The sequence below is a fragment of the Glycine soja genome, chromosome 3 (assembly GCF_004193775.1).
Source record: "Glycine soja cultivar W05 chromosome 3, ASM419377v2, whole genome shotgun sequence".
In the NCBI taxonomy this organism is placed as follows: domain Eukaryota; kingdom Viridiplantae; phylum Streptophyta; class Magnoliopsida; order Fabales; family Fabaceae; genus Glycine; species Glycine soja.
In genome coordinates, this window is record NC_041004.1 from 4837339 (window position 1) to 4964652 (window position 127314).

The 127314-nt window shown below is 36.3% G+C and overlaps 9 protein-coding genes, 2 long non-coding RNA genes and 2 pseudogenes across 12 annotated transcripts; 4 read left to right on the forward strand and 9 right to left on the reverse strand.

Moving 5' to 3' along the window:
- Positions 1-7186: 7186 nt before the first annotated feature.
- Positions 7187-8198, forward strand: LOC114405986. Its single transcript, XM_028368520.1, has one exon. It carries the CDS (start codon positions 7361-7363, stop codon positions 7895-7897), a length of 537 nt encoding a protein of 178 aa, XP_028224321.1. The 5' UTR covers positions 7187-7360; the 3' UTR covers positions 7898-8198.
- A 1888-nt stretch (positions 8199-10086) lies between these two features.
- LOC114405987 lies at positions 10087-20015 on the reverse strand (annotated as a pseudogene).
- A 2662-nt stretch (positions 20016-22677) lies between these two features.
- LOC114405990 (cationic peroxidase 1-like) lies at positions 22678-24616 on the reverse strand. The gene is made up of 3 exons (XM_028368522.1): positions 24339-24616; positions 23813-24007; positions 22678-23330 (listed from the first exon to the last, which is right to left on the reverse strand). Exons 1-3 carry the CDS (start codon positions 24552-24554, stop codon positions 22776-22778), a joined length of 966 nt encoding a protein of 321 aa, XP_028224323.1. The 5' UTR covers positions 24555-24616; the 3' UTR covers positions 22678-22775.
- A 2749-nt stretch (positions 24617-27365) lies between these two features.
- Positions 27366-29557, reverse strand: LOC114405988 (peroxidase P7-like). The gene is made up of 3 exons (XM_028368521.1): positions 29244-29557; positions 28748-28942; positions 27366-28076 (listed from the first exon to the last, which is right to left on the reverse strand). Exons 1-3 carry the CDS (start codon positions 29469-29471, stop codon positions 27522-27524), a joined length of 978 nt encoding a protein of 325 aa, XP_028224322.1. The 5' UTR covers positions 29472-29557; the 3' UTR covers positions 27366-27521.
- A 15121-nt stretch (positions 29558-44678) lies between these two features.
- LOC114405993 lies at positions 44679-45286 on the reverse strand. The gene is made up of 3 exons (XR_003665317.1): positions 45239-45286; positions 45025-45120; positions 44679-44942 (listed from the first exon to the last, which is right to left on the reverse strand). It is a non-coding gene; the product is annotated as an uncharacterized LOC114405993 (long non-coding RNA).
- Positions 45287-45686: 400 nt separating this feature from the next.
- LOC114404840 (mitochondrial arginine transporter BAC1-like) lies at positions 45687-56697 on the reverse strand. The gene is made up of 10 exons (XM_028367593.1): positions 56617-56697; positions 52911-53057; positions 52696-52794; positions 52473-52608; positions 52353-52388; positions 47526-47820; positions 47223-47441; positions 46442-47127; positions 45799-46037; positions 45687-45717 (listed from the first exon to the last, which is right to left on the reverse strand). The coding sequence occupies exons 1-4, from the start codon at positions 56695-56697 to the stop codon at positions 52474-52476; spliced, it is 462 nt and encodes a 153-aa protein (XP_028223394.1). The 3' UTR covers positions 45687-45717; positions 45799-46037; positions 46442-47127; positions 47223-47441; positions 47526-47820; positions 52353-52388; position 52473.
- Positions 56698-63133: 6436 nt separating this feature from the next.
- On the reverse strand, positions 63134-84475 carry LOC114405991 (peroxidase P7-like). Of its 2 annotated transcripts, XM_028368524.1 has the most exons (4): positions 84150-84475; positions 83545-83739; positions 82324-82768; positions 63134-63240 (listed from the first exon to the last, which is right to left on the reverse strand). In XM_028368524.1, the coding sequence occupies exons 1-4, from the start codon at positions 84363-84365 to the stop codon at positions 63137-63139; spliced, it is 960 nt and encodes a 319-aa protein (XP_028224325.1). In that variant the 5' UTR covers positions 84366-84475; the 3' UTR covers positions 63134-63136. The 2 variants fall into 2 exon arrangements, with proteins under 2 accessions (XP_028224325.1, XP_028224324.1); XM_028368523.1 differs by lacking the exon at positions 63134-63240 and having other exon boundaries at positions 82007-82768.
- Positions 64717-71023, forward strand: LOC114405994. Its single transcript, XR_003665318.1, has 3 exons — positions 64717-65200; positions 65323-65401; positions 70263-71023. It is a non-coding gene; the product is annotated as an uncharacterized LOC114405994 (long non-coding RNA).
- On the reverse strand, positions 71029-73438 carry LOC114405992 (cationic peroxidase 1-like). Its single transcript, XM_028368525.1, has 3 exons — positions 73120-73438; positions 72501-72695; positions 71029-71796 (listed from the first exon to the last, which is right to left on the reverse strand). The coding sequence occupies exons 1-3, from the start codon at positions 73333-73335 to the stop codon at positions 71248-71250; spliced, it is 960 nt and encodes a 319-aa protein (XP_028224326.1). The 5' UTR covers positions 73336-73438; the 3' UTR covers positions 71029-71247.
- Positions 84476-93199: 8724 nt separating the features above from the next.
- On the reverse strand, positions 93200-100442 carry LOC114405999 (peroxidase P7-like). The gene is made up of 3 exons (XM_028368530.1): positions 100131-100442; positions 99525-99719; positions 93200-93864 (listed from the first exon to the last, which is right to left on the reverse strand). Exons 1-3 carry the CDS (start codon positions 100344-100346, stop codon positions 93316-93318), a joined length of 960 nt encoding a protein of 319 aa, XP_028224331.1. The 5' UTR covers positions 100347-100442; the 3' UTR covers positions 93200-93315.
- Positions 94964-95715, forward strand: LOC114406001. The gene has a single exon (XM_028368531.1). The coding sequence runs from the start codon at positions 95051-95053 to the stop codon at positions 95387-95389; it is 339 nt and encodes a 112-aa protein (XP_028224332.1). The 5' UTR covers positions 94964-95050; the 3' UTR covers positions 95390-95715.
- A 6220-nt stretch (positions 100443-106662) lies between the features above and the next one.
- LOC114404841 lies at positions 106663-111132 on the forward strand (annotated as a pseudogene).
- Positions 111133-117793: 6661 nt separating this feature from the next.
- On the reverse strand, positions 117794-120186 carry LOC114405996 (peroxidase P7-like). Its single transcript, XM_028368527.1, has 3 exons — positions 119872-120186; positions 119268-119462; positions 117794-118517 (listed from the first exon to the last, which is right to left on the reverse strand). The coding sequence occupies exons 1-3, from the start codon at positions 120100-120102 to the stop codon at positions 117969-117971; spliced, it is 975 nt and encodes a 324-aa protein (XP_028224328.1). The 5' UTR covers positions 120103-120186; the 3' UTR covers positions 117794-117968.
- Positions 120187-127314: the final 7128 nt, after the last annotated feature.

A 127314-nucleotide genomic window follows, 5' to 3' on the forward strand; every position in this document is an offset into this window, starting at 1 on the left:
TAGTAAAAATAACAAATTTTTCCATTTAGTAAAAATAAGTAGAAATTAACTTAAATGTCTTATCGAACATAATCATACATAAATATAAAATTTTAAGGAAAATTATTTTTGACTTGAAATAAATCATAAAAGTAAAATTAGTATATGTGAAGTGCACCAGGATATAAGCATGAGAAGAGTTAATTTTTAATTATATATACCATAAAAATAAATAATAAAAATTAGATTTAAATAATCTACTACTTCTTTTATATATATATATATATATATATATATATATATATATATATATATCAGAATTAAAAGTCATTTTTATATAAATGAGAAAAGTAAATTAGAATCATATAACTATAATAAATGGTCAAGAGATTAAAATTTTCAAATCACATCACTTAAAAAAAGTTATGCAACATTTTGAAAAATGCACATAATTAATGTGCTTTTAATTTTGATAATTCATAATAAGATTTAATAATCAGTATTTACTATTCTCGCTCTTGTATAAAATAGTTGTTGTATGTTGGTTTATTAACAATCATTAGTTAGTTCTCTTAGACTTTACCAACTTAGTATTTTTTTGTTTTCTGTTATAGCATGTAACAATTAGGTAGTTTTAAGTTGATTAGGTTAGTTAGGTTTGATATAGTGCTTCTATTTCTTTTCTTGCATAGCCTAAATATGTAGAGAGTTTTGTACCTAAAATTTTTTTGAAGAGATTGAATAAAGTGGCTCCTGAGAGTCTTTTTTACTCTAAGAAAAAAAAAACACATTTTTGTGCAGTTTTTTGTTCATCCCTTGATTCTGTATTTTGCTTATTCTTGTTTATACAAGAAACTCATTCTTTTGTGGAGTAAAATTTGATCTTGGCATTACAAATTGGTGTGGTGAACGTGAAGCGATTTTGAGTTCGATTCAAGAAATGGGCTCGGCCAAGTATGAGGTTGAAAAATTCACAGGGCAAAATGATTTTGGGTTATGACGATTGAAGATGAGAGCCATTCTTGTTCAGCAGGGCCTGATGGAAGCACTTGATGGAGAAGCCAAACTCGAAAAGATGATGGCTGATAGGGATAAGAAAGCACTACTACAGAAGGCACACAGTGCAATTATCCTCAGTCTCGGAGATAAGGTGCTGAGACAAGTCTCTAAGGAAACAACTGCTGCTAGGGTTTGGTCAAAGCTTGAAGGTTTGTACATGACCAAATCTTTAGTTAATCGTCTTTACCTAAAGCAGTCTTTGTATTCGTTTAAAATGCATGAAGATAGATCAGTAGAAGAACAATTGGATTTGTTTAATAAACTGATTCTAGATCTTGAAAATATCGATGCCACTATTGATGATGAGGATCAAGCTTTGTTATTGTTGTGGTCTTTGCCTAAGAGTTACTCTCATTTCAAAGAGACTTTATCGTTTGTAAGAGACTCTGTTTCTCTTGATGAAGTGCAGGCTGCTCTGAATTCAAAGGAATTGAATGAAAGAAAGGAAAAGAAGTCCTTTACAAGTGGTGAAGGGCTGAAAGCAAGAGGCAAGACCTTCAAGAAAGATAATAAATTTGATAAGAAGAAGCAAAAGCCAGAAAATTAGAAGAATGGTGAAGGAAACATCTTCAAAATCAGATGTTATCACTGTAAAAGGGAGGGCCATACAAGGAAAGTTTCTCTTGAAAGGTAGAAAAATGGTGGCAGTAACAATAGGAACAAGGACTCAGAAATGCTGCAATTGTTCAAGATGATGGCTATGAATTTGCAGAGGCACTGATGGTGTCTGAAAAGAATCTAGAAACTAAATGGATATTGGATTCAGGATGTTCATGGCATATGACACCAAACAGATCATGGTTTGAACAATTTTCTGATCAAGCAGATGAGTTAGTACTCCTTGGAGATAACAAGCCTTGCAAAATTGAAGGAATTGGATCTATAAGGTTCAAGTTTCATGATGGGGCTGAAAGAATTCTCACAGAGGTCAGATATGTACCTGAATTGAAGAGAAATTTAATCTCTTTTGGTGAATTTGATAAAAGAGGGTATGTGTTCAAGGGTGAAAAAGGAATACTGAATGTAGTTAAAGACTCCATGGTTGTCATGAGGGGAATTATGAAGAATGACCTCTATTCTGTAGATGGTGAAGTTGTAATTGGCTCTGTGCCACTGCAACCGGAAGAGTTTTATCAAAAACTGAGTTATGGCACATGAGGTTGGGCCATGTAAGTGAGAAGGGGTTGATTGAATTGACAAAACAGGAGCTGCTATGTGGGGACAAGATGAAAAGATTAAAGTTCTATGAACATTGTGTCTATGGCAAAGCCTGCAGAGCCAAATTCAATGCTGGACAGTAGAGAACAAAATGTACCCTTGATTATGTTCATGCTGATCTTTGGGGTCCAACCAAGACTCCCTCTCATTTTGGAGCAAGGTATTTCTTGAGCATTGTGGATGACTACTCAAGGAAGTTGTGGATCTACATTCATAAAAGAAAAGATGAGGTTTTTTTATAACTTCATTGCAAGGCACAGGACAGTTGCGGGCACCCCTCAACAAAATGATTTAGTTGAAAGATTCAATAGGACCATTTTGGAGAGAGTGAGATGTATGTTGCTGAGTGCCGGATTACCCAAGATTTTTTGGGCTGAAGCAGCAATGACTGTTGTATATCTCATCAACAAGTGTCCTTCAACAACTCTGAATTTTAAAACCCCTGAGGAGATTTGGTCTGGCCATCCACCGAGTCTAAAACAGCTAAAGGTATTTGGTTGTGTTTCCTATGCTCACATCAAGCAAGATAAATTGGAACCTAGAGTTGTCAAGTGCATTTTTATAGGATATCTTGAGGGAGTGAAAGGATATAAGCTGTGGTGTTTGGAGGCTGGTTTTAAGAGGTGTTTAGTGAGTCGTGATGTTGTCTTCAATGAAGCTGAGATGGCCTACAAGACCAAGCCCAACATGGTTCAGTCTAGCACTGATCAGAGTAAGGAAACTGATTCTAAAAAATTAAATTTTGAGGTGGAGACTGAAGATAAACATGCTGAAACACAACCTGTTAATTGGCCTCTTGATGAAGAAAAATCTGAAGAAGAGGAACAAGAAGCTGGCTATGTGTTGGCTCGAGATAGAATCAGAAGGGAAATCAAACCACCTGAGAGGTATGGATATGTTGATCTAATAGCATTTGCTCTGGTAGCTGCCAGTGAAGTTTTGGAAGAAGATCCAAAAACTATTAAAGTTGTCTTAGCTAGTAAGGAGAAAGAAAAATGGCTAAGTGCCATGAATGAAGAGATTAAATCTCTCCATGACAACCATACATGGGAATTGATTAAAAAAACCCCCTGGTTCTAAAGTGGTCAGCTGCAAATGGATCTTCAAGAAAGAAGGCATCCAAGGAGTTGAACTAGACAGATTTAAAGCTAGACTGTTGCTCGAGGATTCACTCAAAAGGAGGGAATTGACTTCAATGAAGTTTTCTTTCCTGTAGTGAAACACAGGTCAATCAGAATTCTTATGGCTATGGTGGCAGAATTTGATCTTGTGTTAGAACAAATGGATGTGAAGACAACATTTTTGTATGGAAAGCTTGATGAGGTGATATTGATGAAACAACCCGAGGGGTTTGAAGTCAAAGGTAAAGAGGATTATGTTTACAAATTAAACAAATCCCTGTATGGTCTAAAGCAATCCCACAGGCAGTGGAATAGGAGATTTGATGAATTTATGACTCACATACAATTTCATAGAAGTCACTATGATAACTGTGTTTACTTCAAATTCCATTCTAAAGCTGAGTTTGTGATATTGCTATTATATGTTGATGATATTTTGATAGCAAGTAACAACAAGAGTGAGGTTGAAAAATTGAAATCTAAGCTGAGCAGGGAATTTGAAATGAAGGATTTGGGAGCAGCCAAGAGAATATTGGGAATAGAAATCAAACGGGACAAAAAAAGGAAATTGTTGTATCTGTCCCAGGAGTTATATCTCAGAAAAGTTCTTGAAAGGTTTGGAATGTCAAATTCCAAACTTGTAACTACTCCTATGTCACAACAGTTTAAGCTCAATACAAGTCAAGCACCTAAGACACATGATGATATAATTTACATGGAAGATATTCCATATGTTAATGCTGTAGGGTCACTGATGTATGTTATGATATGTACTCGCCCTGACATAGCTCATGCAGTGAGCCTAGTAAGTAGGTTCATGGCAAATCCAAGCAAAAGCACATTGGCAAGCCTTGAAATAGATACTCAGATATGTTAGAAGATCACTTGGAAGAGTTCTGGTTTATGGTGGAGCTAGGAATAGCAGAAGAACAACTACTATTGAAGGTTTTGTAGATTTTGATTATGCTGGCTGTTTAGATTCAAGGAAATCCTTCACAGGATTTGTGTTCACTGCTTTTGGCACTGCAATTAGTTGGAAAGCTAGCCTTCAAAAGGTAGTGGCTTTATCAACCACTGAAGTTGAGTATATTACTCTTACAGAAGCTGTGAAAGAATCTCTGTGGCTTGAAGGCATTGCAAATGAGCTGAAGATACAAAATGAAGTGATCACAGTACACTGTGACAACCAAAGTATCATTGATTTATCCAGAAATTTTGTGCATCACGAGAGGACAAAGCACATTGATATTAAGCTACATTTTGTCAGAGAAGTTATTGGTTAAGGATCAGTTATAGTCAAGAAGATTTCAACTGATCACAATCCTTCTGATATGATCACAAAGACTCTTCCAAGCAGCAAATTTTTTCATTGTTTGGACTTAATTCTGCTGAAGGGTGATTGAATCCTGTTTCTGCAGCCACTGTTTTTTGTTAATGTTTTGTTATTGAACCAAGATGGAGAATTGTTGTATGTTGGTTCATTAACAACCATTAGTTAGTTCTATTAGACTTTACTAACTTAGTATTTTTCTGTTTTCTGTTATTCTATTATAACATGTAATAGTTAGGTAGTTTTAAGTTGGTTAGGTTAGTTAGGCTTGATATAGTGCTTCTATTTCTTTTCTTGCATAGCCTAAATCTATAGAGAGTTTTGTACCTAAAAAAAAGTCTGAAGAGATTGAATAAAGTGGTTGTTGAGAGTTTTTTTTACTCTAAGAAAAAAAAATACATTTATGTGTAATTTTTTGTTTATCTCTTGATTCTGCATTTTGCTTATTCTTGTTCATACAAAAAACTCATTTTTTTTGGAGTAAAATCTGATTTTGAACAACAATAGTCCATGGATGAATTTAATTATTAAATAATAAATACCGTACATTGTCGTTTGAACAAGTTTATATTTAAGAAATATATTTTCCACTATTGTTACTTTTCAATGAGTTCATTAAATAATACTCATGGTAAACTCAAAGGAAGGAAAATACTTATTGGTGGTGATAGATTTTAACGGATGACATATCTCAGTTCAAGTATATAATATAATTAGTTAGTGTAGTACTTTAGTTAAATATTGTCATTAATCCCGATTATGTAAACTAATATCCAATCAATTTAACATAATTTATTTTTACCTATTTCCTTTCTAAACCCATAACCTTCACCTCTCAAATCTCTACCTCCATCCATTGCAAAGACGTTTTACCTGTTGCACCAACTAAATTCCACAATTTCCAGTCCATAGACACGTAATTCGATGATAGCTTTACACAACCATCAGATAGTTCTAGTGATCGGTACAAATCATTATATATAAAAATTTGCTGTGACGATTTCATAAATGCTTTAGCCATTGCATAAATTAATTTAGCTACCTTATTGATATCATATATATCCACTCACATCTACATCTATATATGAAACGTACATACACAAAATTGTCTTGTATCCAAACTAGTCCAGGTGCCACATTCTCGTAACACTGATCACAGCCCACAAAAATCTGTCATGCATGTATGTAAGTGATGGCTAGAAGCCTAGGACCGCAGGGTAGGTCATCTTCCCACTAACTCATTTAGTTAAGTCTCATTCATTATCATAGCACCATGCTCCATATCTAAAGTCTTTTTTGATATAATAGAAACCCATGTGGCCATATCAAATTCTTCAATTCAGTCACCATAAATGGAAGCTGCATGTGAGGGTAGCACTTATTACAAGAGATAATTACAATGCAAGAGGAAAATGTCCCTTAATGTGGCACGTGCGTCCCATGTTAGTTCTCTTTAAAAGTGACCATTTTCAGGTGCTGCTGCTTCCTCTTGAAAAATAGTCTAGAGGAGGACCTGCAGTCATAAAATTTGCACCTCCTTTAGGTATACGTACGTACCATGGAATGGATCAAGCAAATCATGTATTAAGAGATTTATTCAAATTAATTAACGTCCTATGGAATATATACGGTATATATCAATTTCTCGAAATCAAGTGGTGCATGAGAATGGGTACATATTATTGCATTACATGTGTATGTAGGGTCCAAACCTTATACTAGAAATCAAAGGTACCGCAAGTGGATAATCATAATGTTTTACTAATCATGTCTCGCTTGAAAATTACGATGGTTTACTTATCATTTTATCAATTTTTGAAAATTACAACTAACTAACTATCAAAAAACTTAAGCTGACAGGTGAAGATTACATTATATCTTAATTAAAAAGCCCCTCGTGTAATTTTTTTTTGGGTTTGAAGTGTGAAAAATATATAGACCTACCAAACTTTTGTACTGAGGTTTGATTGTTTATTAATTTTTTTTTTATATATTTAACAATATTACTCCGTAGATAATTCCTTTGAAATGCTGATAGAAGTAAGCATTGATTCTCCTTTTATATATATGGTGAGAAATCCAACTCTTATTAACACATTATAAATTAAATACAATATTGTTTGAGTTTTTGATTGGATCACAATAAATAATAAATTTTTTTCTTAAATATTTAACGCACTTGTATGATATTAGGATTTGAACTCGAAGTTTGTAGTTAAATTGAAATAATTCTGTGCCGTTAATCAATGTGTTTAGTTTGAATGTTTTTTTTTAATATTACATTACATTTTTGGAAAAAATAACGCATGCCTTATTGAACTACACAAGCATGTAGTCTGATTGATATTTTGCTTAAAGACAATATATATAATAAGGTGAGAGAAATGGTCAAAGCAGTTAGGTACAGAAAATTGGAACCTTTGTCCTTAAAAAGTGTGAAGTTTAATACCGATTATTGTCAATAACCAAGTTGCATAGTCTAGGCACACTGTTGCATATAAAAAAGATATTCAAGCTATTATGATTTCATAGTTTGTAATTGCCACTCATACTTGAACCAGAAAACCAAGCTTAAACCTTCTCCTCCTATCTTCTTCTCTGCAAATTCAATCAGTCAGTGACAACAACCTAGTACGGTTCCAATCAACCAAAGATGGTTAATACAAAAACCGAGGTACCCCAGAAGAGTGTCCTTAGTATCAAGCAAGATGACAAGTTCTTCTGCAGGCTTCTTTCAAAGGAAAGTTCAATGTCCAACCCTTCTTTCAGAATAGCCCTTGCTGTGCCATTTGTGTGGGAATCTGAGCCTGGCACCCCAAAACACAGGTTCTCAGAGGACACACTCCCTCCTCTAACTCCTCCACCTTCTTACCATTTTAGCACTATCAATAGCTACAAAAAGAAAGAGAAGAAGCACTCATCAAAGTCTAGTCTCTTGCTCACAATGCTACCAAAGCTGAACCTCATCAAGAAAATGATTCTCTCGTCCTCATCATCATACCCTTCTTCATGGCCCTCATCATCTTCAAGCTCCTCCAAAGTTGTCCCTATGGCTAAGTTTGGCAAGAAGAAGCTCTTAAGCTATGGATCATCATGTAATGATTTCAAGGGAGATTGTGAAGGAGTTGGTGGTGCTAGTTCACCCTCTTCCAAATTGTGCTTTAGCATTCCTCGTGCCACCTGCAGTTAAGACAGTGAGTTCTAAGGTTTTCTTAAGCTAATTCAATTAAGACTTGTCATTATAGTTTGGATCTGGAGTGGACAATGTGATTCTTATATAGTATTTCTTTGTAAATTTTCTAGCTAATATTCTTCTTCATGTTTAGAGGACAATCTATTTTCTATGCTAGAATTTGTCTTGGGAGTTTTGTCCTCTCAAATAATTAACAAGCTTGCTTCCAAAGCGTGTGAGTGTATCTTAAAAACATTTTGTGTAGTTTGAAACGATCATTGTTTTTCCTTATTTTTTCTGTGCTTAGAATGTGCCAAAAGAGAATGGTGTACATTACTTTTGTGGAACTTCATGTTAAGCAAGAAATGTGGTATTGTAGTGGTGGTGATGAACTTATTATAAACACATAATAAACGAGATTAATTAAGAGCTAAACATTTAGTGGTAGAAAGTTTATTAGTTCTCTTGCAGCTTGATGCGCTTTAAGAATTTGATTAACATGTACACAATTACGTACACTACCCTTTTACTTGGGGGAAGGGGAAGAAGAAACACCTTAATCAGCATCTTTGACTAATGCTTTATCTTTTCACCAATAATGTTACTATAGAGAGTTTGCTTTGTCTGTCTTAATGATTTTATTTATTGCAAAGAGCAAGAACTGGTGGAAATTACTTAATTAACTTGGTGAACCAAAGTTTAAAGATAGAAAATATGTTGCATAATTCCAAATTCAAGATATATGCTACACGTTTCAGTAAGGGGAGTTACAAAATGGCACTTATAAATAACCTATTAATTGCAGAAGTTACAATCATGCTATCAATTTGGCTTGAATTTGCTGTGTCGTGTTGGTAAAGGAAGATTACATATACTATAGGTTTTCTTTTGGTTCAGCATTTCTCTTGTGTCACGGTCACGGATTCTTATACAAACCATCAACTCATGAACGGACATATCTTCATGCTAATGCAATAATTAAATGAATAAAATGCTATTTGCACAACACTTAATACCAATCAAATACACATTTAACATTACATCAGATAGGTAAACAGTAACTACTTTTGTCTTTTGTCTATTTACTTTAATCAATAATACCTAAAAGAATTGGTCATCACGAATTTTACAATGTATTATAATATGGTTCAAAAAAATACAAAATTAGTTAGTTAAAAATAACATCTATGTACCGACATTTTAATATATATGATGCATTATCACATTGCCAGAACGAGAGATTGGAACATACCAAACAAATTGAAACTTGTTCGAACTTGCTTAAGCTAATTTGTCGGCAGAGAAGCTGCTAGTGACTTTATCTTGTCCCTGGTTCCATGTGCATATGGGCCATATATTGTATAGTATATTAGTAACATAATTAACTATTACTAATAACCGTGACACTTTCATAATAATTCTAGAAAAAGGAACGGAATAATATATAATTAAATGGTCCCTTGAGATTTTCCAGAGATCGAAGAAGATTGCTAAGAAGTCATCAACCTTAATTTCAGATTTTTCTTTTCCCTGTTCACCCGGCAAAAAAAGAATATTCTCTTCCCTTTGTTTGTTTCGACCAGTTAAAATGCTACACACAAGGCTCCCCTGACTTTCAGCTCCATTATATGTGATTGTAATTCATATTAAAATATATATATATATATATATATTTAATTTCTTAATTGTACTTTTGGTTGGTCTTCCTGGTTGCAATTGTATACTTTTGGTCCTCGGATTCCAATTGCATAAACTAGGTACTCTAATATCATAATTATCTGATTTTGGTTTCTTATTGATCTTTTGTTAACTGACATGATACTAGATGATGATGTTACAACTGATTACGTGATGCTTGACACGTATGCCAATAAAAAACCAAAATCACACCAATGTGATACTTAAAAACCTACTTCCTATAGTTGAAACTTAAGAGTAAAATCTCACAATTATAGTACCTAAAAGATTAAAAGTGTAATCAAGTCTTTATTTATTCACTTACAACTCAAGTTTTATATATTATCTTGGCCCCACCAACTGAAGAAATATTTTATTGGAGACAAAGGAAGAAAACTAGACCAATTTGGACAAGAAGAAAAGCATAGTCATAAGCTTCTGCAAGTTAGGACTTAGGATGCATAACTACTTTTTTCAAGGCATATCTAAATCTGCTATTTCATTCATCACTTAATCTGTGGCTGTGTTTGCAAATCAAAATTTTACAATAATATCCATGATGGTCCAAAAATATTGACTTGAATATTTTCACTAAATTGGTATGATGTATATCAGGTACATAGATAATTACAAAAGGGGAAAAATGGCTATGTATCCTATGATCAGAATAAGGTAGAAAAGGATTATTAATGCTAAACTTAACATGATCTTAGGGCTTCTTCATCGATTCTGGTCACCTGATGTATTGCATTTGCCAAGTAATCCACATTGCTAGAGGTCACACCGGACATGCTGCAAGTATCACCAAGGAGTTATATAGGAAGAATTAGAATATTCTCTAGAGCAGTTATAACTATCATACTAACAAAGGAAGATAAAACAAATTGAGAATTTAATTATAGTAACCATGGTTGAATTGTTAGTATTTCCTTTGAAGAATACCTCATTCTTCCATCAGGGGTCATGTATATATGGAACAGCTTCTCCAGCTGTTTAACCTAATCAGGGGTTAGTCCAGAAAAACAGAACATGCCAACCTGCATTTGAATATGCATCAAAGTGTAAAACTGTGTGCTCATGATATAATATGATTCTTCAAGCATATGGTAACTGCATATACAAATTACAGAATCAAACATCCAAAACCTGATCAATTATATGCTCCCAATTGAAAGATTAATGCAAGTTCTCAAGACAATACCGCAAGGAAGTTGGCATAGTTTGAATCCGTTTAGCCATGACCTTCAAACACAGCATTGCCATCAAATGTGATTAGATCCTCAATCAATTTACAAAGGGAAAGGTAAAAAAAAAGTGTTGAAAAACTGAATATTACCTTTATATCTTTCCTCCAAAGCGTTTCTGTATTTGGGTATCGCTTAATATCATAGTAACTAGTGAAATACCCTGAAAAGGAATGCTGCTATACATTGCATGGGACATCAATTGTAGTTGGCTTTTTAGTGCTGCTACTCGCTTTATACTTTGGCACAAAACACTGTTGTAGATTTTAATGTAGATCAGTAAAGCTGAAAAGAACATAAGAAGCGAAATAGTAAAACACAATGGCGACATTATGACAAAATTGAGCTTCATGTCATACTCATATCATAATATCATGTACTTGATCCTTGCCTAAAAAATGCATCATGTAACATATTTTACATCTAACTTTTATTTTACATATAATAGAATATGCTCTGCCTCTAACTTCTCTTACCTAAGACAACCAGCTTTATGTTCAGATAATCCCATGTTCTTAGCGAATGATTGAGCACAACCTATCAAATGTCCATCTTCAAGGAAAATTCGAAGTGCTATGGCATCCTTGTCAAGATCCCCACTTGAAAATCCTTGATAAGCCATGTCAAAGAAGGGAAAATGATTTTTTGCCTGAAAAATAATTAGTAAAAATATTATAATTGATTTAGGCTTATGGTACAAATCAATAATAAATCATCTCATTTGTCATTATCACCTTGAACTGGAGTGATATTTCTCTCCATTGTTCCTCAGAAGGATCAACACCAGTTGGATTGTGTGCACAAGGATGAAGCAAGAAGAAAGAACAATCTGGTGCATTCTGAAATTACCAACACAGAAAAAACACAGAAAATTAGAGGCTTCTTTATACCAATGTTGCATTAGGAAATATAACATTGTCAAGTTAAGCTGATTTTCAAGTTAAACCCAATCTGTGTTGCAACAAAAATCATATTTCCAAGGTCAACATTAAATGTATTTCTTTTACCATGATAATATAGCGTATTAGATTTGTCTGAGAGACAAGACAAGAAGCATCCAATGAAAGACAAAGCATATTGTCTATTCTAAATACCAAAGTTAGTATTATTTCATCTCAACATCATGAGTAACTTTGATAAATACTATTCTAATACCTTGACATCATTTAGGAGTGCAGCAAAATCTAAACCCTTTGTATCTGGATGATAGTAGTGGAAGGTTTTGACTGGAATTTCAGCTTGTCTCCATATATTGTGGTGACTACAGCATACAAAATTTGTGCTTTAGATATTAAAAAAATGTGTATATCTGTTAGCTCTTTGGCAAGTGTACCAAATTGCTCGTAGTAATAATCTCTCGGTAAGCCGAGTGTCGTACCACAGGATTTTATTGCACTTAGGTGATGTATTTTTCAGTTTGTAAATTGTAAAATTCGTGTATAAAATTAAAGACAATCTAAATCTAAGAAATTTAAAATTTAAAATAAAAGATAAAGATAATAGATAAGATAAGATAAAAGATTTAAAGATAAGATTAAAAGATAAAATATTTAAATTGCGATAAAGGTAACTACTTCTACGAAATTCAAATAAATAAAATCTAAATCTACTAAATCTAAATGCTTACTCCTAAAATCCAACAGTAAAATAAGGAATAACTACTTCTAAGAAAAACCAACAATAAAAATAGGGAATAAAATCTATATATTAAAATCGCTAAAACCTGACAAGTCTAATTAGCCTAGATATATGGGTTCTGGATTTATCTATTATCAATACCAGTGAACTAATTCTGCCCCACATCTATCCATCTACTTGCCCCTGATGCCTCATGATGGCGGCATGGTCAGTGAAAATGATGACCCTTGATCCTATCAAGTAAGACCGAAACTTTTCTAAGGCAAAAACAATGGCCAGTATCTCCTTCTCTGTAGTGGCGTAATTTAATTGCGCCTCGTTTAGGACCTTACTGGCATAATATATGGCGTGAAAAACCTTGTCATGCCTTTGTCCCAGAACTGCACCTACTGCATAGTCACTAGCATTACACATCAATTCAAAATCCTTGCTCCAATCTAGGGCAATCATTACTGGTGTCGTGGTGAGCCTATGCTTCAGTGTCTGGAACGCTGCTGAACAATCTTTATCAAACTTAAAGGCTACATCTTTGTTTAGCAGATTACTTAGGGGCTTGGCGATTTTTGAGAAGTCCTTAATGAACCTCCTATAAAAGCCAGCATGCCCCAGGAAACTTCTGACGCCTTTGACATTCAGTGGTGGTGGCAACCTCTCGATGACGTCTATCTTTGCTGGGTCAACTTCTATGTCTTTACATGAGATCTTGTGACCCAAAACAATACCCTCTCGAACCATAAATTGGCATTTTTCCCAGTTCAATACCAAGTTGGTTTCGACACACCTTTGTAATACCTTTTCTAAATTATCCAAACAAGTTTCGAATGAGGGCCCAAAAACCGAGAAGTCGTCCATGAAAACTTCAACACTCTTCTCCACCATATCTGAGAATATGGCCAGCATGCACCTTTGAAATGTAGCTGGTGCATTACACAATCCGAATGGCATTCGCCTATAAGCAAAAACACCATAAGGGCATGTAAAGGCCGTCTTTTCCTGATCCTTGGGATCCACCGCGATTTGATTATAACCTGAGTATCCGTCCAAGAAACAGTAGTATGCTTGCCCTGCAAGTCTTTCCAACATCTGATCCATGAAGGGCAATGGAAAATGGTCCTTCCGGGTGGCTTCGTTTAACTTGCGGTAGTCAATGCACATCCGCCAGCTTGTGACAGTTCGTGTGAGTCCAGCCTCTAACAACTTAAGCACTTCCTTCCTTACTTCTTCTTTCATAATCGGATTCAGACGTCTCTGAGGTTGTCGAATAGGCTTGTAATCGTCCTCCATCATTATTTTATGCATGCAGTACGAAGGACTGATTCCCTTCAAGTCAGATATATGCCATCCGATTGCTTCCTTATGCTTCCTCAGGATGTCCACCAACCTGTTCTCTTCTGCCTGTGTCAGTGCATTACTAATTACTACAGGTTTGGTGTCACCCTCCAAGAAAACATACTTTAAATGCTTAGGCAATACCTTTAATTCAACCTTCTTTTTCTCGGGCAGAGCCTCTTTCTCTAATGTCTCAAAATAGGCTTCTTTCTCAGGAATGACTTCTTGTCGATCCAAGTCTTCCAAGCAAGCCTTGAGATCCTCTTCTTCTTCACTGGTGAGACAGTCCATCTTATTGACTATTGCTTTCTCTAGTGAAGTGTGTGGTGTATCCAGAATATTGACGTTATCTTCCTTGTCAATCTCTTCTATCTTGAAGCACTTCCAACCTTCCCGTGGATACTTCATTGCTTTAAAAAGGTCGAAAGTGATCTTCTGATTGTCAATACTCAGTTCCAAGCTTCTGTTCCCCATATCTACCACGCAGTTGGCAGTCAACATAAAGGGTCTGCCTAAGATAAGGGGAATTTTTGTGTCCTCATCGATGTCCATGATGACAAAGTCCACTGGAAAAGTGAAGTGGCGAACCTTGACTAGGACATCTTCTACCACCCCGTATGGTCTCGTAATTGAGCGGTCTGCCAATTGAAGTGTCATTCTAGTGGGATCAATTTTCAGATTCCCAATTCGTCGACACATTGATAAGGGCATCAAATTGATGCTTGCCCCTAGATCAATGAGGGCTTTATCTACCGCTTCTTTTCCTATAGTGCATGGGATGGTAACGCTTCCGAGGTCCTTGAACTTTTTAGATAGCTTCCTTTGAATGATTGCGCTACAGTTGCCTCCTACTACAATGTTCTCGTTGTCTATATATTTCCCTTTCTTAGTGATGATGTCTTTCATGAACTTAGAGTAGAGGGGCATCTGTTGTAAGGCTTCCCCGAATGGGATGGTGATCTCCAGTCCTTTAAATATTTCTAAGAAACACTTGAAGTAGAGCTCTTTATTCTTCTTGGTTGGCACCTTAGGATACGGAAGATCCTGCGGCAAGACTGGCGATTCTTCTTTCTTAGCTTCTCTTGCCTTTTGACTCTTGGTTTTAGGTGATGAGATCACCTTCTCTTCTTCCTCTAGCTTCCCTTCCTCTTGAATTTCTTCTTTCTTATCCTCAGTTTCCTCGTCTTTTGTCATCGTTCTTGCTTTTTGAGCGTTCTTTTGTGCTTGAGTCATTACCGCTTTACACTCTTCTCTTGGTTTCTTCTCAGTATTAGCCCCAAAAGTTCTTGTGGGCTTTTCAGCCCTTTCCTGGGCTAGCTGGCCCAATTGTGCCTCCAGGTTTCTGATAGCTGCATCTGTGCTCTTTTGATGTGATCTCGTCTCCTGGATGAATGCCTTTGTCTCCTGAGTGAAACTTTAGAGTATTTCCTCTATACTGAGAGACAACTTTTCTTGCTGACTCGGACCGTGACTAGGGTGTTGGTATGGTGGTTGAGGCCTAGGCTCCTTGTACCGATTTCGTTGATTTCTCCAGCCGGAGCCTTGGTTAAAGTTTCTTCCCTTGTTAAATCCTGGTGGTCCGTTATTGTATCCAGACGAGTTTCCTTGGTAGTAGCCTTGGAAACCTTGGCGATTAGGATTGCCCATGTAATTTATTTCTTGAGAGGGCTTATGTTGGATTGCGCATTGTCCAGGCTCATGTGTCCCTCCACATGTGGGACATCCCTCTACTTGCAAAATAGGGGAATGAGAAATATTCACTGCTTGCAGTTGTTGGGGCAATTTGTTAAGCGTCTCTGTAATAGCTTCTAGTTGTCTGGATATCAACTTATGTTATGCCAGAGTTGCGTCTTGTGTATTAAGCTCTAGGAGGCTTTTCTTTGTTGGGACATGAGAACGGTCACGAAGGATAGCCTGATCGCTAGCTGCCATGTTCTCAATGAGTTCCATCGCTTCCTCGGGTGTCTTTAACTTAATTTTTCCTCCCGCGGATGCGTCCAGTAATTGCTTCAATTGAGGTCGTAATCCGTCAATGAAGATGTTTAACTGTACTGGCTCGCTATATCCATGAGTGGGCGTTTTCCTTAACAATCCGTGGAAGCGTTCTAAGGCCTTGCTAAGGGATTCATCTGGGAATTGATGGAAAGATGAGATTTCTAGTTTCCCTTCAACTGTCTTGGATTCAGGGAAGTACTTTTTCAGAAATTTGTCTACAACTTCTTCCCAAGTCCTAAAGGTGTTGCCCTTAAAAGAATGCAACCATCTTTTTGCCTCTCCCGCTAACGAGAAAGAAAAGAGGCTGAGGCGTAGCGCTTGTGGTGGAACTCCCGCTATCTTAAACGTGTTGCATATTTTTATAAATGAGGCTAGATGCGTATAAGGATCCTCACTTGGGAGACCATGGAAGAGGTTCCCCTGAATCAGCTGAATGAGAGAATGAGGGTACGAAATATTAGGGGCTTGAACCTCTGGCGGTGTGATACTTGTGAAGAATTCAGGAGTAGTAGTCTGACAGAAATCTTCTAAGGTAACCCTACGTACTGGTTCTCTGTCCATTTGAACGTGATTTGGAGAGAGAGGAGGTGAAGTATCTATGTCTTGCTCCCTTTGTCTTCTCGCGGCGTTGTTACGTCCATAGGTAGCTTCGATTTCTAAGTCTATGGGAACGATAGTAGACTTACCTCGCATAAAAACATAAGGTTATACCCGTGTAATTTATGGAGAAGGAAAGAATGGGGAAAGAGGAGTGGTGAAAGAAAGATTGGCCAAAAGAATGGCCAAGAGATAGAGGAGGGGTGAAAGAAAGAATGGCCAAGAGGGAAACAAATTACAAACTGATAGTATGACACTTAAATGCGAAAACAAAATCCACGACAACGGCGCCAAAAACTTGTTAGCTCTTTGGCAAGTGTATCAAATCGCTCGTAGTAATAATCTCTCGGTAAGCCGAGTGTCGTACCACAGGATTTTGTTGCACTTAGGTGAAGTACTTTTCAGTTTGTAAATTGTAAAATTCGTGTATAAAATTAAAGGCAATCTAAATCTAAGAAATTTAAAATTTAAAATAAAAGATAAAGATAATAGATAAGATAAGATAAAAGATTTAAAGATAAGATTAAAAGATAAAATTAGAAGATAAAATATTTAAATTGCGATAAAAATAACTACTTCTACGAAATTCAAATAAATAAAATCTAAATCTACTAAATCTAAATGCTTACTCCTAAAACCCAACAGTAAAATAAGGAATAACTACTTCTAAGAAAAACCAACAATAAAAATAGGGAATAAAATCTATATATTAAAATCGCTAAAACCTGACAAGTCTAATTAGCCTAGATATATGGATTCTGGATTTGTCTGTTATCAATACCAGTGAACTAATTCTGCCCCACATCTATCCATCTACTTGCCCCTGATGCCTCATGATGACAAGCCTACCTTAATTACCTATCTTCCAAATGCCCTTTGCGAAGACTCAATAACTAACATGCATTAAGTTTACATTCTAGATGTTTGCTAAAGCATGGGCATTGAGGCATTAAGTCATGCTAACCCAATGATTTCTTTCTTTTATTGTTCTATTAAGCGTTACCCTCTCCTGAGCGGCCTAACCCTTAAAACCGATTCACGCATTCATTCCTTATCCCTAATTAGGTTTTATCCTCTCCCGAGTGGCCTAAAGACTAACAGAAAGCAAAGTCCGAGATGCAGAATATGCAAGAAAGAAAAGCAGATAAAAGAAACTGGAAGGAAAAACCCTCTAAAAGATAACCCGATAATTTCCTCCTTTTAGTGTTCTCTTAAGCGTTACCCTCTCCCGAGTGGCTTAACCCTTAAAACAGATTCAAGTATTCATTCCTTACCCCTAATTAGGCTTTACCCTCTCCCGAGTGGACTAAAACCTAACAGAAAGAAAGTTCAGAGATACAAGATGTAAAAAGAAAGAACAGTAAATAAATAAAGAACCTGGAGGGAATTCCTCTTTTTATTGATAACTCTTGAAATGCTCCATACATCATTGGCTTTTTAGGCCTGCCAGACCCTAGCTAGGGGGTTTAGCCACTCATAGTCACGAGAGCTTTACAATGAGAAGGGGGTGAAAGAAAGATAATAAGAATATAAGAAAAGGGAAGGAAAAGGAGAAAACTGAGTGTCAGAGGTCTGAAAACTGAACTCTCAGGAAGTGTCCTCGTTTTCCTATGCTGACTCTCTTATTTATAAGTGTAAACTTGGGCTTGGGCCTTCGTAGTCTCGCTGAGCGTGAAGCCTCGCGCTCAGCGCCACGTCGCGCTCAGCGCCACTTGCGCTTAGCGCGTGTCGTGCGCTTAGCGTCTTGCCTTCTTGCGCGCTGGGCGCGTCCTGCGCTTAGCACCTTGCCGGACTTGGACTTCTTTTGATTTTCTTCTTTTTTTCTTTATTTTTGTTCCTTTTTACTTGTTGTACCTCCCTTTTTCACATCTGCTATCAAAATTCGAATTTAATTAAATCTTTCCAAATTAAAGCATAAATAACTGCTAAATAATTAATTCTAAGTTAATTTTAGACTGATTTTTCACTATTAATTCACTATTATTTAGCAGTTATTAATATCTCCAAAAGAAAAATCCAATGGGAAAAGTACCTACTTGGACCAGGTTGGATCTGGTAGATACATTTGAGAATCAGGATAGAAATGCCTTTGAAATTTGGCAAAAAGCCGACATGCACCAGATCCAGACAGAGATGGAACTCCTGCAAACAATCCTTCCCTTACAACATTTGAATCATTCCCGTATGCTAATCTAAATCTCACACTCCTGAACAAATTTTGATCTGACTGCAGAAGCGTTTAACTCCCTGTCAATGAATAACGTTAAACTCGTTTTTGAGAAGTAAAAAATATTCATAGAAGCACTAATGTTACTAGAGTATGATACAAAAATTCAGTAGTTATATTATAACGAAACAATAACATGATATATGGAAGAGAGGACTTTAGTATTGCAAGAAATATGCAATTAGCATAAAAAATTGATTTGACATAGTTGTTGTCAGAATTAAATTAGAAGGAAATTGAACTCCACCCACCATTAATTTATCCTTGAAGGGGCTTTCTCTACCCTAATTTTGATTGGATGAACCAAGAGATGACACAGATTATGTAAACTAAATGTCTGAATGAAATCAATATGCTGCAAATTGTAGTACTGTTTTCTAGTACCAAATCCAAATGGTATCTACGAGCTATCAGTACAGAAAAGCACCAAAAATAAATTGCACTAATATATATATATATATATTGTTTCTATTTAAAGAAAAACTGCAGGAAAATTATAACAAATTAGCTATGACGACCATCACAGTGCTTAAGATAGTAAACCAGCTTGTTTTGTATCTAGTGTTGCTATAGGAAAATAATAAATAAATACAGTCCAAGCTAGTTGATCTTATAATAATATTCTTGAGTTGTTGAGAACGTGTAGTCCATCATATTTCAACCCACAGAAATGAGGTTCTCTATATATATAAACCCAACTTTCTTGGCAACAAAATGCACTTTTATTTATCATGATTTGTCATCAACTAGATAAAGCAAGACATAGCATGATAGAATCAATTTCTGGAAAATCCAAGAGTACTCACTCCAATTTACATCTCTGAATCTTCGTCTCTGCATCACGTACGCTTTGAGGAACGAAAGGTTTGCCATCATCACCCCTGTAACTTCCCTTACAAAGTAAAGAAAAACGACATGAAAAAAGAAAAATCAAAATTGATTGCAAAATATGGAAGATGAATTAATATATGATGATTAGATATAGCTATAAGTACTTACTATTCCTAGATTGATCTTGTGGGGAAAAGGGTCAGCTAGAAATGCCTCGTTCACGCTAACAATTGGGTCCTTCGGTGCTGGTCTCACATGGTCCCACCAATCACGAGCAATAGCACACAAGAAGTTGATAAAATCTTCTGGCAATTCTTCCATTGATGCACCTCAACATAATGTTATTAGTTATTACAATTCCCTATTATATGCTGTGAGCACAGTGAAATGTTGTTTCGTTTTATTGGAACAAGAAAAATGCTTTTGAATGGTTATATATGAAGAAGAAGATGGTGATATCGGTGAGTGAGGAAACTTTCCCTTGCCCTGGTTTTGCCATTGGTATTTTCAAGGAAGCAACAAGGAAGTTCGGAACAAGATTGAATCGAAGTCATAAAGAGAGTGAAAAAGTGGAATGATTTTAATGAAAGAGAGGGTGAGTATTTTGTTGGCTTCAAAGGAGTGTATTGTAGGAAGAAAGGGAGTGTGGACAGTTTAAGAAAAAAAATAATGTTCGAAAAAAAATCATTTAAGTCATAATCAAAATTAAAATAGGGAAGGGGATTATAATCAGAAAGAAATGGGAGCGGATATATGTTAGAAACATAACCACAATATGCTATGTTAACTACACTAAATAGGTATTTCATAATTCTTCTCTACTGATAGCATATTTATAGTTGAACATATTGCATGATTATGGCCCAACATTGGCCACCTACCACTACACGACTAACAATACTGCATTGAAATAGTTACAAAGGAAATGGATGATGGATAAAAGGCAATAACAGAATGATACATGATGGGATATTCTCCAGCTGTTATATGGGACACGTAATCACGTAAATGGATGGACTTCTCAATTGTCTTCTTGGTCTGTTATGGGACATGTTACAACTGGTGTTGCTATCATTATTCACCGCTGGAAAAGTCAATCTTGTCCTCAAGGTTGGGTAATAAAAATAAGCTGAAACAGGGGTGATTTTAGAAAACAAAAGGTATGTTAGTGATGTTACTTTGTTTGCGGGCTGGTTTGGGCCTAACAATGATAATGTCTGAATAAGCAGGTGGTGTGTGTGACCCATGGCACGAAACTGCCAAGGAGAGGATTGTGTTTGTGACCCGCGCTGTGGAGCAACCAAGGAAAGCGTTAAAAATAGGTGGCGGAGATGATGGTGGAGGCGGTGACTTCGGTGGTGGTGCATGGTGGCGGATGTGGCGACGAACGTCAACGTTGATGACGGACAGAGCAGGAGGTTGAGGGACGACGACGAGAACGACAGGTCCAAGAAGGAGCTCGACAGAGACAAAGAGGGAGACCGTGACTGCGAACGATCCTTTGGCCATCACAGGAACGAGAGGGAGAGAAACTGAGAGAGGAGAGACAGGGTTGTCGGCTATGGAAGGAGGTTGAAGCGGCATGCTCGAGCATGCGTAACTTCATTGTGTGGCTGAGACTGATGCGCTTCTTGGTGTCCATGATAGTGATGAAAGCGGAGCGAAGACTCGAGAGGTCAATTTCTGTATTCAGTAGCTCTATTGTTAAGGTCTCCATAGGTGGTGGTGCGTCTGTTGGGAATGAGTTGGGAGAAAAGGAAGTGGGTATGAGAGCGAATAGCCGGTCAAGGATGACGTCAAGCTTGACGGTCATTTCTAGAGTCTTGGTGGTCATCTCCAAAGTTTGGGTGGTCATGGTGGATAGGTGGTATACAACCTCTTCAAGGCGGTCTAGGGTGGCCTGGTGACTGTAGTGAGTGGATATGATTGAAGGTAGGGGTTTCGGCATATAGAGACAGCCATGGGAGACAATCATGGAGGGCAGGTCACTAATTTGTTAGAAACATAACTACACTATGCTAAGCTAACTTTACTAAACAACTATTTCATAATTCTTCTATGTTTATTGATATTGCTGATAGCATATTTATAGCTGAACATATTCCACAATTATGGTCCAACATTGGCCAGCTACCACTACACGACTAACAACCCTGCATTGAAACGGTTACAATGAAAATGGATGATGGATAAAAGGCAATAACAGAATGATATGTAGTAATAACAGAATGATACGTGATGGGATATTCTCCAGCTGTTATGGGACACATAATCACGTAAATGGATGAACTTCTCAGTTGTCTTCTTGGGTCTGTTATGGGACATGGTACGCTGGTGTTGCTATCAATATAGCTTTTTTCTTTTGTTTTGGGTCATAAAATATGAGATGACAAATTGGAGAGGACTATTGTACTCCCACTATTAATCCTGCACCTCCCATTTCAGAATGCAATGGGAGATGCTTGATGAAACAGAGAAAATGCAGCAAATAAATGCCATTGGAGAGCCCTGAGACGATCTCAGGTTGTCTTTTGTTATATCTTATCTTTTTTCTAAGTATGTCCCTTTTTCATTTTTTTAAAAGTTAAACCTTTTCCTTTCAAATCTTCTCTCCCCCTCATACTTTCCTTTTTAGGGTAACAAGACACTTCCTCTTTCATAGAAACAACACATTCCCCCTCTCTTTCATCACACCTCTCCATCCCCCAATTTGATTTCTTGCTCTGGTCTCCCATTAGTCCTCTCTTGCTCTAATTATATGTCAATGTTATAGATATAAAGGATATTTATGATAATAGGAAAAAAAACAAATGGAAGCATTAGCAAAAAAGGGAGGTGTATATATAACAAAAGCCTCTCGTGTTTCATGATTCGTGTTGGCCCCCAACGCAAGTTAATGTCCAAATCCAAATTGTTCTCGCACTTTATCAATTAAAGTAGTTTTCTTTTGGTAACTTATACTGATCTTTGTACAATTTTTTTTATGCAAATTATATCACCGATTCACCGATGCAAAAGACTATTTTTTTTTATTAAAGAATAACACAAAAAATGCATAAAGAACTACATTTAACTCTTTTTTTTTTTATATTTTATTAATATTTTTACATTGGAATTAGATTCTTTTTATATATACACTGTTTTGATGTTTTTCTCCGTATGCATTTCTGAGTTAATCAATATAATCATATATCTATATCTGCCGAAAGGTTTCTATATTCAAAAGGACAATGAAAACACACAATTTATCATAAAGGATATCAATCAAACACATATATAAATTCATATTTGTGCACCATGATCTTAGCCTCAAGAAATTATTCTATATGTATATATATCACATAATTTTTGTAATGAACTAGTTCACTTTCCTGCAGTTAACACGGATTTCACCTTGATTCCCAGTAAGGGGCCGAGTATTTCCCATCTTAATCATCGAATTCGCGAAATCCTCGAAGAAAGCTACGTGACCGTAGCTGTACTGTCTAACCAGTGCATCAGTATAGCCACCATTGAAAAGTTCTTGATCAGAATGAAGAAGCCCTTTCTTTTGAACCAAATTAGAGTAATAGCCAATTTCAAAGTGATTCGGTCCGGTTTTGTCCAAAGGAGCAAGGTTGGAGTCACCACCTTTTTTAGGGCAAATGTGTTTGAGACGTTTTGCAAATTTGGGATCGATGTTGTTGGAGTCATTGTAGATATGGTTCCTGAAAAAAACACAACGTGCAAATCCAATGGAGTGGCCTCCAGAAAGAACAACAAGGTCCTTTTCATCAAGACCATGGTTCTTGAAGTTGGTGATTAGTTGAGATAGGTTAAAAGTTGGTGCTGGAATGTTTGCATTTGCTGCTTTACGGCTTGCTGTAGTGGAATCTCTTCTTCCTAGTTCAACTTTCCATGTTGGTCCACCTAACTGCATGAAAATGTATAATTTATATTCACAACTAATTAAGAAATCAATATATAAAAAATTGAATTAAAAATCACTCTGATGGTTAAACATTGTGATAGAAGTACATTAATTAAAATTAAGCATGTTTGAATTAAATCTTTTGTGACCATTTTTGCAGGTGGGTTGAGACTTGAGAATTATAGTCCTGCTCTAAATATCCAAATTGAGTCGCTGAGTCCCTAGATAATAAATCTATACTGTACTATTACGTTATTTGACTTTTGACTTTTGACTGGTCATAGTTTTTGGAAAACAATTAATGCATTTCTTCCTCCTCGTATACTTGTATACCACCGACTGATTGAAGTCAAAACGTTAATCGCAGAAAAACATTATATTACATACTGTACTATATACTATATAGATAAACCTATTTAAAGAATAGATTGTATTTGGGAATATAATTAGTAATAATGTTGTAGAGTAGTAGTAATATTACTCACCGCAACCACGGAGTCACGAGCGGCAACAGCCACTATGTCAGCACAAGAAACAACTGGTTTTCCACATGCTTCGTCCACAGCCTTCTTGATATCATCAATCACTTCAAATCCTCTTGCAGATTTGAAATTAGGAGTTGCTTTCTTTTCGCTGTCAATGGAGGATGTGGAGTCTAGAAGAACTGAACCATCACAACCCTAAATCACCCTCACAAAACCAAGTAATAGTTGTTAGACACTTAATCTCAAATATTTAAATAATCTAATTATGAATTACTCCTCACATTTCTTAAATGATATAAATGGTGTTTAAGGTAATATAAACACGCATCTTATGATTAAAAAAATAATTACATATACGTGTCATATTGTTAACATATACTAGTATATACTTATTTTGTGTAAGAATATTTTAACAAATTATAACTTAAATTTTCTCAAAGTACACGAAAAATATAACTTGTTAATTTTTTTTTTCTTTCAAAACAATTTTTTTATGGGATTTGTATACAAGAATAGAATGTCTTACGTTAACAAAACAATCATGGAAGTGCAAGCGTAGCAAGGATGCACCCATACGACGCTCTTTCTTCACCGTGGCCTCAACGACACTTTTGATGGTGCTCAAAGCTTTAGGGCACGAGAAATCATAGTAATTAGGTGACAATTTTGAGAAAGCTGAGGTTGCAAGAGTCGCAAACACAAAAGCATGGAGAAGAACAAAGAAATACCCACGCGATGCCATTCTATTAATAAATATGCGACGACCGATCAATATATAGTATATATCACTAGGCAATGGTAAAACCTATATTATGTATTGGAGTTTATTTGGATTGCTATTGATACATTGTTGAATTTATAGGGGAACTTAGACGCGTGCGGAAAAAGTTAGTATCAATTTTTTATTGTTGGTCTAAATAGAAAAAAAGAATGAAATACCGATATATAATTAATATTAACATGCACCAAATCACTTGCTTTTGTAGTACTCTCCATAGTGCAGACAAAAAAGTGTTCAAAATCCCAAAGTTGCCTTCCCAACTCCATACATAATGCGCACCACCATGGAAACTCCTTACTGACACCGCGTACAAAGTATGCATTTCAAGGCTCACTGGCAAGACTTGTCAATTGTATCGCTTTGAATTCGAATTTTACAATAAGAGAGTACAAACCAAATCTGCCTCTGTTTTACCCAACCATTCCCCACCAATAACAATGCCCGGAACCCCGGACCTCTATACTTGCTTGTAGGTAGGGGTGTGAAAAAAAAAACACAAAAACTGATGCTGATTAAAGGTAACCAAATCGGTTTTCACTCGTGGTTTGAAAAAATGAGCTGTATTGTTGTAAAATAGTGTTTCGATTAATCAAATTGTTTCCATTAAATTGATTTCATTTTCAGTTGAATTAGTTTTTTTATTTATTGAAGAAGTAGTTTGAAAACCAAATTGAAATGAGTTTGATTCTTAGAATCTATTTAAAATTAGCAAGTCAAAAACTAGTTTAGTTTAAAATTAATTTTTTATAATCAATTCGATTCTTAACTGATTTTTTTATGTTGTTCGATTATTTGGATTTAAAATTGAATCGGATAGAACAGTTTGAAATTGATTTTTTATTTATTTTTACTGAACTAATTTTTGCACCCCATGCTTGCTTGATACACAATGTCAGGTTTTGTATACCATTCAATGAAGGAACAATTAAACCTTTCCAGCTTAGTAGAAAGCCACGCCCAAGATTTGAATATGATGATCTCATAAACAACATCAAAGTCCCTGCCACACAATTGCATATCAAACAACTTAATTGCCCATCATATTATAAAGGTTTTCTGGTTCACTGCGACCACAATTTAAAATCATGTTTCTAATACATCCTCAAAAGCCAGACAGCAACCCAAATTAGCTCCACGCAACACTGAGAACCTCTTTCCATATGCAAAGAAAGAATGTTGGTGCAAGTGTTGGGTGGGATCATTTGGAAGCACACTCTGAACCACAATCCATGAATAGCAGAATTTCCAAATTAATCGTTTCTGCAAAATGTAAGAAAACAGCAGATGCGAGAGAAGAAAAGAGAAAAAAATCACGGTGGGTTTGAAAGCACACACTCTGAACCCCAAGCCATTCCTAGCTCCCAACTCCCTAAAAAACTATTCATCATATCAATCTCCCACACAAAACACTCTCTCCTCCAAGTAAGGTCCCAATCCCACCTCCCATTTTGCCCACTTTCCCCACAATTGAAATTTTTTGCTCTAATTTTTTTTTTCTTCGCGATGTTAGAAAATCGTTAATTTTAGTCCAATCTTTAATTATATATATGCTTACTGTTTAAATGAACGATTGATTAATGCTTTGTCAGTATTATGATGAAGTAAAAGTAAATTTTTAATAATTAAAAAATAATTTAGTTAATTAAAATATAAAAAATAAGTAAATAAACTTAAACGTAACAATTTTACTATGATTATTTGCTCAATAAGGCAATTCTCACACGATCTCACTTAAAAACGTTACACTGGGCAATGACGAAATAGTCCATAGAATTTGACGTATTCTTTTTCTAAGCTTTATCATCTATTCGTATATTGAATATATCATCAAAATTTACTCTTTGGGTATTCGTAGATATTCCATGCATTCAAGTATTCTGTTTAAGGACTGTACTAGAAAAAAATCCAGCTAAATTAATTGTTTCTTGCAAAATAGATGGATTTTTAGTAGGGAGAAGTGCACCGAAGGGGTGTTGAAGCAATTAATAGATAGTATTTTGGGAAGCCAGAGCCAAAAATGAGTTTTCTTTTGTGTATTTTTTTTCTTTGTTCAGTAAAAATTTATTATTGAAATTGCAGAGGAACATATTTACAACAAGACTATTTTTTTTACAGATTTTTTGTGAATGCATAAGACATATTAATGATTTGTACATATGTAGACCCAAAAAATAATAATTTGTACATATATTACGGGATTCTATCACTTCAACTTATAACGCGTAATCTATTTTTCAAGGTTTGAATACATGTAAGTGACTTATGTAATTTTATTCTCACTGTTAATTTGTTGCTTTATTTAAGATAGAACTTTAATTTATTAAATATTTTCATATTGTTCTTCAACTAATTAAAACAAAGCTTTTTATTTTCGTAACTTATACTGATATTTGATACAACTCTTACGTAATTTGCTAATGTAAAACTCCATTTTGATTCGACAATAACTCAAAAAACATGTACATAAAATTTTACAGTTAAGTTTGGTCCATTTTTTTTATTGTTTTACATTGGAATTGTCTTATATATATATATATATATATATATATATATATATATATATATATATATATATATATATATATACACACGTATATATCCACTGTTTTGATGTTCTTCTCCGCATGTTCTACATTTCCGAGTTAATTAAATATATCATTCCTATATTTGATATAAGAGTTGTGATTTTTCTTGCTACAAAAAGAATCATGAAAAGAACTGAGGATTAAAAAAGAAATTGTACGTACCTCTTTAGAATCAATACAAAAGGAATTTTCAAACCAACAATTTATCGTAAATGAAGGATACATACCATCCATTACATATTGTAAATTAATAAATTCATAATTGTGAACCACTATCATAGCCTCAATAATTATTCAATATGTATAATATATAATACTTGCTACTTAATTTTTTGTAATGGAACTAGTTCACTACCCTGCAGTTAACACGAATTTCTCCTTGAGTCCCAGTGAGGGGCTGAATATTTCCCATCTTAATCATCGAATTGGCAAAGTCCTGGAAGAAAGCTATGTAATCATAGCTGTAACGTTCAACCATTGCATCAGTACAACCCCCGTTGAAGAGTTCTTGATCAGAGTGAAGAAGTCCTTTGTATTGGAACAAATCAGAGAAATATTGTAGGTTAAATAAAAGTGGTGAGGTTTGGTCCAAAGGACCAAGGTTGAAGTCACCACTACCATCTATAGGGCAAATGTTTCTAAGTTGTTGTGCATAGATGGGGTTAATGTTGGTGTCATTGTAGACACGGTCCTTAAAAAATTTACAAAATGAAAATCCAATGGTGTGGGCCCCTGAAAGAACAACTAGGTCCTTCACATCAAGACTATGGTTGTTGAAGTTGTTGATGAGTTCAGAGAGGTCGAAACTTGGTGCTGGAAGGTTTGCATTTGCTGCTTCTTTGCTTGCTGTGGTGGAATCTCTTCTCCCCAATTGAACTTCCCATGTTGGCCCACCTAACTGCATAATGCAGAATGAACATGTAAATTCATATTCACAATTAATAAATAAAAAGATCAATTAAAACAATATATATACTAATAATTAATGATTCATTAAGGCATTAAGCATTGAGACGAAGCACGTTAATGATAAATATTGCATGGTTGTAATAGGAAAAAAAGTAATTTTTAATTTCTTAATTAACCCCAAATAGCACTCATAATAACCCCACCAGCTTTTCTGACCTAAATGTAGTTCACGAATAAAACTTTTGTGACCATATATATTTATAGGTGGTTGAGATTACTCCTGTTGTAAATATATATCATCTAAATAATATTCCAACTTGAGTCGCTGAGTCACTAGATAATAACATTATAGTATTACGTTTCGTAGCACTACTATACTACATTTATTTGACTTTTGTCTAGTCATAGTTTTACGAAGACAAATGCATTTCATCTTCCCCGTATAGTAATATTTGATATCGTAATAATTAATACTACTCGATTCCGATTATAAAATAAAATTCACCACCGACTGATTCAAATCATAACGTTAACCATAGAAAAAAAATATTGGAGTATATATATTGATAAACATTAAAAATTAAACTCATAAAACATTTGGGGTTATAAATTAAGTACTTAGTACCTAGTAATGTTATAGTGTTATTAATTATTACTCACTGTAACCACGGAGTCACGAGCTGCAACCGCCAATATGTCAGCGCAAGAAACAATTGGTTGTCCACATGCTTCGTCCACAGCCTTCTTTATATCATCCACCACTTCAAATCCTCTAACAGAATTAATATTAGGAAGTGCATCTTTTTCGCTGTCAATGGTGGGTGAAGAGTCTAGTAGAATTGAACCATCACAACCCTGATGAGACACCAATTACAAAACCAATTAGTAATTGTTAGTTAGACTCACATATTTACATCATCTAAGAATTACTCCCATATGGTGTTTAAGGTAATATGCATATCTTAGAAAAAAAATATTATATGTCTACGTGTGTTTGTTAACATATACTAGTGTACACCCATATTTTTTTAAAGAATGTTTTAACAAATCATAACTTAAATTTTCTTAAAGTACACAAAAATGTAACTTGTTATTTCTTTTTCTTTCTAAAAAAACAAGTGATTGTATATTAACAAATAAATAGAATGTGTCTTACGTTAACAAAGCAATCATGGAAGTGCAAGCGTAGTAAAGAAGCCCCCATACGAGGCTCTTTCTGCACCGCAGCTTCTACTATAATTTGGATGGCAGTCAAAGCATTAGGGCACGAAAATTCATAGTAATTAGGTGACAGTGGTGAGAAAATTGTGGCATGAATAAACGTTGCAAGAGCTGCAGACACAAAGGCATGGAGAAGAACAGACAAATACACACGCGATGCCATTTTTCTAAATATGCAAAGACTGATCAAGGGAGTAATATTAGGCTTAGAGAACAAGATCGCTAGTGGGAAATGGTTAAACCTGTATTATGAATTGGATTTTATGTGGATTACTACAGCTACATATTGCTGAATTTATAGAGGCACTAAGACGTGTGCTGCGGAAAAAAATTAAGACCAATTTTATTTTACGTTGGTCGACCATAGAAGAAAATGCCAATAGAAGAAAAAAATACCTAGTGATTTTTTAGACTGGTCCCATGAAAAAGAGAATTTCATCTCCAAGAAATATTTATTGTGCGTACCAATAAGGAATCAAGAAATCCTTAAAAAAGCATACTTCAGCGAGTCCAGTGCGGGATTGTTAAATGATACACCTACCACAGCGAGAAATGACAAAATGGTGTAAATGGGGATTATACATGGATTAGGAAAATGTTAGTAATAGGCAAACTTTTCTAACTCACTTTTGGCACTTATAATTTTTTATTTTTAATATCTTTTAACTAATAAAAATTATGTATTAATGACTGTGCATGGCAGCACTCCTTCACATGACATATTTTAACTTAAGTGTTGTTGTAAGTTATTTTACATAGATAAAGAGAAATTAATAATAATAAATAAATAAAAAAGTAATAATCTTATAAAATTAACCTTACTATTAATATTATATTAAAAAATTAAAGCGACACGTTAAAAAGTTAAAGCACACATATTATGAGTATCACTGAAAGAAAAATTAATATTATATAAAAATTAAACATTACACTTATTTTAGAACGGAGTATTTTTTATGATAACGAAAGGAGTAATTGTTTTGTTTAAAATTAAATAAAATGAAAGCTGAGACACTTCACAATAGATTCTAATAAAAAAAAAGTAAAGAAAGAAGTATTTTCATTAAAAAAACAAACTTTTGTTTTTTTTATTATCAAATCATTAGTTCCCACCACACAGGATTTTAAAATAATTTCGTTTGTGATGTGTAATTATTGTTAATCCATGAAAATGTTATACATGATATAAATCAAGCAAGTACTTTTCCATTAAATAAATTATTGTCCTCACATGTGAATGCATCAAAATCTTAAATTAAAAAAAATAAAATACTTTAGTTCTTTTTTTTATTATTATTAAAAAGAGCGCCCGGAGCTAGCAGAACATTTCAGTTCAATGAACAACCAAACAAATTCATTATTCCATGAAGATAAGATCGGTGTTTTCCTTTACTAAATGTTTTCTAATGAGTTATTTACATTTGTACTACATAGAGGCTAGCTAAAGAACACACAATTTGATTGTGAAAGATTTATTATAAATAATTAGTATTATATTTTTTATGTTTATTTGATAAATATAATGTATTTAAATATTAAACATATACAAATTGCAATTTTTTATTGGTTCTTCATTAATAATATTCTGATATATATTTTCAAATATTTTTGGAAGAAATTCAAACGTTTATTTAGATTATATATTTCCTATAAATATGTCACGTTCTGACTCCCTGAGATGTCAGAGATTTCTATTCCAAACTATTAGCATTAAAATTAAAGCTACAGCAGAAACTTTCTCGTCAGCGAATCTGTTCGGGAATGGAAAAATGGGAAAGATATAGGTGATAACAAATGAAGATAGGTTTCTGTTCACCGTGGAAATTGGTTTTGAATTTTACGATATTATGATTTGAAATTGAATTCGAAATCTTTGAAATATATATTATGTTTTGATTCTAAGTGATAATGCACGTGGGCGATTGTAGAATTAAAATATCAGTAGTGAGTTGAATTTAGCTATAAATTGAAAGATAGTATATAGGATTCAAATGTTGGACAAAAATATTAATTTTAATAATTTGATTAAAATTCTAATGTGAAAACAAGTGAAATTGAATTTAATTATGAGTTTAACTTTTGTGTCTTTTTGTGGATCCTCAATCCTAGGGGGTAGATACTTTCATGTCACATGGTTGGTTTTTGCAGCTTATCACTCCTTATAACATGATTTTGGGTTGTGATGCTTTTAGAATGGTGCGTTGTTAAACATGTGTGTGCAACAGATGTTTCGTGGGATGATAATTCCCGAGCTCCAATGTTATATCTATGAGTATTAATGGGTTACAGTTCGGTCACAGAGATGGCTGGCTATTGTTTTCCGCACCTTTGAGTTGGCTCGTGCATTTTATATTATGGAATGATTATAGATTTTGACTTCCAAAATGGATAAATCTGAAAGGTAAAAAAAATTTCAAAAAGGACGCATAAAACAATTTGGAGGTACAAGAAACTCGAAGCAACACCTTAAGAAATGTATTCTAAATTTTTAGTTTGGCCAGTTGTTTCCTGTACTTCCAATGTTTGCTTCCTATACCTCCTTCAACCTTTCAGAACATCTAATTTGAAATGTAAAATTACATTTTGAAAAGATCTCCTTAGAATATAAAAATTTACATTTTGAAATAGGTGCAGGTTGACATATGGAGGTGATGAGAGGAAAATGGTAGACAAAATTAATAAAATGGAGCATAGAGACACCGTTGAGATAAAGGAGATTCAGGAGAGGTTTTTCTGGAGGGGATGCAGAAGTTGGGTTATGAAGATTCTCTCATATAAACGTGAAAGGATTGGGGGGAGGAGTAAAAGGAAAATTTGTTAGACAGGTTATACAACAACAGGAGGTGCTGCTTCTTTGCATTCAAAAAACAAAGAAAGAGAGCATTGATAAGTCATTGTGTTTTGCGATGTGGGGGAATTCAAACATGGATTGGGTGGTAGCTATTGTAACAATAGTTTATGGCAAATCGAAAAAATTACTGATTGAGTCACGGACAATGTCGCTTTCTTTAAGACATTTCATGACACTGCCAAAAATTGTGCAAGCAGACTATCAACCACGAAGTCCCTAAGATAAAACAGTTCAGATCACTGTATAAGATTCCCATTGCACTGAGGGAACCTTTTCTAGAATTACACCCTCTTGTATGACTTGAAAAGTCATTCTAAAGCCACCCGAAAATATGACTTGAAAAGTCACTCTAACAGCCAACCGAAAATATGACTTGAAAAGTCACTCTAATAGCCAACCGAAAAATATGACTTGAAAATTCACTATTATAGTCAACCGAAAATATGACTTAAAAAGTCACTCTTATAGCCAACCGAAAATAAGACTTAAAAAGTCACTATTATAGCCAACCAAAATTTTAGAGCGACAGAAAGAAAGACGGAGAAGTTTGCCGGAAATGCATCGGCTGAAATATGAGAGGGAGAAAGAAAAGTTGAGAAAATGCTTCTCAACTGGGACAAGGAAAAATGAAGAAAGGAGCTCTCTATATATAGGGAGTGAAACACTATTCTAGTGTTTATCCTGAGCGATGTGGGACTTGAAGCCTTTTTTTTTCTTTCTCTTTTTTTTTCAAACTTTCATCCACATTCTCCTTTGTTCTAACAATCCCCCACTTGAAATTTGAAATGAAGATTTTCGAGGATTTCATAAAATTTTGCATAAACAAAGGTGTCATACAACTTGAACCTTTGCATAGTGAGTAAGATTCAGATTTTACTAAAGTGATTTGAAGTCTTGAACTCTATCTCCGACATCAAACCACACACAACCTTTTCATAGGTGTATTCTATAAAGCCCGTGCGTTAAAGGCCATGCACGTCTATCCCGGTATTGTGAACGCTCTAGAAATTCTTGCCCAAAATTTCATATGAAGCGGCCACCACTTCAACATTCACATAGGTGAGTCTATCAAGAGTACTCCTGTAGCCTAGGTACTCCACTCAACATAGAGTATAGATCTCATTAAGAATTACGAATTTTTTTTTCATAACTCATCCTCTTGTTACTTCAGGAATCATGCTGCTTTCACTTATAACAGCATGTTCATCTCATATCACTTCATAACTTGTTATTACCAATTGAACCTAGTTCTTGGGATCTCCAGTCATATAGGTCGGGTTACCATCATGAATGATCATCACAATAAGGGCAATAGTCTCATTCTTTTAGAAGTGTTATGGACTTTCTCTCTAGCTAATCCTTTCGTCAAAGGATCTGCTAAATTATCATCAGTGCGTACGTGATCCACTATAACAACTCCTGTTGAGAGTAATTCTCTAACAGTGTTGTGCTTATGACGTATCTGTCATTTCTTATCATTGTAATAACGATTCTCAATTTTTGCAATAGCCGCGGTACTATCACAATGGATCAACACAGCTGGTATCGGTCTTTCCCATAACAGAATCTTTGCAAGTAAGCTTCTCAACCAACTTGCTTCCTCACTAGCAGTTGCTAGTGCTATCATCTCAGATTCCATAGTGGACTGAGCTAAGATAGTCTGTTTCTTTGACTTCCAAGAAACAGCCCCACCAGCTATGCTAAATATATAGCCGTTGGTTGCTTTGGAATCATCTGAAAGAGTGTTTCAATCTGCATCGTTGTATCCTTCAAGTACAGCGAGAAACCTTTTATAATGTAATCCAAGGTTTATGGTTTTTTTTAAGGTGCCTCATTACCCTTTCAATGGCGTGCCAGTGCTCCATACTAGGTCTACTGGTAAACCTGCATAATAATCCCACAACATAGGCTATGTCGGGTCTAGTACAATCAGTGGCATACCTAAGGCTGCCAATGATACTTGCGTACTCAGTTTGTCGTATACCTTCTCCAGTGTTCTTAAATAGTTTTACACTAGGATCATATGGTGTACTAGCAGGTTTACAGTCAAAGTAATCATATTTCTTTAAGATCTTCTCAATGTACTGAGATTGATCTAGAGAAATTCCCTCTTTTGACCTAATAATCTTAATACCAAGGATTACACTTGCTTCTCTGAGGTCTTTCATATCAAATTTATTACACAACAATGATTTCACATCGTTCACTACATGAATATGTGAACCAAATATGAGAAGGTCATCGACATATACATATATTATAGTGCAAATATTATTTACAGATTTGTAGTAAATGCATTTGTCACTTTCATTCACCTTAAACCCATTCGAGACTATTAAGCTATCAAACTTTTCATGCCACTGCTTAGGTGTTTGTTTTAGACCATACAAAGATTTATCTAACTTGCAGACTTTATCTTCTTGTCCATGAATCACAAACCCTTCAGGTTGCTCCATATAGATTTCCTCTTCCAATTCACCATTTAAAAAAGCAGTTTTAACATCCATTTGGTGTACCACTAGACTGTGAATAGCAGCAAGAGATATTAGCACCCGAATAGATGTTATTCTAGTAACTAGTGAAAAGGTGTCGAAGAAATCCACATTCTCTTTGCCTAAAACCCTTGGCTACAAGGCGAGCCTTGTATTTATCCACAGTACCATCAGATTTTAGTTTCTTTTTCAAGATCCATTTACAACCAATTGGTTTGCAACCAGGAGGCAAGTCTACTAAATGCCAGGTCTTGTTAGATTCTAAAGAATTCATCTCATCATTAATGGCTTCTTGCCACAAGTCAGCATCCAAAGAAGACAAAGCTTCTTGGAGGTTTGACGGATCCTCCTCTAATGTATAGGCCATATAATTAGGCCCATAATCTTTAGCAATTCTTGCTCTCTTACCTCTTCGAGGCTCTATATCTGGTTCTGGTCGTGCAAGATTTTCACTACTAATAACAGGAAGATAACTGGATGAAGTACCCCCACTATTCCTTAATTTAAAAGGAAATTTATTTTCATAAAAATCAGCATCATTTGACTCTATGATCACTTTTGCGTTTAGGTCATAAAACCTATACGCTTTGTTATTAATAGCATAACCAATGAACACACATTCATAGGCTCTACTTGCAAGTTTAACCCTCTTGGGGTCTGGGATCCTTACATAGGCTAGACATCTCCAAGTTCTCAAATAAGACAAATTTGGTTGTCTTTTCTTTAATATCTCATAGGGAGATGTCTTTCTTTTTGATTTGGGGATTCTATTTAGCACATAACAAACAGTTAATAAAATTTCGCCCCACCAAAAAGATGTTGCACTAGAACTCAACATAGTAGCTACAACTAATTCTGTAAAAGTTCTGTTCTTTCTTTCAGCTTTACCATTCATTTCAGGTGAATATGGAGCAGTCGTCTCATGTATGATTCCATGCAAATTATAAAACTCATTAAACAAACTTAAATCATACTCTGTGCCTCTATCACTTCGAAGTTTCTTAATTTTCTTATTGAATTGATTTTCAATTTCTGTTACATATAACTTAAACATGTCAAGCGCTTCACTTTTATTTTTCATAAGATATACATATGTATAATCAGAGCAGTCATAAATAAAAGTGATAAAATATCGTTTTCCATTTCTGGTCAACGTTCCATCAAATTCACATATATAAGAATGTATTAAATCCAATGGCTCAGCTTCCTCAGTATCATACTTCTCTTCCAGAGCCAGCCAAACTAATTTGGCAGACTTATATAGGTTATAATAATCATAGAGATCATCAGCTAACCCATTCAGAATGAAATTCTTGCATAAGTAATCATTTTCATCCCAAAGAGCTAATTCCATAGTATTTTATCCTTCACTTCCTTCTCAGCATCTTTAGGCATCACTGGAATATCAGTGTTCAAAACATAGGCAACTTTTCTCATAGTTAAAGAAAACATAATCTTTTGTTGTCAACGTTTGAAATGATACCCTTCAAACCTAAAAGGTTTGTTGAGGTCATTGCTGTTCGAGCCAGTAATATCTACGGTAGCCATAGTAGAGCCGAAAACGCCTTAAAGTTGTTGTAACAATAGTTTATGGCAAACCGAAAAAATTACTGGCTGAGTCGCGGACAATGTCGCTTTCTTTAAGACGTTTCGTGGCACTGCCAAAAATTGTGCAAGCAGACTATCAATCACGAAGTCTCCAAGATAAAACAGCCCAGATCACTGTATAAGATTTCCACTGCACTGAGGGAACCTTTTATAGAATTACACCCTCTTGTATGACTTGAAAAGTCACTCTAAAGCCACCCGAAAATATGACTTGAGAAGTCACTTTAATAGCCAACCGAAAAATATGACTTGAAAAGTCACTATTGTAACCAATCGAAAATATGACTTAAAAAGTCACTCTTATAGCCAACCGAAAAGTATGACTTAAAAAGTCACTCTTATAGCCAACCGAAAATATGACTTAAAAAGTCACTATTATAGCCAACCAAAATTTTAGAGTGACAGAAAGAAAGAGGGAGAAGTTTGCCAGAAATGCATCAGTTGAAATATGGGAGGGAGAAAGAAAATTTAAGGAAATGTTTCTCAACTGGGACAAGGAAAAATGAAGAAATGAGCTCTCTATATATAGGAAGTGAAACACTATTCAAGTGTTTATCCTGAGCGATGTGGGACTTGAAGCCTTTTTTTTCTCTCTTTTTTTTTCAAACTTTCATCCACATTCTCCTTTGTTCTAACAGTAGCTCCTTCAAGGGGTGCTTGCGCAGGGTTACTATGTATTTGGGATACCTTAAAGTTCCAAGTACATAGGCACTTTGTAGGAGATAGATTCATTTTGTTGGAAGGAACTTGGCTAGAGAATGGTGTAATAGTTGCTAATGCTTATTTACTGTGCAAATTGCGGAACAAAAAGAAACTATGGGATGAACTTAGAGGTAGAAGAGCCTTGTTGGGAGTTGGTGTTTGGTTGGAGACTTTAATTGCGTTAGAAGGGTGGAGGAAAGTGTTGGAAATGATGATGGCGTTAACGTTGGTGGCTTGGGGGAAAAGTTTAACAATTTCATTGAGCATATGAAGGCTAAAGATCTACCTTTGGTAGGAAGAAAATTCATATACTATATATAGTCCAAACAAGAAGTAGAATTGATACGATCTTGGTGTCCAATGAGTGGTTAAATCTTTTTGCCTAAGAGTGCACAATATGTTTTGCAAAGGAATATTTTCGATCATTGTCCTATTGTGTTGAAAAGTTTCATTGTCAATTGGGGGCCTAAACCCTTTAGAACTTAATTTGGATTGTTGGTTTTTGGATAAGAAGTTTGTAGAGTTTGTCAAGAAGGAATGAGAGGGGTTCAAATTTGAAGGGTGGGGTGCTTTTGTGCTAAAAGAAAAATTAAACATAGCTTGCCGAAATGGAATGAGGAGTACTTTGAAATTGTGGAAGTCAACCAAAAGAAAATTTTCCAAGAGATGAATGAACAAGAAGTGAAAGAAGCTCTTGCTATTTTGAGTGATGAAGATGTTGTGAGAAAAAAAGGAGCTACAGGAGGAATTTTGGAGGACTACAAAATGTAAAGAGCCTTGCTAAGAGAAAAATCAAGATTCAAGTGGTTAAGTGAGGGGGATAAAAATTCAAGGTTTTTTCTGTATTCGATGAATTGGAGGAGACAAAAAAAAATGATAAGGGATATCATTCTAAACCACTTCGGGTCAAAGATGAAGTGAAAAAGTTCTTTAATGTGAGATTTAAGGAGGTGGAAGAGGACCAACCTTATCTAGATGGGGTGAAGTTCAACCGAATTTCGCCTAATGATAACATGCTCCTCTTGGCTATGTTTGAAGAGGAAAAGGTTAAAGAGGTCGTTTGGAGTTGTGAAAGCTCAAAGTGTCTAGGCTTGGATGACTTTAATGTCAAATTTATTAAAGCCTTTTGGGATATCATGAAAATGGACGTGATGAGATTTTTGGGTGAGTTTCATAGAAATGGTGTTTTTCCAAAAGGATCCCAAAGTGGAGGGGGCAAACAAGTTGGGAGACTTTAGGCCAATTTCCTTTGTGGGATGCTTATATAAAATTGTGGCAAAACTTCTCTCAAATAGGTTGAAGAAAGTTTTATGTAGAGTGGTAGATAGAAGTCAAAGCGCTTTCTTGAGCGGAAAATCCATACCGCAAAGTGTGCTTGTGACAAATGAGGTGGTGGAGGAAGCTAAAAGGGTGCGGAAGAAATGTGCGCTTTGCAAGGTTGATTTTGAAAAGGTATATGACTCGGTGAGTTGAAGCTTCCTATTTTATATGCTAAAGAGGGTGGGTTTTGATGATAAATAGGTATCTTGGATTGAAGCTTTTTTGAAAAGTAGTTATTTGTTCTTTTTTGGTAAATGGGAGTCCAACTAAGGTATCTAAAGGTTTGAGGCAAGGAGATCCATTGACATCGTATATGTTTATGGTGGTTGCCGAAGGATTAATAAGAGAAGCTATTGAGTTGAATATGTTTTCGAGCTTCAAGGTGGGAAATGAAGGTGTTCAAGTGAATTTATTGCAATATACGGATGATACAATATTTGTTGGGAAGACTTCTTTGAAGAATGTCATGACTATCTAAACAATATTAGTTAGATGCTTTGAGTTAGCTTCTGGCCTAAAGGTAAATTTTTCAAAGAGTCAGTTTGGAGGATTGGAGTGGAATTGGTTATTATTGAGTGGTTTGTGGATGTTTTAAATAATAAGTTACTTATCTTCCCCTTTGTGTACCTAAGTTTTCCTATTGCGGAAAATCCTAAGAGAGTATGTGGGAGGATATTGATAAAATAAAAAAAGTTGTCAAGTTGGTAATTTGGTTGCTTTACTTTGTGGGTTGAGTGTGTTTAGTAAATTCGATTGTGTCTTCTTTTTCTTTGTTTTTTCTTTCCTTTTTTAAAATGCCTAGTAGTGTGGTGAGGAGGGTTGTGTCCATGCAAAGGAACTTTTTGTTGGGTGGTGAAGAGGGAAAAAAGAAAGTGGCTTGGCTATCATGGGAAAATGGGTGTAAACCAAAGAGTTTGGGTGGGTTGGACATTAAAAATATTGGTTTGTTTAACTTTGCTCTTCTAGCAAAGTGGAGGTGGGAGTTTTGTAGGGAAGGAGATGGATTATGGAAGAGGGTTTTAATATCAAATATGATGGTCGGAGGGGGCTTGGGGGCATTGGAGGGGATAAGAAGTCTTCGATCCATTTGGTGGAGGGATTTAGTTAAGGTGTGTGGAGGCAGCAAAATGATACCAAGTGGTTTGACAAATTGTAGAATGGAAGGTGGGAGGTGGGGGTAAGGTGAGTTTTTGGCATGATCATTGGGGTGATCATAAGCCATTAGCTTATTTGTTCCCTAGGGTGTGTTTGAATAGTAATCAAAAGGAGGTGAGAATTTGCCATATGGAGTTGTGGAAAAGTGAGATTGGGAACTGAAATTTTTCTTGGAGGCAAGACTGGTTCGTTTGGGAATTGGATATGGTTGAAAATTTCCTTAATGTTGTGTTGTGTCTTAGGTTCCATAAGGAGGAGGTGGATGTGTGGCTTTGGAAGAGTGGTACGTGTTGGGACTATATAACGAAAGGGCGGGATACACATGTCTACTTGGATCCATGTTGGTGATGAGCACGAGGATATTTTTCATATGGTCTTGAGGTTAAAATTTTCACCTAAAGTTGCCACTTTTATGTGGAAAATCATGCACAACATACCACCAACAAGGGATAACTTCCACAAAAGGGGTATTATATCATTACAAGAAAAATAACCTGTCTATAGACTCTTTTTGCCTACAGTCATGAACTAGTGTAGGTAAAATTAAAAAATACTTCAACCTACAACTAATTAATGTAGGTAAAACTCAGCAACTTGTACCTATCATTATTTGATGTAAGTAAATTCATTAAAACTAAAAATGACTTCTACCTACAACTACTTTATGTAGGTATATAAAACTCCCAAAAATTTGTGCCTATGGTCGATTAGTGTAGGTAAAACTCATATTACAAGAAATTTGACATATACCTATGGACACTTTTAGTGACAATCATTAAAAATGTGGGTATAAGCTTCATATACATACAAACATATGATAAATTATTAGTATATGGTTATAAATGTTTGATTTTAGACAATATTTGTTTCAGTGATAGATTTGAAATTATAGGTATAGCTAAGTAATTTATACCTACAAACATATGATAAATCATATGTATAAGTATCATCTAACTAACTAACTAACTAACTAACTATATATATATATATATATATATATATATATATATATATATATATATATATATATATATATATATATATATATAGTATATATTTGTATTTCTATCACTATTTATTTTAGTGATGAATTTAGAACCATGAGTATAGGTAGTATATGCCCACAAATATATAGTTTTGTAACTATTTGTTTTTAGAATGGATTTGAAACTATAGCTATAAATAATATAAACCTATAAAAATTTTATTTTTTAATAAAAAAATTAAAACAACACTTATTTGATGCAGACTAAACTTGTTAGTTTTTTTTTTTTTTTTTTTTTACAAAACTAACTTGTTAGTTTGTCACCATAGTTTAGATTTGATTGATTTTTGTTAACTAAAAATATCCAACATTCAACTATAGTAGAATAATAAAAAAAAATAACTTTTTAATGATTAAAATGAAAAAATCTTTACTAAAATAAAAATAATAATAATTCAATTTTATTTTGAAAAGGATGAGTATCTTCACTCCTCCTCCCATTTTCCCTCCTTCCTAGCTCAATGTCTCCACTCTTTAACTCTTCTCATTACATACACTAAATCTTTGATTCAACAACTTCTTTCCAAAACTCATTTAAACACTCAAACTGATTGAAAACTCAAATGCTTCAAACGCTCCTTTTGCTCCCAAATTTGTAGATCTTGTACATGGCTGATTTTCTTATCTAATTCTAGCAAACCCATGCCATCACTACCATCCTCACTGTCGATTGCCACTTCCCCTTCCCCACACTAACTTTGCGGCCGAGTTCTTCATCATGCAAATTCTCAAGTGCAAGGTCCTCTCTTTCTCCCCCCTCTTCAATGCTTTTGGTTATTCTGTAATCCTTTGTCATTGTGATTTTGCCTTTGATTTGATCTTATGTTTTTTTGTTCACGATTTATTTTTCAATTTACCATTCTCTAGCTGTAACGCATTTGCAATTACATATTTGATTTTGTTTCTTGATTCATGCACTCATTTATTTGCTCAAACAGATCCTGTCTTGTTTTTAGATTCAAAATCAATTGTGGCAACTATTTCTGTTAAATCAAAGTTGGCTCATGCATGAAGCCACTTAGAAAAAAGAAAATATCATTCAGTATAGTTGACTTTAATATCTGTGATCAATCTTCTCCAATTTATAGCCTTATGATTCATTTGAACTTCTCTTTTTAGTGATTTTAAATAGTGTGATGAAATAAATAGCATGATGTAGCAGTCATAAAAGGTGTTGGATGGCTTAGATTTTAGAAAATGAAACAATAGGACAAACTGTTTGTTAGGATCCCAATTAATAGACCAAAAGAGTGAAAGATACATGTGAGAAAGAAACTATGTAGGACCTAAGGCAGTTAGAAGTTAGAACTTATAAGAGGGACAATTAGTTTTGGGTAGGCAGCAATAGTGTGTATAGATTTTACAAGGAAAGAGTGAGGTGTGATGAAGAACCTGATTGGTATAATCGAGGATTATATCTCAGGCTTGGGACTAAAAAATAGTTTTTCTCTCAACCAGGTTTTGTTGCATTGAGGAGGCACCTTCCATCTTTGTCTTGATATAAATTATAATCACCTAATTTCAACAATAATAGTCCTTGACTTTGTAAATTTGTCTTGTTGCAATTAAAACATTTGATGCATCTAAAAAAGAGTCATTCCAAAGGCGTGCTGCAATTATGTGGACTATTAATGATTTTCTTGCTTATGCAAATTTGTCTGGTTGGAGCACTAGAGCTTAATATGTTTGTCCATGTTGTGGTTTTGAGATTGGTTCAAAGTGGTTGCGTTAGGGTAGAAAGTTTTGCTATATGTGTCATCATTGTTGGTTAGAGGTTGATCATAAGTGAAGATACAATAAAAGAGATTTTGATGGAACCCAGGAGTTTAGAGCTCTACCTGAGAAGTATTTTGGGGATTGGTCAACATTGAAAAAGAGAAGCATTTTGTTTACATTGCCTTATTGGAAACATAGTGTGCTCTGTCATAATCTTGATGTTATGCACATAGAAAATAACGTGTGTGATAACATTATTGGGACATTGTTACAATTAGAAGGTAAGTGAAAGGACAATGATAAGGCACATTATGATATTGTTGATATGAATATTAGAAGCCAGTTACATCCAAAGATGCATCCAAGTAAAGGCAAACAATATTTTCCCAGAGCTTGTTATCAAATTACTTCAAAGGAGAAAGAATCATTTTTGGAAGTTCTCAAATCAATAAAAACTCCAGATGAATATTTGTCTAATATTTCAAGATGTGTGCAAGTGAAGGAACACAATATTTGGTCTCAAAAGTTATGATTGTCACCTTTTAATGCAAGAGTTTCTTCCTATACCTATTAAAGGTTGTTTGCCAAACAAAGTGAGTTTAGCTATATTCAATCTTTGATTTTTTTTTTCAAGAAGTTGTGTGGCAAGATGCTTAATGAGTGTAATTTAGAGCACTTAGACCATTAAGTAGCTCAAACATTATGCCAAGTAGAACAAATTTTTCCTTCATCTTTTTCCACTGTAATGGTACATTTGGTAATCCATTTGGCACATGAAGCAAGAGTTGGAGGTCCTGTACATTACTGATGGATGTATCCTATTGAAAGGTATGAATACTTTTTAATCATTTTAAAACATTCTAGAGTTATAAAGTAAAACGATATTGTCTTAATTTGTAACCAAATGTTTTCTTTTTAGGTTCCTTTTGACTTTAAAGTCATACGCTTGTAATCAAGCACATCCAGAAGGATCTATTGCAAAAGGATGTTTAGCTCCTGAATACTTGATATTTTGTTCAATATATCTATCTAGGATGGAGACTCTTTTTAATCGATCTGCTCAAAATATGTTTTGTGGAAAATGCAAGTGTTTTAAATCCTAGAGGTAGATCATTGGGGGAGAAAGAAGGAAGTTGGATTCAATGTGAAGAAGAGAAAAAAAAGCTTATTGAATTTCTCTTGATAAGAAAGCATTGGTTCAAGCACATAGATATGTGCTTTTCATTAGCAACAATGTTGACCCCTTTCAAAAGTAATACAATTTCTTTCATGCTTATATTTAATTATCGAAATTTTTTATAATATCTTTCTACTAATTCTAATACTTACTTTTTCTAACACTTTTTACATTAAGTCCATACTAATATTATCAAGAGAAAAAATTGTCAACTATCCCCGTATGAAGTTGACAAAATTCATAGTAAAGAATTTCTATGTAAAATTTTACATTAAGTCCATACTTACTTTCATGCTTACATTAAGTCCATACTAATATTAAATTTTGCATTAATTTAAAATTTTAACCATTTGAAATAAAATTGTGGTAGGTTGCTCGATTCAAAGAGCAAGGCAACATTCTAGTGACAAATGATATCAAGTGATTAGCACATGATCCACTAGAAACACTATTAGAAAATATGCTTTCTACATCGGTTATTTATGACTTTCAACATCGATTTTTGAACCGATGTTGAAAGTACTGACGTTGATAGTATTATCGTTAACATCGATTTTTTAAAAACTGATGTTAACGTAAAATTACCAACATCGGTTATATAAATAACCGATGTTGCAAATATGAATTACACCCAAAAAATGTATATTAATGTTGAAAGTTAACATCGGTTTTTCAAAAAATCGATGTTAACGAATGTGTTAATGTTGACAGTTAACATCAGTTTTCTGTAAAAAAAAAAACCGATGTTAACGAATGTATTACTATTGACAGTTAACATCGATTTTTTTACAGAAAACCGATGTTAAATAACGTTAACATCGGTTTTCTGCAAAAAACCGATGTTAACGAATTTGTTAATGTTGACAGTTAACATCGGTTTTCTGTAAAAAAACCAATGTTAACGAATGTTCTACTATTGATAGTTAACATCGGTTTTTTCAAACAACCGATATTAACTAACGTTAACATCGGTTTTCTGTAAAAAAAAACCGATGTTAATAAATGTGCTACTATTGACAGTTAACATCGGTTTTTTCAAAAAACCGATGCTAACTAACATTAACATCGATTTTCTGTAAAAAAAACCGATGTTAACGAATGTGTTATTATTGACAGTTAACATCGGTTTTCTGTAAAAAACCGATGTTAACGAATGTGTTACTGTTGACAGTCAACATCGGTTTTTTTATATTTACTATTGACAGTCAACACCGATGTTGTTTTCAGGAATTTTTTTTAAAATAATGTCTCTGTTTTTACAAAAAAAACCAAAATTTAACCTGTAAATTTAAAATTAGACCACACAGCACACAACATATATCATTTGCATTCTGCTTTCAAATAGGTTTTAGCAAAAAACTAGCTATCAACGAAGGTTATTCAATGTTAAGATGAAACAACAATTGTAAAAAATGTAATGCAAAGAATGTAAACTAATTAAGTAACCTAAAGTTACATAGTTGCCTAACATCCTATGTTTGATTTCTAACTTTTAGATAATACTGTGCCCACTAGATGCGAAGCGCCTTGAATCTCTCAGCTTCCAATGGTCTAACTTCATTAAAATACTGCATGATCAAATAAAAAAAATAAATTAATAATGTAATAACAATTATAAGAAAACCAACTTTGTTTGAAATAAACAATTACCGTCTCCCAATTATTCCTGAAAGATCCTAAGATTATCATGGACATTCAGTGCATCACGTAGTAGCCACATTCAGTGATTCCTTTTTGTCTATTACACTAAAAACATAATAAAATTTGGATATTAATTAAACCTTAACTACAATTAGTGTACACACACATAAAATATATATAAGTAGAACTTTTATTTAAATCACGTATCTTAACAACAATTCACCTAGCAGCAGCCTTGGATTTAGGTTGTGGAGTATCATCAAATCCTTTCAAAGCACTAGTGTTGAATATGAGGAACATTAAAATATTGATGTTGTTGAGTTATGTCAATGAAAATGTATTGAAAACAATACTGACCTGTTAATTATTCCCTTAAGGTAGTTGTCTGGCCTGTTATGTAAAGAACAAAACCAGACAACTAGGTTTTCCTTATGCAGAATGACGACCATTTGCCAGTGTCTGCTGCAATAGAGATGAATATGGGTTATTGTAGTAGTATAGATTATTTAAATTCAATTGTTGTGTTTGACTTACCCATTCAGGTAGGCTCCAAGGTAAACATCTCGTTTTGAACTCTGTATCCAACTCTTGATGTAACTTTCAGATTCAAATTGTGATTGCCCAGATCTCTGAATGGACTGTGGCTCGAGGAATCCATACACATCATAATTCCCCGCTCACACACTTGTCTCAGTCAGATGGCTGTGTTGTTAAGCCAAAGTTAATTATGTATGAATTTAAAACAATTACTTTGGTAATTAACAGTAATCTAAAATGACTTACAGAATCCACAACTGTATAACAGATATGCTGAGACATTGACCACCGTGTGCAATTTCAGAGAAATCTTTGTGCTTTATATACAACGGGAAGTTTTGATTAAACACCCTGAATATGGTAGCATCCCACATAACCTGGAGAGGCTTCAAAAACAGTTGTGGGATGGTCAATGTCATCAGGTACAGGGGATCATCGACCTCTTCATCCGGGCTTTCTGGAGGTTTTGCTGGAGACACAGCTGCCTGTTGATCAAACATAGTTAATTAGGAAGTTTTGATTACAGTGAACAAATTAATTGAAAAAAATAAACATATAATACTTGTTCTGATAAACACTTCACAAGATGTGTTGGCCAAGCAAGGAAGGTGTTAAGTGTCTGCCCCACTAAGGTAACCTCGTCAGTGGGTACAGGAACGAGAGCCTCTGCATCTTTAACCTCCTCAACACCAACCTTGACTTGGCCATGCAACAAAGGGATGTTGTGAACTGTTGTGGATCCCTCATAAAGTCTTCCTAGGGCAACTAGGCGAGAAGTATTTTCTTCAATGTATAGCCTGCATTTGTCTGAGTCACCCGTCCCTGGATCGTTCCCTGAGGGAGCAACACAACTCTCCTTTGTGCTAACACGAGGACTTAAGGGACCAACCTCTGGCTCTGCAGGTAGTGCAAGTCCTTGTGATTGCATCTGAGACTGAAACTGGGACTGCATCTGGCTGAAGGATGTATCATCTTTCGAGTCACTTTTTCTGTGATTGACTCCTCCAGTTGGTCTCTGATTTGTTGGGTCAACTGTTCTAGGTCTTCAGGAGGCATGGAGGAAGAACTGCGGGATGTTCGTGAAGTCGATCCAAAGTATTGCTTTATGGTGACACTGGCTCCAACAGCATGAACACGACCAGGGTGCTCTGGTCGCCCAATGGCAGCAGTCAAGATATCCTGACGTCCATGGGGGACGAACGATCCCTGTGACGCTTGCTCGTCCAAAGAATCCTGTACCGAACACATATTTGTCCAGGGAATTCACAAAATACACAAAGATAATTACAATTATTAATTAAAAATGACTTATAATCCTGTTAGCTATTTCCTTTGCTGCCTCAGACGTCATTTGCCCAGTTTTCTTCGTGCGGGCCATCTTCCACTTCACGTGGCGTCTGATGGGAGATGGAGGGTCAATGATGCTTTCAGTGCTTCCAGACTGGGCAGCTTCTTCCAGTCTTTTCTTTGTCTTCTCAGCCATGAGCTTTTCTTCTAAATATTCATAACCCCCACGAGACAATACGTGGGGGGCAGTGTTTTGCTTCTGGGAGGCCTGTGCCTTTTTCCGCACATCTTGCAAAAGTTTAACATTAATGAAAATGATTATTACAATAAATTATAAGAAGTAATTTTGCTGTGGAAAACAAATAAAATGACAAAGTACATACCTCCCATGAGGGGTCTCTGGGCGTCTGACAAAACTGAGCCCATTTCTCCCTGCTAATGCCATATTTTTCACAGACAATGTCGTTCGCACCGTCCTTGTCGGCTGCAAGTGCCCATTTCCTAGTCAAGTCAGATTTAAACTGCCTCTAGAGCTCGCCGACAATCTGAAGAATTTTCTTCTTTGTCCTACTATCAGAAGTTTCAGGGATTTCAAATTCCGTCTGACAAATAATAAATTAGGTTTTATTGTATGAAAATAACAAATTTAGACTATTAAAGAAAATCAACAAAGAAAACTCAAATACCTGAATATCCTTCCATATCAAATCCTTCTGAGCAGTATGCACTTCCTTCCAGGTGTCATATGTTATGTCGACCTTATCACAAGCAACAATCTCCAAATATGTTCTTAATTTCTTCTTGTGGAGACCTTCGGCCTTGCCGGTAGCAGGATCGACGTTGACCACAGGTCTTTTTGCCCCAGGTGGTCTAGTGGCCAATGTTCGTAGCCGTGTCGCCTTGCGTGTCCGCTTCAACGTAGATGGAGACGCTGATGCGTCTGCAGGAGGAGGAGGCGAGGCAGGTGGAGTAGTCATAGTCCTTTAAAGAGAAAAAGTTGAGTTAGTTAATATTATCAAAAAACACTGTATAAGTTATGTAAATGAATGTACCGAAATGAAATACTATATTAGAAAATTACGTTAGACGATGTTAATTAATTCTCCTTCATCATGATCATTACGATTAGCATGAACGTCGTCAGCTTCTTCTTCTCCAGTGTTGTTAGAAGTCATTTGTGTAGACAAAGGACTAACATAAGTGTCCATGTATGAATCATCATCTTCTACATTAACACCAATTGTTTTCCCGTGTAGAACCACAGACCACCTTTCATCACAAGGGTCTTGCACATAAAATACTTGCTTAGCTTGTTCTGCCATGATGAAAGGGTCATTCTGGTAAGCTAGTTTCTTTAGGTCTACCAACGTAAATCTTACATCATCAGTCCGCACACCGGTGTTGTTGTCAACCCATTTACATTTGAAAACACAAACAGTAAATTTGACATAGTTAAGCTCCCATATTTCATCAATGAAGCCAAAGTAAGGGATTGAAGCTACACAGGGATTGTCATCATGTATAGTTGCAAAGTGTTGAGATTCAGCTCTTAGGGTGACCCCGCTGTTTTACATTGTACTTTTGTCGTCTTGTGCTTTTGTATAAAAGAAATACTTGTTTATGTTGTATCCTTGCCAAGTTATAACATTTCTTTTAGGCCCATGAGCTAGCTTTCTTAATGTTTCAGAAACATTTTCGTCAGCAAAGATTGTATCTTTAAACCAATCAGAGAAAGTCTTGTTATGATTTTTCAAGACCCAGTTCTTTGACATTTTTGGATTACTTTGTTTAACTAAACGTTCATGCTGAACTATGTATGGCAAAACTTCATTACTGTTGTTCAACACATACAAGTGAGCTTGTAACAAATCTTCTACACTTGGAGTGATAACATGCAGTCCTCTTGAACCCTTACCGCCCACTCTGTCGTCATGGCGAGACTCAGGAAGGCCAACAGGTTTAGCCTTTTCAATGTACTCTGAACAAAATTCAACAGCTTTTTCTGTGATGTACCTTTCAACAATAGATGCTTCTGGACGATGTAGATTCTTGGTATACCCTTTTAAGATCTTCATGTAGCGCTCAACCGGGTACATCCAGCGCAGATAAACAGGACCACAACATTTGATTTCTCTGACCAGGTGAACAATTAAGTGGACCATGATGTCAAAATAAGCAGGAGGAAAATACATCTCCAACTGGCACAGTATAATTGCAACCTCGTTTTCCAGGTCATCAAACTTGACTGGATCAAGGACTTTGCTACATATGGCATTGAAGAAAAAGAACATGCGAGTTATGGCTAACCTAACTTTGTTAGGCAAAATGTCTCGTATGGCCACGGCTAACAATTGTTGCATCAACACGTGATAATCATGAGACTTTAACCCCACCAGCTTAAGCTCCTTGAACTGCATAAGGCTCTTAATATTTGAAGAGTATCCTTGTGGGACTTTAACCCGGCGCAGACACTAGCACAAACTGATCCTCTCCTTTCTGGATAAAGTATGACAAGTTGGAGGCAAGTATATTTTTTTACCATCAGACCTTGGATGCAACTGCAATCATATGCCCATGTCAGCTAGATCTTGACAGGTATTTAGACCATCTTTCGTCTTGCCCTGAATGTTAAGGAGTGTCCCAATGACACTGTCACATACATTTTTCTCTACATGCATAACATCAATACAATGTCTAACATCTAGATCAGACCAATACGAAAGATCAAAGAAAATGGACCTCTTCTTCTATATGCAACTCTTACTTTTATCCTTCTTTTGGGTCTTTCCAAATTCAGTATTAAGGTGTTCAACCTGCTGGAAGACCTACTCACCGGCTAACGGTATCCGCGCAGTTTCATGCTCTTGACTTCCATTAAAAGCTTTTTTCAATCTTCTGTAAGGGTGATGAGCTTTTAGAAAACGGCGATGTCTAGTGTACACTGTTTTTCTACCATGTTTCAGTTGTATGTAGCTTGTGTCTTCTTCACAGATGGGGCATGCATGATGACCCTTAACACTGTAACTGCTGAGATTCCTATATGCTGGAAAGTCATTAATGGTACAAAAAAACATTGCACGCATTTGAAAAGTCTCCTTGCGAAACCCATCAAACACTAAAACCCCCTCATCCCAGAACTTTCTTAGGTCTTCAATCAACGGACTTATATAAACATCAATGTCATTTCCTGGTTGTCTTGGGCCCGATATCATCATAGACAACATCATGTATTTTCGCTTCATGCACAACCAAGGCGGAAAATTGTAAATTACAAGTAGAACTGGCCATGAACTGTGTTGAGTGCTTAAATTGCTATATGGATTCATTCCATCACTGGCTAGTCCAAGTCTAAGATTTCTTGCCTCTTTGCCGAAATCCGGATACAAACTATCAATCTTCTTTCACTGGGAGCAATCAGCTGGATGACGGACCATTCCATCATATTTTCTCCCATTTGCATGCCAGGTAAGATCTTTTGCATCATCCTCATTAGCAAATAAACGCTTAAACCTTGGAATGATGGGAAGATACCACAACACCTTCGCTGGAGGGCCCTTCTTTGAGTTTTCATCAGAACTGCAGTCCTCATCATCCTTCACCTTGTACCGTGACGCCCCACACCTAGGGCATTTCGACATTTCTTCAAATTCATGTCTGTACAGTATGCAATCATTAGGGCAAGCATGAATCTTCTGATACTCCATACCCATCAGACACAATATCTTCTTGGCCTGATAGTAGCTTTTAGGCAATGTGTTATCCTGTGGAAGCAGATCGTGCACTATTTGAAACAATGAAGTAAAGCTTTTGTCACTCCATCCATATTTGGCCTTGACATTAACCAGACTTAACACCGCCGACAATAGCGTCAAGGAATTGTTGCACCCTGGATACAAAGGCTTCTTTGAGTCACTCTGCAATCTTTCATACACAGGGGCATGTGTTTGCTGGAAAGACTCTTGTCCAAGGTCATGAATCATATCCTCCAAGCGATCTCCCATTTCTACATCAAACGGTTCAGATTGCTGCCCACTCTGCATGTCTGTCATTTCACCATGCCATATCCACGTCGTATAATTTCTCTTAATTCCATCACACAACAGATGCTCTCGTATGTCATCCAGTATTTGTCGTCTTCCGTTCAAACAATTGATGCAAGGACAATAATATTTTCCATCTTCATCCGGTTGACCTCTTTCCGAAGCAAATTGTAAGAATTGCTCGACGCCTTCCTCATATTCTGGACTGATGCGACTTTCATTCATCCAACTTCGATCCATCTAAGTAATAACTCGGTCATACTCTCAAAGTTATTTGATACATGAAAATCTCACTTTTTTATTATAGGTGTGGCCCTATCCCATTCGGGAAGACCGTCTTTTATGGTAGCTTCATACATCAAGGTTAATTTTATTTGTTAAATTTGACAAAATTTTGGCAGCATTTCGCATTGGTCTCCAAGTACACGACATGAAATCGGTGAAATTAATTTCCCGATAATCAAGTATGCACTTAGAGAACAGCTAGAAATGCATTACCAAAATTTCATCAAATTAAACAAAATAATTTTAACCTTAACACATGAATCTACCATAAAAATATCAGTCTCCCCAAACTCTCCAAACGGACAGTTCAAGATTGAATACAATTATTAATGCAAACTGTCTGCAAGAATCATTGCATCCAGTCTCAAATGGCAATCTAAGGTTCACTCATCATGAACACAATTTGTATAACATATATCAATTGTCATTAATGGCAGTGAACACGCAATAAAAATATTCATTGGTAACAAACATTTGTATCTGTGATGATGAGTAGCACGATCCAAAATGAAAGCAAGAATGAAAGAAATAACTGAATGAACACCTACATCAATCATCATTCCGAAAAACATATATCAATATGAATGCTACACTCAGAATGTAGATAGTGACACGAGAAATGAAGAAGAACTCCTATTTTTTATTTAAGTTAAAATATACAAGAGCAGTGGGCATGTAGTTAAAATCTAACTCTGTTCATTAAATTATATGAAATTTTTTGATATCCGAGTTTGATTTTGACTAATAAAAAAATTAATAGTTACCAAAATTATCAAGGAGAGGTGATTCAATTCAAGATTGAATCGACAATCGGCAAAAAAAAGTGGGCTTGTCTGTCTTGGCCATATCATACACTTCCAAAAATGTTAACTTCAATGGCCATTAACAATATACTTTCATGCCAGTGATAGAAATGTTCTATACTTCTTTCCAAAAAATAGGAGAAAAAAAAGCATGTAGAGGCCTAGAGGGCAGCTAAAATAAAGGCCCCTGATTCCAAGTTCTTTAACCAAGCTCTCTAATAAAAAAAGAATTAATTAACCAGCTTAAAATGCAATGCTGAATGCTGTCCTAGTAAAAGACAAAAAATTGAAAATTAGAATTCCAAGGCAAAACACATTCTATTAAAAGCATTATTATCTTCTCCAAATCTTAGCTTGGGTGAACAGTGGCTTTATGAAAGCTTACCTGAACTTTGTAGTATTATCCGCAATTAGGTAGACTCTGCAAAAATAACACAATAGCAATCACCACTTGATGCGAGCCAGATAATAAAAAGTCATCATATTGCAAATGAAAGGAACCAACCTCAGTCATGCTTAATGCCTAGCATTTTCAATGCTAGCTCCCATGCGACTATTGTTGCAGCATTAGCAGGAAATGCTCGACTTACAGTAGGACCCAAACCTGTATAGCATCCGTTGAATCCAGCCCTTTGATAGATCTACAAATAAAACAACTTTTGGTACATATTTTTCTTATAAATGATTGGCAGTTAAAGAAATAATTTAGAAAGATTTACAGAGCTTACTGAACTCAAGACCCGAAAAGGATTTCTTGGACAATTTTTATCAGGGTTTGTCTGAATTAAAGTCTTTGCCACATCAAGAGGCAAAACTGTCAACCAAAACTGGTAGAACAATCAAGAAAAATCACAAAAAAAAAAGGTTCAATAGGTTAATATTCAATAACATGTTTAGTTGTCAACCATAACAGAAAAAAACCGGTAGTTATCAACATGCTTACAGCCACACCACCAAGGCCACCACTAACGATCCAAATTCCAATATCAACTAGGTTGGTGTAATTGGATGAAGCAGCTTTGATATTTGAATGCATGTAATAACACACATATTTGTATACACTGAAAAAGACAACATTCCCTATAGATTCCTAATATGGACAAGTGCACTCTATCAAACTGACACTTTTTGGTCCTATAGATTCCTAATACGCACATAATCACTCTGTTCATTGAAGTTAACATTTTTTGGTCTATCAAACTGACACTTATCACTATGTCTATGACCTTTTTCATTTAATAATGTAGTGATTTCCTAGCCATATTTTAAATTCCTAATATGGACAAGTGCACAATTGTTGATTCGTTGGAAAACCCAACATACGTTATTAGCAGAACGATTATTAATTACAAAGGGCAAACATATAAAAATCATGGCTATTAATTAATCTCATGTGGTAGTAATAAAAATACTACTAAAATTATCAATTCTCCTTTATTACCAGTGGGAATAAAAAAAAAAAATCTAACATATGAAGGGCTTTAATTACATGCACCTCATAATTTCAATCTCAATACATCATCATAACAAATAAAGGATTTTACACACACTTCAATTATACACGTATAAAGCTTATATAAAAATCATAAAATTAATTTCATGACTCACACCATACAAGGTTTATAATTGTAATGATATGCTCTAAATTTCCTCAATAATGTTGACGAAACATTTGGATGAAGACCAGAGATATTACATTGAGTTGGAAGTACACGTTGTTCTCCTTTGTTAAAGGAGAAGAAGTTTCACCTTTCTTATCCTTGAATTGATCTTCACAGGTATGGTCTAGGCAGTTCCAAAGTAGGCACAATTTTAATCCATATATATGCTCTTTCTACTTTGCAATTAATTGAATAAAGCCCAAGATTTTAAACTACAAAAAATGAGGCTGACTGAGGAAATTACCAATTAAGCCAAGTGTTGTCACAGTCACCAATCTGAAATTTCCTTAGTTTTGCCCCCCTTCTATAAAAGATGATACCTCCCCTTGGACTTCAGAGACTACGATTGGTTTTGCCCCCTTTCACAGTAATCAAATGGACAATGCCACCGTTAATATAGTTAAAAGCATATTTATACAGTCAAAGGAAAATTGAAACCTTTTTGCAAAGGGCACATCCAATCGAACACAGAACATGGAAAGAAAGAATAAGGTGTGTGTGCAGCAAAATCGGTAACGGAGAAAAAAAAACTGACCTAGCGAAGCTATGAGTGCTACTGCGATGGCGGAGAAACTGGCCAAAAGCGAACCTCTGTATGCTGTGAGGTTTAGGGTTTGGGAGTGAATTTTAGAGAATGTAATTGCTGCTACTGCTGAAAAAAGAATATAAAACTTTATTTTCCCTCTTCGACATTTAGTTAATTGCTGCTGCTGTTTTGTTTTTTTAATACCCTTTTCCTTTATGTTGCCATTCACTCAAAAATGGAATATACATTTAATATATGTTTGACAAGTATTTTTAGCTAACATATTAACTAAAAGTACAATAAAAATAATTTAATTAATTAAATATAAAAATAAAAGAAATAAACATATGCAAATTGAGTATTAGTCTATTAGGTTAAAATTGTAAATTTTTTAAGAAAAAAATACTAAAGTCACAAAAAAAAAAAAAACAAAATTATGAATCAATTATTAAAGAAAAAATAAAATAAAAATTTAGCCTAATCATTTTAAACTTCATTCTTTTTGTATGTTTATGAGTATAGTGTTGAATTTTCTTTTCCGATAATTAATAATGTGAGTTAATTTTCTATTCCGATAATTGAATTTGTTTCAACTTTCAATATTTTTTTGTTGTTTTTTTTTCTTGAATTAAAGATTAGCTTCTTTTTTTTTTCAAATGACTTATAGTATAATTATAATTATCTTAAAAATCATGTTTTTCATGATTTATTTTTTTATGAAACAGTAGATAGAAATAGAATTCAAGGTTTTTGGATGTATAAAACTAGTGCCCATACCCCGTGTTGCTCGGATACTTTTTTTCAGTTTATATATATATATATATATATATATATATATATATATATATATATATATATATATATTGTTTTTTAATGACAACTTTTTATTCAAGCTACATGATTACATATATTAAATTAAATATATTATATTTTTTCAAATACTTTTTTATATATAATATTTTTAGTATTAAATAATCTTTGATTATCTTCATCACCACATGTTAATATCCAGGTATATTTTTTACTTTTAATACGATAACATATAATTGTTCATGAAAAACACATTTAGGGATGTCACCATACCATTATCAATTAACAAGTTCATTATGTTTTCCACTTTTGACATAACCCATTAAATTTTCCTACATGAAAGAAAATTGATATTTCATGAAAATAATTTAATAATTTGTTAATAAATTAATTGATATTTCATTATGTTTTATTTTGTTGGCATGTTTTGTTCCTCTTGATTGTGTCGTGGTTACTAGATCTAATATGCTCTTCCTCTTCTCAAACTTAGTTCGTGAATTAAAATTTAAAGTTTTATTAAGTAAATCTAAAAAAATTTATTTAATTGAGTATTAAAATGAATTTTGACAAAAAAAATTCATCACTATTTAAATATAATTCTTTTTCTTTGTTTCTTCTTTCCTAAATAATTTTTTTATTAAATTTATTAACAAAAAATTCACATAATTAACAAATGAGGTTAAAAATAATAAAAAAAATGACAAATATAATAAAAATAAATTACATGTGAATTATAATTAACTCTAAATTTAAAGACTTAAAACATAATTTTCGTGTCTCATGAAAATATTTTTATTTTTGTTTTGAAAAATTTGTTTAAAAATAATGAAAATATCATTTTTTTAAATCCTACAAATATATGACATAACTATAATTATTTAAATTAAACCACTGTAACATATACTTTCAATAAATCAAATTAATATATACAAATATTTTAATTTACTTTAAATTTAAAGATAATACGATAATATAAATATAGTAGGATTTCATAGAATTTTTAAACAATATTCTCCATTTACCTATTTAAGAAGAAAAAAACTAATTTTTTATTTTTATAACAATTAAATAAAAATATATTAATAAAAGATTTTAATTTTTTTATGATATAATTGTTTTTTCCAACATTCTATAAAAGTTAAACTCTATTATTAAAAACAGTTTTTTTTTTATATTTTCAAATTAACTAATATCAAATAATTTATATAAATGTGTGTTATATTTAATTGATAATCAATAAATAATAAAACTAAAATTTAAAAATTCATTTTAAAAATTTATTTTAATTTTTAAATGCTTACCTTTTGATTTTATTATTGTTTATTAATTATTTTATTTTTTAATTAAAATATAATTAATAACGCAATATATGATTTTTTTAAAAATATATAAATAATTAAAAAAATTTTATATTAACATCGGTTATTTGATAACCGATGTTAATAAAATATTTGAATGAATAAAATTAAAAACAATTTTCTGTCTATGTAACGTTCCACGGGTTAAGTGGCATTAATTATCCACTTTCAACAAACTTGGCTAGTTAATTTTTTATGTTTTCTTGAGAGAAAAAAACAATAATTTTTCTTCCCTATTTATGTAAGTGCCAACACAATTAATTTGTGTAAGAAAAAGAAGAATAGAAATATGACCCGTATCTCGGGGAGCAAGCCACTGGTGTTGCAAACAATGATGACGGAAATTGCACCAAAAGCATTGAACACCTTGCTCATGACTTCACTTCTGCTAATATCGTAATTCCTATTCAAATTTGATCTCCCTTCCAACCACAATATATAATTTAACGCTAGTTATTATTATGGTTTGAGGACAAGTTTGGTGAGAACAATTAATTAATGTAGTAGTATTTTGAAAGCGAATGCTTAATTACCATCTTTGATTAAAAAAATCAGAAGAAATATAATATATGTAAAAAAATCAGAAGAAATATAATTTTTTATTTTTATAATAATTAAATAAAAATATATTAATAATAAAAATATAGAGGGATTTCATAAAATTTTTAAACAATATTCTCCATTTACCTTTTTAAAAAGAAAAAAACTAATTTTTTATTTTTATAATAGTTAAATAAAAATATATTAATAAAAGATTTTAATTTTTTTATGATATAATTGTTTTTACCAACATTCTATAAAAATTCTATAAAAGTTAAACTCTATTATTAAAAACAGTTTTTTTATATTTTCAAATTAACTAATATCAAATAATTTATATAAATGTGTGTTATATTTAATTGATAATCATGAAATAATAAAATTAAAATTAAAAAATTCATTTTAAAAAATTAGTTTAATTTTTAAATGCTTACCTTTTGAATTTATTATTGTTTATTAATTATTTCATTTTTTAAATAAAATATAATTAATAACGCAATATATGATTTTTTTTTAAAATATATAAATAATTAAAAAAAAGTGTATATTAACATCGGTTTTTTAGAAAACCGATGTTAACATATCATACGTTAACATCGGTTTTTCAAAAATCGATGTTAACATCATTAGTTAACATCGGTTTTTGAAAAACCGATGTTAACATGTATGCATTACCATCAGTTTTTTGAAAAACCGATGTTAACATATCATACATGTTAACATCGGTTTTTGAAAAACCGATGTTAACATCATTAGTTAACGTCGGTTTTTAAAAAACCGACATTAATGTGTATGCATTAACATCGGTTTTTTGAAAAACCGATGTTAACATATCATACGTTAACATCAATTTTTGAAAAACCGATGTTAACATCATTAGTTAACATCGGTTTTTAAAAAACCGATGTTAACGTGTATGCATTAACATCGGTTTTTTGGAAAATCGATGTTAAGAATGATACTTTATTTACAAATATGTCACCGTGTTTAACTTAATATCGGTTTTGTCCAAAATCGATGTTAATAAGCCGATGTTAAAATTGCTTTTTGTAGTAGTGAAATAGTGAGAAGATATAGTGGGTACATTGTTAATGGAGTTAGATTTCATACAAAGACACGGAAAGGTGCTTGAAGACTCAAAATAGTGGCATTGTTATAATTGTTAAGACATTAAGTTATATCAGTTCAAGAGATAAATACCCAAAGGAAGGAGAAAACCATATTACTATGGTGTACTAATAGATATAATTCAATTGGAATATTCAGGAAGATATAAGGTTGTACTTTTCAAGTGTGATTGAGTTGATATAAATAGGGATTGCAAAATTGATAATTTCGATATGACATTAGTGAATTTCAATTATTGACAACATACATGGAATGATGTGATGATGCATTTGTTTTTGCATCTCAAGCTAAAAAAGTATTCTATATGGAGAATAAAACACAAAATGATTGGCTTGCTATTGTACATGCTAAAATCAGATATGTATAATGATTTGATCATACTAGAAGCCGATGATAGTGATGATATCATTGAAGTTATAATACCTAAGGAGAATATTTTACCATATGACAAGGATGATAATTATATAGATGATGAAGATTTCTTCTGATTTGTTTTTATTTGTTCTATTTGAACATTTAGTTATATTTTTAGTATACATATGTATAGAACATTTTGTCACATTTATATACTCTTATTCCTTTCTTTAGTTTTTTGTTCTTATTGTTCATTATTCTTGTGTTTATTTTTTTGTATGTATAAAAATCGCTCAAAATATAATGATATTGTTAGTTTTCTATCAAAACTTGTTTGGTTTTTTCCTCAGCAATTCGATTCTTTGTGATTGGAGATTGGTGAGAAAAAGGATCTCAAAAGCAATGTAAATTTGCATTTCAGGTAATTACATTCACACTACTTGTTACTACTTTATTCTTTTAATTTTGACATGGTGTTTAAAAAATTAATAGTCAACAATGTAGCTATATCTAATTTTATTTTATTTTATTTTATTTTTTGGATTGGTTTATTCAGCGTATTATGGGAAAGCATAGAAAGTTGAATACCATTGTAAATAATGTTCAATCACAAGCAAAATAGAAATCAATTGAAAGCTCCACCGAAGCCAACCAAAATATCAACTCTATAATTGAAGAAAATGCACAATTTAAGGGAGGTATAAAGATTTTATTAACTTAATTTCTCTATTATATTGAGTTGTTTTATTAACTAAATCAACAATCACAAACAAAACAACATATACAAGAATAAAGTTATGTTGAGTCTCATACTTCTCTTGGAAGTGCAAGTGAAAGTTCAACTAAAGGTAAGTAACAATGCAAGTTTACACTTATATATATATATATATATATATATATATATATATATATATATATATATATATATATATATATATATATATATATATATAATAAATGTCATATCCATGAATGATTTAGGTGAAAAGAAGACTAGAGGTTATACACATATGCTAGATGTGTGGGACATGATAGATGGAAAATTCATACTTGTTGAAGTAGATCATTGGGGAAAACTCTTCTAAATGCAATTGGGAGCTTGGTAAGGTGACACCAATGTGCTGCTATCAATTTTCTTAGCTCGGAAGACATGCCTGAGGACTATATTACAGACATGGTTGAATTGATTCAGGTCTAGTATAATACTTTACGAGCATTTTTTCATTTTACTTCTCATAAAATTTTGTTTTTTAATTTCTTACAAAATGATTATTTTTTGTTTGTTAATGATACTTATGATAGAGTAAGTTTTGATTTATTCCTGAATTAACTGAACAAACAAAGGAAATACTGTTTGATGGCATGAGTTTGAAATGGAGACAATTTAGATATGAATTGAAATCAAAAGGATATGATGAGAGAAAAACTAAGGAGGAAATGGTTGTTCACATCATACATTTAAGGGCCAATCCTTCTCAATATCGTGATTTAGTACATTATTGGTGTTCTGAAAAAGGATAGGTATATATGTACAATGTCACCAACCTTTGGTTAATATAACAATTATATATTATATGCTTATTTTTATTATTGACTTTTTATATTTGTTGGCCATAGAAAATAAACAACATTAACAAAAAGAATCACTCAAAATATGAGGACTTTCATTGCATGGGAATCAAAAATATTCTAAGACAGATTCATGAGATGATTTTTCTTTTTTAATATATAGTTTTTTTAATATTTAATTGTTTAGTACAAATAGGATGATTGATTTTTTTAACTAATGTTAGACAATAAAGACTACAGGAGTGCAACCTTCTTAGGTAGAAATTTATATTGACACTTAAACTTGAAAAGATGGAAGCATTGTTACTGAAAAGACTGCTACTATAATTCTAAGAATTTTAATTTTAATTTCAATATGTTCTCTTTGTTTTATGTTTTGCTCAATTTTCTAATAGAGGGTTATGGTGTAAGGGGAAGTAGCTAGTGAGGAGATGAGTTTTGTTTGGTGACATTGAAGTATTGAGGATATTGATGCATGATAATAATTTATAAGGTGTATTTTTGTATAGGATGAACTTAAAAGGAAAATGATTGAATCAAAGAGTTCACAAAATTTACAAAGCACCCAAGATTCTACTGATTGAACAAATGATATATATTCAAAAGTCAAAGGATCTGAAAAAAGAGGACATGTGCATTGTCTTGGCATGCTTCCACATCAAGCAAGTTCATCTCAAAGCTCTTATGCAGATAATAGGATTCAAAAATTGGAGAATTTGCTTGGAAATCTTGTTGCTATCCTTGAAGTGTGATATGCAGAAGACGTACAAATTAATAAAGTCTTAGAAGCTCTAGATCAAGAGGTATGGATTTATAATTTAACTTATTCAAAGATTTAACTATGATATGATATTTTACAAAGAAAAAACATTCATTTAGGTACCTACAAATGGTTCTACTAGTAAAAATCATCAAACTACAAGCGATCCCAACTAGAGGTGGGTTGAAATTTAATAAGTAATATTTTAACAATATCATTTTTGTTAGCATATGGTATAACTTGTAGTGTATCCACACTATCTATGTATGTAGTAAGTTGTAGCTTCCTTTTACTTGGTTCTCTCCTCCTTTCCTTAAGTCATGTATGTACCTAAACTTGTTGACTAAGAAAGAGTAGTTTGAATTTTATTGTTTTCAGAATTGACTCAAACTAATAAATCTTTATTATATTTTTTGCATATATGCTTGATCATTTTAAAAATTTGTTGTTGATTTAGTTCATGAATATGCATATCGTTGATTACTTCAATGTGACTATTTTGTTGGTTATTGTGAATGTTGGATATCATCTCAGCATAGTTAGGTGTTTTGGGACATAAATACTTTTGTGCTTATGTGATTTTACTTGGATGTGACTATTCTATTGGTTATTTTGGATGTCATATATCATCTCATCTTTGTTAGGTGTTTTGGGATACATAAATGCACTTGTTTGCACTTGTTTGTATTCGTGATTATGTGACTTCCTTGGGAAATGAACCTTTGTCTCTTTCGTCCTTCAAGTGAGAGGAGTATAATTAGTCTATGCTTGTCAATTTTCAATGTTTATTCCAATGTTTCAAAATTACTAGAACTTTGTTATTTTTTTAAGTATGACAATTACTTTATTGCATATATTAGTTCCATGAACTTGTAAAAAACTTAGACAATTAACTTAAATACAATTAATAATAATAATTAATAAAACATTTCAATAGATAACGAGCAGCATCATTTTTTTATCAAGTGACTTTTACCTACAGTTCTATAAGTACAAATTAATGGTTTGTATCTACAGTCTTTCAATGGTAGACAACATAAGTTAATGACTTTTATCTACTGCTGGATGTTATAGGTATAAGTTAATGTTTTTACCTATAATTAGAGATTGTGGATATAAGTTAATAATTTTTACGTATGCACATTGTGAATGGTAAGAATCTTGTATAGTGATAATCACATGTAATTATAGGTGAAAATAAATTCGTAGATAAAACCTCTATTGATAGATTATAATCATCACTTACACTTCCTTAAAGTTGTTGATCAAAATGTTCGTACGATACAATCTTTAATATATTCATTTACATATTTTTAACATGTAGGGATGATTTTTACCGTAAACATAGGTCACTTTTTTTGTAGTGGTAGTGCCAAACTGGGATTATAACTGCCCCTTCTATATATGGATTGATTGAGCAGTCAACCATACGTGTCTTATTCTCCTGTGATGTGGTTCGAGGCATTTGGGAGCAATGTTATTTGTGGATTAATATTTCCACAGCCCTACCTGTGATACCTGAACAACACTTTTGGCAACATTTTCTGTTTAAGGTACCACAGTCTGCGAATACAAAGTGGAGAACCATATGAGCTGCTGTTACTTGTATTATATGGAACTGGAGGAGCAATATTGTCTTTAGGAATTTGTCATTTCAGTTTGACAAGGTGATTAATGATATTCTATTCCATAGCTGGTCCTGGATTAGAACTAGTGAGGAATATTTTGATTACTCCTTTGTGCAGTGCCAAATTGTCCCTGGGATGATTTATATCTTGTTGATATATATGTTTATAGTGGATCATTTGTCCATGATAAAAGAAGGGTATCATTTGCTAGACAGGAGGAGGTGGTTCGGTGGTGTCTTTCGAAGACTGGTGACTGATCTTTAGAGATGGCCCCAACTTTCAGGATTGTTCATGAATTTAGAAATAGAATGTGGAATGAGAGGGTTGGACAGCAAAGCCTGAAGCTTAGTATATGCAAAATTGTTTTTGGATATAATAAGCTTCAGGAGTTTGACTATGTATTTTAATGCTGGGATCATGTGTTAGGATTATTATTGTGCAGTGCAGAGCATGTATAAGTGTATACTTTGTTTCTACTCCTTGGCACTTCTGGTGCTGCTGTATTAATATATAAGTTTTGTTTATCTATTAAAAAAAAAACTTATAAAATGAGAATTGTTCTCTCTTATGGACATTTCATTTAGTCAAATGATTAGTCGGTGATAGATTTCTAATACAGAGTGTTTATTTTTCCTATAAAAAATCATAAAACAACTCATGGTCCAAGTAAATTATACCTCTTTAGAATCAACACAAAAGGAATTTGACAGCACACATTTATCGTAAAGAATACATACCATTACATATATAAATAATAAATTCTAAACTGTACTGCACCACTCATCTTATTCTGTATGTATAATACATACTTATTGCATAACTTCTTCGCAATGAATTAGTTCATATTCCTGCAGTTAACCCGAATTTCACCTTGATTCCCAGTGAGGGGCTGAATATTTCCCATCTTAATCATCGAGTTCGCAAAGTCCTCGTAGAAATCTTCGGTATCGTCGCTGTACTCTTTTTTGCCTGTTTTGAGATGGAATTGGATTTTTCCTTCGATGATGCATGGCAGATGATTTATAATTACTCTTCTCGTATAACATGTTTTTTGACCTTTCAAAATATACTAACATGTTTTTTTTATATATATATATATAAAAAGGTACTATGCCACATTTAACTCATATTGCCAAATAATCTAAGTTAACAATTATTATTGTTGACTTAATCTTAGTTTCTCAAATTAGAGGTCCTGTTTTTATTTAGTCCTCCAAAATTTTTTAGTCTATCAAATTAGAAAAAAATTGTTTATTTAGTCCCTTCTCTCACATAAAAATTTATATTTTTTAACTCCTTAAAATTTGACCAAGGAATTAAAAGAAGCTTTTTTTTAAGTTAAGATGTTAAAAAACTATAAATTTTTATTTGAAGGGCTAGAAAAACAGACTCTGTAATTTGAGGACCTAAAATATAATCAAACATATTTTATCATTACTTGATTAGAAGCTATTGTTTATTTTTTAAAAATTCAATGAAATAGTGTTATTAAAATTGAACCAGATCATACGTCTCAATCGATTCAACCAGAAATTGGATACATGATTGATCCAATCAAGGTTGGATTGGATGTGTCTTCATTAAACCTGCGGTGATATCATTGAAGGTACTTATTAAAAGTACCTGAGAAACTGCACCAATAGAAATTTAATTAGAAAATCAAGAAAAGGTATTTTCATGTTACTAGTAGTACATATCATTATTGTGATGTTTATTTTTATTGTTGTTATTATTCTTGTTATCATTATATTTATCATTGTTATTATTATTATCGTTACATAATTTCTTGACACTAGGCTTTCTATAAAATTTAAATGATTTTATAAAATAAAACAAAAACATGACATTAAGGTAATCATATTTTCAAACATTAATTGGTTCTCTTTGTTTTCATATAGGTGACTTTAATATGATAAATTTTCATCTTGAATAAATAAAAAAAAAGTTTCAAAAAGTGTCCCGACATTAAAAATGACAATTATTTTGAAAGAACAAATGTGCATGTGAGTAGTTAAACAAGATAAATGACCATTTAAGGAGTTTTATAAATTAGCAGAATAATTTAGATAAAAATTAAGTTAAGGGACGATTCTTATATTTTAGGCTTCAATTAATTATGATATAGTTTTATGGTAATTTATACTGATATTTAATACGTTTTTTTTTTTACATAAATCATAAATGTAAAATTAATTTTGATTAGAGAATAACTCTATATATGTTATTTTTATTGTTTTACATTCGAATTGGATTATTATTTTTTATATTTATTGTTTTAATATTATTCACAACATGCGCTAGCTCTGGATATCTGAGTTAAATAGTATAATAAAAAATTGAGTTTTAACCTAAATCAACTTGTTTTTGAATCCAAGAAGGTGTTAAATGTATCAACAAGGATACAACGGAGGTTTTTATGGAGTGATTTGGGGGAGTCAAATAAAATTTGTTGGGTCAATTGGGAATCTGGATACCTCCCAAAGTCAGAAGGAGACTTGGGAGCAAAGAACCTGTAGGCATTCAATATAAGCTTGCTTGCAAAGTGGTGGTGGCGGTTTCTGACATATTCAAATGCAACTTGCTGGTACCCTCTTCTCAGTTTCAGATATGGTCGCATTAATTCTGAAATGTGTAGCCCCTCTTCTATTAGACAAACGTCGAATTGGTGGAAGGATATTATGGCTATTGACTTGAATGGTAGCTGGTTCTCTGATGCTGCAATCTGAAAAATTGGAGATTGGAGCAGTTTTGGAAGGTTAGACGGGTGAGGGATTTCAATCTAAAAACAATTTTGTAAGATTATATCAAATTGCAAATAATACAGACTGTTTGATGGCTGATATGGTTGCAATGGGTTTGGTATTGGAGGTGACGTGTTTGGAGTCTAGTCGATCCAAAGGTAAAGTAATTCAATCTTACGTCTATTCAACCAAAAAAAAGTTATAATTGATTTTTACAAAGTAAAAAAAGCAACATATAATTCTTTCTTTTAAAGTATTTTTTTCTTTAAATTTATCTTAGGTCCTCTGATAGGAGCAGAGGGGAAATTAGCAAGAAAATACCTAGAATTTGAGGACAAGGAGCCTCTCCTACTGTAAAGGTAAAGACTGAAATTCATGTTTTGTGTTTATTTCATCACCAAAATGCTGCTTATATAAGCATGGGTAGTGATCAGTCTTACTACAGAAATCCAATACTAACTGAATTTCCGCTACTAACAGAATTCACCACTACTAACAATATTCCTTTTAACAGATTTTGGCATTTAGCTAAACAGAACAACTATATTCTTGATAATTATCACCCCTGAGTGTTATTCGTAGTCTGTAAGATATGCAGGTCGATTTGTGCTTCTTTTAGGCCTTCCTTCTTGGGCCTTTGTTGCAGCAGAGTCATCTTGGTTGGGTTCATGTATGCTAGTTTGTTGATTGCTATTAATACCACCCCCTGAAAAATTCACCTTGTCCTCAAGGTGAAACTTGTCGCATACCTTCTGCCATGTTTCCTATGAAGCATCCTCTGGTGGTAGGCCCTGCCACTAGATTATAACCATTTTTGTTGGAGGAGAGGTTGAGGTATCCATCTTTTGAGAGAGGATGGCGAGGGGTTCTAGGATTGGATTGTTGTTGATAGCATGTGGAGGGAGCGCATTGGAATTCGTAAGCAAAGGACCATAGTGTGGTCAAAGCAAGGAAGAGTGTAAAACAAGATGTATTTTGGAGTTTTCCGGTAAGCAAAGACGATATGCCACTTTACCAATAGGCTCTGTGATTTCAAACGGCCCAAAAAAATTGGTTTGACAATTTATGATGCAAGGTCGAAGTTTCACATGTACCCATTGACCCACTTCGAAGTTATTAGAGCGTCGTTTTGCATCAGCAAAATGCTTCATTTCTTTCTGTGCTCGCAGAAGTCGTCGTTTCAGTTTCTCATGAATCACTGTTCTGGTGGTGAGCTTGGAGTCAACAACTTCGTTGGTGGAAGTGCCAAGAACATACTCCAGTATGGACGATGGCGGTTTGCCGTAGACTATCTCGTATGGGGTCATTCCGGTGCTGGAGTGGATTGATGTGTTGTATGACCATTCGACAAGATGATGAAACTTGTGTCATTCAGTAGGGCAATTGTGAACAATGGCTATTAAATACTGTTCGAGTATGTGATTCATCACTTTGGTCTATCCATTGAACTGTGGATGATATGTGGTGCTCATTCTAAGAGTCATGCCACTGAGTTTAAATAATTCTTTCCAGAAATGGCTCACGATTATAGGGTCACGGTCGGAGACTATACTGTAAGGGAATCCATGGTGCTTATAGACCATTTTTAGAAATAGAGAGGCTGCTCTGAAGGCTGTAAAGTGCAAGTGAAAAGTGCCAATATATACGGCTTTAGAGAAACGGTTCACAACCATCATGACCACTGTGTAACCTTGAGAGCAGGAAAGGTGGGTGATCAAATCCATTGAGAGGTCCTCCCAGATGCTCGAAGGTAGTGGTAGGGGCTGCAATAATCTAGTAGCTTTGCGAGTCACGTATGAAGCTAGCTTTAATGTGATGTATCGTCTTGGCTATGCCTAAATGACCTCCCAACGATGTAGCATGGAACTCAGTCAACAAAACAGGGATGAGCAAATTGTCATGATTCAACCAAATACTACCTTGGTATAGAATTAGACCATCAGACAACTGGTATCCAGGGTGGGTGTCTGGATTGGCCAATAATTGTGCCAACTTTTCATGGAAAATGGGACTGTCCTGCAATGATTGTCGGAGTTCACTCTGTGGGCCTCTGTGGGTTTGTCCACTCGAGATAGAGAGTCATCGACGATATTCGAGGAGCTACTCTTGTATTGAATCTCGTAGTCATAGCCCAACAACTTGGCCAGATAATATTGTTGCTCTGGTGTTTGGATGACCTGAGTCATATGGTCCTTTAGACTTCCGTGATCAGTTCGTATGACGAATTTGTGGCCCAATAGTTATTGACGCCATTTGCAGATGGTTGTCATCATGGTGTGTAACCCGCAAACATATGTGGAGGATCTCTACAATTTCGTTGTGAATTGCTTGCTAAAGAAGGCAATGGGCCTCCCCTATTGCATAAGAATTGCTCCCATTGTGGTGCCGGAAGCATCTGTCTCCAGAATGAAAGGGACCAAGAAGTCAGGAGCAGTTAAGACCAATGCTTGGGTCATGACAATTTTCAACTGAATGAAAGCAGCTCGTGCTTCCGACGACTAATGAAATTTGTCGCGACAGAGAAGGGTAGTGAGAGGTGTTGTGATACCAGCATATCCTCAAATAAAGCGTCGATAAAAGCCAGTAAGGCCTAGGAAAGCTTTGAGGTCCTTTTGTGATTCAGGTGATGACCACTATATCATGGCAACAATCTTTGATGGATTAGGTTCGATGCCTTTGTCGGAAATGATATGACCCAAATATTCCAATTTGTGTTGGGCGAAAAGACACTTAGAGCACTTAAGAAAGAATTTACCCTGCAACAATATATTGAGCTCCAGTTCCGATGGTTGAGGTGTGTTTGTAATGACTCGCTGTAGACGAGTATGTCGTTAAAGAAGACTACTGCGAACTGGCATAAAAATGGTTGAAGGACTGCGTTCATGGTGGTCTGAAAGGTTGAAGGAGTGTTGCTCAAACCAAAAGGCATGATGTGATACTCATAATGCCCATGGTGTGTTCGAAACACAGTTTTGGCAATATCCTCTTTCACCATGAGGATTTCATGGAAGCCCTGACAGAAGTCTAATTTTGTAAACCAGGAGGCTTTGCCAAGATCGTCCAATAATTCATCAATTGTCAGCATTGGAAAATGGTCTAGGATGGTAGCAACATTGAGAGTACATTAGTCAATGAACATGCGCTAACATCCATCTTTCTTCTTCACCAGAAGCACTGGTGAGGAGAATGGGCTATGACTGACGTGTATCATACCAGATTGAAGAAGCTCTAAAACCTGCTTTTCTATTTCTAATTTTTGGAAATATGGGTACCTATATGGGCGAACATTGATGGGGCAATTGATGGTTGAAGGTTTATGTGGTGGACTATTTGTCGGGGTGGGGAAAGGTTTGTGGGTGTGAGGAAGATGAGCGTAAATCTAGAAATCAAAGCTTGGATTTCAAGTATAAGGCAGAGTGGGTAGGAAGACTAGTTTGGGTTGGGTGAGGGTAGGAGGGTCTAGTGAAAGAATGATGTGGTGGCTTTGGTGTGGAGCAGTCTGCGAATTTGTTTTGGTGATAAGTGCACAGGTCCAAAATCAACATCAACACTAAGTTTCACAAAATGGCCCAGGTGGTGAAACTTCATGGAAAGAGTGGTGTAGTCAGTAACTACGGAGCCCAATTGCTTCAGCCAATCAACGCCCAACATGACGTCAACCCAATAGGTAAAACATGGAGTGTCACTATGAAAGAGTGATTTTGCAGGAGTAATTCAATCGCAGCGCATTGGTGACGGGATTCCAAAATGGACTCGTTACCTACCATGACACGTAAGGATGCAATTTCCCTTGTGGGTAAGGCCAAGAACTTCACCACGCGAGGCTGTATGAAGTTGTAGGTATTACCACTGTCAATGAGTATCGTGAGGCGAGTTTGTTGGAGGAAATCGTAGAGACAAAAGGTGTTAGAGGTGGATAACCCAGAAATGGCATTGAGGATGATATGTGGAAGGGGTTGAAACAAGGAGGTTGGTAAGTTAGGGTCTGGTGGTTGTGGCCCAGGGTGTCGGGTGGGTCAACGGGTTCGTTGGAATCCGCGATTAGAAGAAATATGCGACCTTGGCATTTATGGGTGGAACTCCATTTTTCGTCCCAATTATAGTAGAATCCTTTCTCATGTTGTAGGGCCATTTCCTCTGGTGTGGCAAACGAAGGTGTGGGAAGGATTGGGGTTGGTGACTGGGGAAAATGATGGGTTAGTGTGGTGGCTGGGTGGTGGTTTATACGTCCTACGGCGGTCCAATATTTTGCCTTCTTGCAATTTCACTAAGGCTGTAGTTTGGGGAAGCAAAATGGGCTGCAGGGCTTGGACCTCGCAGTGGATCTCTGGAGAGAGGCTGAAGATGAAGCAACTAAGGGGGAATGAGGGAGGAAGCCCGATTATGTGGTTGGCTAGGCGCTCAAATTCAGTCAAATAATCATTGACTGAGCCACATTGAGAGAGCTTGAATAAAGCTCCCTTTGGATCATCGTAGTATGTCGGGGCGAACCGTGTCTCCAGAGCCTAAAGGAATGCCGGCCAGGAGGTGATAAAACCGTTCCGGTAGGACCATTGGAACCAGTTTAGGGTCGGACCATCCATATAGAATGATGTGACGGTGATACGCTCCTCTTCCGGGGTACCGTAAAACTCAAAAAACTGAGAGATCTTAAAGATCCATCCCAGTGGGTCGTGGTCGTCGAATCACAGGACATCGAGTTTGATGGGACGGCGAAGGAGGAATGGGGTGATGGGTTGGTGTTGGGGGCACTGCAGGGGGTTGTTAAGGTGGTCTAAGAGAATTTCGACCTTAGAGGCAAGGTCTGAGTGTCTGGAGGGTAGTGATTCATGGTGAAGTGTTAGGCGGGATAGCGCGTCCTCGAGTCTATCGGTGGTGGTTTTACACGTGCCATGGTCGGCCATGGCAGGTCGGACCAAGATGATAGGAGCAGAGGGGAAATTAGCAGGAAAAGGCCTTGAATTCGAGGATTAGGAGCCTCCTACTGCAAAGGTAAGGACTGAAATTCATGTTCTGTGTTTATTTCATCACCAAAATGCTGCTTATATAAGCCTGGGTAGTGATCATTCTTACTACAAAAATCCAATACTAACCGAATTTCTGCTACTAACAATATTCCTTTTAACAGATTTTGACATTTAGCTAAACAGAACAACTATATTCCTATATTCTTGATAATTGTCACCCCTGAGTGCTATTCACAGTCTGTAAGATATGCAGGTCGATTTGCACTTCTCTTGGGCCTTTCTTCTTGGGCCTTTGTTGCAGCAAAGTCATCTTGGTTGGTTTCGTGTATGCTGGCTTGTTGATTGCTATCATCCTCTCACGATTTCATGGAGGATATTGTTGTTCAACTGAGACTACTTCTATTTTCAGTCACGTTGAGTGGGATAGGCTAGACTCTTGATCATGGGAACAGAATAAAAATAGTTCTTTAACGGTGTTATCTGCTTATTCATTCATTCGTGCTGGGGTGAATGCTTCATAATCAGATACATCCAACACAGTTATATTCTCAGAAGGAAGCAGATGAAAAAAATTCAGAAGTATTAATTATTTGGCATGCGACATGCTGTGGGTTCACAGAAACAATGTTATTTTCAAAAATGGTATTCCAAATGTTCCTATAGTGTCGTTTTTCACGCTAAGAGTTTGTAATGGTCTTGGTTCAGGTATAAGGGAGGGACCTTGCTCAAGTGGGATTTTGTTTGCAAACTGGTGTTCCAATCTGTTGGAGTGCACATTACAATCTGGATAATTCTGGTTTTGATTGTATTTTTGCTCCTATACAAAGAGCTTTAATTTGCATTTTTTTGCGTGCTTTAATTGTAATTTTCGTTCTGGTGTGGTCACACTTCATGGCCAATAACCTTTAATAAAATTCTTTTTGCTGTTAAAAAAAATTAAATTTTACAAAAACAGCTTGTAAGAAGATGAGAGTTGTTCCTCCTCTTATAAACTTTCATTTGATTGTAAGTTGATGTGATATCTCTAACAAAATGAGTGTTTTATATATCATAAAAAAACTCATGGTCCAAATAAATTGTACCTTTTTAGAATCAATACAAAAGGAATTTGAAAACAAACAATTTATGGCAAAGAATTCATAACATTACATGTATAAATAATAAATTCTTAATTATGCACCACTCAAGAATTATTCTGTATGTATAATGCATACTTATTGCAGAACCTTTGCATTGAATTAGTTCACATTCCTGCAGTTAACCCGAATTTCACCTTGATTCCCAGTGAGGGGCTGAATATTTCCCATCTTAATCATCGAGTTCGCAAAGTCCTCATAGAAATCTTCGGTATCGTCGCTGTACTCTTTGACCAGTTCATCAGTAGAACCACCATTGAAGAGTTCTTGATCAGAGTGAAGAAGCCCTTTCTTTTGAACCAAATTAGAGTAATAGTTTATGTCAAATTTAGCTGCTGTTGAGTCCAAAGGAGAAAGGTTGGAGTCACCACCGTTTGTAGGGCAAATGTATTTAAGTTGTTGTGCAAAGTTGGGATCGATGTTGGAGTCATTGTAGATATGATCCTTAAATGTAACACAACGTGCAAACCCAATGCTGTGGCCTCCAGAAAGAACAACAAGGTCCTTCTCATCAAGACCATGGTTCTTGAAGTTGGTGATGAGTTCAGATAGGCTGAAAAATGGTGCTGGAATGCTTGCATCTGCTGCTTCACGACTTGCTGTAGTAGAGTCTCTTCTACCAAGTCTCACCTTCCATGATGGCCCACCTAACTGCGTAGAGCATGCAAATAATTAATTCTTGTTCACAACTAAGTTCATTAATTTTTTATATAAAGACAACAGTATAGTGTTGTTCAGCTAGAATATTTAGTATTAATTTATACGAATTTTGAGGAAGTGAAATTGTATTTAAACAATTTTTTACATAAAGGATTTTGAATAATAAAGAGAAAGAAAATAAGAAATAAGGGACATATAATAAAATAATTTATGTAATAGAAAACACAGATTATATGGTCTAAAGTGTTGTAAAAATTCGTTATACAGATAAATATAACTCTTTGAAAATTAACTAATCAACATAATTTTGTATGTTCTCAAATTTCGTTGTAATATGGCCATCACACTTGCTCTGAACGTTACATATTTATGGGTGGGTTCAGAATCCTCCGGTTTATTTTTATACTATTCGAACAGAGTCAGTGACTCCCTAGACAATTAATAAAGTTTATACTACTTTTTAGTAATATACATTTATTTGACTTTTATATAGTCAAAGTTCTACAAAAATTGCATTGTATAATCTTATGATCTCTGGTAAATTTGACATCGTGATTAATAAAAAATTCGTTATGGACTAATACAATTCATAACATTAAGCATAATTTCTCATATACGATAAACATTTAACGCATATCATTTAGGGTTATTCTAGTATTACAATTTTGAAGCTATATTATAGTATTATTACTCACCGCAACAACTGAATCACGAGCTGCAACAGCCAATATGTCTGCGCAAGAAACAACTGGTTTTCCACATGCTTCGTCCACAGCTTTCTTTATGTCATCCACCACTTCAAATCCTCTAGCAGATTGCGAATTAGCAGCTGCATTCTTTTCGCTGTCAATGGAGGATGTGGAGTCTAGAAGAATTGAACCATCACAGCCCTGAATCATTGTCACAAAACCAAGTCTTTATTCACATCATCTAAAAATTAATCCTCGCATTTCAAATGATAGGGTGTTTATGAGAGAAAAAAATGATAGGGTGTTTATGGTACACGTAATTTTTTTTTTATATATAGCAAAGGGTTTTATGTGTCATTTACTGAGACTAATTTTCTTCGAAAAGGCATTCAAAGAAGTTATTCCGTTCCAAAACTCGATTTTTTCTCGTATGATATGAAAGTCAGGATTTGAATTCCATGACCACATTTGTAAGGAATCAGCTTATCATCACTCAAAATAACTACTTATGATCATATTAACATGTGTGTATACGTGTGCACCTGCATATATATATATATATATGTGTGTACGTGTGCCGTGCATGTATATATATGTGTATGCCCACAAGCGTAGAATGTCTTACATTAACAAAGCAATCATGGAAGTGCAAGCGTAGCAATGAAGCACCCATACGACGCTCTTTCAGTACTGAAGCCTCCACAACACTTTTGATGGTGCTCAAAGCTTTGGGGCACGAATAATCATAGTAATTAGGTGACAATTGTGAGAAAGCTGAGGTTGCAATAGATGCAAACACTAAGGCATGGAGAACAACAAAGAAATACCCACGTGATGCCATTCTATTACTATGCAATCAATAACTGATCAATATGCAATATAGTATATAGTACTATAGTTAGATGACAATATCGCCTACAGGGAAATGATAAAGCTATATTATGTATTTCTATTATTTGGATTGCTATTGCCACATTGCTGTATTTATAGAGACTCTGAGACGCGTGCTGTGGAAAAAAATACCATTTTTTATTGTTGGTCCATAGAAAAATATACCAATTAACTGCACCGTATCATAGCAAGTGATGTGTGGACTGAGCCCATGAAAAAGACCATTTCACCTCCGAAAGGTTCTATATCAGGTATCATTAAAGGAATCAAGAAATCCTAAAAAAAGAATTATTCAGTGATTGATTTAGTCCACTGAGGTTGTTAATTAATTGATATATGTACGCCAACCACAGCGAATAATGATAAATTAATGATGTAAATGGACAATATACATGCATGGGATACATATCCTTTTCGACTAAATCAATTCCGAGTATTATATGTTGTATATTCACAGCGTAAGCAATTACGAATCCTAGTTATCAATCAGGTTAACCTTTTTTCTTCTTCTTCTTCTGAATTATTAATCAAGTCAACTAGTTGTAGTCATTTTTATTGTAAGCAGATAAAAGTTTCAAAATGATACACATGGACAATGAAGGTAAATTAAATTCTACAAGTTTCTGTCAATATAATTTAATCTTCAAATTAGTCAACCTCAAGAAAAATTAATATAAATTTAATCTAGCAATAAATTACACCGCCTTAATTTTTGAGTTTTTATTTTAATAATTAATTATCTTCGTAATTAATTTATTAACTTTGATCATGACAAATTTAGTTTCTAAATCTAATCATTCTCATAACAAAAGGACTATTTTGTCTTATTCATACAAAATTTAAGAGATCAATAACATATGTTGCCTGTTTTGAGATGGAATTGGATTTTTCCTTCAATGATGCATGGCTGATGATTTATAATTACTCTTCTTGCGTGACATGCTTTTTGAACTTTCAAAAAGAAACTAACATGTTTTTTTTTTTTTAAAAGGTAATATGCCACATTTAATTCATATTGTTAAATAATCCAATTTAACAATTATTATTGTTGACTTAGTTATGTTCTTAGTTTCTCAAATTAGAGGGTCAGTTTTTATTTAGTCCTCTAAATAAAGTTTTGCATTTTTTACTCCATCAAATTAAAAAAGATGTTTATTTAGTTCCTTCTCTCACATAAAAATTTATATTTTTTAGTTCCTCAAAATTTGACAAAGTAATTAAAAGAAGATTTTTTTTATAAAAAAAAAAAGTTAAGAGGCTAAAAAAATATAAATTTTTATTTAGAAAAATAGGCTCCCTAATTTCAGGGCCTAAAAATAAAATCAAACGTATTTTATCATTACTAGATCAGAAGCTATTGTTTATTTTTTATTTTTAAATTCAATGAAATAATTTATTAAAATCAAAACAGATCGTACGTCCGAACCGGTTCAACCAAAAATTGGATACATGGTTGATCCTGTCAAGGTTGGACTGGATATGTCTTCGTCAAACCCTGGTGATATCATTGGAGGTACCTTATTAAAAGTACCTGAGAAACTGTACCTATAGAATTTAATTAGAAAATGAAGAAAAAGTATTTTCATATTACTAGCAATATATATTATTATTGCCATTTTGATTGTCATTGTTCTTATTGTCATTATTGTCATGGTTACGTAGTTATCCAAGACTAGACTTTCTACAAAACCCAAATGACTTTATAAAATAAAACAATAACATGACATATCATCATGCTTATGATAATTTTTTCAATCATTAGTTACTTTTCTTAATTTTCATATAGGTAAATCTAATAGGATAAATTTTGTCTTGAATAAATAAAAAAGTTTCAAAAAGTGTCCGGAAATTAAAAATGATAATTAATTTGAAAGGACAAATGTGTATCTATCAGTTAAACAAGGATGATGACCATTTTGGGAGTTTTAAAAATTAGCAGAATAATTTAGATAAAAAATTAAGTTAAGAAACCGTTCTTACATTTTAAGCTTCAATTAATTATGATAGAGTTTTGTAGTAATTTATAGTGATATTTAATGTTTTTTTTTTACAAAAATCACGGATGTAAAATTAATTTTTATTAGAGATAACTCTAAACTTATGTTATTTTTGTTGTTTCACATTGGACTTGGATTATTATTTATTTATATTTATTGTTTTGATATTATTCACCACACGCGCTAGCTCTAGATATCTGAGTTAAATAACACTAAAAAATTGAGTTTGAGTCTAAATCAAATTGTTTTTGAATCCAAGGTGTTAAATGCATCAACAAGTATACAACAAAGGTTTTTATGAAGTGATTTTTTTAGGGTCCTGTACTACGGAAAATAAAATTGCAAAGATAAATGGGATAAAATTCTGTTCTGCCTCCATTATTTATACAAAGATTTCTGCACCAAAAATTATAACAAACTTTGGCTCGTAGTGCTAACAGCATGTATTTTCCTTTTATTATAATAACTAACTAAAGGGGAGGGATAGTGAAAATAGGCAGTGGGCATAACTGAATAGATTTTACTGCTTGCTTAACAACCTCAAACACAGTCATTGAAGCGTGTGGGTTTTCTGGTATTCCTTTTGGACTTGCTATTGTCCAATTCCTTGTTGCTCTTGTAGTCTTCCTGTTCTTGGATATCTGAATTGCTATCATCACCCCCCTCAACCAAACCAACCTTGTCCCCAAGGTTGTAAGACTGGCGTAGTGTATCCAATGGTTCCTGTATAGTGTCCTCTTGTGCCAGGCCATCCCATTGGACTAGAACAAGCTTAGTTGGTGGACAAGATGAGGAATCCCATTTCCAATCCAAAATATGAAGAGGCTCAATGACTGGATGGTTCTCAGTGCTAGTCGGAGGAAGAACGACAGGATAAGTGGGTGGCGGTCCGTGATGGAGTTTTAATAGTGAGATATGAATCGTGGGGGTGAATCTTAGAAGAAGATGGTAACTGGAGTTTGTACGCGACATGGCCCACGCGTTCCAGGAAAGGACCGTAAAATCTTTTGTTCAACTTTGTGTAAGCTGGCGCTATTGATGTTTGGCGATACGGTCTTAAGCACACATACACCCAGTCGCCTACGGCGAATTGGCGATGAGCATCCGCCATAGTTTTCATGGTAGTTTGGGCTTTGAGCAGGTGACGGTGGTGAACAACGAGGATCGCGGTGCGTGTTGCTAGCAAAGAATCTACAACTTCGATTGTATCACCCAAGATGTAATGTGGGATTGACGGCGGTGGTTTGCCGTATATTTCCTCGTAAGGAGAGATGCCTGTTCCAGAATGGGTGGACGTATTATATGACCATTCTGCCAGTGATAAGAAGCGATACCATTGGGATGGCCTGTCATGAATAAAGACACAAAGATATTGGTCCAAGATGAGATTCATGACCTTTGTTTGACTGTCCGTTTGTGGGTGATAGGCAGTGCTCATCCGAAGCTTGGTTCCATTGAGGCGAAAAAGCTCCTCCAAAATTTGTTGATAAACAATGAATCTCGGTCTGAACCTAGGCTTCGTGGGAAGCAATGGTGCTTACAAACTATGTCAAGAAATAAGAGAACAGTCTTGTAAGCGGTATTGTGTGGCGGCAGTGAGAGGGCGGTAGCCCGGTGATGAAGTCCAAAGAAACATCTTCCCAGATGACTAAAGGAATAGGCAAGAGCTGGAGGAGACCTGTCGGCTTCTTAGTGTTATATTTTGCTTGTTGACAAACAAGACACTAGGAGACAAAGCAACAAAAATCTTCAAGGAGGCGTGGCCAATCAAAGTTCTGCTGCAGGTGGCGGAAAGTCTTAGCGACACCCATATGTCCTCTAATTGGGGAAGAGTGAAACTCCTGCAATAGTAAGCTAGCAAAATGTGTTGCGAACGACAACCATATCCTTCCATTTCGAAAGAGAAGCTCGTGATAAACCTTGAGTTCAGGATGTTTGGCGGGATTTTGACGAACCTCATCCAATAGTGTTGTGTATTGGGTGTCTTTTAAAAGAGTATCCCGGAATTGATCCAAGAAGACAAACATAGGCACTGATAGGGAGTAAAATTGTGCTTCATCTGGTGCCGCAATTCGGGATAATGCATCAGCCACGATATTCTGAGATCTTGACTTGTACTGTATAACATAATCATATCCCAATAATTTAGACAAATAAATTTGCTAGTCAAGACTTTGAATAGCTTGGGACATAAGCTTTTTAAGGCTTCGATGTTCCGTCAAAATGGTAAATGAATGGCCTAGTAGGTAGTGCCGCCATTTTCAAATCGTGGTGGTAATGGCGTGATGTTGTCAAACATAAGCTGAGGCAACATGCAAATGCGGGCAAAGCATTTTGCTACAATAAGCAATTGGGTGAGAATTCTGTTGAAGGACTGTGCTTATAGCTCGTGATGAGCCGTCTGTCTTTATAGTAAAAGGGGCAGAAAAGTCTGGTGAAACCAGAACAGGGGCCTCCTTCATCTTCCGTTTCAACTTTTCGAAGGTTGTTTGGGCTTTGTCAAACCATTGGAACTTGTCCTTACGAAGCAATGAAGTAAGTGGAGCAACGAGCACGGCATAAGCCTTAATAAAACGCTAGTAGAAGCCAGTTAATCCCAAGAATCCACGCAGGGCAGAAGGAGTAGACAGGGCTGGCTAGGTAAGCCTAGCCTGGATTTTGTTGGGATCCGGAGCCACCCAGTGAATGGAGACTATGTGGCCAAGATAATGTAACCTCTATTGAGCAAAGAGGAATTTGGATTGGCGCAAGAGAAATTATGCCTGTGATAGTGTCGTTAGAACTTGCTTCAAGTGTTGGGCATGCGACTACAAACAGGGGTTGTATATAAGGATATCATCGAAAAAAATGGCGACAAACATCTGAAGAAAAGGATGAAGGGTGTCGTTCATAGTGGCCTAGAATGTTGATGGTGCATTGCAGAGACCAAATGGCATGACCTTGAATTCATAGTGGCCATGGTGAGTTTTGAAGCCTGTCTTATGGATATCGGAATCCACCATTTGTATCTAGTGAAAGCCCCGTCTGAGGTCTAACTTGGAAAATTAAGATGTGTGGCTCAATTCATCCAATAATTCCTCAATTATGGGCATGGGAAAATGATCTTTGATCGTTATGGCTTTCAAGGCCCTGTAATCGACACAGCAGCGCCAACTGCCGTCTTTCTGCTTGACAAGTAGTATCGGAGAAGAAAAAGGGCTATGACTGGGTAATATCAGTCCAGCATTGAGCATCGAGGCAACTTGTGTTTCGATTTCAATTTTTTGGAAATATGGGTAACGGTAGGGTTTGACGTTGACTGGGTTGGTGTTAGGGGTGAGGTGGATATGGTGTTAGATTGTGCAAGAGGGTGGTAGGTGGGTTGGTTCATGGAAGATTTCTGGAAATTGGGTGATGATGGAGGTTATCTGGGGAGGTGTTGGTGTCTGGTGGGGGTGTGATGGGGAAGAGGAGATATTGGGCTGGGATAGTGATGTGGTGAGGGCAAAAGAGTAGAAATGCTTTGTGTTTGAGTACATCGATTTAATTGTTGGGCTGAAATGGAAGTTGTGTCCAAAAAGCATTCGCGATAAGTGTTATTGGTTGACCTGAAAGGAAAAATGACATCGTTAGCGCCTTATAGTTTGTGGTGGCGGGCCCTAATTATTTAACCATTGAACGCCCAAGACAATGTCTGCACCACTAATGGGCAATTGGAAGAGGTCAGTGACAAGGGCAATTGCTGGGAACTAGTGGTGCAGTCCAACATGTAGTCGTCATCGACCATAACACGCAGGGTGTCTGAAGGAGACGCAAGAAAGTAAAGAAAGTGAGTAACGCGAGACTGGATAAAATTATGAGTACTACCCTCGTCCACCAGAATAACGAGGTGATGCTGGTGAGGGAGATCATATTGGCGAAAGGTGTCAGGCGTTACAGTGCCATCTATAGCATGCAAGCTAATTTGTGGAATTGGGTAACGGTCGAGGTCTAGATCTAGAGGGTCGAAGTTGTCCGAGGGTAAGGAAGGGGCGTCAAGATGTGATGCGAAGGGTTCGATATCCTCATCGGCAATTAGAAGGTGCAATCGAGGTTTACAATGATGGCCAGGTATCCATTTGTCATCACAATGATAAAAGCGGCCATGGTCACGCCGAAGAGCCATTTCTCCGGAGGTGAGACGTTCGAAGGGGATTTTTGGGGCTAGGGTTGTGTTTGGTTTGAGAAAAGGAGAGTTGGGGTTTAGGGGTGCTTGGTAACGAGGTGATGGTGGGGAGTAATAGTTTTGATGGTGGCCAAGGAGTTTGGTTTCCTGGAGCTTGGCCAGGGCTGCGGCTTGTGTCAACGAAGAGGGTTGAAGGGCTAGCTTGCACTATGTGACACAAGTCTAGGGTTAAACCGGAGACGAAACAACTTAAAAGAAAAGATGGGGCAAGGCCTACAATTCTATAGGCAAGGCGTTCGAACTCCGTAAGGTAATCATTGACGAAGCCTTGCTGTTGTAGTTTGAACAAGGTGCTGGAAGGATCATCGTAATATGCAGGGGCAAAGCGCGACTCAAGAGCTTTGAGCATGCCTGTCCAAGATGTGAGAAAACCATTCCTTGACATCCATTGGTACTAGCACAATGTCGGACCCTCCATGTAAAAAGAGGCGTCCGTAAGGAGTTCGTGGTCTGGGATCCCTTGGTAGTTGAAGAACTGCGAAGCTTTGAAGATCAAACCGATGGGATCGCATCCATCAAAACAAGGGACGTTCAGTTTCATATAGGGCCACGAAGAGGATGGTGAAGCTGCTATTGGAGAGGAAGGAGGAGAAAAAGGAACGATGGTTGTAGCAGCTAAACGTTCGAGAATAGAATCAAACTTAGCGTTCGTGGTGTCTTGGATTTGTGCAAGGTTTTATGTGAGAGTAAACTGGCCCTAGGTCAGGCAAGTGACCGCCTTTTCCAATCGGTCAATGACGGCCTGCTTGGTATTATGTTCTGAGGGTGACATAGGGGCAAGTCAGACCAGTTGTTAGGGTCCTGTACTACAGGGAATAAAACTGCAAAGATAGATGGGGTAAAATTCTGTTCTGCCTTCATTATCATTCATACTCCCTTATTTATATAAAGATTGTTGCACCAAAAGTTATAACAAACTTTGGCTCTTAGTGCTAATAGATTCATAACAACATGTATTTTCTTTTATTATAATAACTAACTAAATGGGAGGGATAGTGGAAATAGGTAGTTGGCATAGCAGAATAGATTTTAGTGCTTGCTTAATAGCCTCAAACAATGTCATTGAAGCGTGTGAGTTTTCTCGTATTCCTTCTGGGCTTGCTATGCTCCAAATCCATGATGCTCTTGTGCTCTTCTTGTTCCTGAATATCTGAATTGCTATCAGATTTGGGGGAGTCAAATAAAATTTGTTGGGTCAATTGGGAATCTGGATGCCTCCCAAATTCAGAAGGGGACCTTGGGAGCAAAGAACGTGTAGTGATTCAATATAAGTTTGCTTGCAAAGTGGTGGTGGCGGTTTCTGACATACTCAAATGCAACTTGCTGGTACCCTCTTCTCAGTTTCAGATATGGTCGCATTAATTCTGAAATGTGTAGCCCCTCTTCTATTTGACAAACGTCAAATTGGTGGAAGGATATTATGGCTATTGACTTGAATAGTAGCTAGTTCTCTCAAGGTGTAATCCGGAAAATTAGAGATTGGGGCAGTTTTTGGAAGGATAGATGGGTGGGGGGATTTCAATCTAAAAACAATTTTTGTAACATTATATCAAATTGCAAATAATACAGACTGTTTGGGGGCTGATATGGTTGGCAATGGGTTTGGGATTAGAGGTGACGCCAAGGATAAAAAGAGCTAAATCTTATATTTTAGGTTCATCAACAAAAAAACATTATTATTTTTATAAAGGAAAAAAGTAACATATAATTCTTTCTTTTAAAGTATTTTTTTTCTTTTAAATTTACTTTAGACTCCTCTCTTGTTGGGTCATGGGAGGAGGATATTGTTGTTCAACTGAGACAACTTCTATCTTCAGTCAAGTTGAGTGGGATAGGCTAGACTCTTGATCATCGGAACGGAATAATACTAGTTCTTTCATGGTGTTATCTGCTTATTCATTGATTCGCGCTGGGGTGAATGCTTTATAATCAGATACATCCAACAGAGTTATATTCTCATGAGGGAAGCAGATGAAAAAATTCAAAAGTATTAATTATTTGGCATGCGACGTGCTGTGGGTTCAGAGAAACAATGTTATTTTCAAAAATGGTGTTCCAGATGTTCCTACAGTGTCCTTTTTCACGCTCAGAGTTTGTTATGGTCTTGGTTCAGGTATAAGGGAGGGACCTTGCTCGAGTGGGATTTTGTTGGCAAACTGGTCTTCCAATCCGTTGGAGTGCCTATAACAATCTGGATAATTCTGGTTTTGATTGTATTTGCTCCTATACAGAGAGCTTTTGCGTTTCTTTTGCGTGCTTAGTTTGTAATTTTCGTTCTGGTGTGGTCACACTTCATGGCCAATAACCTTTAATAAAAAAAAATTGCTGTTAAAAAAAACAGCTTGTAAGAAGATGAGAGTTGTTCCTCCTCTTATAAACTTTCAATTCATGTGGTTATTCATTACTTGATGTGATATCTCTAACAAAATGAGTGTTTTATACATTATAAAAAAACTCATGGTCCAATAAATTGTACCTTTTTAGAATCAATACAAAAGGAATTTGAAAACAAAAAAATTTATGGCAAAGAATTCATACCATTACATGTATAAATAATAAATTCTTAATTGTGCACCACTCAAGAATTATTCTGTATGTATAATGCATACTTGTTGCATAATTTATGCAATGAATTAGTTCACATTCCTGCAGTTAACCCGAATTTCACCTTGATTCCCAGTGAGGGACTGAATATTTCCCATCTTAATCATCGAGTTCGCAAAGTCCTCGTAGAAATCTTCGGTATCATCGCTGTACTCTTTGACCAGTTCATCAGTAGAACCACCATTGAAGAGTTCTTGATCAGAGTGAAGAAGCCCTTTCTTTTGAACCAAATTAGAGTAATAATTTATGTCAAATTTTGCCGCTGTTGAGTCCAAAGGAGAAAGGTTGGAGTCACCACCGTTTGTAGGGCAAATGTATTTAAGTTGTTGTGCAAAGTGGGGATCGATGTTGGAGTCATTGTAGATATGGTCCTTAAATGTAACACAACGTGCAAATCCAATGCTGTGGCCTCCAGAAAGAACAACAAGGTCCTTCTCATCAAGACCATGATTCTTGAAGTTGGTGATGAGTTCAGATAGGCTGAAAAATGGTGCTGGAATGCTTGCATCTGCTGCTTCACGACTTGCTGTAGTAGAGTCTCTTCTGCCAAGTCTCACCTTCCATGATGGTCCCCCTAACTGCATGGAGCATATGCACATAATTAATTCTTGTTCACAACTAGGTTCATTCATTTTTTATATAGAGATGACAGTATAGTGTTGTTCAGCTAGAATATTTAGTAATTATTTATACGAATTTTGAGGAAGAGAAATTGTATTTAAACAATTTTTTATATAAAGGATTTTGAATAATAAAGAGAAATAAAATAAGAAATAAGGGATATATAATAAAATAATTTATGTAATAAAAAACACAGATTATATGGTCTAAAGTGTTGTAAAAATTCGTTATACAGATAAATATAAGTCTTTGAAAGTTAACTAATAAAAATCATTTTGTATTTTCTCAAATTTCGTAGTAATATGGCCATCACAATTACCCTACCCTACACTTGCTCTGAACGTTACATATTTATGTGGGTCGGTTAAAAATCCTCCGGTTTACTTTTATACTATTCGAACTGAGTCCTTGACTCCCTGGATAATTAATAAAGTTTATATTACTTTTTAGTAACATACATTTATTTGACTTTTATGCAGTCAAAGTTCTATAAAAATTGCATTGCATCATCTTATGATCTCTGGTATATTTGACATCGTGATTAATAAAAAATTCGCTATGGACTAATACAATTCATAACATTAAGCATACTTTCTCATATTTATATATATATATATATATATATATATATATATATATACACGATAAACATTTAACGCATATCATTTTGGGTTATAATTAGCTATATTCTAGTATTACAATTTTGAAGCTACATTACAGTATTATTACTCACAGCAACAACTGAATCACGAGCTGCAACAGCCAATATGTCTGCGCAAGAAACAACTGGTTTTCCACATGCTTCGTCCACAGCTTTCTTTATGTCATCCACCACTTCAAATCCTCTAGCAGATTGCAAATTAGCAGCTGCATTCTTTTCGCTGTCAATGGAGGATGTGGAGTCTAGAAGAATTGAACCATCACAACCCTGAATCATCGTCACAAAACCAAGTCATTAATTAGCCTCAGATTTTCACATCATCTAAAAATTAATCCCCACATTTTAAATAATGGGGTCTTTAAGGTAATATATACATTCATTAATCCGTATGAATTTATTTTTTTAGACTAAAGAGTATTTTGTGTCACATACTGAGACTACTTGTTTTCGAAAAATCTAAAGGCATTAAAAATGAGTAATTCCTTGCTAACTTGATTTTTTTTCTCATATATAAAAGTCAGGATTTGAATTCCATGACCACATTTAATTTGTAAGGAATCAGCTTATCATCATCACTCAAAATAACTACTTGTTATCATATTAACATGTGTGTATACATGTACACGTGCATGTGTATATATGTGTATGCATATGCCCACAAGCGTAGAATGTCTTACATTAACAAAACAATCATGGAAGTGCAAGCGTAGCAATGAAGCACCCATACGACGCTCTTTCTGCACAGAAGCCTCCACAACACTTTTGATGGTGCTCAAAGCTTTAGGGCACGAATAATCATAGTAATTAGGTGACAATTGTGAGAAAGCTGAGGTTGCAATAGATGCAAACACTAAGGCATGGAGAACAACAAAGAAATACCCACGTGATGCCATTCTATTACTATGCAATCAATAACTGATCAATATGCAATATAGTATATAGTACTGTAGTAGATGACAATATCGTCTACTGGGAAATGATAAAGCTATATTATGTATTTCAATTATTTGGATTGCTATTGCCACATTGCTGTATTTATAGAGACGCTGAGACGCGTGCTGGGGAAAAAATACCATTTTTTATTGTTTGTCCATAGAAAAATATACCAATTAACTGCACGGTATCATACCTAGTGATGTGTGGAATGAGCCCACGAAAAAGACCATTTCACCTCAGAAACGTTCTATGTTAGGTATCATTAAAGGTATCAAGAAATCCTAAAAAAGAATTATTCAGTGATTGATTTAGTCCACGGAGGGTTTTAATTAATTGATATATGTACGCCAACCACAGCGAATAATGATAAATTTATGATGTAAATGGACAATATACATGCATGGGATACATATCCTTTTCGACTAAATCAATTCCGAGTATTATATGTTGTATATTCACAGCGTAAGCAATTACGAATCCTAGTTATCAATCAGGTTAACCTTTTTTCTTCTTCTTCTTCTGAATTATTAATCAAGTCAACTAGTTGTAGTCATTTTATTGTAAGCAGGTAAAAGTTTCAAAATGATACACATGGACAATGAAGGTAACTTAAATTCTACAAGTTTCTGTCAATATAATTTAATGGTTTAATTACTCATTTAGTCTCTATAGTTTTCAAACTTATCCAATTTAGTCCATGTAATTAATAAGTGATTCTTTTAGTTACTGTAGTTTATTTTTTAATTCCCAATAGGTTCCTCCCGTTTAAATTTTTTAACACGTTAACGGACCTTGGCAAAACTCCCTCTGCACCGCTTTGCACCGCAAAATTCTCTCTGCATTTTGAATTCATCTCCCTCTCGGCCACCATTATCGTCCATTGTTGGGAATTAAAATTAATTGTGATTTGCTGTAAGCAAGCGTTGACACATGTCGTCCATTGTTGCAACTAACTGAGTTTTAATAATTAATTATCTTTGTAATTAATTTATTAACTTTGATCATGACAAATTTAGTTTCTAAATCTAATCATTCTCATAACAAAAGGACTATTATTCTGAAAAAAAATAACAAAAGCACTATTTTGTCTTATTCATAAAAATTTAAAAGATCAATAACATATGTTGCCTGTTTTAAGACGGAATTGGATTTTTCCTTCGATGATGCATGGCTGATGATTTATAATTACTCTTCTTGCGTGACATGCTTTTTAAACTTTCAAAAAGAAACTAACATGTGTTTTTTTTTTTTTTTTGAAAAGGTAATATGCCACATTTAATTCATATTGTTAAATAATCCAATTTAACAATCATTATTGCTGACTTAGCTATGTTCTTAGTTTCTCAGATTAGAGGGTCTGTTTTTATTTAGTCCTTTAAATAAAGTTTTGTATTTTTTACTCCATCAAATTAAAAAAGACGTTTATTTAGTCCCTTCTCTAACATAAAAATTTATATTTTTTATTTCCTCTAAATTTGACAAAGGAATTAAAAGAAGCTTTTTTTTTTTTTAAGTTAAGATGCTAAAAAAATATAAATTTTTATTTAGAAAAATAGGCTCCCTAATTTCAGGGCCTAAAAATAAAATCAAACGTATTTTATCATTACTAGATCAGAAGCTATTGTTTATTTTTTATTTTTAAATTCAATGAAATAATATTATTAAAATCGAAACAGATCGTACGTCCGAACCGGTTCAACCAGAAATTAGATACATGGTTGATCCGGTCAAGGTTGGATTGGATATGTCTTCATCAAACCCCCGGTGATATCATTGGAGATACCTTATTAAAAGTACCTGAGAAACTGTACCTATAGAATTTAATTAGAAAATGAAGAAAAAGTATTTTCATATTACTAGCTAGTAGTATATGTTATTATCGTCATTTTCATGGTCATTGTTCTTGTTATTGCTGCTATTATTATTATCATTATTGTCATGGTTATGTAGTTGTCTAAAACTAGACTTTCTATAAAATCAAAATGACTTTATAAAATAAAATAAAAACATGACATTGTGCTCATCATACTTATGATAATTTTTTCAAACATTAGTTAGTTTTCTTAGTTTTCATATAGGTAAATCTAATAGGATAAATTTTTTCTTGAATAAATAAAAAAAGATTCAAAAAGTGTCCAGAAATTAAAAATGATAATTAATTTGAAAGGAAAAATGCATATGTATGGGTGCTTCATTGCATAAGAAAAAATTGAGTTTGAGTTTAAACCAACTTGTTTTTGAATCCAAGGGGTTAAATGTATCAACAAGTATACAACAAAGGTTTTTATGAAGTGATTTTGTTAGGTCCTGTACTACGGGAAATATAACTGCAAAGATAAATGGGATAAAATTATGTTCTGCCTTTATTATCATTCATACTCCTTTATTTATACAAAGATTTTTGCACCAAAACTTATAACAAACTTATGGCTCGCAGTGCCAACACATTCATAACAGCATGTATTTTCTTTTATTATAGTAACTAACTAAATGGGAGGGATAGTGGAAATAGGCATAACAAAGTAGATTTTAGTGCTTGCTTAACAACCTCAAAGAGAGTCATTGAAGCGTGTGGGTTTTCTAGTATTCATTCTAGGCCTGATATGGTCCAATTCCTTGCTGCTCTTGTGCTCTTCCCGTTCCAAGATATCTGAATTGCTATCATCACCCCCCCTCAACCAAACCAACCTTGTCCCCAAGGTTGTAAGACGGGGCGTAGTGTATCCAACGACTCCCATGTACTGTCCTCTTGTGCCAAGCCATCCCATTGGACTAGAACAAGCTTAGTTGGTGGACAAGATGAGGAATCCCATTTCCAATCCAAAATATGAAGAGGCTCAATGACTGGATGGTTCTTAATGATAGTCGGAGGAAGAACGGTAGGATATGTGGGTGACGGTCTGTGATGGAGTTTCGATAGTGAGATATGAAACTTGGGGTCAATCTTAGAAGTGATACCATTGGGATGGCCTATCATGAACAAAGCCGCAAAGATATTGCTCCAAGATGCGATTCATGACCTCTGTTTGATTGTCCATCTGTGAGTGATAGGCAGTGCTCATCCGAAGCTTGGTTCCACTGAGGCGAAAAAGCTCCTCCAAAATTTTCTAATAAACAATGGATCCCGATCTGAAACCAGGGTCTGTGGGAAGCCATGATGCTTACAAACTATGTCAAGAAATAAGAAGGCAGTCTTATAAGCGGTATTGTGTGGCGATAGTGCCCCAAAATGGGCTTCTTTTGAAAATTGGTCCATGACAACCAGAATAATGGTAAAGTCGTGAGACGGTGGTAGCCCGGTGATGAAGTCCAAAGAAACATCTTCCCAAATGGCTGAAGGAATAGGCAGGGGCGGGAGGAGACCTGCCAGCTTCTTGGTGTCATATTTTTTTTGTTGACAAACAAGACACTAGGAGACAAAGCTACGAACATCTTCAAGGATGCGGGGCCAATCAAAGTTTTGCTGCAGGCGGCGGAAATTCTTAGTGACACCTATGTGTCCTCTAATTGGGGAAGAGTGAAACTCCTGCAATAGTAAGCTGGTGAAATGTATTGCGAACGACAATCATATCCTTCCATTTTGAAAGAGAAGCTCGCGATAGACCTTGAGGTCAGGATGTTTGGTAGGATTTTGATGGACCTTGTCCAACAGTGTTGTGTATTGGGTGTCTTTTAGAAGAGTATCCCAGAGTTGATCCAAGAAGACAAACATAGGCACTGATACGGAGTAAAACTATGCTTCGTCCAGTGCCGTAATTCGGGATAATGCATCGTCCACAATGTTCTAAGATCCTAACTTGTACTAGATAACATAATCATACCCCAGTAATTTGGACAAATAGATTTCCTGCTCAGGACTTTGAATAGCTTGGGACATAAGCTCTTTGAGGCTTTAGTGTTCCGTCAAAATGGTAAATGAATGGCCTAGTAGGTAGTGCCGCCATTTTCGAACTGCAGCGGTAATGATGTGATATTCTTGGACATAAGCCGATGTAAGATGCAAAAATGGGCAAAACATTTTTCTATAATAAGCAATTAGGTGAGAGTTATGTTGAAGGACCGTGTCTATAGCTCGTGATGAGGCGTCTATCTTTATAGTAAAAGAGGCAGAAAAGTCTGGTGAAACCAGAACAGGGGCCTTCGTGATCTTCTGTTTCAACTGTTCGAAGGTTGTTTAGGCTTTTTCAGACCATTGGAACTTGTCCTTACAAAGAAACGAAGTAAGTGGAGCAACGAGCGCGGCATAACCCTTAATAAAACGCTGGTAGAAGCCGGTTAATCCCAAGAATCCACGCAGGGTAGAAGGAGTGGACGGGGCTGGCTAGGTGAGCATAGCCTGGATTTTGTCGGGATCCGGAGCCACCCCGTGAATGTAGACTATGTGGCCAAGAGAATGTAACCTCTACTGAGCAAAGAGGAATTTGGATTGGCGCAAGAGAAATTGTGCCTGTGATAGTGTCTATAGAACTTGCTTCAAGTGTTGGGCATGCAACTATGAACAGGGGCTGTATATAAGGATATCATTGGAAAAAATGGCGACAAACATTCAAAGAAAAGGACGAAGGGTGTCGTTCATAGTGGCCGGGAATGTTGATGGTGCGTTGCAGAGACCAAATGGCATGACCTTGAATTCATAGTGGCCATGGTGAATTCTGAAGCCTGTCTTCTAGATATCGGAATCCGCCATTCGTATCTGGTGAAAGCCCCGTTTGAGGTCTAACTTGGAAAATCAAGATGTGTGGCTGAATTCATCCAATAATTAGTCAATTATGGGCATGGGAAAATGATCTTTGATCGTTACGGCTTTGAAGGGTCTGTAATCGACACAGTAGTGTCAGTTGTCGTCTTTCTGTTTGACAAGCAATATCGGAGAAGAAAAATGACTATGACTGGGTTGTATCAGTCCAGCATTGAGCATCGAGGCAACTTGTTTTTTGATTTTGGTTTTTTGGAAATGTGGGTATCGGTAGGGCTTGATGTTGACTAGGTTGGTGTTAGGGGTGAGGTGGATATGGTGTTAGATTGTGCAAGAGGGTGGTAGGTGGGTTGGTTCATAGAAGATTTCTGGACATTGGATGATGATGGAGGTTATCTGGGGAGGTGTTGGTGTCTGGTGGGGGTGTGACGGGGAAGAGGACGTATTGTACCGGGATAGTGATGCGGTGAGGGCAAAAAGGGCAGAAAGGCTTTGTGTTTGAGTGCATCGATTTAATTGTTGGGCTGAAATGAATGTTGTGTCCAAAGAACATTCACGATAAGTGTTGTTGGCTGACACGAAAGGAAATGACATCGCCAACGCCTTATAGTTTTTGGTGGTGGGCCCTAATTGTTTTAACCATTGAAAGCCCAAGACAATGTCTGCATCGCTAATGGGTAAATGGAAGAGGTCAGGGACAAATGTGTGACCTTGGATGTACGAGGTCACTTGCCAGGAAGTAGTGGTGCAATCCAACATGTAGTCATCACTGACCATAACGCGTAGGGTGTCTGAAAGAGACGCAGGAAAGTGAAGAAAGTGAGCAACGCGGGACTAGATAAAATTATGAGTACTACCCCCATCCATAGCATGCAGGCTGATTTGAGGAACTGGGTCAGGGTCGGGGTCTGGATCTGGAGGGTCGAAGTTGTCTGAGGGTAAGGAAGGGGCATCGGGACTTGATGCGAAGGGATCAATATCCTCGTCGGCAATTACAAGGTGCAATCGAGGTTTACAACGATGGCCAGGTATTTATTTGTCATCATAGTGATAACAAAGGTCATGGTCACGCCGAAGAGCCATTTCCTCAAAGGTGATACATTTGAAGAGGATTTTTGGGGCTAAAGTTGTGTTTGGTTTAAGAAAAGGAGAGTTGGGGTTTGCGGGTGCTTTGTAACGAGGCGATGGTGGAGAGTAATAGTTTCGATGCTGGCCAAGGAGTTTGGTTTCCTGGAGCTTGGCCAGGGTCGCGGCTTGTGTCAACGAAGAGGGTTGAAGGGCTTACACCTCGCGACGTAAGCCCAGGGTCAAACCGGAGATGAAACAACTTAAAAGAAAGGATGGGGCAAGGCCAAAAATTCTATTGGCAAGGTGTTTGAACTTTGTAAGGTAATCATTGACGGAGCCTTGCTGTTGTAGTTTGAACAAGGTGCTTGAAGGATCATCGTAATATGCCGGGGCAAAGCGTGACTCAAGAGCTTCGAGCATGCCTGTCCAAGATGTGAGGAAACCATTCCTCGACATCCATTGGTACCAGCACAACGTCGGGCCCTCCATGTAAAAAGAGGGGACTGTAAGGCGTTCATGGTCTAGGATCCCTTGGTAGTCAAAGAACTGCGAAGCTTTGAAGATCCAACCAATGGGATCATGTCCATCAAAACGTGGCACGTCCAGTTTCATATGGGGCCGCGGAGAGGATGGTGAAGCTAGTATTGAAGAGGAAGGAGGAGAAAGAGGAATGGTGGTCATAGCATATAAATGGAATTGAACTTAGCGTTCGTGGTGTCTTGGATTTGTGCAAGGTTTTGTGTAAGAGTAGACTAGCCCTAGGTCAGGCAAGTGACCGCCTCTTCCAATCGGTCAATGACGGCCTGCTTGGTATTATGTTCTGAGGGCGACATAGGGGTAGGTCGGACCAATTGTTAGGGTCCTATACTACGGGAAAGAAAACTACAAAGATAGATGGGGTAAAATTCTGTTTTGCCTTCATTATCATTCATACTCCCTTATTTATACAAAGATTGCTGCACCAAAAGTTATAACAAACTTTGGCTCGTAGTGCTAACAGATTCATAACAACATGTATTTTCTTTTATTATAATAACTAACTAAATGGGAGGGATAGTGGAAATAGGTAGTAGACATAACAGAATAGATTTTACTGCTTGCGTAATAGCCTCAAACAATGTCATTGAAGCGTGTGGGTTTTCTTGTATTCCTTCTGGGCTTGCTATGGTCCAAATCCTTGCTCCTCTTTTGCTCTTCTTGTTCCTGGATTTCTGAATTGCTATCAGATTTGGGGGAGTCAAATAAAATTTGTTGGGTCAATTGGGAATTTGGATGCCTCCCAAATTCAGAAGGGGACCTGGGAGCAAAGAACTTGTAGTGATTCAATATAAGTTTGCTTGCAAAGTGGCAGTGGCGGTTTTTGACATACTCAAATGCAATTTGCTGGTACCCTCTTCTCAGTTTCAGATATGATCGCATTAATTAATTCTGAAATGTGTAGCCCTTCTTCTATTTGACAAACGTCGAATTAATGGAAGGATATTATTGCTATTGACTTGAATAGTAGCTAGTTCTCTGATGGTGTAATCCGGGAAATTGGAGATTGGGGCAGTTTTTGGAAGAATAGATGGGTGGGGAATTTCAATCTAAAAACATTTTTTGCAACATTATATCAAATTGCAAATAATACAGACTGTTTGGTGGCTGATATGGTTGGCAATGGGTTTGGGATTAGAGGTGACGCCTTTGGAGCCTAGTCGATCCAAGGATAAAAAGAGCTAAATCTTATATTTTAGGTTTATCAACAAAAAAATATTATTAATTTTTATAAAGGAAAAAAAAGTAACATATAATTCTTTCTTTTAAAGTAATTTTTTTCCCTTTAAATTTACTTTAGACTCCTCTCTTGTTGGGTCATGGGAGGAGGATATTGTTGTTCAACTGAGACAACTTCTATCTTCAGTCAAGTTTAGTGGGATAGGCTAGATGAAACATATAATTGGTATTGATAGCAGAAAATAGTGTTTATAACAACAAGGAACGATGTTCACAAAATCGAAAATAGCTATAGTGTTTCAACAAAAGGAACGAGCGAAATCAACAACACAGAGTCAGCGTTCTTTAACTAAACCATCACAGGTTCAGAATAGCACCTGAGATTAAGGAGAGTATAAAGGTTGGGAGAAGGTGCAGAGAAGAAGGAATTAACAGAAGGATCAGAGAAGCAAACAGGAAGAGTGTTCACCTTCAACATAACCTAGAATGAGTATTTACGCAATCTTATATTCTCCCTCCTAACACGTGCGTTTTTTTTTACCCCCACATGCAGATCATCAGCCACGTGTCCTTCATTTGTAACTGACTAACGCGCCAATTTTCCTTCCTGCTTCCCGCATGTTACACTAGACTCTGGATCATGGGAACAGAATAATACTAGTTTTTTCACGGTGTTATCTGCTTATTCATTGATTCGTGCCGGGCTGAATGCTTTATAATCAGATACATCCAACACAGTTATATATATTCTCATGAGGGAAGCAGATGAAAAACTTCAAAAGTATTAATTATTTGGCAAGCGACGTGCTGTAGGTTCAGAGAAACAATGTTATTTTCAAAAATAATATTCCAGATGTTCCTATAGTGTCCTTTTTCACGCTCAGAGTTTGTTATGGTCTTGGTTCAGGTATAAGGGAGGGACCTTGCTCGAGTGGGATTTTGCTGGCGAACTGGTCTTCCAATCCGTTGGAGTGCCTATTACAATCTGGATAATTCTGGTTTTGATTGTATTTGCTCCTATACAGAGAGCTTTTGCATTTTTTTGCGTGCTTTAATTGTAATTTTCGTGCTGGTGTGGTCACACTTCATGGCCAATAACCTTTAATAAAATTCTTTTTGCTGTTAAAAAAAATACCTTGTAAGAAGATGAGAGTTGTTCCTCCTCTTATAAACTTTCAATTCATTTGTTATATCATTACTTGATGTGATATGTATAGCAAAATGAGTGTTTTATATATTATAAAAAAACTCATGGTTCAAATAAATTTTACCTTTTTAGAATCAATGCAAAAGGAATTTGAAAACAAACAATTTATGGCAAAGAATTCATACCATTACATGTATAAATAATAAATTCTTAATTGTGCACCAGTCAAGAATTATTCTGTATGTATAATGCATACTTATTGCATAATTTATGCAATGAATTAGTTCACATTCCTGCAGTTAACCCGAATTTCACCTTGATTCCCGGTGAGGGGCTGAATATTTCCCATCTTAATCATCGAGTTCGCAAAGTCCTCGTAGAAATCTTCGGTATCGTCGCTGTATTCTTTGACCAGTTCATCAGTAGAACCACCATTGAAGAGTTCTTGATCAGAGTGAAGAAGCCCTTTCTTTTGAACCAAATTAGAGTAATAGTTTATGTCAAATTTTGCCGCTGTTGAGTCCAAAGGAGAAAGGTTGGAATCACCACCGTTTGTAGGGCAAATGTATCTAAGTTGTTGTGCAAAGTTGGGATCGATGTTGGAGTCATTGTAGATATGGTCCTTAAATGTAACACAACGTGCAAATCCAATGCTGTGGCCTCCAGAAAGAACAACAAGGTCCTTCTCATCAAGACCATGGTTCTTGAAGTTGGTGATGAGTTCAGATAAGCTGAAAAATGGTGCTGGAATGCTTGCATCTGCTGCTTCACGACTTGCTGTAGTAGAGTCTCTTCTGCCAAGTCTCACCTTCCATGATGGTCCCCCTAACTGCATGGAGCATATGCACATAATTAATTCTTGTTCACAACTAGGTTCATTCATTTTTTATATAGAGATGACAGTATAGTGTTGTTCAGCTAGAATATTTAGTTCTTTCAAAAAACAAAAGCTAGAATATTTAGTAATTATTTATACGAATTTTGAGGAAGAGAAATTGTATTTAAAAAAAAATTTATATAAAGGATTTTGAATAATAAAGAGAAATAAAATAAGAAATAAGGGATATATAATAAAATAATTTATGTAATAAAAAACACAGATTATATGGTCTAAAGTGTTGTAAAAATTCGTTATACAGATAAATATAACTCTTTGAAAGTTAACTAATCAACATCATTTTGTATGTTCTCAAATTTCGTAGTAATATGGCCATCACAATTACCCTACCCTACACTTGCTCTGAACGTTACATATTTATGGGTCGGTTAAAAATCCTCCGGTTTACTTTTATACTATTCGAACTGAGTCCTTGACTCCCTGGATAATTAATAAAGTTTATATTACTTTTTAGTAACATACATTTATTTGACTTTTATGCAGTCAAAGTTCTAAAAAAAATTGCATTGCATCATCTTATGATCTCTGGTATATTTGACATCGTGATTAATAAAAAATTCGCTATGGACTAATACAATTCATAACTTTAACCATAATTTCTCATATTTATATATATATATATATATATATATATATATATATATATATATATATGTATATATATGATAAACATTTAACGCATATCATTTTGGGTTATAATTAGCTATATTCTGTTGAAATATAAACTTGATTTGGGCCTAAATTAATTATTTGGTTCCTTGGACTTAGTTATTTTGGGCTTTAGTAATTATGGGTCATGTTTCTAGAGAATTTTTGTAGTGTTTGGAGTGTCTAGATATTTCTTATGGTTGTAATATTTTCTAGAATACTCTTTGGATCTCTAGAGTTGAGAACTCTCTAGAATTAGTGTGTCTAGAGTTCTCCTTAGAGTAGTATAAATAGAGATGTAATCCTACACATTTGTATGAAGCAAAAATACAAAGTTCTCTCCTCCATAAAGAATTCTCCTTCCTATCAAATTTCTATTCAAAGTCTCCAATATTCCTAAACACTTTTCCTAAACATAAAAAGCCTTATTTCCAACAAAGTGGTATCAGAGCTTCAAGATCCTCAAAAGATGGCGAATGGAGGTTTTCCTTTCCAAATGTCGATGCTCACAAAGAACAACTATGATAATTGGAGTATCAAGATGAAGGCGCTACTAGGAGCTCAAGATGTGTGGGATATCGTAGAGAATGGCTTCGAGGAGCAAGATGAAGCCTCGCTAAGCCAAGGTGTAAAGGAGACGTTGAAGGAGTCAAGAAAGAGAGACAAGAAAGCTCTCTTTCTCATTTATCAATCGGTGGATGAAGATACATTTGAGAAGATATCCAACGCAACGACGGCCAAAGAAGCATGGGATAAGCTTCAAACTTGCAACAAAGGAGTTGAGCAGGTAAAAAAGATTCGTCTTTAAACTCTTAGAGGTGACTTTGAGCGTTTGTTTATGGAGGAGTCCGAGTCAATTTCTGATTATTTTTCTCGAGTATTGGCCGTAGTCAATCAACTTAAAAGAAATGGTGAAGATGTTGATGAGGTGAAGGTCATTGAAAAAATACTTCGAACTTTAAATCCAAGTTTTGACTTCATTGTTACCAACATTGAAGAAAACAAGGATTTAAAGACCATGACTATTGAGCAACTCATGGGTTCCTTACAAGCATACGAAGAAAAACAAAAGAGAAAAATTAAACAAAAGGAGGCTACGGAGCAACTACTACAACTCAACGTAAAGGAAGCAAACTATGCAAATTATAAGAGCCAAAGAGGACGAGGTCGCGGCCAAGATCGTCGACGTGGACGAGGACATGGAGGAGAAGGAAGAGGTGGTTACAACAACCACTCCAACAAATTCAACAATGGAGAAAGAAGTTGGAATCCACAAGTAACAAGAGGTCGTGGAAGAGGAAATTCATGGTCGAGGTATGACAAATCACAAATCAAGTGCTTCAATTGCAACAAGATTGGTCACTATGCATCCGAGTGTAGATTCTCGAAGAAGGTTGAAGAGAAAGCTAACTTTGTAGAAGAAAAAGGCGGAGAAGAAGAAACTTTGCTACTCGCGTGCCAAAACAAATTTGAAGAGAAAAAAAACAAGTGGTACCTCGACACCGGCGCAAGCAACCACATGTGCGGCGATAAAAGCATGTTCGTGGAGATCAATGAAGCGGCAACTGGCGATGTCTCATTTGGAGACGACTCAAGGATACCAGTCAAAGGCAAAGGTAAAGTTCTCATACGTTTGAAGAATGGGAGTCATCAATTCATATCCAATGTCTACTATGTGCCTAACATGAAGAATAATATTTTGAGCTTGGGACAATTATTAGAGAAAGGCTATGACATCCATTTGAAAGAACATAGTGTTTTCTTAAGAGATTGTAGACATAACTTGATTGCTAAGGTGCCTATGTCAAAGAATAGAATGTTCCTCTTGAACATTCAAAATGATGTGGCAAAGTGTCTCAAGGCTTGCTATACCGACTCTTCGTGGCTATGGCATCTACGGTTCGGGCACCTCAACTTCGACGGTCTAGAACGTTTAGCGAAGAAGGGGATGGTGAGAGGCTTGCCTAGCATCAACCACCCAGACCAACTTTGCGAAGAATGTCTAATTGGGAAGCAATTTTGTAAAAGTTTTCCAAAGGAATCAACAACAAGAGCAACAAAGCCGCTAGAGCTCATACACACCGATGTCTGTGGACCAATCAAACCCAATTCATTTGGTAAGAATAAGTACTTTCTCCTCTTTATTGATGATTATTCCAGAAAAACCTAGGTTTATTTCTTGAAGGAGAAATCAGAAGTGTTTGAAAACTTTAAGAAGTTCAAAGCTCTCGTGGAGAAAGAAAGTGGTTTTTCTATCAAGGCCATGAGATCTGATCGAGGAGGAGAGTTCACTTCAAATAAGTTCAACAAATATTGTGAAGACCATGGAATCCGTCGCCCACTGACAGTGCCAAGATCGCCACAACAAAATGGAGTAGTAGAGAGAAAGAACCGGACCATACTTAACATGGTGCGAAGCATGCTCAAAAGCAAGAAGATGCCGAAGGAGTTTTGGGCTGAAGCAGTGGCATGTGCAGTTTACCTAATAAATCGTTCTCCAACAAGAAGCGTGCATGAGAAGACACCACAAGAAGCATGGAGTGGAAGGAAGCCCGGGATCTCTCACCTCAAAGTGTTTGGAAGCATTGCCTATACCCATGTTCCAGACGAAAAGAGGACAAAGCTTGATGATAAAAGTGAGAAGTACGTGTTTGTGGGTTACGACTCAAGATCCAAGGGGTACAAGCTCTATAATCCAAATAGTAGAAAGATCGTCATAAGTCGCGACATGGAGTTCGACAAAGAAGATTGTTGGGATTGGAGTGTTCAAGAAGATAAGTATGATTTTCTTCCTTATTTTGAAGAAGATGATGAAATTGAACAACCAATCATAGAGGAACATATTACACCACCTGCCTCACCGACACCAAGGCTGGATGAAACAAGTTCAAGTGAGAGGACACCGCGACTAAGGAGCATTGAAGAGATTTATGAGGTAACCAAAAACCTAAACGACATTAACCTCTTTTGTCTTTTTGGTGATTGTGAGCCTCTAAGCTATCAAGAAGCGGCGGAAAACATAAAGTGGAAAGACGCCATGGACGAAGAAATCAAGTCAATCACGAAGAATGATATGTGGGAACTTACTACACTTCCACGAGGACACAAAGCAATCGGAGTAAGATGGGTGTACAAGGCAAAGAAGAATGCTAAAGGAGATGTGGAGAGATACAAAGCAAGATTGGTGGCTAAAGGCTATAGTCAAAGACAAGGAATTGACTATGATGAGGTATTTGCTCCTGTTGCTCGTCTTGAAACTATTAGACTAATCATTTCTTTGGCAGCCCAAAATAAATGGAAGATCTATCAAATGGATGTGAAGTCAGCCTTCTTGAATGGTTTTCTCGAAGAAGAAGTCTATATTGAGCAACCACTGGGCTATGAAGTAAAAGGGCAAGAAGAAAAAGTCTTGAAGTTGAAGAAGGCGTTGTACGGTCTCAAGCAAGCACCGAGAGCTTGGAATGTTCGAATCGACAAATACTTTCAAGACAAGAACTTCATCAAGTGTCCATATGAGCATGCGCTCTATATCAAAGCGCAAAGTGGAGATATTTTGATTGTGTTTGTATGTAGATGACTTGATCTTTACAGGGAACAATCCAAGCATGTTCGAAGAGTTCAAGAAAGATATGTCAAATGAATTTGAGATGACGGATATGGGACTCATGGCATATTATCTCGGCATCGAAGTAAAACAAGAAGACAAAGGAATTTTCATCACCCAAGAAGGCTATGCCAAAGAAGTCCTTAAGAAGTTCAAGATGGATGACGCCAATCCAGTTGGCACCCCGATGGAATGTGGCAGCAAGTTGAGCAAGCATGAAAAAGGAGAGAATGTGGATCCAACTCTTTACAAAAGTTTGATTGGAAGTTTACGTTACTTGACATGTACAAGGCCGGATATTCTCTATGCTGTAGGAGTAGTAAGTCGCTACATGGAAGCTCCAACCACAACTCACTTCAAGGCGGCAAAGAGAATCCTTCGATACATCAAAGGTACAACAAACTTTGGCTTGCACTATTACTCTTCTGACAATTATAACATTGTTGGCTATAGTGATAGCGATTGGAGTGGAGACTTGGATGATAGAAAGAGCACTACTGGTTTTGTGTTCTTTATGGGAGATACTGTTTTCACTTGGATGTCAAAGAAGCAACCAATAGTCACACTATCAACTTGTGAAGCTGAGTATGTCGCTGCCACATCATGCGTTTGTCATGCAATTTGGCTAACGAACTTGTTGAAAGAGTTAAAAATGCCACAAGAAGAACCTATGGAAATATGTGTTGACAATAAATCAGCACTCGCTTTGGCAAAGAATCCAGTCTTTCATGAAAGAAGTAAGCACATCGACACCCGTTACCACTTCATAAGAGAATGCATTGAGAAGAAGGAGGTAAAGTTGAAGTATGTGATGTCTCAAGATCAAGCTGCCGACATTTTCACAAAGCCACTTAAGTTGGAAACTTTCGTGAAGCTAAGGAGTATGCTTGGAGTCACAAATCAAGTTTAAGGGGGGATGTTGAAATATAAACTTGATTTGGGCCTAAATTAATTATTTGGTTCCTTAGACTTAGTTATTTTGGGCTTAAGTAATTATGGGTCATGTTTCTAGAGAATTCTTGTAGTGTTTGGAGTGTCTAGATATTTCTTATGGTTGTAATATTTTCTAGAATACTCTTTGGATCTCTAGAGTTGAGAACTCTCTAGAATTAGTGTGTCTAGAGTTCTCCTTAGAGTAGTATAAATAGAGATGTAATCCTACACATTTGTATGAAGCAAAAATACAAAGTTCTCTCCTCCATAAAGAATTCTCCTTCCTATCAAATTTCTATTCAAAGTCTCCAATATTCCTAAACACTTTTCCTAAACATAAAAAGCCTTATTTCCAACATATTCTAGTATTACAATTTTGAAGCAACATTATAGTATTATTACTCACCGCAACGACTGAATCACGAGCTGCAACAGCCAATATGTCTGCGCAAGAAACAACTGGTTTTCCACATGCTTCGTCCACAGCTTTCTTTATGTCATCCACCACTTCAAATCCTCTAGCAGATTGCAAATTAGCAGCTGCATTCTTTTCGCTGTCAATGGAGGATGTGGAGTCTAGAAGAATGGAACCATCACAACCCTGAATCATCGTCACAAAACCAAGTCATTAATTAGCCTCACATTTTCACATCATCTAAAAATTAATCCCCACATTTTAAATAATGGGGTCTTTAAGGTAATATATACATTCATTAATCCGTATGAATTTATTTTTTTAGACTAAAGAGTATTTTGTGTCACATACTGACACTACTTTTTTTCGAAAAATCTAAAGGCATTCAAAAATGAGTAATTCCTTTCTAACTTGATTTTTTTTCTCATATATAAAAGTCAGGATTTGAATTCCATGACCACATTTAATTTGTAAGGAATCAGCTTATCATCATCACTCAAAATAACTACTTGTTATCATATTAACATGTGTGTATACATGTACACGTGCATGGATATATATGTGTATGCATATGCCCACAAGCGTAGAATGTCTTACATTAACAAAACAATCATGGAAGTGCAAGCGTAGCAATGAAGCACCCATACGACGCTCTTTCTGCACAGAAGCCTCCACAACACTTTTGATGGTGCTCAAAGCTTTAGGGCACGAATAATCATAGTAATTAGGTGACAATTGTGACAAAGCTGAGGTTGCAATAGATGCAAACACTAAGGCATGGAGAACAACAAAGAAATACCCACGTGATGCCATTATATTACTATGCAATCAATAACTGATCAATATGCAATATAGTATATAGTACTATAGTAGATGACAATATCGTCTACTGGGAAATGATAAAGCTATATTATGTATTTCAATTATTTGGATTGCTATTGCCACATTGCTGTATTTATAGAGACTCTGAGACGCGTGCTGGGGAAAAAATACCATTTTTTATTGTTTGTCCATAGAAAAATATACCAATTAACTGCACGGTATCATAGCTAGTGATGTGTGGAATGAGCCCACGAAAAAGACCATTTCACCTCAGAAACGTTCTATGTTAGGTATCATTAAAGGTATCAAGAAATCCTAAAAAAGAATTATTCAGTGATTGATTTAGTCCACCGAGGGTTTTAATTAATTGATATATGTACGCCAACCACAGCGAATAATGATAAATTTATGATGTAAATGGACAATATACATGCATGGGATACATCCTTTTCGACTAAATCAATTCCGAGTATTATATGCTGTATATTCACAGCATAAGCAATTACGAATCCTAGTTATCAATCAAGTTAACCTTTTTTCTTCTTCTTCTGAATTATTAATCAAGTCAACTAGTTGTAGTCATTTTACTGTATGCAGGTAAAAGTTTCAAAATGATACACATGGACAATCAAGGAAAATTAAATTCTACAAGTTTCTGTCAATATAATTTAATGATTTAATTACCCATTTAGTTCCTATAGTTTTCAAACTTATCAAATTTAGTTCCTATAGTTAATAAGTGGTTTTTTAATTCCCAATAATTTAATAATTTAATTATCCATTTAGTCCCTGTAGTTTATCTTTTAATTTTCAATAGGTTCCTTCCGTTTAAATTTTTTAATACGGTTAACAGAACTTGGCAAAACTCCCTCTGTATTGCACCGTACCACACCGCACCGCAAAACTCTCTGCATTTTGAATACATCTCTCTCTCGGTCACCACTGTCATCCATTGTTGGAAATTAAAACTCATTATGATTTGTTGCAACCAAGCGTTGATCCATGTCGTCCATTGTTGTAACGAACTGAGTTTTAATAATTAATTATCTTTGTAATTAATTTATTAACTTTGATCATGACAAATTTAGTTTCTAAATCTAATCATTCTCATAACAAAAGGACTATTTTGTCTTATTCATACAAAATTTAAGAGATCAATAACATATGTTGCCTGTTTTGAGATGGAATTGGATTTTTCCTTCGATGATGCATGGCTGATGATTTATAATTACTCTTCTTGCGTGACATGCTTTTTAAACTTTCAAAAAGAAACTAACATGTGTTTTCTTTTTTGAAAAGGTAATATGCCACATTTAATTCATATTGTTAAATAATCCAATTTAACAATCATTATTGCTGACTTAGCTATGTTCTTAGTTTCTCAAATTAGAGGGTCTGTTTTTATTTAGTCCTTTAAATAAAGTTTTGCATTTTTTACTCCGTCAAATTAAAAAAGATGTTTATTTAGTCCCTTCTCTCACATAAAAATTTATATTTTTTATTTCCTCAAAATTTGACAAAGGAATTAAAAGAAGCTTTTCTTTTTAAAGTTAAGATGCTAAAAAAATATAAATTTTTATTTAGAAAAATAGGCTCCCTAATTTCATGTCCTAAAAATAAAATCAAACTTATTTTATCATTACTAGATCAGAAGCTATTGTTTATTTTTTATTTTTAAATTCAATGAAATAATATTATTAAAATCGAAACAGATCGTACATCCGAACCGGTTCAACCAGAAATTAGATACATGGTTGATCCGGTCAAGGTTGGATTCGATATGTCTTCATCAAACCCCCGGTGATATCATTGGAGATACCTTATTAAAAGTACCTGAGAAACTGTACCTATAGAATTTAATTAGAAAATGAAGAAAAAGTATCGTCATTTTCATGATCATTGTTATTGTTATTATTATTATTATCATCATTATTGTCATGGTTATGCAGTTGTCTAAAATTAGACTTTCTATAAAACCCAAATGACTTTATAAAATAAAATAAAAACATGACATTGTGCTCATCATGTTTATGATAATTTTTTCAAACATTAATTAGTTTCCTTAGTTTTCATATAGGTAAATCTCGTAGGATAAATTTTGTCTTGAATAAATAAAAAAAGTTTCAAAAAGTGTCCAGAAATTAAAAATGATAATTAATTTGAAAGGAAAAATGCGTATGTATGGGTGCTTCATTGCATAAGAAAAAATTGAGTTTGAGTCAACTTGTTTTTGAATCCAAGAAGGTGTTAAATGTATCAACAAGTATACAACAAAGGTTTTTATGAAGTGATTTTGTTAGGTCCTGTACTACGTGAAATATAACTGCAAAGATAAATGGGATAAAATTATGTTCTGTCTTTATTATTATTCATACTCCCTTATTTATACAAAGATTTCTGCACCAAAAGTTATAACAAACTTATGGCTCACAGTACCAATAGATTCATAACAGCATGTATTTTCTTTTATTATAATAACTAACTAAATGGGAGGGATAGTGGAAATAGGTAATGGGCATAACAAAGTAGATTTTAGTACTTGCTTAACAACCTCAAACACAGTCATTGAAGCGTGTGGGTTTTCTGGTATTTCTTCTGGGCCTGCTATGGTCCAATTCCTTGCTGCTCTTATGCTCTTCCCATTCCAAGATATCTGAATTGCTATCATCACCCTCCCTCAACCAAACCAACCTTGTCCCCAAGGTTGTAAGACCGGAGTAGTGTATCCAACGGCTCCCATGTAGTGTCCTCTTGTGCCAGGCCATCCCATTGGACTAGAACAAGCTTAGTTGGTGGACAAGATGAGGAATCCCATTTCCAATCCAAAATATGAAGAGGCTCAATGACTGGATGGTTCTAAGTGCTAATCAGAGGAAGAACGGCAGGATAAGTGGGTGACAGTCTGTGATGGAGTTTCGATAGTGAGATATGAAACTTGGGGTGAATCTTAGAATTGATACCATTGGGATGGCCTGTCATGAACAAAGACGCAAAGATATTGCTCCAAGATGCGATTCATGACCTCTGTTTGATCGTCCATCTGTGAGTGATAGGCAGTGCTCATTCGAAGCTTGGTTCCACTAAGGCGAAAAAGCTCCTCCAAAATTTGCTAATAAACAATGGATCCCGATCTGAAACCATGCTTTGTGGGAAGCCATGATGCTTACAAACTATGTCAAGAAATAAAAGGGCAGTCTTGTAAGCGGTATTGTGTGGCGATAGTGCCCTGAAATGGGCTCATTTTGAAAAGTTGTCCATGACAACCAGAATAATGATAAAGTCGTGAGACGGTGGTAGCCCAGTGATGAAGTTCAAAGAAACATCTTTCCAGATGGCTGAAGGAATAGGTAGGGGCGGGAGGAGACCTGCCAGCCTCTTGGTGTCATATTTTTTTTTGTTGACAAACAAGACACTAGGAGACAAAGCTACGAACATCTTCAAGGATGCGGGGCCAATCAAAGTTTTGCTGCAGGCGGTGGAAATTCTTAGTGACACCTATGTGTCCTGCAATAGTAAGCTGGTGAAATGTATTGCGAATGACAACCATATCCTTCCATTTCGAAAGAGAAGCTCGCGATAGACCTTGAGGTCAGGATGTTTGGTAGGATTTTGATGGACCTTGTCCAACAATGTTGTGTATTGGGTGTCTTTTAAAAGAGTATCCCGGAGTTGATCCAAGAAGACAAACTTAGGCACTGATAGGGAGTAAAATTGTGCTTCGTCTGGTGCCGCAATTCAGGATAATGCATCTCCCACGATATTCTAAGATCCTAACTTGTACTAGATAACATAATCATACCCTAGTATTTTGGACAAATAGATTTGCTGCTCAGGACTTTGAATAGCTTGGAACATAAGCTCTTTGAGGCTTCGGTGTTCTGTCAAAATGGTAAATGAATGGCCTAGTAGGTAGTGCCACCATTTTTGAACCGCGGCGATAATGGTGTGATATTCTCAGACATAGGCCGATGCAAGATGCAAATGCAGGCAAAGCATTTTGCTATAATAAGCAATTAGGTGAGAGTTATGTTGAAGGACTGTGTCTATAGCTCGTGATGAGGCGTCTATCTCTATAGTAAAAGAGGCAAAAAAGTCTGGTGCAACCAGAACAGGGGCCTCCGTGATCTTCCGTTTCAATTGTTCAAAGGTTGTTTGGTCTTTTTCAGACCATTGGAACTTGCCCTTACAAAGCATTGAAGTAAGTGGAGCAACGAGTGCGGCATAACCCTTAATAAAACGCTGGTAGAACCCGGTTAATCCCAAGAATCCACGTAGGGCATAAGGAGTGGACGGGGCTGGCTAGGTGAGCATAGCTTGGATTTTGTTGGGATCCAGAGCCACCCCGTACGTGAATGGAGACTATGTGGCCAAGATAATGTAACATCTATTGAACAAAGAGGAATTTGGATTGGCGCAAGAGAAATTGTGCCTGTGATAATGTCTATAGAACTTGCTTCAAGTGTTGGGCATGCGACTGCGAACAAGGGCTGTATATAAGGATATCATCGGAAAAAATGGCGACAATCATTCGAAGAAATGGACGAAGGGTATCGTTCATAATGGCCTGGAATGTTGATGGTGCATTGCAGAGACCAAATGGCATGACCTTGAATTCATAGTGGCCATGGTGAGTTCTGAAGCCTATCTTTTGGATATCGGAATCCGCCATTCGTATCTGGTGAAAGCCCCGTTTGAGGTCTAACTTGGAAAACCAAGATATGTGGCTCAATTCATCCAATAATTCGTCAATTATGGGCATGGGAAAATGATCTTTGATCGTTACAGCTTTGAAGGCTCTGTAATCGACACAGCAGTGCCAGCTGCCGTCTTTCTGCTTGACAAGCAGATCAGAGAAGAAACAGGACTATGACTGGGTTTTATCAGTCCAACATTGAGCATCAAGGCAACTTGTTGTTTGATTTCATTTTTTGGAAATGTGGGTATCGATAGGGCTTGATGTTGACTAGGTTGGTCTTAGGGGTGAGGTGGATATGGTGTTAGATTGTGCAAGAGGGTGGTAGGTGGGTTGGTTCATAAAAGATTTCTAGAAATTGGATTATGATGGAGGTTATTTGGGGAGGTGTTGGTGTCTGGTGGGGGTGTGACGAGGAAGAGGAGGTATTGGACTGGGATAGTGATGCGGTGAGGGCGAAAAGGGAAGAAAGGCTTTGTGTTTGAGTCCATCTATTTAATTGTTGGACTGAAATGGAAGTTGTGTCCAAAGAACATTCGCGATAAGTGTTTTTGGCTGACCCAAAAGGAAAAATGACATCGCCAACGCCTTATAGTTTGTGGTGGCGGGCCTTAATTGTTTTAACCATTGAACGCCCAAGATAATGTCTGCATCGCTAATGGGCAAATGGAAGAGGTCAGTGACAAACGTGTGACCTTGGATGTATGAGGGCACTTGCCGAGAAGTAGTGGTGCAATCCAACATGTAGTCATCACTAACCATAACGCGCAGGGTGTCTGAAGGAGACACAGGAAAGTGAAGAAAGCGAGCAACGCGGGACTGGATAAAATTATGAGTACTACCCCTATCCATAGCATGTAAGCTGATTTGAGGAACTGGGTCAGGGTCGGGATCTGGATCTGGAGGGTCGAAGTTGTCTGAGGGTAAGGAAGGGGCATCGGGACTTGATGCGAAGGGACCAACATCCTTGTCGGTAATTTGAAAGTGCAATTGAGGTTTACAACGATGGCCAGGTCATCATAGTGATAACAAAGGTCATGGTCACGCCGAAGAGCCATTTCCTCATAGGAGAGACATTTGAAGGGGATTTTTGGGGCTAGAGTTGTGTTTGGTTTAGGAAAATGAGAGCTGGGGTTTGCGGGTGCTTGGTAACGAGGCGATGTTGGGGAGTAATAGTTTTGATGGTGGCCAAGGAGTTTGGTTTCCTGGAGCTTTCCCAGGGTCACGGCTAGTGTCAACGAAGAGGGTTGAAGGGCTTACACCTTGCGACGCAAGCTTGAGGTCAAACCGGAGATGAAACAACCTAAAAGAAAGGATGGGGCAAGGCCAAAAATTCTATTGGCAAGGCGTTTGAACTTTGTATGATAATCATTGATGGAGCCTTGTTGCTATAGTTTGAACAAGGTACCGGAAGGATCATCGTAATATGTTGGGGCAAAGTGCGACTCAAGAGCTTCGTGCATGCCTGTCCAATATGTGAGGAAACCATTTCTCAACATCCATTGGTACCAGCACAAAGTCGGGCCCTCCATGTAAAAAGAGGCGACCGTAAGGTGTTCATGGTCTGGGATCCCTTGGTAGTCGAAGAACTGCGAAGCTTTGAAGATCCAACCAATGGGATCATGTCCATCAAAACGTGGTACGTCCAGTTTCATATGGGGCCGCGAAGAGGATGGTGAAGCTGGTATTGGAGAGGAAGGAGGAGAAAGAGGAACGGTGGTCATAGCATATAAATGGAATCGAACTTAGCATTCGTGGTGTCTTGGATTTGCGCAAGGTTTTGTGTAAGAGTAGACTAGCCCTAGGTTAGGAAAGTGACTGCCTCTTCCAATCGGTCAATGACAGCCTGCTTGGTATTATGTTCTGAGGGTGACACAGGGGCAGGTCGGACCAGTTGTTAGGGTCCTGTACTACATGTGGAAGAAAACTACAAAGATAGATGGGGTAAAATTTTGTTCTGCCTTCATTATCATTCATACTCCCTTATTTATACAAAGATTGTTGCACCAAAAGTTATAACAAACTTTGGCTCGTAGTGCTAACAGATTCATAACAACATGTATTTTCTTTTATTATAATAACTAACTAAATGGGAGGGATAGTGGAAATAGGTAGTGGGCTGGGGCGGACCCATGCTGAGGCAGAGTGTGGCTATAGCCACACCAGAATTTTTAAGTTTTTTTTTTTTGGGTTTCAAAACGATGTCATTTTGATTAATAGGTTTTTTAAAAATAAATCTTCCTTCTCTCTCTTGTTCATTGTTGTTGTGCTGCATGACCTAGGGTTCCTTCTCTCTCTCATTCGCGGTGAACTGCGCCTCTTCTTCCACTGCGTCGTGCACTGCCGGCGCCGCTGCCCCTCTCGGCCTCTCCACAACTCCGCCTTTTCCCTTCCACCGTTCCACGGCTTTGTTGAGGTAAGGTTTCCATGAAATAGCTTAGATTATTAACAGCCTTGATTATGAATTGTTGAAAACAAATCCAGGAATTAGGCCTCCAAAAATAGCTTAGATTATTAACAGCCTTGCTCCTACTGATCATCATATGCCTTCCTTTTTCTTAGAAATATTGAGTTATTAACAAAGAGTGTAACGGGGTTTATCTTTAGTGCATTTCTTATCATACTGAGCCTGGCATAAATAACCTGCCTGGGTAAACTTTATATACATTATGATGTATTGCAACATTACCTGGGCCTATTTTCTGATGTGCGATGATTATTAAAATCCAATATTACCTTAGGCTTAATACAATTTTCCTGATCTACTTTCATGTTTAAATTGACTTTTTATTTTCTTTGTTATAAAAGCTTAGAGCTCTTATTTCAATATTTTGATAGTTTTCTTGGGTGCATTGAAAATAATGCTCCAAAACTCCTTTCTATTACTATTACATTTCACATTGCACATCTTGTAATTTATAAAGAGCATGTGAACAGAGCATTTAGAACATTTAAATCTTTTGAACTTTTATTTTTGTAATGATGCAATCAGTAAAGGATAAACCTCTTAATTTAAATATCATACTTTTTTTTATGTTGATGTTAACTGATGGCATGCCTTGTTGGACTCCTTTCTTGTTTAACTCTTGAGCTAATATCATCACAACTATTGACATAATATTAATTGTAGGCATACTTAGTTATTTCTATCAATCCCAGATAGCAGACGCATAGCAGCTGACACCAAAATTGTTATAGTAGTATAATTGATAGTGCATAACAATATGACTGCTATATTCAAAATTTTTATACAATTTATATAATTCATACTAACTATATATAAAAATTCTCAAATTAAAAACAATAAAAATAAAAAATCTTAACTTGTTCATAATTAACAATAAAAAGTTATAGGTCTTAGCTCTTAAAACAAACATACTAGCAAAATTGTTACAACGGATGCCATGACTAACCAAAGAGAGAGAGAGAGAGAGAACAAAGGAGTAAAGAGTGTTGAGTTTAATCCATTCCCTTATTTATGCTTTCATGAAGGAATTGGAAAATCTAGTTGTTGAGATAGGCATTTTATCAATAAGAAAATTGTTTTTGCTCTGTCCATTTTGTTTCTTTTTTCTTCCTCTTTCAAGGACTTGGTCCTTTTCCTTTTTCACCAGATAAACTTCAAAATTCAACTTCTTGTAATGAATTATTAATGCACAGCTAAAGATAACAATGGCTTTGAGTTAGATAATTAACTAATTTTACTGGTTTCATTGTCTCTTTATAGGATGAAGAAATTTTTTCCTGTGTTTTCTAGAGACAAATCTACTTCTTCGGTAAATCTAGAAGCATCAGAAACTCAACATCCAAGTGAGAGTATTAAAGTTGTTGATTATGAATTGTTGGAAACAGATCCAGGAATTAGGCCTCCAATTTCAAGCTATCATCCTGACATCCAAAATGAGGTAAGGAAAGCTTATTTAAAAATAGGTCATCATCAACCTCCTCATAATTTTGTTTACCCTTGGTCTCTTAAAGGTAATCAAAGACGTAGATTTTGCAAAAATTGGTTTGATTTGTATGATTGGATTGATTATAGTGAATCTAAGGACCTAGCATTTTGTTTGCCATGTTTTTTGTTTAAGAATGTCTCTAAATATGGGGGAGATCACTTTGTGACCGAGGGGTTTAGTGATTGGAAGAATTCTCAAAGATTGGCTAATCATGCTACTTCTTCCAATAGTCATGTTGATTGTGTGCATATGAGTTATGCTCTCATGAACCCAAACCAAAGCATTAAGGCTGCATTTGTTAATCAAGCTAAACAAATGAATTCCGAATATCGTGTTCGTGTAAACACATCTCTTATAGCTACTAAGTTTCTTTTGAGGTGTGGCATGCCATTTAGAGGGAGTGACGAGTCCTTTAACTCTTTATTTAAGGGGTCATTTCTTGAGTTGGTGGACACTTTAAAGGAAATTAACCTAGAGATAGCTAATGTAATTGATTGTACTCCGGGCAATAACTTTATGACTGCTCCTACGATTCAAAAGGATCTTGTTGTTGCTTGTGCATGTGAAATAACTCAACAAATTGTATGTGATATTGCGGATGATGTATTTTGTGTTTTGATTGATGAATCCGGTGATGTTGCTGGTAAAGAACAAATGGTTGTTGTTATTCGCTATGTTAATAGTGAAGGTTTTGTAAAAGAAAGGTTTCTTGGGATTGTTAGTGTTAAAGAAACAAGTGCTAAGTCACTGAAGGAGGCACTTGAGAAGTTGTTGTCTATTAATGGCTTGAGTTTATCTAGCATAAGGGGGCAAGGATATGATGGAGCTAGCAATATACGAGGTAAGTTTGGTGGTTTGAGAACTTTAATTCAAAATGAAAATCCATCTGCTTATTATGTGCATTGTTTTGCCCATCAACTTCAATTGGCACTTGTTGCATGTGCTAAGACTCACAAAGATGTTAGTGGTTTTTTCGGTAAGGTCAATATGCTTGTTAATTTCATACGGTCTTCTAATAAGAGACAAGAATTGCTTCGGGACAAACAAGTATCTCAATTTGCTAAATTGATTGAAGAGGGTCAGATAGAGACTGGTAGTGGATTAAATCAAAAATCGTCTATTGCTAGAGCGGGTGACACTCGTTGGGTTCCCACTTTAGGACTCTCACTAGTTTGATGACTATATATGGTGCCATTATTGAGGTACTTGAAGAAGTCGGAAAAGATACGTCATTTGAAAATATGGTGAAACTATGCTTTTGCTAGATGTGCTTCAGTCCTTTGATTTTATTTTCATGTTATACATGATGGTTGAGATTTTAGGATTTACAAATGATTTAAATATAGCGCTACAAAAGTGTGATCAAGATCTTTTGAATGCTTTATCACTTGTCAAAGCCACCAAAGAAGAATTACAAGAAATGAGGAATAATGGATGGGAAAAACTTATATCTAAGTTTATGGAAATTTGCAATAAGCATGATATTGATATGCCTGATTTGGATGCACCGTATGTGCAAGGGAAGAAACCTAGATGACATGCTACCACTTCTAGTGTTTCTAATTTGCATCATTATAAGCATGATTGTTTATTTAGTGTTTTAGATTTGCAGTTGCATGAGCTCAATGCTAGGTTTGATGAAGAGAATACTGAACGTTTACAATGTGTTTCATGTTTGAGTCCCTCATCATCATTTGAAGATTTTGATGTGAAAAAATTGTTGAGGAAAGTTGAACTTTATCCAAATGATTTTGTAGATGTGCCGGAAGTGGTGGTGCGACATCAGCTTCAGAATTATGTTAAAAATGTTCGATGTGATCCAAAATTTGCAAAGTTAAATGGACTTTCAGACCTTTGTGCAAAGCTTGTGGAAACAAAAAAGTGCAACACATTTGATATAGTTTATAGGCTTCTGAAGTTGGCTTTAATCTTGCCGGTAGCAACTGCAAGCGTGGAACGTGTTTTTTTAACTATAAAGTTTGTGAAGAGTCAGCTATGTAACAAAATGGGTGATCAATGGTAAAATGATCGTCTTGTAACTTTTATAGAAAGAGATGTTCTTGAAACAATCAACAATGATGTTATTTTAGCTCATTTTCAAAAAATGGGTAGTAGACGATTTTCATTGTAAATACATTTCATTAAACAACATTATTTCTTATTTTCAATATATTTTAGTCTATAATTTCTTTTATATTTTAGCCACACTGATATTTATTGTCTGGATCCGCCCCTGGTAGTGGACATAACAAAATAGATTTTACTGCTTGCTTAATAGCCTCAAACAATGTCATTGAAGCGTGTGAGTTTTCTTGTATTCCTTCTGGGCTTGCTATGGTCCAAATACTTGCTCCTCTTTTGCTCTTCTTGTTCCTGGATATCTGAACTGCTATCATATTTGGGGGAGTCAAACTAAATTTGTTGGGTCAATTGGGAATCTGGATGCCTCCCAAATTCAGAAGGGGACCTGGGAGCAAAGAACTTGTAGTGATTCAATATAAGTTTGCTTGCAAAGTGGCGGTGGCGGTTTCTGACATACTCAAATGCAACTTGCTGGTACCCTCTTCTCAGTTTCAGATATGGTCGCATTAATTCTTTCTGAAATGTGTAGCCCCTCTTCTATTTGACAAACGTCGAATTAGTGGAAGGATATTATGGCTATTGACTTGAATAGTAGCTAGTTCTCTGATGGTGTAATCCGGGAAATTTGAGATTGGGGCAGTTTTTGGAAGAATAGATTGGTGGGGGATTTCAATCTAAAAACATTTTTTGTAACATTATATCAAATTGCAAATAATACAGTCATCGGTTGATCAACAAAAAAATATTATTAATTTTTATAAAGGAAAAAAAAGTAACATATAATTCTTTCTTTTAAAGTAATTTTTTTTCCTTTAAATTTACTTTAGACTCCTTTCTTGTTGGGTCATGGGAGGAGGATATTGTTGTTCAACTGAGACAGCTTCTATCTTCAGTCAAGTTGAGTGGGATAGGCTAGACTCTGGATCATGGGAACAGAATAATACTAGTTTTTTCACGGTGTTATCTGCTGTTAGCACCCAGGATAATGAAGGCACCCACAGCAGCACCATGACTGGTAATGGACCCGATAACGCCACAACAAGACCCATACGCACAGTAACCAAACCCAGATATTTGCAGGATTATGTCAACTAAGATCCACGCCCACACTTACACGTAATGCATGTCAAGCACCAGTTTAGCACGTGTAGATAATCTGTTCAAGCTGTTAGAGTTGTTAGGATTTTATTTCCGTTATGGCCGTTATGACAGTTAGCTTGTATTCCTCAGCAATATATAAGTTGCTGAATCTTCATGAAATAATAAGAACAAGCAGATTCAGGAACTTCAGGAGGTCCCTACCTCGAACCAGGGAACCACTATAGTCTCTCTCTCTCTCTCTCGTGCTCTTAACAAGTGGTCCGACCTGCCGCCGCTGCCATTGCCATGGCCGAGCACGGAACCAGGAAAGCAACCACTGACCGCCTCGAAGACGCGATTGCGCGCCTCACCTCCAGCCAGGCAAACCTTAACGAGCGCTACACTGATCTTTCCGGCAAGGTAGATTCCATTTTGGATCACCTCCGGTTACGTGATCTACAGCAGCACCCTCCTTCCGTCAGCAACATGAGCGCCCACCGCAACTTCGTGAAGCTCGATATTCCACGGTTCAATGGCCGTGACCCCCTTGGATGGATATTCAAGATGAACCAGCTGTTTCAATATCAGAACACCCCGGAGGAGGAAAGAATCACCGTGGCTTCGCTGTACCTCGATGGCGCCGCCCTTAGCTGGTATCAGTGGATGTTCACGAATGGTTTAATCTCATCGTGGCAAAGCTTCCTCGACGCATTAGAGTCACGATTCGCCCCAACTTTCTATGATGATCCAAGAGGTGCCTTATTCAAGCTAGTTCAGCGAGGGTCCGTTAATGATTACTTAACGGAGTTTGAACGCTTAGCTAATCGCGTCACAGGATTACCTCCACCATTCTTACTAAGTTGTTTCATATCGGGTCTGAACCCCGAGCTCCGACGAGAAGTGTTGGCCCTCCAACCGATCTCCCTCCTCCAGGCCACTGCCCTCGCAAAATTGCAGGAAGATAAGTTGAAGGATAGAAGGTCTTTATCACAGCGTCCCCATCCGCCGCCGACATCTATTTCCCCGGCCAACCTCAGCACCAAACCAAAGACCCCTTACGTCCAACGAACTCCGGAGGAGATGGCGTTTCGCAGGGAAAGAGGCTTGTGCTACAACTGTGACGACAAATGGAGCTCAGGTCACCGTTGCAAGGGAAGGATCTTACTCTTCGTTGCTGACGATGTCACACAAGATTCCGGCGAACCAGGTATCACTAATAATACCATTGACTTTGACGATAATCTGAGCAACCCTGACCCTACATCAGACTCTAGTTCCCCCCATATTAGCCTTCACGCCATGGCAGGGTCACCTTCACCGGAAACTTTTCGAGTTTACGGCACCATTCGAAGCGCACGAATCACGGTCCTAATCGATAGTGGGAGTACCCACAATTTTCTTCAACCTCGAGTCGCAAGCTTCCTCCATCTTGCCACTGAAAGCACTCAACCTTTACGAGTCCTCGTGGGCAATGGTTCCACTCTAGATTGTGATAAGCGTTGTCCTGACACACCGTTGACTATTCAGGGCCATTCGTTTCCGGTAACTTTCCATCTCCTGCACATCAGTGGCGCGGATGCCGTTCTGGGCGTTGACTGGTAACGGCAATTCGGCCCCATCACCACAAACTATGCTGACTTCATGATGCGATTCACACACCAGGGGCAGGAAATCTCCTTGCAAGCCGATGTCGCCACCAAACCCGAACCAGCATCAGCAAACCAAGTAAAACGTATGCTTCACACAGGTTCGACTTTTGCTTTATTCCACTTATGCATTCTTGACTCTAATCCCACAGATTCAACTACCAACCTTCTCTCCCCTATAATCAAACCCATCGCCGAACTTCTTCTCCGATACGACCAACTCTTCCAACCACCGAAACACTTACCCCCATCATGAGAAGTGAACCATCGCATTCCTCTCCTTCCGTCCACCGCCCCAGTTAATGTACGGACTTACAGATACCCACATTTTCAGAAGGCGGAAATCGAGCGACAAGTTGTAGAGCTGTTATCCGATGGGTTAATCAGGCCAAGCACAAGCCCGTATTCATCTCCGGTCCTCTTGGTAAAGAAGAAGGACGGAACATGGCGGCTGTGTGTAGACTATCGGTCCCTTAACTCAGTAACCGTACGCAACAGGTTTCCAATACCTACCATCGAGGAACTACTGGACGAATTAGGCCACGCTTCATGGTTCACTAAACTTGATCTCAGGCAAGGATTTCATCAAATCCTTATGAACGAAGCCGACATCGAGAAAACTGCGTTTAGAACGCACCATGGGCACTATGAATACATGGTGATGCCCTTTGGGTTATGTAATGCGCCTTCAACTTTTCAGGCAGCAATGAACCACCTTCTCGCACCATTTCTACGGCGTTTCGCAGCGGTGTTTTTTGACGATATTCTCGTCTACAGCGAATCACTCTCCTCTCACGTCCAACACCTTGATCTCATCTTTCAGGCACTACTACGAGGTGAGTTCTACCTAAAGCGCACTAAATGTTTCTTCGCTCAGAGGGAATTAGAGTACCTCGGCCATGTAGTTTCCGGTAAGGGAGTAACTCCAGAACCATCTAAAGTCAGGGCCATCACACAGTGGCCAATTCCCGCAACCGCCAGGGACCTCCAGGCCTTCCTCGGGTTAATCGGGTTTTATCGGAAATTCGTACGCAACTATGCCGCCATCACAGCCCCCCTAACGAGTCTTCTGTGTAAGGATGCATTCGAATGGTCCATTGAATCCCAAGAAGCCTTCAACAAGCTCAAATCCGCAATGTCCGATACTCCGGTATTAGCTCTTCCCGACTTCAGCAAACCATTCGTGGTCGAGACTGACGCTTCAGGTACAGCCATGGGGGCCGTTCTCACCCAAGCAGGTCACCCACTGGCATTCTTCAGTAAGAACTTCGCCCCTAAGCTACTAACTGCATCGACATATGTGAGAGAGCTACACGCTATCACTTCTGCGGTACGCAAATGGAGGCAATACCTCCTTGGAAGCACCTTCACCATTCTTACTGATCACAAAAGCCTCCGAAAGCTTATGACACAGGTGATTCAAACACCTGAACAACACTATTACCTATCTAAATTGCTGGGTTTCAACTACACCATACAGTATAAAACAGGAGCCTCCAACGTAGTCGCAGACGCGCTCTCCCGCCGACCACCAGAGCCCAGTCAGCTTTTCGTGCTATCAGTCCCCAACCTGGACTTCTTAAGCGATATTCAGCAAACCCTTGCCATCAATCCTGAATTCCAAGCCCTACGGTCCAACGTTCAAACCAACCCTTCAGCCTATCCCCATTATTGTGTCCATAATGGTTGTCTCCTGTTCAACAATCGAATCTGGATCAACAACACCAATCCCCATATCCCGTCTCTTCTATCCGAATTTCATTCTACACCTCTGGGTGGCCATTTCGGGGTAACCAAAACACTACGACGACTTGAGGCCAGCTTCTTCTGGCAGGGTATGAAGGCCGATGTCCAAAGGTTTATCAAGGAATGCACAGTCTGCCAGCAAAACAAATCCAGCACCTGGCGTCCGGCGGGCCTCCTGCAACCCCTTCCACCACCAACAGGTGTATGGGAGGACATTTCAATGGACTTCGTTACTCACCTACCCCCTTCGAATGGGTTCACCGTGATATTCGTTGTAGTCGACAGGTTCTCCAAGGGAGTACATCTTGGCGCCCTTCCCACTGGGTTCTCAGCCTTCAAAGTCGCCATGCTTTTCATCGAAATCGTTTGTAAGCTTCACGGTTTCCCCAAAAGCATCGTGTCGGACAGGGATCCCGTATTTTTGAGTACCTTCTGGAGAGAGCTTTTTAGGCTAAGTGGAACCCAACTCCGCCTAAGCACGGCGTACCACCCCCAATCTGACGGCCAGACCGAGGTGGTCAACCGTGTCCTTGAACAGTACCTCCGGTGCTTCGTCAACTCTCAGCCATCATCATGGTACCGCTATCTCTCGCTTGCGGAATGGTGCTATAATACCTCACTGCATTCGACTTCAGGCATGACACCATTTGAAGTTGTGTACGGCAAGCCCCCGCCCTCGATACCTCAGTATCTCCCAGGCCTAACGAGAAACGAAGCTGTGAAATCCTTGGTTGAGTCTCGACAACTCATGCATGCTAAGCTCCAAAAACGACTGAAGAAGGCCCAAACCACGATGAAGAAGTACGCCGATATGAAACGCGACGACATCACCTTCTCTGTGAATCAGTGGGTCTATGTAAAGCTTCGCCCCTCACGCCAGCGTTTGGTCACTGGAAATAACCATCCCAAGCTTTCCAAACGCTACTTCGGCCCCTTCAGGATCAGTGCTAAGGTAGGTAACATAGCATACAGACTCGAGCTTCCCCCGGAGTCTCGAATCCACCCCGTCTTTCACAGCTCATTATTGCGACTTCACCACGGACCCCCTCCTTCGTCATCGGAGCCATGGAACTTGGAGATCGTGGGTCAGAAGCCCCTACAACGCCCACTTTGTCTCTTGGATAGTAAGCTCGATACCTCTACTACTCCTCCAACCCGCCTCGTTCTCACCCAATGGGTTGGTCAACCCCCAGAAGACACCACTTGGGAACCCTGGCTCGAGTTATGCGATGCCTACCACCTTGAGGACAAGGTGGTTTCCCGGGACGGCGGTATTGTTAGCACCCAGGATAATGAAGGCACCCACAGCAGCACCATGACTGGTAATGGACCCGATAACGCCACAACAAGACCCATACGCACAGTAACCAAACCCAGATATTTGCAGGATTATGTCAACTAAGATCCACGCCCACACTTACACGTAATGCATGTCAAGCACCAGTTTAGCACGTGTAGATAATCTGTTCAAGCTGTTAGAGTTGTTAGGACTTTATTTCCGTTATGGCCGTTATGACAGTTAGCTTGTATTCCTCAGCAATATATAAGTTGCTGAATCTTCATGAAATAATAAGAACAAGCAGATTCAGGAACTTCAGGAGGTCCCTACCTCGAACCAGGGAACCACTATAGTCTCTCCCTCTCTCTCTCTCTCGTGCTCTTAACATCTGCTTATTCATTGATTCGTGCCGGGGTGAATGCTTTATAATCAGATACATCCAACACAGTTATATTCTCATGAGGGAAGCAGATGAAAAACTTTAAAAGTATTAATTATTTGGCATGCGACGTGCTGTAGGTTCAGAGAAACAATGTTATTTTCAAAAATAATATTCCAGATGTTCCTATAGTGTCCTTTTTCACGCTCAGAGTTTGTTATGGTCTTGGTTCAGGTATAAGGGAGGGACCTTGCTCGAGTGGAATTTTGTTGGCGAACTGGTCTTCCAATCCGTTGGAGTGCCTATTACAATCTGGATAATTCTGGTTTTGATTGTATTTGCTCCTATACAGAGAGCTTTTGCGTTTTTTTGCGTGCTTTAATTGTAATTTTCGTCCTGGTGTGGTCACACTTCATGGCCAATAACCTTTAATAAAATTCTTTTTGCTGTTAAAAACAACACCTCGTAAGAAGATGAGAGTTGTTCCTCCTCTTATAAACTTTCAATTCATTTGGTTATATCATTACTTGATGCGATATCTATAACAAAATGAGTGTTTTATATATTATAAAAAAACTCATGGTCCAAATAAATTGTACCTTTTTAGAATCAATACAAAAGGAATTTGAAAACAAACAATTTATGGCAAAGAATTCATACCATTACATGTATAAATAATAAATTCATAATTGTGCACCAGTCAAGAATTATTCTGTATGTATAATGCATACTTATTGCATAATTTATGCAATGAATTAGTTCACATTCCTGCAGTTAACCCGAATTTCACCTTGATTCCCGGTGAGGGGCTGAATATTTCCCATCTTAATCATCGAGTTCGCAAAGTCCTCGTAGAAATCTTCGGTATCGTCGCTGTATTCTTTGACCAGTTCATCAGTAGAACCACCATTGAAGAGTTCTTGATCAGAGTGAAGAAGCCCTTTCTTTTGAACCAAATTAGAGTAATAGTTTATGTCAAATTTAGCCGCTGTTGAGTCCAAAGGAGAAAGGTTGGAATCACCACCGTTTGTAGGGCAAATGTATCTAAGTTGTTGTGCAAAGTTGGGATCGATGTTGGAGTCATTGTAGATATGGTCCTTAAATGTAACACAACGTGCAAATCCAATGCTGTGGCCTCCAGAAAGAACAACAAGGTCCTTCTCATCAAGACCATGGTTCTTGAAGTTGGTGATGAGTTCAGATAGGCTGAAAAATGGTGCTGGAATGCTTGCATCTGCTGCTTCACGGCTTGCAGTAGTAGAGTCTCTTCTGCCAAGTCTCACCTTCCATGATGGCCCACCTAACTGCATGGAGCATGCAAATAATTAATTCTTGTTCACAACTAAGTTCATTCATTTTTCATATAGAGATAACAGTATAGTGTTGTTCAGCTTGAATATTTAGTTCTTTCAAAAAACAGAAATTGTATTTAAACAATTTTTTATATAAAGGATTTTGAATAATAAAGCGAAAGAAAATAAGAAATAAGGGATATATAATAAAATAATTTATGTAATAGAAAACACAGATTATATGGTCTAAAGTGCTGTAAAAATTCGTTATACAGATAAATATAACTCTTTGAAAATTAACTAATCAACATCATTTTGTATGTTCTCAAATTCCGTAGTAATATGGCCATCACAATTACCCTACACTTGCTCTGAACGTTACATATTTATGGGTAGGTTAAAAATCCTCCGGTTTATTTTTTTACTATTCGAATTGAGTCGGTGACTCCCTAGATAATTAATAAAGTTTATATTACTTTTTAGTAATATACATTTATTTGACTTTTATGCAGTCAAAGTTCTAAAAAAAATTGAATTGCATCATCTTATGATCTCTGGTATATTTGACATCGTGATTGATAAAAAATTTGCTATGGACTAATACAATTCATAACATTAAGCATAATTTCTCATATATATATATATATATATATATATATATATATATATATACACGATAAACATTTAATGCATATCATTTTGGGTTATTAGCTATATTCTAGTATCACAATTTTGAAGCTATATTATAGTATTATTACTCACCGCAACGACTGAATCACGAGCTGCAACAGCCAATATGTCTGCGCAAGAAACAACTGCTTTTCCACATGCTTCGTCCACAGCTTTCTTTATGTCATCCACCACTTCAAATCCTCTAGCAGATTGCAAATTAGCAGCTGCATTCTTTTCGCTGTCAATGGAGGATGTGGAGTCTAGAAGAATTGAACCATCACAACCCTGAATCACCGTCACAAAACCAAGTCATTAATTAGACTCACATTTTGATATCATCTAAAAATTAATCCCCACATTTTAAATAATGGGGTCTTTAAGGTAATATATACATTCATTAATCCGCATGAATTTATTTTTTTAGACTAAAGAGTATTTTGTGTCATTTAGTGAGACTACTTTTTATCGAAAAATCTAAAGGCATTCAAAAATGAGCAATTCCTTTCTAACTTGATTTTTTTTCTCATATATAAAAGTCAGGATTTGAATTCCATGGCTACATTTAACTTGTAAGGAATCAGCTTATCATCATCACTCAAAATAACTACTTATTATCATATTAACGTGTGTGTACATGTACACGTGCATGTATATATATGTGTATGCATATGCCCACAAGCGTAGAATGTCTTACATTAACAAAACAATCATGGAAGTGCAAGCGTAGCAATGAAGCACCCATACGACGCTCTTTCTGCACAGAAGCCTCCACAACACTTTTGATGGTGCTCAAAGCTCTGGGGCACGAATAATCATAGTAATTTGGTGACAATTGTGAGAAAGCTGAGGTTGCAATAGATGCAAACACTAAGGCATGGAGAACAACAAAGAAATACCCACGTGATGCCATTCTATTACTATGCATTTAATGACTGGTCAATATGCAATATATATAGTATATAGTATAGTAGAACAATATCACCTAGTTGGAAATGATAAAGCTATATTATGTATTTGAATTTGTTTGGATTGCTATTGCCACATTGCTGTATTTATAGAGACTTTGAGACGTGCTGAGGAAAAAATACCAATTTTTCATTGTCGATCCATTAAAAAATATACCAATTAACTGCCCCGTATCATACCTAGTGAGTTGTGGACTGGGCCAATGAAAAAGACCATTTCCCTCAAAGAAACCTTCGTGGTAGGTGTCAGATAGGTATCGAGAAATCTTAAAAAAAAAAAAAAAAGAAAGAATACTTGAGCGATTGATTTAATCCACCGTGAATTGTTAATTGATATATATATGTACGCCACCTACAGCAAGTAATGATAAATGATGTAAAGGGGCAATATACATGGGATACATCCTTTTAACTAAGTCAATTCCGATTATGATATGTTGTTCACATAGAAAATTCAGCGTAAGCAATTACGAATCCTAGTAAATCAAGTTGATTAGTTGTACTCATTTTGTAAGCATGTAAAAGTTTCAAAATGATACACATATAGACAATCAAGGTAAAAAATAAATTAAATATATCAATAATATACTTGTTAAATGTGTGGTGTAACTTTGGGGCGGGGGATCACCAACATGTGTTCATTTTTTTCCTGAAATTATTTTTTGAAAATAAATATATAATTCTTCTCTAAAAATAATAATTTGTGTTTATTAATATGTCTACAAGTTTATGTCAATATAATTTAATGTTCAAATTTGTCATCCTCATGAAAAATAAATATAATTTGATTAATTTAGTAAAAAATTAACAAATCCTTAATTTTTGAATTTGTTAACTTCATGATAATCTTATTAACTTCATAATTAATTTATCAACTTTGATCATGACAAAGTTAGTTTCTAAATCTAATCATTATTGTAACAAAATGACTATTTTGTCTTGTTTACACCAAATTTAAGAGATCATAACATAAGTTGCCAATTTTAGAAGGAATTGGACTTTTCCTTTATTCATGAACAGAAGTTTATCCAATGATCGAGTTAACCCGATGAGTTATAATTAGTCTTCTTGCCTAAAATGACTCTTAATCGGTAAAAAAAACACCTAACACGTGTTATGAAAAGTTAATATGCCACATTTTAATTCATATTGTTAAAAATCCGAGTTTAGCACTCCCTCCGATGTAAACTAATTGTCATCCTAATTAGATTGTTTGTGTATCAAGAAAAAGAAATAAATAAATGATATACCTTATATAATAATTAATTTATTTATACATCATGTAACTTAATATTAATATTATAAGAAATATAAGTAAAAAAAAAATTAAGGTTACGTTAAAAAATTAAAATAATAATGGTTTGTTTAAGAAATTGTGTGTGCATTGCCCGACAGCCAGTAAAGAGATCCATTTAATATTTAAAAGTAGAAATAAAACTGCCCCCGTAATTAATTAGCATTTGCCCACTTTGTATTTTATCTTTAAAACAAATATAGCTTTTATTTTTTTGAATTTTATCTTTAAAACGAAATAACTTTTTATCTTTTTTTTTGTATTTTATCTTCAAAATAAATATAGCATTTACGACAATACAAAAACATTCACCTTGGAAGAAATTATAGAAGAGTTTTATTAATTTAAGAATCGAAAAGTATCATGATCTTGACTTGAAAGAAATCTTTTTTGTTTGTATGTGTTTTCTTTGTATAAAAAATAGTTACATTTACTTTCATGGAGAAATGATATTTGATCTTTCATCAAACTAAATTTTGAAAATTAATAATAGTAAAACTTTGTCCTTGTTTATTTTGATTATCAAGTGATAAATTTTGTCCCCGCTAATGTTTTTTTTTCTTTTTTCTGGTTCTGTCCTTGGGGTTAGGGTCCTCTATCTAGTGCCCACCAGATTGTAGGTAGAACACTTAACTCATATTTGTTTTAACCCTCCCATTTTATCTCGAGAAAGAAATTTTGACTATTTTGAAATTTATATGTGAAATAAATAAAATTTAACAAAAAATTATTTTTACAACTCATGTTATACCTAAATCATTTAACCAACAAATTTTTGCCTCAAATAGATGAACAACATTTGCTCCCCTTGAGTCGAACAATATTAAGATACTGCAAGTCTATGCAAAGGATAAGAATCCTACTGCTATATCCAATCCTGCATGACCTGCTTCTCACTTAATTGTTTCGTGTCATCAGTCTCATCCATCCCTTGGTTGGTTCCTACTATTTCCAGTCTTAGTTACCAGTTGGCAGTATCTACAATTTTCCCCCTATCGTCATGGTTGTTGCTACTTCTACTTCCATGATTGTTGTTGCCCCACGATGATGATCGTCACCAGTTCTATTGTCACCATCACTATCCATAGCAGCCACATTAACAGCGGTGAGTGGTGACGGCAGCAACAAAGATGCATATGTCAGTAATTGTAGCAACCATGCATCATGGAAGTGGGAGGAAAGACTGTCATGGCAGTGTGAGTGATGACTATCATGGAGATGGAAGTGACCACAGTGGTTGTTAGCAACATACCTCATCAAGAGTCCAATACAGAAAGGCCCAGAAGGATAACCACAAGACCAGGGTGCCTGCAAGACTACAAGACCTCATAACAGCTTCAAGGGAGCAAGCATCAACAGAAACCACTGTAACCAATGACAATAATACTCAGCAATTAGTTAGTTAAGTCTATTGAGTTAGTTACAAATAAGTCTGTTGAGTTAGTTACAAGTGGTTATAAAGCTGTAGTATATAATAAAGTTGCATGGAAATGAGAAATACACGAAAAGCTTATTCTCATAATTCCCTTTTTAGGAGGAGCCTTGCCTCGAACTAAGGTACCTATAACCCACTGAATCTAACATTGGTCCAACCTACCATGGTCGACCATGCAACCCGTAAAACCACGACTGATAGGCTTGAGGACGTTATTGCTCGCCTATCTAGTCACCAATCCTCCCTCTTCGACAAACATTATGACCTCGTCGATAAGTATTCTGAACTTTCCAGCAAAGTGGATTCGATTCTCAATCGTCTCCATCTACTAACGCCCAACCATAATCACTCCAACTCAAGTGCTCAGTTCAGTTAGCGCAATCCCGTCAAGTTGGACATTCCATGATTCGATGGTCATGATCCCTTGGGCTGGATATTCAAAATATTGCAGTTGTTCGATTATCAAAACACACCAGAAGAAGAAAGAATCATCGTGTCCTACTTCTACTTCGACGGCGCCGCTCTAAGTTGGTACCAATGGATGTTCCGCAACGGGTTCATCGCCTCCTGGTCTGGCTTCTTGCAAGCGTTGGAATCTTGATTCGCTCCTTCCTTTTACGATGATCCGAAGAGGGCTCTCTTTAAGCTGTCACAACGAGGAACGGTTAACGAGTACTTGACCAAGTTTGAACACTTGGCTAATCGTGTTATTGGCCTGCCTCATCCCTTCCTGTTAAGCTATTTCATTTTCGGCTTGTTGCCGGAAATCCTCTGAGAAGTATTGGCTCTTTAACCAATCTCCCTGCTGCAAGCAACGACCCTCGCCAAACTCCAAGAAGATAAGTTGCGCGATCGTCGTCCCCCACATCGGCCCAATCACCCTCCTTCAACACCAAGCCCCAACACCAACCCGAGACCTAAACTACCCTTCGTCCAATGTACCCCGAATGAAATGGCCCTCTGCTGCGAGAAGGGCCTTTGCTACAATTGCGATGAAAAGTGGAACTCCACCCATCTTTGCAAAGGTCGTGTCCTCCTGTTCATCGCGGAAAACACTACCTCTAAACCCGACAACCCTAACCCAGACTTCTCAACACCTTCTTCCCTTTGTCCTGAGCCTGTAACCTCCCTCGACCTCGAACCCATTACTGACACAAACCCTCCCCACAACAGCCTCCATGCCCTTTCCGGCCTTCCTTCGTCTGAAACCTTTCGCCTCTTCAATGTTATCAACCATGCTCACCTCACTATCCTCATCGATAGCAGCAGCACCCACAACTTCCTTCAACCTCACATCGCTCAATTCCTCCCCCTCCCCACCCAATCCACTTCCCCTCTTCATGTTTTGGTGGGTAATGGTTCAATTCTCAACTGGAACCAAATCTGCCCAGACACTCCCCTAACCCTCAAAGGCCATCCCTTCACGGTCACGTTCCATCTCCTCCCAATAAGTGGTGCTGATGCAGTCCTAGGCATTGAATGGCTCAGACAGTTTGGGCCAATAACTACTGACTATACCTCCTCTATCATGAAGTTCACCCACTTGGGTCGCCAAGTTGAACTCCATGCAGATGTAGCCATTGGGACTGAATCGGTTTCTGCACCACCAGTTAAGCGTTTGATTCAGACCGGGTTAACTTCGGCCTTATTCCACCTGTGCCTCACACCTGCAAATCCACCCGACCCACCACATCATCTTCCTCACGCAATTCCCGTCATTGAAGCCCTGCTCACCCAATTCCAACACTTCCAAACACCAACCAATCTTCCCCCTCCGCAACAAGTGGTTCACCGTATAAACCTTCTTCCGTCCACTACTCCGGTGAACGTACGGCCATATCGCTACCCACACTTTTAGAAGTCCGAAATAGAGAAACAAGTCTCTGAACTACTCTCGACTGGCCTTATCCAACCAAGTACGAGTCCATATTCTTCCTTGATCCTCTTGGTAAAGAAGAAGGATGGTACCTGGCGAATGTGCGTCAATTATCACGCATTGAATTCGGTCACCGTCCGTGATTGTTTTTCGATTCTGACGATTGATGAGTTGCTCGATGAGCTAAGACACGCCTCATGGTTCTCCAAGTTAGACCTCAGGCAAGGATTCCACCAAATCCTCATGCATGAACCCGACGTTGAGAAAACCGCGTTCAGGACACATCAAGGGCACTAGGAATATCGCGTAATGCCATTCGGCTTATGCATTGTGCCCTCCACCTTTCAAGTCGCCATGAACAACCTGTTGACTATTCTTGTGCTGCTTTGCCACTGTGTTTTTTGACGATATTCTGGTGTATAGTGATTCGTTATCGTCTCATATCCAGCATCTTGAAACTATTTTTCAAACCCTTTTACAGGGCCAGATCTATCTTAAGCGTGCCAAATGCTTGTTTGCACAAACCCAGTTGGAATATTTGGGGCACATCGTTTCTGACAAAGGAGTTGAACCTGAGCCATCCAAGATTCGTGCCATGGTACAATGGCCCACTTTGACTTTGGCCAAGGAACTTAGGGCATTTCTCGGTCTCACCAGATTCTACCGCAAGTTTATTAAAAACTATGCATCTATTGCAGCCCCTCTCACATCACTATTATGTAAGGATGCATTCTTATGGACCCTAATGTCTCAGATCACCTTTGATCAACTCAAGTCAACAATGACCAGTGCTCCTGTCTTGGCCCTACCAAATTTTGCAGTGTCGTTCATCATCGAAACTGACGCCTCTGGCACAACCATGAGGGTTGTTCAAATGCAACAGGGTCACCCCATTGCATTCTTCAATAAACCCTTTCAACCTCGACGGCTCCATGCTTCCACGTACGTACAAGAGCTTCATGCCATCATCACAGCTATACGCAAATGGTGCCAATACCTTTTAGGGCATTCGTTCACCATCTTGACTGATCATAAGAGCCTCTAGGAACTAATGTATCAGGTCATGCAAACCCCAGAGCAACACTACTACTTGTCCAAACTCCTAGGAATCAACTATACAATTCAATATAAGTCAAGCGCTTCAAATTTCATCGTAGATGCTCTCTCTCGTATGACACCATCTTCCTCTGGCCAACTTCTCCTACTCTCAGTTCCCAACTTTGACTTCCTCAACGATCTGCGATGCACATTGCATGCCAGCCCCGACTTTCAGACTCAAATGTCTAAGGTCCGCACTAATCCCTCCGACCATCCTGACTATCACATCCACAATGAGCTGCTACTGTTTCAAGGGCATATATGGTTCGATAGCACTAACCCCTATATCCCCACCCTCCTGCTTGAGTTCCATGAAACACCTTTGGGTGGTCACCTCGGCGTAGCCAAGACTACCCACAGACTCGAATCTAGTTTCTATTGGTCCACCTTGCGTCAGGACGTTAAGCGCTCCATTCGAGAATGCAGTGTTTGCCAACAAATGAAGACAAGTACTTGTCGACCGGCCGGTCTTCTCCAACCCTTGCCGATTCCCACTGGAGTATGGGAAGACATTTCTATGGACTTTATCACCTACCTTCCACAGTCCCACGGGTTCACCGCCATCCTAGTTGTCGTCGACAGGTACTCAAAGGGAGTTCATTTTGGTGCACTACCCACCAACTACTCTACGTTTAAGGTTGCATCCTTATTTCTGAACATGGTATGCAAACACCACGGGATTCCCCGGAGTATCATTTCTGATAAGGACCCTGTTTTCTTGAGTTCCTTCTGGCGAGAGCTTTTTCGGCTTAGTGGAACTCGTCTGCGCATGAGCACCGCTTATGACCCGCAGACCGACAGCCAAACCGAAGTCATGAATCGCATTTTGGAGCAGTACTTGCGATCATTTATCCACTCCCAACCAGCGAAATGGTTCCGTTACCTCACGCTAGCTGAATGGTCTCATAACACGTCCCTTTATTCAGGTTCTAGTTTTACTCCATTTGAGATAATCTACAACAAGCCACCGCCGACAATCCCTCAGTATCTATAGGGGACGTCCACTAACGAAGTTGTTGATTCACTGATATCCTCCTGCCAAGCGATTCACGAGGCACTTCAATGCAGGTTGAGTAAGGAACAGGCTGCCATGAAGAAACAGGCAAACACCAAGCGCGAACATTGGTCAATGGGTTTATGTTAAGCTCCGCCCCTTCCGCCAGCGCTTTGTCACCGGAATGGTCCACCCAAAGCTATCAAAGAGATTCTTTGGACCTTTCCAAGTTATAGATCGTGTGGGACAGATTGCATATCGTCTCCAGTTACCAGACAATACATGCATCCACCCCGTTTTTCACTGCTCCCTCTTGCGCGCATATCACGAGCCACTTCCTTCTCCCTTGGATGCATGGCCCCTACAAATTATCGATTAGAAACCCATGCCCCATCCACTTTGCTTCAATCTTGGACTCCAAACTCGATAATTCTACGTCCCCACCAACCCGTTTAGTTCTTACCCAGTGGTTGGG

What these genes read in the sequence shown, in the direction of transcription:
- LOC114405986 (XM_028368520.1), top strand. Translation starts at nt 7,361, where the DNA reads ATGGTTAATACAAAAACCGAGGTACCCCAGAAGAGTGTCCTTAGTATC.
- LOC114405990 (XM_028368522.1), bottom strand. Translation starts at nt 24,554, where the DNA reads ATGGCATCGCGTGGGTATTTCTTTGTTCTTCTCCATGCTTTTGTGTTT. An exon ending in TCCATGATTGTTTTGTTAAC is followed by an intron (nt 24,008 to 24,338) that starts GTAAGACATTCT and finishes AGGGTGATTTAG; the next exon opens with GGTTGTGATGGTTCAGTTCT. An exon ending in CTCGTGACTCCGTGGTTGCG is followed by an intron (nt 23,331 to 23,812) that starts GTGAGTAATATT and finishes ATTTTCATGCAG; the next exon opens with TTAGGTGGACCAACATGGAA.
- LOC114405988 (XM_028368521.1), bottom strand. Translation starts at nt 29,471, where the DNA reads ATGGCATCGCGTGTGTATTTGTCTGTTCTTCTCCATGCCTTTGTGTCT. An exon ending in TCCATGATTGCTTTGTTAAC is followed by an intron (nt 28,943 to 29,243) that starts GTAAGACACATT and finishes GTGTCTCATCAG; the next exon opens with GGTTGTGATGGTTCAATTCT. An exon ending in CTCGTGACTCCGTGGTTACA is followed by an intron (nt 28,077 to 28,747) that starts GTGAGTAATAAT and finishes TGCATTATGCAG; the next exon opens with TTAGGTGGGCCAACATGGGA.
- LOC114404840 (XM_028367593.1), bottom strand. Translation starts at nt 56,697, where the DNA reads ATGAGCAAGGTGTTCAATGCTTTTGGTGCAATTTCCGTCATCATTGTT. An exon ending in GTGGCCTTGGTGGTGTGGCT is followed by an intron (nt 52,795 to 52,910) that starts GTAAGCATGTTG and finishes TTGTTCTACCAG; the next exon opens with TTTTGGTTGACAGTTTTGCC. An exon ending in CTTTTCGGGTCTTGAGTTCA is followed by an intron (nt 52,609 to 52,695) that starts GTAAGCTCTGTA and finishes TTTTATTTGTAG; the next exon opens with ATCTATCAAAGGGCTGGATT.
- LOC114405992 (XM_028368525.1), bottom strand. Translation starts at nt 73,335, where the DNA reads ATGGCATCACGTGGGTATTTCTTTGTTGTTCTCCATGCCTTAGTGTTT. An exon ending in TCCATGATTGCTTTGTTAAT is followed by an intron (nt 72,696 to 73,119) that starts GTAAGACATTCT and finishes ACAATGATTCAG; the next exon opens with GGCTGTGATGGTTCAATTCT. An exon ending in CTCGTGATTCAGTTGTTGCG is followed by an intron (nt 71,797 to 72,500) that starts GTGAGTAATAAT and finishes TGCTCTACGCAG; the next exon opens with TTAGGTGGGCCATCATGGAA.
- LOC114405991 (XM_028368524.1), bottom strand. Translation starts at nt 84,365, where the DNA reads ATGGCATCACGTGGGTATTTCTTTGTTGTTCTCCATGCCTTAGTGTTT. An exon ending in TCCATGATTGTTTTGTTAAT is followed by an intron (nt 83,740 to 84,149) that starts GTAAGACATTCT and finishes ACGATGATTCAG; the next exon opens with GGTTGTGATGGTTCAATTCT. An exon ending in CTCGTGATTCAGTTGTTGCT is followed by an intron (nt 82,769 to 83,544) that starts GTGAGTAATAAT and finishes TGCTCCATGCAG; the next exon opens with TTAGGGGGACCATCATGGAA.
- LOC114406001 (XM_028368531.1), top strand. Translation starts at nt 95,051, where the DNA reads ATGGCGAATGGAGGTTTTCCTTTCCAAATGTCGATGCTCACAAAGAAC.
- LOC114405999 (XM_028368530.1), bottom strand. Translation starts at nt 100,346, where the DNA reads ATGGCATCACGTGGGTATTTCTTTGTTGTTCTCCATGCCTTAGTGTTT. An exon ending in TCCATGATTGTTTTGTTAAT is followed by an intron (nt 99,720 to 100,130) that starts GTAAGACATTCT and finishes ACGATGATTCAG; the next exon opens with GGTTGTGATGGTTCCATTCT. An exon ending in CTCGTGATTCAGTCGTTGCG is followed by an intron (nt 93,865 to 99,524) that starts GTGAGTAATAAT and finishes TGCTCCATGCAG; the next exon opens with TTAGGGGGACCATCATGGAA.
- LOC114405996 (XM_028368527.1), bottom strand. Translation starts at nt 120,102, where the DNA reads ATGCATAGTAATAGAATGGCATCACGTGGGTATTTCTTTGTTGTTCTC. An exon ending in TCCATGATTGTTTTGTTAAT is followed by an intron (nt 119,463 to 119,871) that starts GTAAGACATTCT and finishes ACGGTGATTCAG; the next exon opens with GGTTGTGATGGTTCAATTCT. An exon ending in CTCGTGATTCAGTCGTTGCG is followed by an intron (nt 118,518 to 119,267) that starts GTGAGTAATAAT and finishes TGCTCCATGCAG; the next exon opens with TTAGGTGGGCCATCATGGAA.